At 42.4% G+C, this 144,179-nt stretch overlaps 1 long non-coding RNA gene across 1 annotated transcript; it reads left to right on the top strand.

Annotated features, from left to right (window-relative positions):
* Positions 1–566: 566 nt before the first annotated feature.
* LOC310709281 lies at positions 567–1,732 on the top strand. The gene is made up of 3 exons (XR_014527445.1): positions 567–668; positions 1,123–1,237; positions 1,597–1,732. It is a non-coding gene; the product is annotated as an uncharacterized lncRNA (long non-coding RNA).
* Positions 1,733–144,179: the final 142,447 nt, after the last annotated feature.

Consider the following 144,179-nt stretch of genomic DNA (forward strand, 5'->3'; position numbering starts at 1 on the left):
TCAGGCCAATGGCCCATATAGTCCAGTATCCTGTTCTCACAGTGGCCAACCAGATGCCTCTGGGAAACCAGCAAAGCAGAACCTGAGCACAAGACCAGTCTCCTCTCCTGCAGTTTCCGGCAACTGGTATTTAGAGCTCAACTGTCTCCAGCCATGAGGGCAGAGCATAGTCATCAGGGTCACCAATAGCCTTATCCTCCATGAATTTGTCTAATTCTCCTCTAAAACAACCCAAGTTGGTGTGAATCACTGCCTCCCATGGGAACAAGTTCCATAGTTTAACTGTACATGAAGAAATAGTTTCTTTTATCTGCCCCAAACCCTTCCAACATTCAGCTTCATTTTCTGCTCTCGGTTCTATTAGCAAACTCCAGACTTACAATTTCCTTCAGGATCATAGATGTATGACTGAAAAACAGGTCATGGAACTTCTGAATGGCATGCTATTTTTATTTCTTTGTCCAATTAAGCCTTTTATCCACTTGAAGATCAAACATAGTTTGGCTTGGGACATTGCTATGACTACACTATTGTCATAGCAATAATGTTCTGCAACAATAGGAACTGGAGGCTTTGAGCCATCCTAGTAACAAACATGCATATAACAACTATGCAAGGCATGAAATATCTAAAATGCTAAGAATGTTCATTCCCCACATCCTGTTAAGGTACTGCAGTGAAAGGCAGTAGAGAAAGGAATCCGAGATTAAGCTAAATGGATATTGTACTGATAATATAATTAGTAATCCCTTTTAGCATGCGTTTAGTGTTTAACACCATCAGCCGGTTCTGTTAAAGCACATTTATGGCTTTATACTGGTGATCAGTTTTTCTGATTCAGATGTAACAAGAAACTTTGGTTTAAAGTAATCATGATAAAAGTGGCATCTGTGGTACAAAAGGAGAGGATGGGAGGAAGCGGGTGAACAGGCACAATATGGATTCCTATCTAAACAAGCCATGATTTATAAAGCCAAGTTTGTTATGTCCAAGTCAACTCATGTTTTTAAGCCAGCCAACCAGTAGCTGTTGAAGCCTTCTGGGTTTTAACCAACTAAGTCATCTTCAGGGTGGGCCCATGAAAACCAATGGATTTAAGTTAGTCAAGTCCATTAATTTCAGTGGGTCTACTCTGAGTACCACTTAGATGGATACAGCCTTCTAACCCCCAATGGCTGCATCTATGACAAAGGTTTGAACCAATGTCAACCTGAAAATCATTAGTCTATGCTCTAAGGTAATTACTTAGACCTATCTCTGTTACAGACAGTAGAAATTTACTGATATATGCAATAAGTCTGAGGATCAGATCTAGGGCTGTTGGTTGTAGCTTTAAGTGTCTGAATGCAGCAACGTGGTAAGCAGCAGTACCTTCCCACCCTGGTGCGCGATATGACTATTTCACCACCATTTTAGCAAGCAGTCCTATAGGTCCTCTATGTATTCTCTCACTCCCTTGAAGCTCTTAAAAGGTAGGGTATCTGGCAGTCATAAGCCACGAATGAAACACCCAGTGAATTGGCTGTTGTGATGGCTGTTGCTTGGTTGCCATTGCTCAAATACAAATAGGTCAGTTGTGTGTCTTCTGTTCGACAGACTGACAGATGACTTCGGAGGTCCAAGTTTGGTTTAAAGATAAAAAAAACCGTAAGAAGGGAAAGCAAGGTCTATATGTTGCCCGTCAACAGTTATCAGCACCTTGGACAGCAGACTAAACAGGCACAGAAGTAAACCCTGGTCAGAGTCTTCCCCACTATAGTGAGATCTGTATTGCATTCTTTATTTGAGTCATTGCAATTATTTTAAAATGTGCATATGGAAATTTTAAAATTTATATAAATATCTGTGCCCCCTTTTATGGCAACATGTTTCTTCTTTGGGGTGATGCTTAGAAGGTCACACTAATCATGACTCCTCACTCCTATTTCACCTTCTGCTTTCCGTCTCTCCTCCTCTCTGCACCCCACATTAAAGTTTATATTCTAATTCTCCCCATGGCTCAGTAAGCTTCATAATGAAGTTTACCTAGTTGTCATGCTTCCATTTTATTATATATATATATCTTAGGGTTTAAATTTTTATATGTAGACTGGCTGGAGAACCTCTGTTATTGGGTGGTATATAAATACTGTAAATAAAATACTGTAAAAGTTGGGAAGGGAAAGGAGACACATATCATCCCTTTGATCAGAGGTGTGGTACTATTTTCATCCCATGGTCCGTATTCTCTCAGTGGCTACATGGAAAGTGGTTGGTGGAGCCAGAGGCAAAATGTAGATGGAGCAATTGATGTGACTCTTAGCTCTGTACAGTTACCTACATTCCAGCCATGCCAATGCTAGAGGTTTCTACACACACACACACACACACACACACCCCTCTGTGTAGGCAAGCAAGAGGGATCATTACAGCTCAAGGACACACTGAAGCTGAGCAAAAGCACTCAACGAGAGTATGGAGCAGGGGCAGTGAGAGGTGCTATGTGGGGAGTACTGTAGAGAGAGACCTGAAGTGCAGCATTTTGCCCCCTAGGCTTGAGGTTTCCCATATCTGCTTTAGTTACTTAACACGCCACTGTTCCTCTGAGTTCACACCACAGCCTGGTCTATTTCATAAGAAACACAGCTGCTGCATTGTCTTACAACCTTTCCTCCTCTTGTTTTGATCTGAACCCTTTTGATTCATAAAAGGCAATTCTATTACCAGCCACAAATGATGGACACTTGAACACACACACACCCAAAGGGGAGGGGAGATGGCTTTTTGATCCTACTGTAAAGGAGATCAGAACAAAAACTTTAATTGTCGGAGATGCGACTGTTTCAAAATGATGACCTAAAAAACCCACAAAAAGCTTGTGGCCAATGAGCAATTGATGGAGAGCTTCTCAGAGCGTAATAGCCATTTATGTCCTTTGTAATGTAGTGTTGCAATAAGATGAGGCACTGCTGAGTCCACCATTCAGAAGTTCTTTTTAGCAGAGGGGAAACATGTATCAATATATTTGCTTAATGTGAAATTCAAAGCAAATCTGAAGGTTCTTTCACCAAGCAGGCATCTGAAGAATTCTGAGGAAAAGCCCAAACTTAACTGGACAGCATGCACATGTGCAAATGTTTGAGTGTTCCACATAGGTCTATGTTGCCACTTAACATTGAAGCAAACCTTCAGGCAAAAATAAAATCTGAGGAACTCTAAGATCCTATCAAGCTGTGTTGCTACTGATGATGGGAACTCACAACCTTTTCACTTTCCTTTATCAATGGGATCCCATATGTATTTTAATCCAGCACTCTGCACATTCAAAGTGACCTACATATTTATTTAAAATCAACAACAAATAATGCCAAGGCAACATCAAGCAAATCCTTGTTCCTCCACCTTTTCTTTTCTTTTCTTTTCTTTTCTTTTCTTTTCTTTTCTTTTCTTTTCTTTTCTAGCAGGAATATATTTGTCAAGATCAGGAAACTTTCTGCACCCTGATCCCATGAGAGATAACAACTGCAAAATATACCCCCCACACACCTAGAAACATGCAGGAATATGGAATGCTCCATCTGTGGTGGTCTTGGTTTGAATGTGTATATTGGTATAGTATTTCAGTAACAAAACCACAATATATAAACCAAAATCTGTAATCAGCACCAATAAAGAAAAGCACAACACCAATACTGTGATACAAACTCAAAACCAATCCAGCTATAGCCGCCCAAAACTAGGGGAAAAAACTAAGTAAATTTTCATTAAGACCCAACCAACACATGCCTCCAGAAGGAAGATATTCCAGAACTTGGATAATGCTACTATTTTATAGCCATTAATTTCCTCTTCAACTTGTGCTCCAACTGCTCACTCTCAGCTGAGAACCACAGGACAAGAGCCCTACAGTTCATGCCCTTGCCAGTCACCAGCTTTTATATAGTACCTAGGGAGGTGGGAGAAGAAGAAAACAGTCTCAATAGCAGTGAGGCACCCCAATGTCTCTTCCACAAAATATATGGCCCCACACCTCCAGCAGCCCTTGCTACTATATGATGAGAAATGAGGATTCTCCTTTGCTGGAAGCATTTAAGCAAAGACCAGATAGCCCTCTGTCAGGGCTGTTGTAGTAGCATCCCATTTGCAGATCCTGCACTGGACAAATGGTTTTGGAATGGATGACCTTCAAGCTACTGCCCAGCTCTGTGGGGCTTTTTAAAAAAACCTCTCTCTCTCTCTCTCTCTCTCTCTCTCTCTCTCTCACACACACACACACACACACACACACAAACAAACACAAAAACAAAAACACACAGCCTTATTTTGACAAGAAGGAAGTTGAAAAGATTCTGATAAATTGAATCATTTAACTCTACGGTTTGTATTTCTCCTTGAAGCCCATCTCTTAAAACATAAGCCTTCCTCCACATGCACAAAAACCGAGTAGTTTTTAAACTTTTCAGTGATATATTATGTTTTTCTAGAAAGCCTCGAGGAGAAATATTGTGCTCCAGGTATTGAAGAGAATTTCATACTTAAGAAAAATTATCACATATGGTAGTTTTTCCACCTCAGGAAGAAAAAAAGGGGAAAGGAAAGGCTCTTTATAGATCTTAAGTTGAAATCTTTAAAGTATTAACAAATGCTTTATCTAAGGATCAAACACCCTTTGAAGGATGGTAAGTAAAAGCGCAGCTGAGTCTCTGCAGGCTTCAGGTTGCAAAATTCTCTCTCTAGTGCATGTATCATTTTCTATATGTCGGGAGGAAGCTTGGTTTGACTTCCCAATTTGTCCCAGCACACAAGTTGTATGTGTGAAGGAATACGGCATGAACAAAGACCAACCTGCTCCCCTTTGAAATAAAAACAGCCAAAAGTCTCAGCAACAACAAGGTGACAGTGGCACTATAATGTGGTTCCCACAAATAAACGGCATCCATGATGTTCTGCATTGGGCAGGAGGCAGGGCAGGTGGCAGGGCAGGAGATGTAACTGGCTCAATACTTGATCTTTAGTTTCTTTGCTTTTCCACTTCCTGTCTGCCTAGGAAGTGGGTTCAGCGAGGAGGGGAAAGAGAGAAGAGAGGAGGGAAGGAAGGAGGGCAGGAGAGAGAGAGAAGCAGAGAAAGGGTGACAGGAGGAAAGTGGGTGGACCACCATCAGTGCTGGCACCATTCACTTTTGACGTCAGCTCCACCGACCCTCAACTTTGGCCCCATTCATTCTTGATATGAGAGATCCCCCCCCCCATGGGAAAGCAGTACTTAATATGAGAAAGGTTCCCAACCTCTGCTCTAACATTACCCAAAAACTGGCATCAGGTGGCTTGTCACACTCTAATGGCATCATTGCCAATCAGTTCCTCGATCATTGGAGTTTTTTAGTAGCCCATTTCCCCATATGCACATGTTAGATATTTTTATGGCACATAAGACGGAATTAACCAACTCTTGAAATGCTTCCATGCCTAATCACCTGGAGGAGATCCTTACTCACCACAGAAGACTGGGCAAATGGCTATTTACAAACATGTTATTGCCACAATACTGTAAGTACAGCTCTGCCTCTTCCATTTTCCTTCTCTTTTGTGTTTGTGTCATGTGTCTTCTTAGACTGTCAGCCTGCAAGCAGGGACTGTATACTCTTAATCTTTGCAAGATGCCTAGTCTCTTCCGAGGGACTTAATAAATCATTTTCTATGCCCAATAGTCTGTGAACAGCATAAGTTTCACTGACCATTGCATTACAGAAACCTTTCTTGAGGGCTTGATTAGGGTGTAATGAAGTTCTGTGTCTTAAATATCCGGGGAGAGCTTTTTTTAATGATATAAAGACCCTTTTAGCCAGTTTTATGTGCACACTATCATCTGCATATATTGGTGAAGCAGCCTTTTTCATGCTTTGTCTCTAATGTTATTCCCTGGGGGCACATTAACCAGATCCACTGGCTTTAGTCAGTGCATACTTAAAAGCTCCCTTGATATGCATGTTGTCTTTAAATTGCTTGGTATTGCCAAGTAGAGCTGTTTAAATCATGGCTTGCATGTATGTGTCTTTATCCCCCCCCCCCCCCGCAAATTGTTGTTGCCATACTACATGGTTAAGAAACTACATGGTGAAGAAAATTAGCAGCAAAAGCCTTGGCTTTTTCCAATAAATCTCCCCACCTTTCAAAAATGTGCAGAGCTCATGAACCCACTTTGAATCAAGATGAGCAGTTTCCTATCAGCCCCACCATTTGCCTGTGACAAGATATAAGCTTTGTTGTTCTCAAAGTTTCGCTCCCTCAATCAATTCCTTCCTTTCTCTTAATAAAATAGAATTGTACATCTAATTCCTGCCTTGTCATTGCCTGTAGTTATTTAGCTGATGCAGAGAGTCAATTATCCCCAGCCAAAAGTGGCAGAAAATTCCTGTGAATAGAAAATGTACATTATTCTGATGGCATCTGACTTCCCATTCTCACTTCAGTATTCACAGCAAGAAAGTGATAACACCATGGATAACGAACAGCACATTTCCCACATAAATTATTTAGGGATGGCAAACCCACGAATCCATAGAGCAGTGCACATATGTGATCATTTCAGACTGTACTCAGATGTAGTGTTTATGCGTTCTAGCGAAGATGTCAGAAATCCATGGCTTTGCGTCTATTGAAGAAAGGGATATTTTCCCTTTAAGTGTCAGATTTTCTGTTGCTGAAAACCGTGCCTTTCGGATTCGGAAACAGGAGCAACGATCCAAACAGTGTGCAAAAAGTGAGCATATATTATCCTCAAATGTGGAATGCTGTTCACACAAATATTTCCATCTAGGTGAGATAGAGAAAGGAAGATGCCCTGAGCGAATGTTCCTCCATCTTAAAGGCACATGTCTTTTAAAGCTGGAACAGACTAGGCTATCTTCCACCTTTCCATGTGAAGCAGGAGTTGGAACCCTTTAAAACTCATGACCACATTGCTTTCTGGATAACCTTCCAAGGGCTGCATGCCAGTGGTGTGTAGAGCCAGAGACAAAAATGGGTAGAACAACAAAGATAAATGCTACCTTTATAGAGCAGGGTGGTTTCTCTCACACATCCCTCTCTATTCTCAGTCCAGACAAACAAGAGGTGAATTAGAATTCCAGACCACATTCCAGCCAGGCGAAAGCATTTGGAGCATAATGCAGGGTTAGTGAAAGGTGGACTAGTGAGAAGTGTGGCCTGGGGACAGTCCTGAGATCCAGACAGTGAATCCTGGAGAGCTGAATATGGCTTCTGGGCCTGAGGATCCCCATCCTTTTTTTAGGTGTTGGTGACCTGGTCAGGATGGCTGATGAGCCAGTGGAGGTGATTTAGTGGGGGTATCATGGTGGCAGAGCAACATGGAAGATGTTCCATGCAAAAAAATAAAATCCCTCTGCTCAAATTCAACTCAAGCTACAGGAGAGAGTTTGTGGACTTGTTAAGTCTGCCTCTAAGGCAGACTTTAACAAGCCTGCCCCAAGTTTCCATTTTCGGAGCCAAGCCCGGCAAATTGACTGACATCTCTGCTAATATCCAAAACTCAAAAAGGGGAACCACTAAATGAAAGACTACGCTCCTGTGAATCTACATCTTCTCATTCTGTTTGACTATAAGCCATACTTTGCAATCAATAATGCCTGGGTTTTTATGGGTTGGCCTGAGAACCCTCATTAAACCACAGAATTAGTTTTAGATTTTGTCCAATATTCAAAGGAAAAGAAAGAAGTGTCAGGGATTTCCTCCCATATAATATTCTATTGATCTGTGCCATGGAGAGAGCATGCCTCCTCATTGTAATAAGACTGTTTATATCGGCAACCCAAACAGAAAGCACAGGTTTTTCCCCATTAGCACACGGTTTTGATTTCCACATTTCTAAACAATATCAACGCCATGTTCATATTTCTTGTTTAACAGAATGGGAATGATCCACTAGCAGGTCAAATGCAATTGACCAGGCAACAAATTTCATATTCCATTCAGATGAATTTTATTTTTTTATTTTGCCTTGGACTTGATTGATGTAAATTGTCCATAATGAATGCTGAAGTGGTCTTTGCCCTCAGGTTTAAAAGCAAGTATGGATGTTGGTTCCATAACCAAACATTGTTATCTTGGACATGAAATTATTCACAGGGGACTAAAGTTTTGGTACCTAAAACCCAGAATTGAATAACTTTTACATTACATTACAAGGGTAATGAGCATGGCTATTCAAAATTAATTTGTTGGCCAGTCTGTCTTCTCTTCCTCCTCTCCAAAGGCTGGTGTGCTTAATAAGGTCCATCCAGTTTACAAGCATTTGGCTATATTGGTCTCAAAGCTCACTGTTAGGGCACAATCATGATAATAAGCATACTTGTTAGTCCCAAGCATGTGATTCTCAAATGTCTCCTGTATTGGAACACAGAGGTCCCATCTTTAGCTAAGGATGCTAATGGGCATTAATAGATCTATCTATTAATCTGCCTTATACTGAGTGAGATCATTAGTCCGCTTAGCTCAGTATTTCCTACACTGATTGGCAGTAGTTATCCAGTTCTACCTTAGGACAGAACCTGGGAGCATTTGGATGCAAAGCAGATGTGCTACCAATGAGCTATGACCCTTCCTCAATGAATTTTTGCCCATTCTCCCAAGATGTCTTGTTAGTTAGTGGCTATCATCATACTTTGTGGTGGTGATAAAGGTAAAGGTAAAGGGACCCCTGACCGTTAGGTCCAGTCGCGGACAACTCTGGGATTGCAGCGCTCATCTTGCTTTACTGGCCAAGGGAGCCAGCATACAGCTTCCAGGTCATGTGGCCAGCATGACTAAGCCACTTCTGGTGAACCAGAGCAGCGCATGGAAACGCCATTTATCTTCCTACCAGAGTAGTACCTATTTATCTACTTGCGCTTCGTGCTTTCGAACTGCTAGGTTGGCAGGAGCAATGGGAGCTCACCCCATCGCGGGGATTCAAACCGCCAACCTTCTGATCGGCAAGCCCTAGACTCTGTGGTTTAACTCACAGTGCCACCCGCATCCCATTGTGGTGGCAAATTCAGCCATAATTAGCCATTCCAATTTTTAAACATTTCTCATAGCAAAACTCTTCAGTTTTTCAAAGGTTACATTAGATATGTGGATAGGTGTACAGTAAGACTTTTTCAGTGCTAGCACAGTGTCTATATCCTCTGTAACCCATTCCTTGCCTCTTCTTTATTAATTTTCTGAGACTGGGTGATGATTAGTAATCAGGCAGATTATCTGGCCCAACAGTTTTCGCAAGTTTCGTAGAGCTGTGTCCTCAACTCCTGGACTATCTGGCGGCAAGTCAGTATGTGAAGTTCCCAGTCTGGGGTCAATCCATGCGCCCAAAGTCCTGCAGAGATTCTGAAGAATCCAAACAGAGGTCCATCAACATGGGCAGTTGAGCAGACACAGCACCTCAGCTCTGCTTTCATACTTTGCATGCTGATGACAGCATCTGGGCTTCATGAGGCATGTGACCCTCACCTGTTCCAAGCCTACTTCAGCTGAGGAATCACACACCTCCTCCTAGAGCTAGTGAGCCACACCTGGCCAACTACGGAGCTGGGTTGTGGGTCCTTATCTGCCTCAGCTTCCTGCTCCCTACACCTCAGAGCCTGCCATGTTTGTGGAAACTCTGGCTCTGGATCCTACTGCTCTGGTTCCTGTGGGAGCAACCATCTTTCTCCCATCCATCCCAAGAATGCCCCTGGAAACAACATGAAATCATGATGTAGCATCATTAGTCAAATACATGCACAGTGACGCTATAAGTGGCTGCTGGCTATGATAGCCATGTACTACCTCCAATTTCAGAGGCAGTATGCTCCTGAATGCCAGTTGCTAGGAAACACAAGTGAGGAGAGCACTGTTGTGCTCAGATCCTCCCTGCAGGCTTTCCATTGGCGTCAGGCTGGCCACTGGGTGTTGGACTACATTGATCTTTGGCCTAATCCATTAATCTTCTGATACTCTTAGGTTTCCAGGGGCATTCTCTCCCAGAAACATGTCCATCTGCTAAGAGTGGCCAAGCCACCACTTGAAGCAGAAGGAAATGGAAACCTCACCCACCTCATCTTTAAAGATATGGCTGCCCCCTCCCAAATTGGAATAATTCCACACAGTCCCAGTCTCCAACACCTGCTGAATAATCACGCCTGTGCATTTTTCTTTGCTGAAATCAGATTTTCTTGCATGCCTTCATTGACTTGCACATAATTACTCACAGAATAAGCTGTTTGCATTTTCGACACATTTCCTACAGTTGAACAGCTTGCACTTTAGCCTTTCCAAGACTATGTCGCCGACTGCCAACACGGTCTCCAAAACACTCTCACACTTTGGTGCTTCGTTCCTCCTAAGTTGATTTTTAGTGCTAATTTTGGCGTCATAATGAAGTTGGTCGACAGCTGCATGCCACAGACCATTGACGAATAATGATGGTGAGCAGGCACACTGAGCTACTCAAATGCAATTTCAGCGGCTGGTATTTTGTCCTTGTCAACATAATGTTTAAAAATAAAATTTATTCATGCACACAGACATCTCTCTAATCAGACAGCCTAGAAATCTACATGGCTGTAACAAAGGCAATTTTCTGCACCACTATAATGGCTCTGGTGTTGGATTCCCCATTTGGGGGATGAGACCACTGCCTCTGTGGAGAAGAAAATGGGACTGGGGGAGAAATTAACCTTAGCACCAACCATGGATGACCCCCCTCTCTCCCCAAAGCCCCAACACACGAGAAACCCATTTTACAAAAACCTCCCTAGCCTGAGGAGGTCTCATGACCATCATCTTCCAAGTCCAGGGCTCCAGCCTGGAAACCACAATAGACCCAAGATAACCTCAATGCAATTGAATACAATGATTATTAAATAAAGGGAAAGACTTCTCCTAGACCTAGCCACCTGTGCTGAACTGCAGCATTATCTAAGCCACAAGTCTAGGTTAGAGTCATCTGCTGCTGAAGCAATGTTTGGGACTGCTATGCTCATGGGTGAACCATGAGTGGTTTATGAACCAACTCATCTTATTAGGGAATTCTGAGAATTGTAGCGCTGTGAAGCAGAACAACTCTCAGCATCCTTAACCAACCACAGTTCTCAGAATTCTTTGGAGGAAGACATGACTGCTTGCAATATATGGTGTGGAGATTTGCCATGGACTCCCTATTTGCTTTGTATTGGGTCCTCCTATTTCTGTTGGATTGGACTGGAAACAAGCTGAACTATTCCCCCTGATCATCAAAGCAGCTTCTTATGCAACTGAACAGAGAAACATGTCCTTTTGACTTAAGAGATGCACTGAAGAGATATCCCTCTCTTTTAGTGAGCCTTGGAGCAGGTAGGCGAGTCCACAGAGGAAGCAAGTTCTCCACCACCACCAGTAGTTGAGATGGCAAGCTTTGCCTGCAAGGAGTGCCTGATTCAATAATCGGCATCTCCAGGTAGAGCTGGCGAAAACGCCTGTTGGAAACTCTGGAGAGATGCCAGTGCTGACTGTGTGAAACATAGGAATAAGGAAACCTATAGCCCTCTAGATGTTACTGGAATCTAAATCCCATCAGCCCTGGCCTTTGGTCATGCTGTCTCAAGCTGATGGGAGTTGGGGTCTAGCAACATCTGGAAGACTATCAGTTCCTCACCCTTTTTGTAAGCCTTTATGTGCTTCAGTTTTAACAAGAGCAGGCATGCGAAGTTTCTCTGGCTTACATTTCAATCTGAGCAGATGAAAAATTTGAGGACATTGAATGTTCACCTCTCCTTTGATACAGGTGCTACTGAGCCCCTGAATCTCATTTCTGGATCTGAGCCCAATGAATTTAGTTGAGACATTCTTCCCCTAATTCTTCCTATTTACGAAAGCAAGGTAGTTCTTTCCGAAAGTACTAAATGCATTCTTTCAAAATGCATGAATTTTCAACTCAGGCTCTGGTATCATGACCAAGAATTCAGAAAGTGCTGTGAAAACATTATTACCCCAGTACTCATTTAATACCATTTTTCTTGTTGTCTCAGTAAACAGATCCACAAGAACAGTTACAGAAGGAAAACTCAAAAAGAAAGATTTGAACAGAAGAAGGGGGAAATAATCTTAGAATTCAGATGAGCATAAACAGGCAATATTCAACAGCAATTAACTACCCTCATTAATAAGCGCTGTCAAATTGCAGTTGAATGATTTCATTTCCTTGGTGTATAGTTGTTTTTTAAGGAGGTAGGAAGGAACACTAGATCATTCATTCGGAAGGGGAAACTGAACTGCATCAGGTCCTTAGAAAGAGATAAGGTGGGGAAATGATATCAGACTGGATGTCTTTCATCCTTTGGCACCTTCCCTTTTAAAAGGAATACAATGCTCTGGCTCAATCGGACAATATCGAAGACTCGTCACAAGCTTTTGCAATGCAGAGGGCATCTGCATGATGGTGTGGGTTTTAAAAAGCTGTGTCTAAATCAGGCATAGGCAAACTCCAGCCCTCCAGATGTTTGGGGCTACAATTCCCACCATCCCTGACCACTGGTCCTGTTAGCTAGGCATGATGGGAATTGTAGTCCCAAACATCTGGAGGGCCGGAGTTTGCCCATGCCTTGTCTAAATGGATATATCAAATATACTTTATATTTTTAAAAAATAATAAAATGGGGATATTAAGTCATTTAGCAGTTCTATTTTGTAGGTTGATGGGGGGGGAGTATCTACTATGCCTGCGTGTCATGTTGTTAGGATTTTATGTGCCCTTGACAGGAAAGATAAAACAGTTGAAGAAAACAGTAACTAAAGCTCAGGTAGCAACAATGACAGCCACACCATCACTGACAACTCTGTCACCATAACAAACCACATTATTCACCAACAATGCTGTTGCATTGACCATGCAGGGAAGGCACCAATCAGCACACACCGTATGCCCCCACATCAGCATGCTAAACTCAGAGGCTTCAGAAAGATAAGAGGAAGCACAGCACAATCCAAGGAGCTCTCTCAAGGCCTTCAGGGCTTACATGGGGCTTTCTGAAAACTCCAGACAGAGCCTGCCTGAAATGGATTGAGCAACCAGCTTTATGCACCACAGTCCATTCAGCGGTTTCCATGGAATTAAACAGGTTTTAATCCCACACTCCACCAAAAACAAGTCCCATTCCTCTGTAGCATGTACTTTTGTCCTTGAATATCAAGTTTGATGAATTGCTAATGCATTCAAAGTTACTCTATTACTGAAAGAAAAAGGAAACATTTTATAAAGATTGATTCCATAATTTAAATCCAGCCAAGAAGAAGAAGAAGAAGAAGAAGAAGAAGAAGAAGAAGAAGAAGAAGAGGAGGAGGAGGAGGAGGAGGAGGAGGAGGAGGAGGAGGAGTTTGGATTTGATATCCCGCCTTTCACTCCCCTTCAGGAGTCTCAAAGCGGCTAACAATCTCCTTTCCCTTCCTCCCCCACAACAAACACTCTGTGAGGTGAGTGGGGCTGAGAGACTTCAAAGAAGTGTGACTGGCCCAAGGTCACCCAGCAGCTGCATGTGGAGGAGCGGAGACGCGAACCCGGTTCCCCAGATTACATGACTACCGCTCTTAACCACTACACCACACTGGCTCTTTAAACATGGACATGATTTCAATTGCTGAAAAGAGTTGTGTGCCACTGGTTACTGAATGCCCTTCCTTTAATACACACACACACACACACACACACACACACACACACACACACACAAACACTTATGTATGTAGGTATGTATGTATATATAGTGGTCAATTTTCAATATTCAAATTTGAATGGAAAATACCTATTTTGCATTTTTATTGTGACATTTTGCTTAAAAACTCAAAATTTGAATACTTTGGCTGTGCTGGCATCTCATGATTGATATTTGTTGAGGTCAGGTGGAGGTGTCCAACATGACTTCTAGTTCTACCTGAGACATTGCATCACTTGATGTTATGCAAATCTCTCTTTCTTAAAAAAGGACTAAAAAGAGAGCTCTGGGTCAGGTTTGGGAGGGGATTAACTCTTTCCCCCAACTGTGGCCCTGAGAACCCCCTGCATAGCAGTTGGGTGCAATTTTCATCAAAATCTTAGAATGAGAGGGAAAGGTTGAAATGCTCCCTCTCTGCCTGTCACAATGTGATTCTGATCAGGGTCCCAAGGACCTATTTACAGATTTTTTTTAAAGCACTCCTGCAGCTCTACCTGATGGGTTTAACACTTGTACCTTAGTTGCCCTACAACTAAGAGGGCGGAGTACCTCTTTCATATCAAGGACCATGTTCCTTTCTGGGCTACCTTTTGGGAGCACCATACCAGCGGTGGAACCAGAAAGAAAAGTGAGTGGAGAAACAAATGTCAATTTTGCCTTTGTACAGTAGGCTAGTTTCTACAAGCACTTACCCACCCCTCTCTATCATCCATCCAGGAAGGCAAGAGGCATTTTTAGAGATTAAGGACACATTCTAGCCAAGCCAAACCATTTGTTGGCCAGAGCAGAGCCAGTGAGGGCCATGGCCTGGTGATAGTTCTGAGAGCAAGCTGTAGAGGCTGGGAATCACATTCAGGTCCACATATTCCCCATACCTCTTCTACAGTCACTATTTTGATGGCTCAGCTAAAGAATGAAGAAATCAGGAACAAACCTTCAGTTAATACTAGATGTAGCCCTAGATGTAGATTCCATACCCCAAATGCTGGTAGAGGTACTACAACAATGCCGTTAAAATGCTATGAGATATTTACCTCTCCCTTTGCCATTTTAACAGATTTCTGGTTTGCCCGTCATTTAGTAAGCCTCTCCTGTTGCAGACAACAACAATTGTCAAATTGCAAGCAGGAGAGGTTCCTGCTTTCCCACCCAGGCACTGTGGAGCGAAAGGAGGAGCATGTGACAGGAGTCCAAATGGGCAGATCTCCAGCAGAGATCACCATCCAGGAAGTAGGGAAAGGACCAAACAGGGAAAGCAATTCCCCCTTGGCAACATCCCCAGAAATATTGTACTCACGTTTTGAGGCTCTGTGATGTTGGCAGGTCTACAAATGGCAAACACTGCGCTGAAGCACACAACATTGTGATACAATGTGACAGCAAAGAGCTGGGCTAATCGCCCCAATCACCATCTGATTGCTTTTGCTGTCAAAATTATCTCACTGAATTACAAACAGACTCACTCCTTCCTCTCCGCCCCCCCCCCCCAATATGCACTCACACACTTTTTACTAACGTACGAAATTTGAGCAGCTTGGGAGGAACCCAATTACCATTACGGGTACCAAGAGCGTAGGATATTTGTGGCATCTGGCAAATTGCTAGTGTGAGCTGGGAAACTTTACAAGACTGGGCTTAAGTACTAGTGAGAGCCATTCAATTAGGCAAGGAAAATGTTCTCAAAATCCAGAGAAAGCTCTTCAGAAGAACTAAAAGAAGAAGAAGAAAACGGCCCACTTATCTTTTAGTCACCCCCCCTCCCCAGTCTCTAGCAGGTGCAGAAGTATTTAGCTATAGTGAGATGCCCCTGCAATGTTGCAATCAGCTATAATTATGACAGTTTGACATGTTCCATCTAGGTAAAGCCGCTAGAGAAGAACACAGATCAGAGATAGTAAGAGGTATGGCTGGACACAATACCAAGAGTCAAAGAGAGATGCACTTCCTGTCCACCCAGGTCTGGGGTTCCCCACTCTTGTGCTAGAGTGCCCACTACCCTCACATCTCTGCTACCTCTACTCCCATTCCTTGTTTCTGCTTCTTTTTTAAGCCACCTGTTTCTTCCTAGTACATTTTATATTTGCTCTAGTGGCACTTTACATTTTCTATTCACTGCTGCTAGTTGTTTGTAATAATATGTTTAAATACCCCTACCTAACATTTCAGATTGACAACTGCATACAGTGGCACCTTGGTTGTCGAACTTAATCCATTCCAGGAGTCCATTCGACTTCTGGAACCATTTGAAAACCAAGGCGCGGCTTCCGATTAGCTGCAGGAGCTTCCTGCACTCAGTCAGAAGCCACAGAAGCCATGCCGGACGTTTGGCTTCCCAAGAACATTCAAAAACCGGGACACTTACTTCCGGGTTTGCGGTGTTTGGGAGCCAAAATGTACGAGTACCAAGTTGTTCGAGAACCAAGGTACGACTGTAATTGTTGGTTGTTGATGATTTGGTAAATTGTGGAATTTATCTCTTCATCTCCCTGCTTTGAAGTCATGGTCCCAGAGTGGGCCCAACAGCTTGTAGTGGGGCTGAAGGAGCGTCTCCATCCCCATTGTTCTGCCCAGACACTGAGGTCCAGTGCTGAGGGCCTTCTGGCAGTTCCCTCGCTGCGAGGAGCCAAGTTACAGGGAACCAGGCAGAGGGCCTTCTCTGTAGTGGCACCTGCCCTGTGGAACGCCCTCCCACCAGATGTCAAAGAGAAAAACAACTACCAGACTTTTAGAAGACATCTAAAGGCAGCCTTGTTTAGGGAAGCTTTTAATGTTAATAGACTATTGTATTTTAATATTCTGTTGGAAGCCGCCCAGAGTAGCTGGGGAAACCCGACCAGATGGGCGGTGTATGAATAAATAATAATAATAATAATTATTATTATTATTATTATTATTATTATTATTTTATCACAGAATTGTAGAGCTGGAAGGGACCCTAAAGATCAACTAGTCCAACCCCCTGCAATGCAGCTGTCATGTATGGAGATTGAACCTGCAACCTTGGCATTATCAGCACCACGCTCTAACCAGCTGGGCTCTCCAGTGGTCTGCAGCCACCATCTTTGTTTCTAGCAATGCCTTGGAAATGAACAAAATACTGCCACAATAACATGGCATGCACCACAGACTATCCCCCTGCCCTTCCCAGTGCTCCAAAATGATGCAACATCTGGGACATGGTTAGAAGCAAAGACGATGGCTGCAAGCTGCCTGCTGCCACTAGGACCTCTGTCTGTTTTATTTTGTTTATAAAACGGACCCAGGGCAGTTGCCCATGATGATCCATGCTAGAGCCTTGGCAGCTGTTCAAGGATGCCATTCAAAGATGCCACCCATTGACACCAGTCCTCTTTGAAGTGCTTCCACTCTCCCACATCCTACCCGTTTTTGTATCATTCTTCTGGTACGTTAAAGCAATCATCTTTCAATTATCAAGAGAACAAATACATTCTCTTTACCTTTGGCTTGTACTTATCACTGCAGCACTAGATGGGTGCTGTCAAGTCTCATCTTGTGCTGGCATTTGTATGAAAATGCTATCAAGTACCGTTTTCAACAAGCTATGCAGCTTAGATAATGAGCCATTCCTGGTGTTGGTTATCAGTCCTATTCAGTTGTCAAGATCTTGTTTAGTGGAAAAATGCACACGTCTCTAATCCCCAGCTGCAGCCAGCCATTTCCTAGGGACCTGAATACAAAGTACATTTGAGTGTCCCACCATTTCAATGTTTGCTCCAGGCCATGCACACAGTTATGTCTACCAGCCCATTCCTACAATTAGTACCACTCTAGAAAGTCACTTAACATTCTGGAGATGGTTCTCCCCTACTGAATATTCACATTCATTGTACCTGTTAGAATTCACATAGGATATTCTGGGAAGGGATGAGAAATTCTAGCAAGGTTCTTTTCTTTTTTTAAGGGAATTGAGGAATAATTAGGGATTTTTTTAAAAAAAGAATCAAAGGTAGTATAAAATGGGACACATTTAACTACAGCTTGTCATTTAGTAAAAACAACTTTATATTGATGCCAGAGGTTATATTTTAATGAAAGTGTCAATAACGGCTGTCAAAGAGGAATAGAAGATACCTATCTTATATGTAAAGCAAGGCAGAGGATGGACAAACTGTTTAATCATGTAGCAAAGGTTAAATTTTTCAGCCAGGCTTTGTCAGTGCTTTCAGATGGACACTGAAACTGAAAAGGACGCTCCTGGAATATTACTTAAAAGGTAAAGATAAAGGGACCCCTGAAAGTTAGGTCCAGTCGTGGACGACTCTGGGGTTGCGGCACTCATCTTGCTTTACTGGCCAAGGGAGCAGGTGTACAGCTTCTGGGTCATGTGGCCAGCATGACTAAGCCACTTCTGGCGAACCAGAGCAGCGCACGGAAACGCCATTTACCTTTCCGCCGGAGTGGTACCTATTTTTCTACAGTGGTACCTCTAGATACGAACGGGATCCATTCCGGAGCCCCATTCGCATCTAGAGGTAAGCATGTGCGCATTGCTTTTCACCGCTTCTGCGCATGTGTGTGACGTCATTTTGAGCATCTGCACATGCGCAAGTGGCGAAACCCGGAAGTAACGCGCTCCGTTACTACCAGGTTGCCAAGGAGCACAACTCGAATGCGCTCAACTCGAAGCATATTTAACCCGAGGTATGACTGTACTTGCACTTTGACGTGCTTTCAAATTGCTAGGTTGGCAGGAGCAGGGACTGAGCAACGGGAGCTCACCCCATCACGGGGATTCGAACCACCGACCTTCTGATCAGCAAGCCCTAGGCTCTGTGGTTTAGACCACAGCGCCACCCGCGTCCCGGAATATTACTTAGCATCACCTTAAAGCTAGGGCTAAGGATGGATGAATCTGAAAATGACGGTTTCTCTCAATTTCTTGTTTTTCCAACCTTAGGTTCAGGTCTCCACGTTTGCATATCAGTTTGCACTTTTTTATTTTATTTTTTTAAAAAAGTCTTCAGGAAAATTCACCAGCATGTTAATGCAATTTCCCCCTGCAAATATACATTTGTATGCAATTTTGCCCAATACATACAATTTCCCCTAATATAATTAAATTTGTATGTCATTTTCCCTAACGTTTGCATTTTTATGCACAGTTTCCCCATCATGTGCATTTTTATACAAATTGTGTACACATTGGCTGGAGACCTGCATTGCAAAATTCTGCAAAGTGCAAATTTTGAAGGATGGTTGTATTTTGGTTCTTATATTGTTTCAGAAGGTGTAAATTAGCTAGGTTCATCTTTAAATGCAAACTGAATCTAATTCCTCTCCTGTTTCTAGTCTTCCCCATCGGTGCAAATGTTTCATCTGTGGGCCAAGAACCAGGCCTTTGGGGATGGATGGTGAGTTCACTTTATCACTCCTTCTGCAGCCTTCCTGCTGGTTTTTCTCACAGCTTCAAACAGTCTAGTTGATGGTCTATCTTTGCTATGCACCACACAGCTTACTTGCTGCTTTAAGCTGCATGCAACCCACCTCAAGACTACATGTTAAAGGTGGTGGTGGTGAGAAATGCATATAAATAAATACTTGATGATAAATTTCACTGAAATCAATTCAATGCCTCAACGGGTGTGTCAGAAAGTAGCAGCAGGAGGAGAGGACTGGAACATTTGCCAGTATGGGAAGGGTTATCCACATCTTCTGCAGCTTCACAAAATGACAGCATGGGGCAGCTGTTTTCCGAACAAAATATATCTATCAGGTTTACATGGAAGGTGGGTATAAATTTGCTCCTTACTTTCCAAATAAATGCATCTGGGGGGAAAGTGCAACAGTTGTAAAGTCACTGCAGAAATTATCCAAGGTGACTGAGCAGTTTGGAAACTAAAAAGCAGTGGCAGTTTTCTCGGTGTTGGTTTTTAAAGATTCGTTTAAAAAAGCCACACACAGTACCTACAAATGGCGATTTGCCATTGAACCCTAGAAAGCAGTTTACTGGAGAAGAACGCTACCTGTCAATCAACACAAGCACAAGCACCCGCTGCAACCTCTTGCAGAATTCCCTGGTTGAAAGCTGCCAACATTCTGAGGCCAGGTGTCAGCGAGAGATCACTAGCATGGGAACTAACTTCAGTGATATCCTGGGGAAATTGATGGAGGGGAAATGTGTCCCTGATGCAAGCCTAACTCCTCCAGGAAAACTCTGATTGATCAATGCTGGCCGGCTATAGCATACGGCTGATGTGATCACTGCTCAAAGGAGCATAGATCTACCCCCAGTCACAGCTCCTGGATACCGCAACCTACTTTTGCAGGACCATAGCAATGGGTGCCATTGGGAGTCAATGAATACAGATTGATGGCAGAAGGACCCAAAATGACAGGCAGGGAAGTGAAGATCTCCTAGAGTGAGAGACTGGGAGAGGAGAGGGGAGCTCCCAGGTGAGACCTGAGAGGGTCTATCATTTTCTGTGGGGGTCAGGATGAAGAGCTACTTTTGGAAAGAAAGAAAATTCTGCATCTGTGTACTGCTTTTATACTTTAGATACTGTGCTGATTATTATTCTCCAGTTGGGATTTCACTGTGTGGGCAATATGGTAATGCTATAGTCTATCTATCTATCTATATCTATCTATGGTCTATCAGAAAGCTGAGATACTAACTAAGAGCTTTAAAGATCACCTTTAACATGTTTATAAAACCTGTCCTCCAAGGAGTTATTGCAGTGGTGTAGGTTAAGGGCAGAGATTTTGGGAGAACTATTTCCAAAGACTGTAACATCTTTGGACTGCATATTGCTTGAAGAAGGGCTGGTAAGTTGGTATTAAAAAGCAAACTGTACCAAATTTTCTCCCTCATCCCAACTGACACATAAAAAATAACATATGCAGACTTTGTGCAAATTTGGGCCATGGGTTTACATGTACCTAACAACAGCCAATGAAAGAAAATATGAGCCCTGATCCTTCTGAATTCAAAATCAAGCTCTTTTCTCTCCATCTGCTTTGGTAACTTCTAATGCACATTTAAAGCTATGGTTTTCCCAGTAGTGATGTATGGAAGTGAAAGCTGGACCATAAAGAAGGCTGATCGCCGAAGAATTGATGCTTTTGAATTATGGTGCTGGAGGAGACTCTTGAGAGTCCCATGGACTGCAAGAAGATCAAAGCTCTCCATTCTTAAGGAAATCAGCCCTGAGTGCTCACTGGAAGGACAGATCATGAAGCTGAGGCTCCAATACTTTGGCCACCTCATGAGAAGAGAAGACTCCCTCGAAAAGACCCTGATGCTGGGAAAGATGGAGGGCACAAGGAGAAGGGGACGACAGAGGCCGAGATGCTTGGACAGTGTTCTCGAAGCTACAAACATGAGTCTGACCAAACTGTGGGAGGCAGTGGAAGACAGGAGTGCCTGGCGTGCTCTGGTCCATGGGGTCACGAAGAGTCAGACACGACTAAACAACTAAACAACAACAACAATGCACATTAAAAATAATTATGATTTTAAAAATAGCAACAATACCAGCAAACGAGATAAATTGTTTTGTGTCACCTCCTTGCTGTTGACAGGTGCCAGGTATCTACACAGGAGCAGAACATTTAAAGCCAAAATTTAGAGCTGAACCCTACAGTTTACAGTTTAAAATGTGTCAAGACTTGAAGGTGGATTACATGTGAACATTTGCTGTGCCTGGAGCATTTATTAATCTTCCCGCTTTCCCACTTCACTCTTTTCCTCCTCGCTTCCTAGTTACGCTGCTGGGAGTTATTTAAACTACTCAAAAAGATGAACCTTTAGCAATAGATCACATTAGAGTCTTACTAATCAAATCACTTGTAAATACCATGTCGGGGAGAGTTTCCTAGAAGGAAGACGGGTTTTCACAAAAATGCACAACTGTTTCATGAAAAAAATGCACAATTGTTTTATCACAGGGAGAACAAAACATCCTGTGCACAGAGAACATTGGCAGGTCTAGGTCTAGTTCAGAGGGTTGAGAATAGACTCCCAACAGTGGCCGGCTCCAACCTGCTGCACTCCTGACGTTTGATACTTTTACCCATATCATCCCCAGCCATTGGCCATGCTAGCCAGAGCTGATGGGAGTTGTATTCCAAACAATGTGGAGGGCCACAGGTTCCTCACCCCTGCTCAGTGTTGGCCATAGGAGCCAACTCCTAGGGGCGAAGAGATCTTCGGTCCCCCAATAAAATATTTGATGGAGCTGGGGCCCCCAAATGTTGATGGGCACTGTCATTCAAATGGTGTGCATGCACCATGTCATGTGAGCGATTATGCGGGGTGGGGCTTATCTGGCCCCTCCCCGTATTTTATTCAAGTTGGCAGCCCTGATATTGGTTCAGGCTTCTTTCTCCATGGCAGTTCTGCAGTATTTAACTATACCTACACCTTCACTATAGCCTGAACCCATATCAGGGCTGCCAACTTGAATAAAATATGGGGAGGGGTTATTTAACTATACCTACACCTTCACTCTTGCCAACAAAGGTCCGTATAGTAAAAGCTATGGTTTTCCCAGTAGTGATGTATGGAAGTGAAAGCTGGACCATAAAGAAGGCTGATCGCCAAAGAATTGATGCTTTTGAATTATGGTGCTGGAGGAGACTCTTGAGAGTCCCATGGACTGCAAGAAGATCGAACCTATCCATTCTGAAGGAAATCAGCCCTGAGTGCTCACTGGAAGGACAGATTGTGAAGCTGAGGCTCCAATACTTTGGCCACCTCATGAGAGGAGAAGACTCCCTGGGAAAGACCCTGATGTTGGGAAAGATTGAGGGCACAAGAAGAAGGGGACGACAGAGGACGAGATGGTGGGACAGTGTTCTCGAAGCTACCAGCATGAGTCTAACCAAACTGCAGGAGGCAATGGAAGACAGGAGTGCCTGGTGTGCTCTGGTCCATGGGGTCACAAAGAGTCGGACACAACTAAACGACTAAACAACAACACACCTTCACTATCCATCCCCAGATCGAAGGGACATTTCCCAACTTCATCGCATCTACCTCGCTGTCCCAGAGTCTTGATTCAGTCCCCGTCTCTTTGGGAGCACTTGTTCAGAGCCCAAAACATCTGATGCTTCCTGACCATTGGTAACATGTGCCAGGTTGCCCTACCGATTCTTTTTCAACCTTTCTGTTTGTGCACAAAGCTGAGAAGGCGCTCTGGGTGGAGGGGAGATTGATGCCCCTGGCAAGCCCCAGGCACTGCTGCAGATCCTGAGCAAAATAACAGTGCAGCTGTCCTCTCAACAGAAAATCCGGTACTTAGATAAAGCAAAGATATTTAAAATATTGTTACAAAGGTTGCATGCCACCCCCAATCTCTACTGAGCCTTAGCAACATTCTAGGGAGTTCCAGGCGCTCACCCAGGGTTGTGTTTCCATTGGAGAATCAAGGCACATTTGAGACTAGTTTCTTTAAGAAATATAGTGGGTGGTGGATGTTGTTTTTTTACACATATTTACACTTAAAGCCTTCAATGAAGAGGGTGCAGAACATTCCATGTTGTCCCACTTATAGCTTCAGCATGTTTGTGTCCAAAGCAGCAGTCAGTCATTGTCCCCAGTCTCTCCCACCATATAACACCAGTCCTGAAAGATCTACATTTCTGAGCACATTTCAAAATGTTGGTGCTGACCTCTAAAGCCCTAAACAGCCTCGGCGCTGTAAATCTGAATGAGTGTCTCCGCCTCCATCGTTCAGCCCAGACACTGCAGTCCAGCTTCAAGGGCCTTCTGGCAGTTTCCTCACTGTGAGAGGTGAGGTTACAGAGAACCAGGTAGAGGGCCTTCTTGGTAGTGGCACCCACGCTGCGGAATGCCCTCCCACCAGATGTCAAGGAAATTAACAAGTATCTGACTTTTAGAAGACATCTGAAGGCAGACCTGTTTAGGGAAGTTTTTCATGTTTGACATTTTATCACCTTCCCTTCAATACTCCAAATATTATCTAAATTCTACCATTTGTTAATTTCTAACTTTCATTAACTCTAGCAGTAATGGGTGCCCTTGCACCCCCCAACACTGTTACCCCTGATCTGCACAATATATTATCTGCTGCTCACTGAAGACCCATGCAAGTTGATGGATGCAGCTGCCTCCTTCTGTAACTCTCCCACACAAAGAAAATGGACAGTGCATCATCCTTCAGCATCATTTGTGGGGCAGAGTAAGAAGGAACTCTACAAATCCCACATGTGTACTTATCCCTGTGGAACGCCCTCCCACCAGATGTCAAAGAGAACAACAACTACCAGACTTTCAGAAGACACCTGAAGGCAGCCCTGTTTAGGGAAGCTTTTAATGTTTGATGTATTATAGTATTTTAATTTTTTTTTGGAAGCCGCCCAGAGTGGCTGGGGAAGCCCAGCCAGATGGGCGGGGTATAAATAATAATAATAAGATGATGATGATGATGATTATCCAGGCACTAGCGATGCCAGTTTTAATTTTCTCAGTTTCTCATTTCTCCAATCTTAAACTCAATTCTCCATATTTCTTAAGTTCTTTAAAAACACACACCACATGGTAATGAAAATATGTCAGCACTTTAGGGTAGATTTCTCCTGGTAAACAAATATTAGTAAGCAGTTTTAACTAATGCACACATTTTTGCAAGCCATTTCCCCATATATAAAACATGCTTTTTTTTTCATTAATATGTGCATTTTTCTGCACATTTCCCCCTAAGGTATACCATTCAGATGACTTCATGATTAGATTACTTCAATTTGCTCTGTGGGCAACTTCCCTTGTGCTTTATCCAGAGATATGCTGCAACAAGGTTGCTGACAGGGCTGACACTGTCAGCATAACACCTCTCCTTAGAAATCTGCACTGCTACTGGGGCAAGTTCAATCTGTTTCTATTATCAGCTTGGGACCAGTTTTCCTGAAGGGTCACTTTACACCATATATGCCCAATCAATCACTTCAATCTGCAGAACTGGCATGGATAAAGATGCCACATAATATTTGTTCTGCACTTGTAAATAATCAATATTTTAGTGTGGTAGCAGCAACACTTTGGAACTTCTTGCCATTTGAAAACAGGCAGGTTCTTTCACTGTACTTTTACTTTTTAAAGCACCTGCTTTAAACATTTTTCTTTAAAGCCCCTCTAGACATACAGAATGCCGACATGTGTTTTGGTATATTTTACATTTACTTTTAATTTTAATGACCTTTTAAAAGGTTCTTAAATGCCTGTTCTGTCTTTTATTGATAATTATAGTATCGATGGGTTCTTGTTTGTGAATCACCTAGAGGTTTTGTTCCAATCAAGTGGTGTTTAAATTTTGTTAAATAACTGATAAACACTGGGCAGCATTCAACCGATGAGTCCCATCAGCAGAAGTCCTACACAAGGACTACTGCTTGTGCAACAAGACTTCCCCCCTCTCCCCAACCCCTGCCGCCGCTGCATCCTCCAAATGGGCCCAGGTGTGTGTCTTCAGAGAGCCCTTAGAACAGTGCATAGCAGGAAGAGAGGGGGAATCATTCCAAGTGACAAGCTGAAATGATTGCCTAGATAGAACAATCACCTTAGCATGATGGCAGTGGCCGAGGAACCCTCTCCGGCACCTGTAGAGACTGCACACGCGTGGCAGACTGTACAGTCGCCGTATGAGAGGCAGCCCGTATAGCTGCCGCGCACGAGAGCGGCAGCCCATACAGCTGCCGCACAAGCAGCACCCATGCGCCCATACGGACTGTGGGCACCCTCAGCCACTCTACAGCTGGAGGGGAGGCAGGGGCCATCTTGTCACCCCTCCCAGAGTGGCACCCAAGGCGACCCGCCCCCTCCGCCCCCCCTTCCTACGCCACTGCGTTCTTCCCAATATTTGCATCCCAAAATTCAGAGAAGTGTGGATTTTGAATGACAGCTGTGTTTCAGTGCAGGTATTGGTTTGGGAAGTGCAGATTAGGTAGTTTCTCTTTATCATATAAACCCCTATACAAGGTGTCCCTCTCCTGATATCTCCATGGCCCTTTGAGCAGCTATTATGTTCATTGCCCAGTTCCACTCCATCACCATTTGCAGAAATGATATTAATTCATTCCAACACCATGCAATTTGTGGTGTGCCTGCCCTCCATTTCAAAACCGCTTTGATACACTACCTACTTCCTCTATGTGTGCTTTGAAACCACCACCACCTCACATTATTTCAACCCACTCCTAGCTCTGTATCCTCACAGACTTAGCAGAAACATTTCCATTGATGGGACTCTCAGGGCTGCTCCATTTTCAGACGACGTGAACTGCTCTTCCGGTCCTCCGCAGGCTTCTGATGCCACTCTGAGGCCCACTCTCCAACTCTCTTAAGCTTCTTAGGTATTCTAGCATTTAGCTGTTCTTGGGAGCGTTGCTCAGTTTTAAAAAAATATTTTTTAAAAAAACTGAAACAAGAAGCTAAAAATCCTCTCATAATCTTAGCAGCTCAGCTCCTAATAACCACACATGCTTCTCTTCACACTCTTCACTGTTGCCCCCAGAGACCCAACATGCCACCACTCTGAGATATATGCTCTTTCTATAACACAAACTGCTCCTGCAATCAATGAGTCTCAGCAAACTGGAAATATGATGACACTGTTCCATAAATATAAGCTTTCGTTCCGAGACTCCCAGGCTATTTTGCAGCTTCCGTTTGTCAATTCCATATATTTCCCCCCTTCGTCTTTAAGAGACTGAGCACAATTAAACCATTTAAATGAAATACTCTTTTATTGTCATCTGAAATGCTATAGTGTTTTTGAAATAAAGAGCTGAACTCTCACTAAATGAATGCATTTTTCTTGCATTCTGTCCCCGCTAAAATGTTAAGTTTTGCTCTTAGTGTTTTGCTTGAAATAATTGCCTCCCCTGCTGACAACTTGTCAAATGTTAAGATGATGCAATTTGATAAGGCCCAGATAGTACCGTGTATTTTTCCCCCCACCCATGCAGCCAGAAGTACAAATCCACTGCAGCTGTAACAGCTGTACTTGGCAAAGCTTCAGTTTACACACTGATAAAGAAAGATAATTACTTTCATCATGCTGCAGTGAATGCTTTCTGTAACTCATATTGCCAATGTTAAAAGTGTAGCTTTTAATTGCTGGAGGAGTAGCTGTGTTTGCCTGCTTCTGACAACAACAAATCTTGAGACACCTCAAAGCAGGTGTGGGGAACTCTTGGCCTTCCAGAAGTTGCTTAAATTCAACTCCCCTCTCCTCCCCGCCGCACCCAGCCTCAGCAAGAATGGCCAGTCAGCAGGGCTGAAGGGAACTGCCATTCAACAACAACTGTTTGCCAAGTTCAAGGTTCCTGTGTTAATGCTCAAAGTCCCGATTAACTTGGATTCGATATACCTTAAGGAGCATCCCCTATACTTCATCTTCATCATGCTGATGACACTCAGCTCTATCCACTGATGGATGGCCACACTGACTCGGCCCCGGACACACTGACCAGATGCTTGGAAGCTGTGGCTGGATAGTTTCATGGGAGCCAATTGAAACTAAATCCTTCGAAGACAGAGGTCCTATGGCTGGGTCGGGATGGCATGGGGATGAGGGATCAACTCCCTTCTCTTGCAGGGGCCCAATTAGTGCCATTGCCTTCCGTTAAGAGCTTGGGTGTAATCCTTGATGCCTCCCTTTCCATGGAGGCGCAGGTTACAGCAACAGCCAAGGTGACATTTTTCTACCTTCTCCGCATCAAGCAGTTGGTCCCTTACCTTTCCTGCCCTGACCTAGCCACAGTGATACATGCAACGGTCACCTCCAGGCTTGACTACTGTAATACGCTCTATGCAGGGCTGCCCTTGAAGCTGTCCCAGAAACTCCAGGGGGTGCAGAATGCTGCAGTGAGGCTCCTCACGGGGTCACTGCCATAGGAGCATATTCACCCAGTACTTTTCCAGCTGCATGGGCTCCCGGTGGAGTACAGGGTCAGATTTAAGGTGCTGGTTTTGACCTTTAAAGCCCTTCACGGCCTGGGACCCTCATACCTACGGGACCTCCTCTCCCAGTATGCCCCACAGAGAGCCTCAAGATCCATAAATAGCAACACCCTAGTGGTCCCGGGCCCTAAGGAAGTTAGATTAGCTTCAACCAGAGCCAGGGCCTTTTCAACACTAGCTCCGGCCTGGTGGAACGCTCTGCCTCATGAGACCAGGGCCCTGCAGGATCTGATTTCTTTCCACAGGGCCTGTAAGACAGAGTTGTTCCTCCTGGCCTTTGGTTTGGAGCCAATTTGATTCCCTCCCCCTCTTTCTTTTTTCTTTTTCCTTTCTCCTCCTGTGATGAGGCTGCATTTTAATATTTTATTGTTTAAATAGTTTAATGCTGTATTTTAATCTTGTTTTTAAGTTGTATTCATTCAACTTGTTTTTATTATTGCTTGTTAGTCGCCCTGAGCCCGGCCTTGGCTGGGGAGGGCGGGGTATAAATAAAAATTATTATTATTATTATTATTATTATTATTATTATTATTATATCATCTTCATCATGGAGATCCTCCAATGGGGCACTTCTGGTGAGCCCCAGAGCCATGAGGTTTGGTTGGCCTTACTAGGGACTGTTGCTGTAGTGTGGCAGGTCCTGCCCTGTCAGGGACGCCCACTTGCCCCCCACATTGATGGGGCCTAGCATCAAGTGATCCACCCCCAACCTGTGTAACAGTGCTCTCCTGGTAGTGGTGGGGCTGGGGAGTATGGAGGCTAATTTTCACCTTCCATTCCTCCCGCCCCCATTTGGCAGGCCAGCGCTCACCCAGGGTGGCAGGGGATGGTGGCCCCCTCATTATTGGGAGGGCTTAGCCCCCAGCCTAGAAATATTAAGGGGGCTGAAGCCCCTTCTGCCCCTATAGTTGGCACCCCTGTGCCCTGTGGAGCCTCTAGAAGAAAAGTGCAAAGGATTATTCTCCTCACATATCCGCTGGCTGGGAATTTCAGTGTCAAATATCTGCTGAATATTTGACTATTTCCTTAATACTCACTGATGCATCTGTTTGATATATATGATTAAATTTGACAGCACCTAAGAAATTATCCACATAGATGAAGATGGTATTGACAGATAACATGCAGTGATATTCATATCTGACAACACTTAGTTTGCAATTATATTACGTATTCCGTAGCACTACTAAGTAGAAGGCACTCACCCTTTTTGAAGTTAACATTTCTCAAGCAAATTATAAATGACAAAATTAGTAATGATTTTTTGAGGGGGGGACTGGAAATTTGATTCAATTCTAGTGTATTTTAGCCATTTGTTCATACAGCTGGTGTACACATCTTTGTATGCCCCTCATCTCCCAACCATAAACTTTAATCTTTAATTTTTATTTTCCCAATCTTCCCAGTGCAGTCACACACTGTGACCTGCCTGGGACAGTAAACGGGGGTTGGAGGTTTGAGAACTTGATCGGTCAAATCGTAGGTTTAATAGAGAGTTGCAGTAAACTGGATAAGTCACCAGTTGTGGAGGAAAATGAGCCCTGTCCTCCATTGAATTTTTTGCTAGGTGTGACATAACACGGATCCCGTGATTGCTCACTTAGCTTGCTGCAATCCTCTACTCATGCCCTTGGAGAATTTATAACAGTCATCTCCAACTTTTCCAACCTTGACAACCTGTAACATAAAACACACTTCTTAGTTGTTACCTGCCTCTCTGTTATTTTCATTCTCTTTCTATATTTATTCTCACCTCTTTCATCCTGGAAAGGGTGACTGATATCACTGCTGTTTGTTCATCCTGCCTTAGTTCTGGGCATGATCCACTCACAAACCTCCAAATGGAAGGTGGTTTAGACAACTCACAGAATGAAGCCTAGGGACGTTGCATCGTGATGAAATAAAATATCTCAAGGATATATGGTAAGTGTCATTTTAATAGGTCTTGCCAATAAAACCTTATTACTTCAGTGTCACAGAAAGAGACAGAGAGACCCTAACCTGTCAGCGTTGTTTGATCCAATAGTTAAATATTATGGCTGAATTTCTTAAATCATCTCTTTCTGGGTTTCAGTTGTTCATATATATATATATATATATATATATATGTAAAGAAAATGGCATTGGAGAAATCACATAATATTTGTTTGTTGTAAATGCCCACAATTTATTTGTATTGATAGATTTATTCTGAAGAGACTCTGTGCCTTTAGTAAGACATCATAAAGCAAGATTAATTCAGAAAGGAATGATATAGAATTATTATGAGGTTAATGGATAGCTCTAAATCCAGCCCAGTTCTTTAGCAGTGCAGCAGTACTCTTAAAATGTCCATCCCCTCACTGTTTGATCACAGAACAAAACCACAGGAGGGTATTGGAAAACTCGGCTCCAAATCAATTCAGCATCCTCTCTCATTCTATCAGATAATTGCTAGCTAATGCTGGTATCCATGACAGTAGTTCAGACCAATGCGCTTGCTGTATATGGTTTTACGGGGGGGGATCTATTTTTCACATTTCCAAATTAACAATGAACAGCAAATAATGTTTTAGACAGTGACATATGGGACACGAATTATGATAAAGGTTCCAGTGCTGAAGGAAGAATTGGAGTCAATTTAGGGCAGGTGCCCCATAATCAGCAGTGGTGACTAATGCCTGGTGATTCACAGGATGTTTTAATCTCTGGCCCATTGTTTGAGACAAATGCCAGGAGAGAAGTCAGATGTTCCCAAAGTTTAAAAAGAAGAGTACAAAGTCCAAGTTTTATTTTTATGCTTTTTTAAAAAATGAATACCATTCAATTCAGAGAGATATCTGCGGTTAACCACAAAGCAGCCTCGTGCTTGAAGTGACCTGTAGGCCAGAAGCTCAGTTGGTAAAGGCTCTGCAGAACTCATAGAAAATGTACATTGTCAGGAGTTTGTTAGGCTTCTTATACAATCACAGCATCCAAGGTTCCCCCCTCCCCTCCCTCCCATTCCAGGACCCCTGTAGCATGAAAAGTCATGCCAATTAATATGGCCACAGTTATAGCAAATCTCTTCTAACTAGCTCAAATGCTTTACAAATCCCATAAAACAAATTCCAGCCAGTTTCAGTAACAAATAGATCTCATAATGTCTTCATAATGCAAAATGAAATACATATATAACACAATAAAAAGTTGAGTAGTTAGTTGAGAAGACTATACAAAAGACCTTTATATCAGCATCTGTACCTAATGTGTGCTTTGTATCTAACTTGTCCGTTTCTTCAAAGAATCAGCAATGTTCTTCTATCACCCAGTGACAGTTGATCACCTCCCTTCCCTAGTCAGCCAAGGTAAAAGGGTCTTCAAAAGGACACACAAGCACAGAATATGTGTATTTATATTCTATATATTATATAGAGTTGGAAGGGATCACAAGGTCTAGTCAACCTCCTGCAGTGCTGGAATCTTTTGCCCAACAAGGGGCTTGAACACACAACCCTAAGATGAAAAGCTTTGTGCTCTACTGACTGAGCTATCCCAAGTTATAACATTTTTAAAAAAGAAATTCTTGTGAATAGCTACTGATAAAATTTTATTACAATATATATAAATCCCATGTATATACCCCATAATATGCAAAGTATCGTTGCAGTGAGCTTTACAAATTCCATAAAAATATATTTATTGCATATGGTCAGTACTCAAATACCAGGACCAGGTAAATAATGTTTGCTCAGTCTGGGGAGAAATTTGGAGGGAAGGGATAAGTTTAGAAACATCCTCATTTTTACTCTTTGTCTGTCTCTTTCACACACATGCACACACACACAAACACACACACACACATATCTATCATAATTATCATAATTATCTGTAGAACTGTTAATTTTATTCCTTCGGCACAGTACTGCCATTAAATTGTTTAATGAACTATAACTACACAGTCAGTTGTGTAGAACTGGGATGCTGTCCAAATACACAGGTATTGAAACAAAGAGTGGGGAGGAAACTCCTCCCATTCTGGTCCTTTGATCCATTGTGGTCATGAATCTTCAGAGTCGGAAATGCTCTAACTTCCAGACACACTTGAGCTCTAGCAATCCTCTTTTATAAATTAAGCACAGCATATTAGAACACAACAAAGGCTCCATCTAAATACACCCTAAGTACTTGACAATGAAAAGCTACTTCAAAAAGTACACTGGTGCTGTAAGTGGTGGAGGGGGAGAGAATCAGCATAGCAAATATTAGAGTTTGAAAAGTTCCTTGTTGATTTTGCTTGCATTGTAGTCAATCTATCAAACCTTCCTTCAGCCCTCTTAAGATTTAAACACTTAGCCATGTCTTTGTACAGTAATCTACCATAGCATATATACAGATGTTTTCTGGTGCATTGTTACAGAGATAGACTTACTACATCTTAGTTACCACAGACTACCCACTTCTTAGCTGCCTGGGAAGAATGTGTCTCTTCACTTGTCACCAGACATCTGGGAAGTCCTTCTTCCCTCATAGTAAAGTTGGTAGGGGGCATGTTGGATTCTAGCAACTCATAGAATCATAGAATCATAGAGTTGGAATAGACCACAAGGGCCATCGAGTCCAACCCCCTGCCAAGCAGGAAACACCATCAGAGCACTCCTGACATATGGTTGTCAAGCCTCTGCTTAAAGACCTCCAAAGGAGGAGACTCCACCACACTCCCTGGCAGCAAATTCCACAGTCGAACAGCTCTTACTGTCAGGAAGTTCTTCCTAATGTTTAGGTGGAATCTTCTTTCTTGTAGTTTGGATCCATTGCTCCGTGTCCGCTTCTCTGGAGCAGTAGAAAACAACCTTTCTCCCTCCTCTATATGACATCCTTTTATATATTTGAACATGGCTATCATATCACCCCTTAACCTCCTCTTCTCCAGGCTAAACATGCCCAGCTCCCTTAGCCGTTCCTCATAAGGCATCGTTTCCAGGCCTTTGACCATTTTGGTTGCCCTCCTCTGGACACGTTCCAGTTTGTCAGTGTCCTTCTTGAACTGTGGTGCCCAGAACCGGACACAGTACTCCAGGTGAGGTCTGACCAGAGCAGAATACAGTGGCACTATTACTTCCCTTTATCTAGATGCTATACTCCTATTGATGCATACTCATATGGTGCCTCCATCTTAGATTGCCTAAAGTGCAGGTTAAACATCCTAACAGTAAGGAGCCCAAGGCTGTCCACACACTATACCTTTAAATTGTATTTGAAACGCATTCTTTCCCTCAAAGGATTCTGGGCACTGAAGTTTACCCCTAACAGAATTACAATTCCCAGCAACCCTTAACAAACTACATTGCCCATAATTCTTTGAGGGAAAGAGTGTGTTTTGAACATGCTTCAAAGGTATAGTGTGCACACAACCAAAGAGTCCTCTTCCTCCCCTCAATACAGTGGTATCTCAGGTTAAGAACTTAATTCATTCTGGAGGTCTGTTCTTAATCTGAAACTGTTCTTAACCTGAAGCACCACTTTAGCTAATGGGGCCTCCCACTGCCACCGCTGTGAGGTTTTTGTTCTCATCCTGAAGCAAAGTTCTTAACCCGAGGTGCTATTTCTGGGTTAGCGGAGTCTGTAACCTGAAGCATCTGTAACCTGAAGCGTCTGTAACCTGAGGTACCACTGTACTCAGGAAAAAAGAGAGAACAAAAACAAAACTGGAGGAGGGAAAGCAGGTGGCTTAGGCTTACAATTTAACACAAATTAAGACAAAATGCTCACCCACAACAAGGAATTGAGGCCAATCTCTATTATGCCAATATCAAATGCATAATAGAAATTTAATAAAATTTGCAACCGTATACTGGCAAAAGTAAGAGGACTAGAGCTGTACTGAAAATGTCTAAACTACTAAAATATCATGCGAGGGTGGGTGGTGAGAAATCCTCTTTTTGAGTTGAAGTTCTTGTGTCAATTAACATAGTGTTGCAGTCTGAACTTCTCTTATTAGCATGGATATATATACAGTGGTACCTCGGGTTACATACGCTTCAGGTTACAGACTCCGCTAACCCAGAAATAGTACCTCGGGTTAAGAACTTTGCTTCAGGATGAGAACAGAAATTGTGCTCTGGCGGCGCGGCGGCAGCAGGAGGCCCCATTAGCTAAAGTGGTGCATCAGGTTAAGAACAATTTCAGGTTAAGAACGGACCTCTGAAACAAATTAAGTACTTAACCCAAGGTACCACTGTGTGTGTGTGTGTGTGTGTGTGTGTGTGTGTGTATCCACATGTACTTATAGGCAGGCATGCAGACTGAATTAGGGTGATGTCTTGGTCACAACTCCTACAAAGCTGACAACCCCATCAACTTATGAATTAAAAGTCTCAAAAATACTGATATTGAGCATAAAGGGAGTAATCAGAAGACAATGGGATGCTTTATTAAATCTGTTTCATTGTTTCATGAATCCTTTTATTGCCAATATATAAGAGAAAAAAGGTTAACCATGTACTCTTATAATTAAAGTCATGGTATTCTTTTTCCCTGGTGCAATAGGCCCTCCTTCCCTCTTCCCTTTATTTCTTTTTTATGTTTAGGGTTGGTGTGTGTGCATGTGTGTTCAGTATATCCTTCACCACCTTGGTGTTCACCACACCTTTTGAACTAAACTCTCATCAGCTCCAAAGACCATGCCTGATGGTTAGGGATAGCAGGAGCCGTATTCTACCTGTAGAACATCTGTAGAGCACCAGTATACATAAGCACAATGGCTTTCTATTTGATTTCTTACATTCATTATTATGGAACTATGCAATACTGCAAAGAAAATAATCAAGCAGATCTGAAATTCTGAATTATTTTGCAAACCGACGCTAGTATTCCATAAGATCAAACCTGGGTAGAAACAGCTTGATACAAATAGGCTGGCATTCCCTGGTTTTTTTATGTTTAAAAAAATAAATACACACGCTATATAAATTGTTAGCTGACACATCAAGATGGGTGGAGATGGAGATTCTACCCTTGAAAAGTAATAAAGTTGTTGGTGGCCTAATATGTTCCAAGTGGTTTGTCACCTACAGCACTGCATTCTGGATGTCTAACAAAAAAACAACAACCCAAAAAACCCTCTCTCAAGTGAATTTATTGACTAAAACCAGTTCCACAGAACCAATTAGTATCTTACACCGGCTGCCCTGCAAGGCTTATGAGGCCATCCATCACCTGTCCATTTAACTATTTAGCATTTGTTCCAGCAATTTGTCACACTGTCAGAATGCGAGCATTTCAGAAGAGGAGTTTTTGGTTGAAAGAAGTCTAACCTAGATACTGCAGATATTTATCCTTTAATAAGACTTACTCGAGATTTATGTTTCTATTATAGTTAACCTCTTAAGCACTTAGCTGTAAATGCAGGAGGGTGTGTGATTCTTTGCATCTCAAAAGGTTTTACCTTTAAATCAATTGTTTTCTGGGAGAATTTAAAAATAGTGGAGGAGGGGGAGGATACTGAGAGTTATTCCATCCTTCATTCGCAAGTGAAGGGTAATGCTATCTTATAGCTGCAGTGGTTATATTTTACCTATCACCTCTTTCATCTAGTCACTTGTTTCCCCATTAAGTTCCAGCCACTTTCTTAATTTGAAAGCTTCTGTGAAATTAAGAATTAAAGAATTAAACCTAACAGCTGAATAAAAAACTAAAATTGCTAGAGAAGGCTTAATAATAATAATAATGATATAGAGTGTTAAAAACAATACAGCATTAAATATTAAAAACTTCCCTGAACAGGGCTGCCTTCAGATGTCTTTTAAAGATAAGATAGCTGCTTTTCCCCCTCACATCTGATGGGAGGGTGTTCCACAGGGCGGGCGCCACTACTGAGAAGGCCCTCTTGTCTTGTTCCCTGTAACCTCACTTCTCACAATGAGGGAACCGCCAGAAGGCCCTCAGTGTTGATCTCAGTGTCCGGGCTGAACAATGGGGGTGAAGATGCTCCTACAGGTATACAGGACCGAGGCCTGTATCTCTTTTAAAGAGATAAAAAGGCAGGGGTATATGCAGGGGTATATGAGGCAGCAGAGATTAGCATGCTTGCTCTGCTCCCATCATTCTTCATTCACAGGACGGTGAACATGGCAATGCTCCTCCAGAATCCAGGGGTGAGGAATGAGAAAAGCCTACATTTACATAAACGGTTCCTTTCTGTAGACCAGGGTGGGGCACCTCAGGCCTCGGGGCCAAATTAGTCCCCCCCCCCACGCCTCTCTACCTGGCCCTCAGGACTCTCCTCACAGCACAAACATTATCCACACCCTTCTCCCCAGGCTACATCCCTCCCTGCCCCTTGCACATTCCATGAGGGTTTTGCCTGACTGTGATAGGTCCTTGAACTCTGATAACTAACTGAGGTAATAATAAATAATAATAACAATAAATTTTATTTATAATAATTTCTTATTTATATCCCGTCCTCCCCAGCCCAGACCAGGCTCAGGGCGGCTAACATCAGATATAAAACAATTGATTAAGATACAACTTAAAAACAAGATTAAAATGCAACATTAAAATGCAGCCTGATTTCAATAGAAACTCAAATCAAAAACTTTTTGGGGATGAAAATGTCAAATCTTCACGAGATGATGGTTAACTGACAGCTCACACTGGTCAGAGGGAACTGGTGCAAAACAAAACAGATGTTTCCCAAGTAACACCCACCAAATCACACACAAAGAGGATGCTCAAACATCACTATTATTATTATTATTATTATTATTATTATTATTATTATCCCGCCTTTTCCCCCTAACAGGAGTCAGATTACAGATAAAAACAAAAATTGTTGAGCACATCAAAATGAGTATTAAAAAAATTAAAGATTAATAGAATTTAAAACTATATACATATATAAAATTGGTTTAAAGCCGATTTAAACAGCACAAGATAAACAGCATGGCACCAGTCATTTCATTAAAAGCAGTCAGTTCCCAAAAGCCTGTTGGAACAAGAAGATCTTCACCTGCTGGCAGAAGGACAACAAGGAATCAGTCTAGCTTCTCCAAGGAGGGAGTTTCAGTGTCTGGGGGCAGCTACTGAGAAGGCCCTTTGCCACATCCCCTCCAAGCATGTCTATGAGGGTGGTGGAACTGAACTAAAACCCTCCCCTGGTGATCTCAAAACCTGGGCGGGTTCATATGAGGTTTTGAGACAGCTTTCTAGGTCATAACCAGCACTTTGAATTGTGCCCAGAAACAGTCTGGTAGCCAGTGGAGATTCTCTAGCAAGGGAGTCATATGCTCCCTAGAACCAGCCCTGGTCAACAATCTGCCACACAACAAAAAATAATAATAATAATTGGGGATCCATTGTGTATCCTTAACAAAAGCCAGACTCTTGCGATATATATATAAAAGCACATTGTTCCGGAATGCCAGCTGAAGAATGCTGACAGCATGTGACAGCATGCCTAAAAATTGAGATTTGGGGTGACATCCAGCACCTATTCCACTATAAATGGCAGGGTCAAATCCAAGACATATGGGAACCTCCCCACCCTCACCCCACGTTACTGCCATTCAACCTTACTAGGACATTTTTCACATTTACACAGTACGAAGCACTCACCAGTAATGATGATGGTGAAGATGATGATGATGAAAGTCACTATGTAAAGCAGCAGCAGCAGCAGCAGCAGCGGGTGGGGGGGGAGTAACTTGCTGCTCTCCTATAGTCTTGCTGTTCTCCAGGTGCTCTGCAAATATGCTTGCAGCTCTCATACATAGGCTACGAAAGCAGCAAGCCTATTCACTGAGGCCATCCAGAGAGGAGTGGTGTCAGAGTGGCTGGATGCAGAGCAGTGGAAGGAGGTGCCAATTAGGGAACCTCCAAAGGAAATCCCATAGGTGGAAGGTTCAGAGCCCGAGGATTGGTGGTGAGACACTGAGGAGAAGTCAGAGAGGGGAGATTGGGAGGAGGTGATGGATACTGAAGGTACAACAGGGTTTAGTGAGCGGGAAGAACCTGTGACAGGGAGCAGTTCAGACTCTGAGGCTAAAGCAGAAGAGGGGTGTCAAGAGTGCTGAAGAATCCCGGGAGTCTCCCTCTCCTGCTGTGACAAGCTCACCTCTCTCCAGTATCCAAGAATGCACTGAATAATGAGGAGAGTGGACCAGAGGTCAGAAGTGGGCAGATGCAGTTTGAGACTGCTTTGGAAACATCTGGGAGAGGAGGAGCCTTAGAAAGGGTTGGTGGCAGAGGCCTTCAGTCCTTTCAACTCCTCTATAGTTGTAAGACCTCCTGAGAAGTGTTCCTGAGTTGGATGCTGTTTCCTTGAATAAAGGGTTAACTTCACCGACAACTGACTCGGTTTCTTCGTGCTGACCCGTATCTGACTCCAGCCCTGACAGGTGGCACTTGGAAGAGGAGGAAGAGGAAGAAAAAAAGAAGCCATTGCTCCACTGCTGCCTTGCATGGCAGCTGTGGCAACCCCACAGTTGGGCAGCGGCTTCCGCCTCCTTGGCGCTGTTTTTCTCAGATGCTACCTGAGGCAGTAGGGACATGGGTGGCGCTGTGGGTTAAACCACAGGGCCTAGGACTTGCTGATCAGAAGGTCGGCGGTTTGAATCCCCGTGACGGGGTGAGCTCCTGTTGCTTGGCCCCTGCTCCTGCCAACCTAGCAGTTCAAAAGCACGTCAAAGTGCAAGTAGATAAATAGGTACCGCTCTGGCAGGAAGGTAAACGGCGTTTCCACGCACTGCTCTGGTTCGCCAGAATCGGCTTTGTCATGCTGTCCACATGACCCGGAAGCTGTATGCCGGCTCCCTCGGCCAATAAAGTGAGATGAGCGCTGCAACCCCAGAGTCGGTCACGACTGGACCTAATGGTCAGGGGTCCCTTTACCTTTTTACCTGAGGCAGTTGCCTCACCTTGCATCATTGATGAGCCAGCTCTGATAAATGTTAAATGTGGAAAGGGCCTAATCTGAAAGCCATTTTTCCAGAGGTCCTCAATTGACAACTAACATATGCTTCCATAAGAACATCTGCTTTTTTATTTTTGAAGAGTTTTATGTCTTTACAGAAGAGAGAGAAGTATTCTTATAACTTATGCTTATTCTTATAACATTTCAATGATTTTTCTTCTTCATTAGGTTCTAATTGCTGATGGGTGCAGATTCAACTTTTTCATTTTGCTACCCTGCCGTTTCCCTCCGCCCAGCGCCCCACTCTCCCCATCCCGATTTAGATTTCTTCTAGAGTGGCTTCAACAGAGATGCTTGGGAATCAAATGCCATCTCTGCATCTGAATGCTGTTAAGCAGCTCCCATGGCATTTCACACAGACTTTCAATGTGTGTCTGTCACTAAGCTCACTCCCAGAGATAAAACAGAAAATGTGAACTCCTGCGGGAGGGAGTGTTGAGTGAAATAAGAGAGAGAGAAACCTTTCTTGAAGCCTTCTGAATGTTACAGCTCAGTCAATCATCAGACCTTCAATCTGGGGCTCATCTCAACTGGTATACTAAAGGTTTTGCAGTACAGGGTATTAGGTGGAGATAACTGAACTTTTAATGCAGACAGGCAAAAAAGGGCAAAAACATGTTTCCCTGCCTTTGCAATGGTTTAAAAGGAAAATTCTGAGTTTTCTTATATGTTATTAAGGACAGTGTTCAACTAACTTTTACTCATTAAAATTAATGACTATGACAAGTAAGGACCACTCATTTCAATAACTTTATTCTGAATAAAACTTAGATGAATAGTACCCCAAGATTTTGCAGTCTCATTTGGAAAAAAAATAGTTTTCCAATAAATCTCGAAATGCAAAGGGGTACTGGTTATTTCTTTTATTTGCTCACATGTCATCAGATTGATATATCTCCCTTCATCGTATATGCCGAGGTCCAATTTACTTTATATAAATAATAAACTTTAAAGGACAATAAGAAGCCCAAAACAGCAGTCAACGCACTTAAGGAGCAGCAGGCCCACTTACAAAATCAATGACAAAAAAGTGCTCAAGAAAGACTGTGAAGCTCTTAAAACTAGAGATGCATGCAAATGGTTTCTCAACAGTCCCCATCCTATTTGAGAGTGCAAATATATAAAGTGAATAAATTTGATTATAATTGGAATATTGTTGTTTAATAATGATATTGGAAAGCTGTTACATTCAGGTACAAGGAAACTCGGAAGGGAGGGACTAGAGGAAGTCAATTGCTATGTCCATAAGGTTGGATTTTTAAACAATTAAGTTCGTTTTTATTGTTTGTTTGTTTGTTGTCTTTTTTCTTTGATGTATTCTTTTGTTTTGGTTCTGGTTTGACCTTCGGTTGTGCAATGTTTGTTGCAATATTTGTTACAACTGTGGAAAATGTAATAAAAATTATTGGGGGGGAAAGAAAGGAATGTGCAAAGGAGGTGGAGAAGGGAGGGGCGTGGCCTCGAGAGAGGGGGTGTGACTGGTTAGAGTCCAGAGGGGCTGGCAGCACCTCATTTGGCCCCTGAGCTAATAGGATTTCAAGTGGCCTGCTTATAATCTTTTGGATCATTTATCTAATGCTGGATCCAGAGATACTAGAACCACGAAATATTCCTTGTTCTAAACTTATTTTGAATATCTGGCAGGACTCCCCCCCCCCCCATGATACTCAGTTCTGATTTAGCCGTTTCATATTACATATAATCTGTTTTCAAGTTCTGTTGTTTCGATCTGTAGTGAAAATAGAACAGAATTTTGTTACTCCTTGGTTTCAAAAGATGTAACATGCAAAGGATTTGGCTGAAAATCTATCTGAGGTGGTGCTGGTCATATCACTTCTGTGTATATTTTGAGACAGGAAACTTTGGTTGCTAGATGGTGTGCGATGTTATCCCTAACATGGTATTCACATGACTTCATACCCATTCTGAGGTTTTCTTTAAACTCCCTGATGCTTGGAGGAGGAGGAAAAAAAGGGAATAGAATTATTCACTACTGCTTTCTGCCATTGTTGCTGTTCCTCATCAAAAATGCATGAAAGATTGGTCTGTCCTGAAGAAAGAATACTGCAGCATTACTTCAAAACAATGCAACTATTCTTACAGGAGGCTTAACAGTTGGTGCTGAATTACTGGATATACATTTTATCATTTTCAATTAAGAAAAGCAGTCTTACTCTTGATTCATAATCTTTATCCAGAAGTTCAAACAGCATTTTATTTCTTCATCACAAGCTCTTTCATGGGCTGAAAATTCATGGTAGGTTGTATTTCTCTCTAGCGTGCATACCCAAAGACAGTGTATTTTCTCTTCGTGAAGGAATGTTATATTGAACTTGGCTGAGGACATTTTAGAACTCATAACAAGCCACAATTAGGGTACATGAACAACCTGAGAAACCCATGAGAAGCTGGCAAGCCTAACCTTGCAGTGAATACTAAGAAGGGGACTGGCAAAGCCATCCAAAAGACAGGACAGTGAAATTTACAAGACAAACAATGTTGTTGAGCCCTATGCTAAAACAAGGAATTTAGCCTCGTGTGTAATGTTCAGATCCAGTTAGAGATAGGCAGGTTTCTTGCCTGTACCATTAATACAAGAATGTTCATACATGAATCTGTTCTATCCCATTTCTGCATTAATTTGTTATTTTTTAAGAAAAGAAAAAAGTGCACAAGAATCCACATTAAAGTACATATTTTGAATTTTCAGATTGGCACCCCCCATAGAAATAATGATGGAAAATACGCACCCTCTAGTTTGATTTTGGAAATTGTTGTTGTTGTTATATGCATTTTTCCCTTCACTTTTTTTCTTACAGTGCAAAAACAAACATCAAAACCAAGCATAGGAACAAGAGTAAAATAGGAACCTAGAATGCCCTACTATATATAAAAGGGAAGATCAAATACAACCCACTCCACTAAAAAAATGAGCAGAAGAAGAGACCGCAGATACATATTCTTCAAATTAAGGGCCCAAAGCCTGGGTAAATGAAAGAGTTTTCACCTGGTTCCTAAAAGCAGATAATGATGGCACCAGGCACGCCTCCCAAGGCGGAGCATTGCAAAAATGGGGAGCCACCACTGAGAAGGCCTGTTCTTCTGTTGTCACTCTTTGCACCTCTCTTGGAGTGAGCACACAGAGAAGGGCCTCAAATGAAGAATGCAGGGTCTGGGTTGGTTCGTGTGGGAAGAAGCTATGAAAATGGGAAATAGTTCGTTTTTTAGTCTAATTCTGAAGTTCATAACCTGACTAGATGACATAATCAGGAGTGTGAGAGGTTCTAAACAGTGACTCTGTGAGCTCCCTCATCACCTGTACAAGTCTAGCACCCTGTTTCCCATACTGGCTCTTCTCCACATTGCCCAGGTTCAACCAGTGGATGGTCACCACACCTTCTACTGTTTCAGTCGCCCAGTGCTGTGTTCCAGCTGCTGGCCAGTCTATCAATTTGGCTCAGTTTTCCTCCTCTGCCCGGTTGGGTGTCAGCCTGGCTGTGGAGTCCCTGGTCAATATTGGGAGCTCAAGCAACATGACTGATGGGGCTATGCTTATTCTTCTGGTGTGGTGAGGGCTTGGGCAGCATGAGGGTCTGGGGAGACAGCAGAGGATGCATGTTTATTCCACTACTACTTCCAGGGGACTCAGTGTCCTTCGTGGTAGCATTGACCCTGACAAAGGCAGGAGTCTCAAACTATGGAGGGGAGGTTGAAGGATCAGCAGAACACAGTTTTGATATATGTTTGTTCTGAAGCAGGCACACTACATCTGTGCAACAATTCACTAGTCGGTGGTTTCATTGCGCCCATCTCTTATGTCAAACAAGTGAAAGTGCATGTATTTCAGAGCAGTAAATGCAAGATCCACATTTCTGAATTGTAGGATTTTCATGTATTTGCTTGCTTCTAAACACAGAAATTCCCTCCGCTGTATAAATCACTAGGGAGCTCTTTGCTCTTAGTGATTTTTACACCTCTGTCATTTCATTCAGAGATCTATACAGCACATAAAAAACATCGCTGCCTTTAGACACCTAACTTCCAGCACAGCATGCTTTTTAGCAAAACGATGCACAAATGGCACCTATCCATAATTTTAATATTATTCATGAAACATGGAAATTCTGTTTGAGTTTCCTGTAAAGCACAAAGGAAGCGTGTTTAGAGTTATTTATTTGTTTATTTGTTTATCTTGCTGGATATATAATAAAATAATATTGGCACACGTAATCTTCAGTTTGTGGTTAGATGAAAATGGTTATCAATTTGTTGTCAGCTAATCTCAGTGCAATTACAGAGCTCGCATATTTTATAAGTTATTCCACAGTTACCACACAATGCAAACACAAGATGCACCAAGATGCAAGAGTTTGGATTCAGTTGACCTTGGACTTGACTAGCTCAGCTAGGTCTCAGTTGGCAGAAATTAAGCTGGTGGAACATATGCTGGTGTAAGTCCCTAATAGGGGGCAGTGGGGAGCAGGATGTGGCAAAGAGACACTAACTATTCTAATCCCCTTTCAGCTCTGTCATATGACTTAGCAACGCAGAGAAACTTAGCCAGCAGAAAAGGCATTGTGAGTCAAAATTCTCTCAAAAGGAATTTGGGATGGGGTAACTTAAGCTGGTATGACATACACCAGATTTCTGTAGTTAGAATTCCTCTGTTTATTTTCCTGATCCAGTGAGAGAGCTCTTTCTGCAGTTCTTTATTGGACTGGAAATCATGCAGTGGAACAGGGCAGCACTTTCCCATTTTGCCTCAGGCAGCAAAATGGGATGAGCACCCCTGGGTGCTATTATTGATTGAGAGCTGCATCCCATACACAGCCACGAGTAATGTGCAACACGACTGCTTGCAACAAAAGCTGAACTGTGGTCAACATTTATAAGCACAAACTCAATACTGCTCTGTTGTGTATTAGTCACAGCTACTTTGAATGCATCCATAAAGCAACAGAAACAAGAGTAAGGCTATCAAACCATGGACTTCATAAATAATCATATTTACCTATTAAAAGCAATCACCAATGCAAAATCACATACCAAGGAAATTAAGCATAAATGTATTGGGTTTTTACATGCACTGTCCATATTTTAAATATGGCAACCCTAAGCTACACACAAAAGTGGCAGAGTGGTGTCTATAACACAGGTTGCCACTAAACACCTCTAAGAATTGAGAAAGGGGGTAATTTAAAGCAGAGAAGCATGTGGGTGCAAGTGGTTGCTAACTCTTCCCCAACTTGCTGCTTTCCCAGTCAAACTATCCCCACCAGATACTCTTTCCCCAAGCTGGGGCTCTGAAACAAGCTAGGCATTCCTGATGTTCTTATAGCAAGGGTCTGTCACAATGGCCTGCATCTGCATCATCCATTGACTAGTGTTGAGGATCTTGCCCAGATAATATCTGCTCACTCTCCTGGTTGGACAAAGTGTCATGGGGAAAGGCCAGGTACCTTTCCTTAGAACACACCAACCTTGCACTCTTCTCTATGATCATTCTCTTCAACCACCATTAATCTCTTCCATCAGGATCCAGAAGCAATGGATCCTTTTAATTCTCCCCCCCACCTCCTTTACTCTGGACCTTCTGTTGTTCATTGCCTGCCTTGTGTTACAAGTTTCTCGCAAGCAGCTTAATTTTTTTAAAAAAAATATTTATAGCCCTTGTATAAACAATATTAATAATGTACAGATCCATCAAGTATACAATTATAAACACACAGCCTTCCCTATCTCTTGCAGTGCAGTTTGAATATAAAATATTCAGTGCTTATCTTGCGTAGTGAGTTTTACGAAGCAATTCTGTGCAGGTATTTGGAACTAGGAGGATAGGGAGCCATCTTTTCTCTTTGACTCAGGCAGCAAAACTTCCTGATGAAAGTTTCAGAGTAGGAGTGCCCTGTTGGCTTACATCTATCAACACCAAGAAAGCATCATCTCATTTGTCCAGTACATCATTTTTATTAGTATCCCAATGATCCAACCATCCCATTCAAGACAAATATTACGTATTTTGTTCTATGCCTTCCCCCACATACTTCCCACTTTCTTCCCATGGTACAAATCTCCAAATCACACACACTTATTACACACATTAATGAGCCAGTTTCCTAGAGACAAGGCTGGCTTTGGAGCACAATTTGAGCACAGATCATATACCATAGATATCCAGTGGCCTCCTTTACCAGCTCTTGCTTGTGGAGAGAACAGAACTCAGCAGCAGAGACAAACAGAGCTGAGCCATGGTTAGTACCTTCCTCAACACATGGAGTGGAAGGCACTATGATTTTGGCACTTTGCAACTGACGGTAAAAGTGAGCAGACACTGAGAAAGTGATAGCATTGAGGCTGTGGAATCACATGCAGCACACACTGTGTAGAGCAGGGCCAGGGAACAGTGGCTTGCAGTCAGTGAACTAGGGAGACTAGGCTAGTCCCCTAAATGTTCCTGGTAAATTAGAGTATTAAAGCATTAAAGCCTAGAGTCTCTTTCCCAAAGCCTGGGAAGCTTCCGCCCGGGTTGGGGAGGGAGACACAATGCTCACACACAAAACGTGTAAGGTCACACACGACATCAGTGCCCTCAATTGCCCTTGCAAGCTGGTGACCCTAACTGTTCCCCTATGAAAAATTTCACTGTATGCCACTGCTGGGGAAAGATCCAGGCATCTCTATCCAGGCCTTAGGACTCTTCCTAGACCATACTCCATCCCAAGTCCCACTCCTCAGTGGGCTTCCACCACATCCTGCTCAATTGCTTTTCCCTAGCTGGAGTGTGCTATTGAATTGTGATAATGTCTCTTGCTTCCTAGATGAAGGGTAGAGCAGTAACCTGCTGTACAAAGCTAAGACTCACATGCATTCCTCCGTCCACTTTTGCCTCTGGCCTCCCCCACCACTCCCCCCCCCCATTTAAAAAGGGCCACAGAATTTAATTAAATAATTTATGCTAGTGAAATGATTAGTGCTAATGCAACAGGATTTCTCACCTCTCCTCCCCCAGTGTGTGCCCCATTCCATCTCCAAATCTGCTCTGAAGGGTTGGGGGGGAAACCCATAACATCTTGAGGGGATACACAGAGGGAGGAGATTATGCCACTGTGCAAATAAAAATTCTTCTGCTGCCAAAACAATCTGCTTAATGCTACATTGAATACAACCCATGTTCTCCAAATTTATTTTTCTTTTTGCTCTGGCTGCCATTTTCCAGAATGGGGCTAGGCCTGGGTCATCGTAGCTGCTGCTATCACTTTCAGTACCAGCCAGGGAAAAGGAAAAATAGGGAACTTAATCAGGGATGGACTGCGTTGGTTCTATCATCAGACAGAGTGAAGCACCTGCCTCAAGCAGTGGATTTTGGGTGCAATGAGACATCAGTGAATGATTACTTTTTAATTAATTATCACACACACACACATGATATTCCAAGGAAACCTTTGTGGGATTATCTGTCTTGGGTGCCAAAATATATATATATATTTTAAAAAAAGATATTTATTGAGAATTTAAAATTACAGAGAAAAGAAAAAGGAAAAGAAAAAAGAGAGACAAAAAAAGGAATTAAACAATACAAGTCAATAAAAAGAAAAAAAACAAAACACACAATACATCAAAACCAAAAACAAAAGCAAACAAAAAATTAAAAACAAATCCAATATCCTCAGATGTTTATCTTTCGTTAACTTGTTTCATCAACCTCCTCACACCTCCCTTTTTTGTATTCTAGTTATTAATTATCTCAGCAAATCCTTTCCATCTTTCACTATATTCTGTCATTAAACTGTCTTAATTTATTTTAACCCTATCTTACCATAAAAAGCCCTAAAACTTAAAACTTATTTGTACATAACTCCTTATAGCATTTCTACTAAAGCCAAATAGTTTCATTCCAACATTTTTTCTAACACTCATTAATTTTACAATAATTCTCTAAATGAATTTTTAAACTTTCTTCCAATCTTCATCCATCGTCTCTTCTTCCTGGTCTCGGGTTCTGTCAGTCCTTTCTATCCATTCCATCTAGTCCATCAACCTGGTGATCTTCTATCCGAGGCTCTTAACTCTTTTCCATGTCCCTTCTGCAGATCTTCTTCATATTTATACCTGCACTTTACTTTGTCTTCTGCTGATCTTATTCTTAATTTCCTTCCTTTATCACTAAGGAGTATATCTCGGGGAGACTCCAACTTAACAATGTCTTTATCCCTTCTCGACAGGTCATCCCATTCTCCATAGTCAGCACTGAAATCCAAAAGGTATTTGAAGGCATGTTTCAAAGACCCTCCAAAGTTAAGGGCCCCCACAACTCCAGACTCCCCCTGGCCCAAAACTAAATCCCAGAAGCCAAAACATCCCTGCATCTATCCAACTTCCCATCTCCAAACCAAACGATACTCCATCTCTCCAAATCTAACTTTCTCCAGATTCAGTCATCAAAAACAACAGCTTCTGTTCCTGCAAGGCCGCAGCTCTCTCCATTTGTATTACTTGAGGTTCATCAACAACCTCCTCCTTTATCTTCTGCACAACAGAAGTTTTGCCCTGTCAAAACAGATTCCTGGGTCGGTTTCTGAGTGGTTTCTATATAGGTGTTCACTGTTTGTCCAAAATTATTAACTGCAACAGTCATCAAATCCATCTTCTCATGTAGCTGTTCCAGTAAAGCACTTATCTTGCAAAAAGCAAGCACTAAGACTTCTTCTGGGCATATTCTTGTTCAAGGTCAACGTCTGGTTCTCACGATCTTTAATCTCTACAGCTGTAGAATTCCCCAGATCGACTCCAGCAACAGTTTCACAAGCTCCCTCTAGAGGAAACAATTTCTGTTTGTATCCGTCTTTTTGAAAGCAGATCCAGCAACAAAATTACTTTCGTTTTTCAAATATTTTGTTCCTTTTAAATGCAAAAGGAAACATTGGAATCAATATGTTTCTCTTTTTTAACTATCTGTCAAGAAATGTTTTATTCACAGTCAATGGACTTCCCCAAAACGTCTGTCTCTGGCACCCTGTCCCCAGGTTCAAGACGGTGGAAATTTATCTTTCTTTACTCTCTCTCCTGCAGGCTTAAACAATCTAAGATTTCCCCCCTCTTCTCCTGCCTCCAAGGGGGGTTCAGCAGTTTTAGCCGATGGAGATTTAGTCCTTTACAAAAGACTTTCCAGACTTTAGCTTGCAATGTCTTTGCTTCAATCTATTTACAAAAGCGGAAGGCGGACTTCCTGTTTATAACCTTCCCGCTTCGGTGCCAAATTAAGATGTTTCATAATCCAATTTTCCATTCTACTCACGGGTAGTTGTTTAAAGTCCAATTGTCCACAGGAAAAAGTCAGCGTTCTCCGGCAACAGCAATGCGGCTTCACTCCATGAAAAGAGCAGTCGATTCAAAGCACCACGCCACTCACCCCACGTCGCTCCAGATCCCTGAAACCGGGTTTCCCCTTGAGTAGGGGAGGCGCAAAAGGTGCCAGCTGAATCCCACGTCCACAGGCTTCTCCCGCCTGTGGTTTTTGGTGGGTCTCCACCTCGCCGTGGCAGTCCAGACCCTAATTTCCACGAAGCGGATTCCTCCCGATCAGAGGAAATCCGCAATTGCCGGAGGCGCTAACCCGGAAGTCCCTTTGGGTGCCAAAATAACTTGGACAGTCGGGGCACCAGAAGAGCAAGAAAGATATTTGTATTATAAAATATATAAAAAATAATATTTTGAGAGGATGTCACAGCTTGGGAAAGAGAATGACTTGGGCCAGTGCCCAGGGTTGGGCAGAAGTTATTTGATGTCCTCTGGGGGTCAAAGGGCCATAATCAAGCACCTCACCAGGAAAGCTTTGATCAGAAACATAAAGGCACCTGACATGTCTGCCCTCAAATCTCTTTACACGGACTAGTTATTACGCCTAGAGTGTTAGGAGATCCTGAATACAAACCAAAGAACAGGAAATCTACTTTAAAAAAAAAGACTGAAGAAGACCAAAGTCAACCCATCTCTGCTTTGTGCATGAAACAGAGAATGCACTGCGATGAATTCTCTCTCTCTCTCTCTCTCTCACACACACACACAGAGAGAGAGAGAGAGAGAGAGAGAGAGAGAGAGAGAGAGAGAGGGAGGGAGATTTCTATACTTTCGTTCTAAAATGTGAACTGATAATGAGTTTCCTGGCAGGAGCTCATGGAATAGTACAAAAAGGAGGTGATTTCAGAACTACAGAAGCGGCTGCATTTAGCAAAGCCCTGCATTTATAATCTGCTCCATATTTCTAAAAAGGAGCGGAAAGCCTGAAAGGGATTAATGTTTGGGAACAGGATGGCTCCCATTCACGCCACCAGGACAAAATTGATATCATTCTGTCATCCTGTGCAGACATGGATGGATGATCTCATAAACACAATGCTGGAGGCCATGTATCTATTTTCATTCTTTCCAGTTTCATCTCTTCTTTTTCCTCCCTCACAGTCTTTCTACATTTGGAATATTTCTGTGACTTTCTCATGACATCAGAGATGGCAAATAAAATACAATGAGCCAGCTTGATATTGTGGCTTACTGTACCAGTATTTGAAATGTTCCCCACTCAGATTTCCTTGCCCTTTTGTTGAAAGTAGGATTGGGGACAAATTCGATTCAGTCTGCATTTAAAGAGGAACCTACTGACTATCCTTTGACATTTTCAGTTCCCTGAATTCTGCAACAAAGTTCTACAGCCACATTATGGGCTAAAGAATTTGCATACGCTATGGTAAAGTGTGCATATAAATGAATATATTGGGGGAAATAACAGACAAAAAAGTTATGTCAGGGGAAATTGTGTTGTGAAAAATATGTATATTAGGCAAAACTGCATATAAACAAATGTAAACAAGGAAAACAGTCACACTGAAGTGCTAATGAATTTTAATGATGCCCTTAAAAAATGCAAACATGGAGAAGTGCATTTAAGATTGGAAAGGTGAGAAAGCAAAATTGACTAGATCCCCAGTTAAAATAAGCATATTCAATGGCAATCCTAGAAATAAGCAATTTAAGAACAATCTTTTCCTTTTCAGCTTCTTTCTTTAAAAATATATATATAATAGAATAGCAAGTTTCTGACCATCATGGTTACGGAATAAACTGATACTGTCTCCCCATCTTGAATTCACTGTTGCTTAATGTCCTAGTTCTGGGCTTCCTATGGATATTTGGTTGACCACTGTGGGGAAAAAGGATGCTAGACTAGTCTGGCCTGATCTGGAAAAGGCTCTTTTTATTTTTACATTCCATTTATTATCCCCCATAACACATGCTTTGAAGCTCCTTTGCTCAGTCCCTTGCATTTGCAGTTAAAAGCAAGAGGTAAGAAGTGAAGGGAAAGACCTCCAGCCAAGACTCTGCAAAGTTTGGGGTTTATTTTTATTTTTATTATTTGCCAGACTAGGTAATACTTGGCTGGATGGACAAACAATCTGACCTGGTACAAAGGTGGTCTCCTATCAATTCTCATCTGTTTGGTTTCAGTCAGAATTTCACAAAGCATAACTGCTGGTAACAACTGAGAACATGATGTTTCACTTCTGAAAAACAGATTGCACATAAAAGCAAATGCTAAAATGGAAGCCACAATTCCCACACATTGAGAAAAATGACACACATATAACTGAATTTTGGGGACGGGGAGAGAAAATTTGGTGGAGTTAGGGTGAGGGGAAGAAAAATAGCAACAAAGAATTCACAAGGCCTTGTTGATATGTGCACAAACAGTTTTGAGTGCTTTCATTGTGGTGCTCCTCATGGTGGCTTGACTGGCAATTGACTTTATGAACTGCACTTGTTCTCTTCATAGACTTGTTGTGAGTGAAAAACTACATGTGATTATACCTCATGAGTTTCTGATCAACACACAAGGTACACAAAGAGGGACACACACTCGCAAAGAAACTATTGTTATAACTGTTACAAACAGTTATAACTGAGGCATATGTACATACTAGGCATCTTTATGCATTAAAAAGGGGAGGGAGATGACTCTGTCTTGTGCTGGTAAGTTTTCTACACCCTAAAAACTTTTCTTTAAAAAATGTAAACACCCTCTAGGGATGTCAACTTGAATAAAATGTGGAAGGGGGCGACAAGGTAAAGACTCACAAAATGTTTAAAAACCATATTGTCAGGAAAGCAATATTTATGGTCTGGACAAAATATAAAGACTTACTAGAAAGTAAGACCCCGAGGTGGTTATCACCAGTGGAGGCTAAGGCTCGGAAAACCCCCAATATGGAGGCCGGCTGGCCGAAATATGCGGAAATAGTAGAAAAAATTGGAGAAAACTGGAGGTTAAAGAGCTACGAAAAACTAAAGAATAAGGTGCAAGATTGGTTTCATTACGCTCAAATTCAGGAGGTGTTTAAGATGGATAAAAAAACAGGATTCCAGGTGGAAAAATCGAAATTAGAGACAGAACTGTTAGAACCAAAGACTAAGTTATTATCAAGAATGTATAACTTGCTGCTTAAATGGAACACCCAGGATGAGACAGTTAAATCAGCCATGATAAAATGGGCTCAAGATATTGGGTACAACATTATGTTTGAAGACTGGGAAAAGTTATGGACCACCGGTATGAAATTTACGGCATGTAATGCCTTGAAAGAAAACATTATGAAAATGATATACAGGTGGTACATGACCCCAGTGAAGCTTGCTAAGATATATCATCTGTCTGATAATAAATGTTGGAAATGTAAGGAGGCTGAAGGGACATTCTTTCACCTATGGTGGACTTGTCCAAGAGTGAAGACCTTCTGGGAAATGATTTACAATGAGTTAAAAAAAGGTGTTTAAGTACACCTTCCCTAAGAAACCAGAGGCCTTTCTCTTGGGCATTGTCGGCCAAAAGGTGTTAAAGAAGGACAGAACGCTTTTTATGTATGCAACCACAGCAGCAAGAATTCTTATCGCAAAACATTGGAAGACTCAAGATTTACCCACACTGGAAGAGTGGCAAACGCAACTGATGGACTATATGGAATTGGCCGAGATGACTTCCAGGATCCGAGATTTGGGAGAAGAAACAGTTGAGGAGGACTGGAAAAAATTTAAGGACTATTTGCAAAAATTTTATAAGTTATATGAATTATAAGAATTCGCATGATTTGGAAAGGTTAGCTCCAGCAATGAGAGTGGATGATATATGAAACTAAGTAATATTAATGAAAGGACTAATGTTTAAATGTTTAAAACAACATCATATTTGTTTTTAGAGTAAACTGATAATAAGTGATTTAAACTTAAAATGCAATGATTTGAAAGTACAAAAGAAACGCATGAAACAAGGTTATAATTTGCTGATATTTTTATTGTCAAGAATGCACAGTGAGGGAGATGTGGGGAAGTCTGGTAGAAGACTGAAAAAAGTTCTGAAATGATGCATCTTTCTTTCTTTTCTTTTCTTATTATTCTTGCTTCTTTGTAAATCTGACTGTGTATTTCTATCTGGAAAAAATGCAATAAAAAACATTATAAAAAAATAAAAAAAATGTGGAAGGGGGCAGGTAAGCCCCACCCTACATAATTGATCACAGTATGTGGCACATGCACACCATTTGAATGGCAATGTCCATCAACTTTTTTTGGGGGGGGGCTGACTCCCTCAAATATTTTATTGTGGGTGCTGAAGGAACCTCAGCCCCTAGCTCCTATGACACCCTCATTTAATCTTAAATACTGTATATCAAGAATTTTACCCATTCCCAATGATATCTCCCTATACCACACCACAGAAATCTAAAATGATGCTCCTAATTTGATCTTTTCTGTAAAACTTCATATCCAAATTCTTCAGTAAGGCTTCAAAACGAATGAATGCAGGAGTGAACACATTGAAACATGAAGTCTGAGGGTCACAAACATTTGGCTGCTAGAATATTGCACCTTCCTTTACATTTTTATTTATTCATTCACTATATTGTGTACGTCAGCCACTAAAGGTGTTATTAAAGTTCCCTCAAGGTAGGCAACAAAATGTGCCTGGTGAATAGGATTAACAAGTTAGAAGTGTGTTCCCCACCCCACCCCCTCTGCTCACTCTGTTTTGTTTCTTTATTTCACCGTCTAACCACTGGCTTTAATTAAACTCAGCCAAAGGATGGCAAGCCCTGTAAATCTGGGAGTGCTGCTTATTCAGGTGGCATGCTGAAAGCTCTTATGGTTCTTGTTTAAGAAGCTTTGATTTAACGATTTCCCTTTAGAAGCCTCCAGCGAAAGGCGCTTTCCCTCAAAGTGACTGATTTAGCGGTAGCCTCAGAATATTCCGCTCTGGGTCCCACAGAGCTCATGATTAATTGATACAGGTATCAGGCACAAATGGTCTCAATGGGATGTGGGAATAAAACATGTTGTGGTTTTTAGAGGATGACTTTTTCTCGATTACTGGTAACCACCTGCTACTGTTGCTAAATTCCAGATCTGCAAGTCTGTCCAACTAATTTAAGACAGCATCCTGGTTCTGGATCAAGCCACCAGGCCATCAAACCATCAAAATCCGCAGCCTGTTAACAGACAAGCATGGTCAGCTAGGTGCCTCAGGGGCACAGTGTGGGGAGGGCCAGAGGGGCAGTAACCCTGGGTGCATGATTTTGAGGGGGTGCGAGCCAGGGCCCCCCCCCCAGGGATCCCCGCCCTGCTTGCCGCCAGGGGTCTCTGGGCCCCAGAGCCTGGCCCAGCTTTGCCACTGTGCCCCCGGACCCCTCGCTGAATGGCCGTCATAGTTGGTTCCTCCACACTTTCCCTACACCAGAGAGCTGCACTTTGTGCCACAAGGAACAAGGCTCATTCTTCTCAATGTCCCTGGTCTGCAAAGCATCTTGTTGGTGGTGCTGGGATTTGTAGTCTCAGGCAGCTTTTTATTATTTATTTATTTATTTATTTATTTATTTATTTATTTATTTATTTCCACCCGCCATTTAATACAAGCCCTAACATGGTGGTATGAAATTATATATGGAATAAAATATAAAGCACAATAAAAACAGTAAAATAATCATAATTAAAATGTATTATTGCAAAGGACAGAGGCATCATGTCCCTTTTAAGCATTCACTGTAAACACACAAAGCTCCAGTCCATTTCATTGGAACAGATACAAAATTAAACATTTCAGTAAATAGTTGGGGCACAGAAGCAAAGGGAATATTTCCATTTTACCCATCAATAATAGCAGCCTACAGAGGCTGCATTCTGAGAAGCGTGAGAGCCTTCTTAGCAGTGAAATTAGATCAATCCACTGCATAGGATTCAAGCTCATGTTTGCATTTAAACTTAGCACATCATGGGGAGCTTTTAGAGTTAGAACTAAGCTTAGGTCACCCTGACTGAAGAAGTCATGGAGAAGTTCTATTCTGCACCAGCTGTAACTTTATCAGAGAATTATTGAAATAAAAATAAGTCATAAGTACATAGAATATACATTCATCTTTGTGACAACCATTTGCATTAGGAAAATTCTCCCTAGACTATTAAAAGCAGATTTTGGGTAGCCTCACTTAAGGAAATGTGAAAATCTGATGTGGTAATTAAAAGGTTAGTATACTACGCACACCTGTTTCTGATCTTGGAAATGTGCTTGATTTATCTGAAGGGGTTTCAAAAAATGGCTTTAATAACCTATTCTGAAGTTATTCCAAGTCTGATGAAAAACAGAAACTTCAGATCTCAGAAGGCCTGTTCAAGCATTCAGGACTTGCAGTAATGTTTATTTTTGTGGGTGGGGGTGTCACTCTCACTTGTCCAGTCCCCACCATTGTGACCCATACAGACCTCCTTTAATGCTTTGCATGCAATTGGGAGTCTGTCTGCAGTATGGACAGCCTGTTAGTGCTTGTATACTGTCCCCGAGTGTTGGAAACTTGAGGACCCAGGATTCCAGCTCACAGGGACAGCCTGATCTGGTTTAGTAGTCTGCCCCACAGTGCAGATGTAAGAAGATCCCGCTGGATCAGGCCAATGGCCAGTCTTGTCCAGCATCCTGTTTTCACAACAGCCAACCAGACGCCTTTGGGAAACCTGCAAGCATGATCTTCCTGTGGTTTCCAGTAACTGCTGTTTGTTGTGACCATGGAAGCACAGTATAGCTTCCATCAGTACTAGAAGTCATAGACAGATGTGTAGACACCATGGTGGAAGGGGAAAGGCAAACATCTGTAGCCTCATTGCTGAGTTGTAAAGCCTCTCTTTCAAATCAGAACCAGTGAAAGTGGTGAAGGTCCTGTGTGAGTGTCTGGAGGCGGTTGGAGGATGGATGGTGGCTAACAGATTGAGGTTGAATCCTGACAAGACAGAAGTACTGTTTTGGGGGGGGCAGGAGGTGGCAAGTGTGGAGGACTCCCGGGTCCTGAATGGAGTAACTGTGCCCCTGAAGGACAAGGTGTGCAGCCTGCCTGCGGACTGTCTCACCAGAGTGGTACATGCTCTGGTTATCTCTCGCTTGGACTACTGCAATGCACTCTATGTGGGGCTACCTTTGAAGGTGATCCGGAAACTACAACTAATGCAGAATGTGGCAGCTAGACTGGTGACTGGGAGCAACCGCCGAGACCACATAACACCGGTCTTCAAAGACCTACACTGGCTCCCAGTACGTTTCCGAGCACAATTCAAAGTGTTGGTGCTGACCTTTAAAGCCCTAAATGGCCTTGGTCCAGTATACCTGAAGGAGCATCTCCATTCCCATTCTGCCCGGACACTGAGGTCCAACAGCAAGGACCTTCTGGCGGTTCCCTCACTGTGATAAGCCAAGTTACAGGGAACCAGGCAGAGGGCCTTCTTGGTCGTGGCACCCGCCCTGTGGAATGCCCTCCTACCAGATGCCAAAGAGAAGAACAACTGGTAGTTGTTTTTGGTAGACCTTTAGAAGACATCTGAAGGCAGCCCTGTTTAAGGAAGCTTTTAATGTTTAATAGATTATTGTGTTTTAATATTCTGTTGGAAGCCGCCCAGAGTGGCTGGGGAGGCCTAGCCAGATGGGCGGGGTATAAATAATAAATTATTATTATTATTATTATTATTATTATTATTATTATTATTGCCCCTGCCTTCCACGCAGGAGGTCCTAGGTTCAATCCCAGGTAGAGCTGCAAATGAATCTCTTTCTGAAATGCTAAAGAGCAACTCCAGCACTGAGCTGAATGGACCAATGGTCTGAGACTCAATATAAGATAGTTTCCTATGCTCCCACCTCACAGTGTGGCTGTCCAAATAGGCTAGAGTTAAAGAGCAATGGCCGTCCAAACTAGGAAAGTGTTTCAGAGTAAGTCACAGTTACAAAATTCATTTCAGAAAGCTATTTCTCTGTTAAGCTTTTAATTTTACAGAATCAGTGCTGGATTTACGTATAAACTAAACAAGCTATAGCTTAGGGCCCCACTCTCTTGCCCCCCCCCCAAATATACTTCTTCTTAATTGTATTTCACTATTAATATACTTCTTCTTAATTGTATTTCAGTTCAACAATTACTTTGATAAAATACATATTTTGTTATGTGCAAATAGCTTTAGATACCTATTAGGTCCATAAATTACCATATAGCATATATTCAACACAAAAAAACAGTGACAATTTGTTGTTGGCAAAGGACAGATGGACATATAAAGGACCCCATTACCTTCAGTAGCTTAGGGCCTCATCAAACCTAAATCTGGCCCCGTACAGAATCTAGGCAGGGCTGTCAGTGATCAGAACCAGAAAGTAATGGTCCACAGTAAGGTTCAGTGGGTTATAGCTACAAGTAGGTTGTTGGGTGGCCTATTATTTATAGAGGCTTAGCCTGCAAGACCAAACAGAGAGCACTTGAGGAAAATAATCCTCATGGGTCTAGGTAACTCTTGTGGTAGGACTCTGAATTTATTTCAACTTTTGGCCCTCCCCAAAGAGGAAGACCCATAACATGTCAGTAATGTCTAGATCCACATTAAAGGTGCACCTAAAACTCAGCCTTGAGGTAGGAGTTTTAATACAGCATAGAAAGCAGAGGAACTTCAAGAAAGCCAAAATATTTGAGAAGACCAGAGATACTTCGCAGCGAACCTTTTGCACATTTCTAGATTGTCATCCACTTTTAACTAATGTAAATGGTGAAACAACGCTGCACACACTTTTATAGGTGAAACAAGTGAATAGTTTTTAGGAAAAGCAAAAAGCATATTTATTCATTCAATGTTTTTTCTCATGACTTTCTCCATACTTCCATAATGGCAGCACAATGAGTCTCAAGCCATATGAATAGTACCACCTTAAAGGTTTGATTTTGTGAGTGTGGCTGTGATTTAAATTCTAATAATGGTTCGTATATTCTGTGGCCTATTCACTGATCTTCTATTGGCTGTGAACCAACTAACCAAGCCCTTCCCCACATGGGAGTCCTGCCCTTCTCCTCATCACTTTGTATATATTCAGGCCATACTATTTTGGAAAGCCATCACTGAAGGGACAAACAAATTCCCATGGAGATTAGGTACAAGTGGCTTCCCAAAGAATGAGACCTTTAAAATGATGGGTTTTCTCTCCTAACGCAAACTTTCCCCTTTGAGAGCCCACTTGATGAGGCATTCCATGAGACATTATTGCTTGAAAATAGCTTAATGTAATAATATTGGCAGAGCTCCTGTTTTAAATTCAATTTTCTCTCATCACAGCCATGCTAAGTAATTGCATGTGGCATGCGAATGTGCATTCTCAGCTGCAGAGGATGTGGCCAGATACTTGTCTAGTTCATTTAATTGCCTCCGTACGAGAGCTATGGATGGGAATGTTGTGGGGTCCTAGCACTGATGAATATTAAGTGGCCTTGTCATACCGAGCAAGTAGAATACCTGCAAATGTTGGAAGGTTGTACCCATGGCATCTGCTGTATGCACAAATGGATCTGGAACAATAATAGTAATAATAATTTTACTCTTTATGTAAAAGGTAAAGGACCGCTAGACGGTTAAGTCTAGTCGGAATCAATCATGGGGTGTGACGCTCATCTCCGCTTTAAGGCCAAGAGAGCCTGCGTTTGTCTGCAGACAGGTTTTCCAGGTCATGTTGCCTGCAAGACTAAACTGCCTCTGGTGCAATGGGACACTGTGGCAGAAGCCAGAACACACAGAAACACCGTTTACCTTCCCGCCCCAGCAGTACCTATTTATCTACTCGCACTGGCGTGCTTTCAAACTGCTAGGTTGGCAGGAGCTGGAACAGAGCATTGGGAGCTCACCCCATCGTGTGGACTCGAACTGCCAACCTTGCGATTGGCATGCCCAAGAGGCTCGGTGGTTTAGATCACAGCACCACCTTTACCTATTCTTTATATGCCACCCATCTGAGTGGGTTGCCCCTGCCACTCTGGGCGGCTCCCAGCAAAATATTAAAAACACAATAAAACCTCAAACATTCATCAGCTCTGAGATATTCGACTCGATATTTGGTATATGACCTGTAGGTTTGAGATTCAAGCTCTGTGGAGGAGCTTTCCTGTAGCACACATTCTGTAAGCTGTCTCTGAGCAACTTATGAAAGCACACAGATCTTCAAAACCACAGACCGAACTTTGGGGCACAATATTTGGGACTGTTTTATCAAAAGCTCATTTTCAACCTTGACTCAAAATCAAAGGCCTTGTGAGCTGGGCATGGGGACAATCATCTTAGAGATAATAGGTGGTCCTGCGCCAAAGCATGAAAACTACTGCTGTGCCCACTGCTTTTTTGAGGTTCTTTGTGGCTTGTTAAATGGGCATTCCTTTTCTGTCCCTTTCGCAAGGCTGAGGAAAACACCGAATGTATTTTTCATGGGAGGTGTTGGGCTTCCATGGGCAGCAGCACATCAAGAGACCTCTGGGCCGCCTTCTCTCCCTGGACCTCTTTAAGCCACAAGTATGGGTGGGATGAACAATTAGGACGCAACGATTGATTTATTTCATTCATTTATTTATTAAATTTCTGTACTGCCCTTCATCTGAGGATCACAGGGTGGTTTACAATATAAAAACATAAAAATATGTAGCGTATTAACAAACAAAAACAGCAATGGCTGCTACAATATAGGGCTGAGTCTCAGATTGTTCTTTACTGAAAGCCAACACAGAAACTCTATGTTCCTACAGGATAGCCTGAACCCTTCCCTAAAATGTCTTGCCTCATTTTGCCCAGTCTCGAGCCTGAACCTCATCCTGCATCCAACCTGACTTCTGCCTTGCCTTGCTTCATAATAATAATAATTTTATTATTTATACACCTAGTTTCCCTCAGCTAGACAAACAGTCCTTGAAGTTCTGCTCCTCCCTGGCTTCTTTGGCGGTCTCTTCATTTCACCCTTCTAATTGCCTTCCCTGGAAATAAAATAAAATAAAATCAAGGAAAGCTATGGTCACAGCCAACACACACACACACACACACACAATGATACCAAAAATCTTTTTCTTTATTTGCATAACTAATCCATGTACTGTCCTGAAAGGGTGGCATTCTTCATTAAGTATTTTCCCCTATGTTGAGAATACAAATTTTGTGACACTAAGGTTGAAAGCCTATACTTGCTTTCCTTTTGTAAGTACCATGATTAAGCTTAATTTGGTTTGATTCTAAGTAGACATGCCTAAAACTGTACTGCACTTAGAGATAGAGAGAGAATACAGGGAAAGTTCAAATTATTCTTGACTTTCTGTAATAGGGTCACTTAATCACACATGGAAATTTTTAGAGAATGGAAGGCAAAAGCAAAAGGTGAAAAACAATAACGAACATCTTCATTACAGCTCAAGTCTGGTAATAAATGACAAGCATTATAGCACTACATAAGATTATTAAGGTTCTCAAGCTTTTCAGATGGGGCTGGGAGGGAAAAGGAGCACAGTTTTTTTTATAAAAAGAATCAAGGACAAAAGAGCAAACTCACTAATAGTACCTAAAGAGAAGGGAGCGGGTTATAAAAACAGGTGCAGAAAAACCTGAGCATTTAAGTGTTTTGAATTATGCAGGAAGATCTCAGAAACAAATCTTGGCAGAAGGGATACCTTCAGGCAGGCTGTTCCACAAAAGTATGTCAGAGGAGCGAAGGAAAGGAATGAGAGGCAACTGCTGATATGGCCAGGGGCAGCCCAGACATCTTTAGCTCCACATACCCATGTGAAGTGGTCTTCCTTCCTGAGCTGTTGCCAAGGGACCTCACCAGCTAGTCCCCATTGCCTCCCATTCCACTGGTATTGCCAGGCAGCATGTCCTAATTCTCGGATCAGCTCATTCAATGGCCCCTCTATGAAAACTGTTATTTGAATCAGCCTCCCCCCCACCCTGTCTTTAAACATACTCGTTTCAATGAGGGGAAGGGAGGCTGATTCAAACTGCAGCTGGGCGTGCGGATTTTTCTCTCCTCACTTCCATCTCACGCTACATAAACTTAATACCTGGTGTGACGTTTGCCCTCCTAGGTGTGTGACATCATACTGGGTTCATAAGGAAAGGGTTAAATAATTGTAAAATGACTAACCAATGGGAACCCAGGGGGCAGAGTTAACTGTGTACAGAGGTTTTTTTAGAGAGTTAGAGTTGTTGAGAAGACAGTCTGGAGTTAGATGAGACAGATAAGAAAAGTCTGTGGGTTGGGCTAGTCTGATGGGAGAGAGTGAGAGAATTTGCTAAGAGGAGTCAGTCAAACAGTTGAGATAATCAGTCAGAAGGTATTAGGAAGGTATAGGCCGGTAAAGAAACTAAAGTTAAGATACTGACAGGAATATTATCTGAGAAACCATAAACTTGTTAATGTTGGTAAAATAAACTTGCTGGGGTTTGTTTTTTTTTTGTTCACTTTTAACAACTGACTGGACTCAGTGTTTTACCAGAGAGTAACTGGTTGGTGGCAGTGGGGAAGCGAGCACAGTGGTGGCACAGGGATCAATAGGCCGTTAAACGTCCGGGGACCCTGTGTGATCACCACACCTTGGGCTGCTAATACCACCATTGCTGCCTTCCCATCCCCACCAAGCTTACCAGGAAGCCCACCAGGTGTAGACTGGCATGAAATGGCTGGGCCAAGAACAGCATATGGGTGGCAGGAGCCTGCCTTGCTCAAGGAAAAGAAAGTGGTTCGATGGAACCACTTCTCCCTCCCAGGGCACTTCCAGCAGTAGTGGCGGAAGAATATAAAAAGCAGAAAGAATTTATCTTTCATTCCAAAATGCAGGCCTTCTTCTTCTGTCACCTAGCCCAGCAGCAGCGGTAGGAGAGGGGACAGAGGGGAGAACATTTCAACACTCTAGGAACATCCCTGCACTCCTCCTTTGAAGTTCCCCTGGATTTCTCAGCCTCCCCGTGCTTTGAAAAGCCCACCCCATGGCAACCCTTTTCAGCCTCCAAATCGGAGATTGAAAGGAGCAGGGCCGAGCAGGCTTTGCAAGGCATGAAGAGGTTTGGAAAGTCTGCCCTGTGTTGCCGCTTGCAAAACGGATCGGCATGGGGCAAACGTCCCCACACCTCTGTTTTTTCAAGCTTTGATTGCATAGTTTGGAAAGAGCTGTGTGGCTCGGAAAACCCACCCTGCAAGGATGCTTTTGATCACTTTCCACCTCCTGTGCAACAAGGCAAAGATAGATACACACCCCATCCTTTCTCCCAAGTTGAAGGGGGGTTTGCAGCCATTAGCAAGCCTGTTATTTTGCCACGGCCCCCCTTAATCTGCCACCAAGGGCACCTGCCCACTCTTGCCCCCACCCTCAATCCAAACCAGAGCACATTACAGCAGGAATGAAAGCAGCTGGGCATCAGCTGAAAACAGTGCCACAGATCTAATACTAATGTGCTATACAATTACATGCCTCTAGGAAACCCAGTTTTGATTTATTTTAGAATAGCATATTGGGTGGGGTCATGCAATGTACATATGATGCAGGAATGGGGAGTTGAAGAGAACTATAAAGAAATGTCACTCTCTAACTGTTGCCTCTTGGGACTTAAAGCTCACTCCGTCTTCCTAGGCCATGCTCTTCAGGAACCACATTGTAATGAATATAGGCTGCTCGTGCGTAAGTTACCGCCACTCCTGGCTAAGTTGGCTTGTTAAACCTTTCCTGTCTGGACAGCCCTTCACTTCGTGGCTGCCTCAGTCGCTAGCAGAATCCGTCAGTGGGCGTTTCTTAAACCTTTTCCAGCATAAAAGTTGTTTGACTCCAAGTCTCCTCCTACTCTCCCTGCATGGAAGTCTTCTGCGCAGGGAGGGTGTAGGTAGCGGAGGACCCATGCTCTCCCCGCTGGTGTCCAGCGAAGAGTCCTGGAACCCTCTTGCCGATTTCCCCATCTGCCCCCCTTTATCCCTGGTGTTGCACTGATTTCCTTCCCCAGCTGAGCTGCCTCTCTCCCTGCTGGGTCCCTCTCCAGCATCACTTGAGAGCCTTCCCTCCGCCTCTGGCTCCGATGTCAGTTCCCTGACACACATCCTTGCATTTTTTGCCTAGCTGGAATATAGCTTTGAACTCAGATGGTGTCTCTACCCTTCAACCTGCTGTACAAAGGTAAAATTTGCATTTGTTGCTCCGCCCACTACTGCTTCTTGCCCTGCCCCCCACTAGCATGTGACCGCCAGAAGGGAATGTGGTGCTCGGGCTGCAAATGTTTCCCTTTCCCGTTAATCCTTGCCATCCAAAGCTCCTTGCACACACTTGGTACATAGTACCCATTCTTGTGACTCCTCTGAGGTGAGGAAAAGTAAGCCTGGAGTTTTCCAACTGGCTAAAGTATCTTCCATGTCCTAGAAGGAGGATGCTATTTGCAAGCTGAACTAAAATATAACAGAAGCAAAACATAATAAAATCCTCCCAACTGTCAGCATTCAAACAGAGCTCTAGAGGGAGAAACAAAGCAATGGTGAGGTATTTTAAGAAGGACAAATATAATTTATTTCGTATTTACTTAAACAAAATGGAAAACCTTCCTGCATATTTTTTTGCACCAAAGAACAGTTATATAAACTCAAGAGCACTCGCAGCTGTGGCGACTGCAGAATGAAAATAAGACTTGAGACCATCTCCTTGAAAGCAACTAAATAAAAGTGATAAAACTATCTAATCTGCCCTGTGTAATATAGAAATAGAAGCTGTGCTAAGAATCAGAGATGGGCCAAACCCTCTCTAAATTTCACAGCCTTGTTCACCAACATTTGCTGCCTGGGACTAATGTGGTGGACGTTGCATTTATTTTATATATAAAGGAATTAAACACACGTGCGGTGAACCTCACTAGGCAGTGTTTATTTATGCGGGATCCCAAGAGTCCACACTTCTGAAAGCTATAGTACACACACATCTAGAATATCTCACAGCTGTGGGCATAAGGCAGACATATTCCAGAATCCTCAGATCTTTTGGTAATGCTGCTAGCAAGTGTTCCTTCACTACCACCACCCCCAATTAGAAAAGAAATTCATGTTCAGAGTCCCCATACCCTATGGTGAATAGCCCAGGTTCTGGAATAGTTCACATTGCATGATCAATGTTGCAAAGGGGCTAAGAATCCCTTTGAATTGAATTTTGAGAGATTTCTGTGGGCACCAGTCACAAAACAGCTGCCATGTGAGATGGTATAGCAGAAAACTGGTAGAAAATACTAGGGGATAACTTAATGAATTCTGAAAATTGTACAGAAGGCCCCACGACCAACATGCTAGGTATCACTAGGTGTGGGATAATGTCTATTATGATACCCATTACTATCCATCTACATCTGCTTTGTCATAATGGAGATCCCCTCCCCCAAACGAGACAGAAATGCTCAGAATATCTTATGAGAAAGCCAGTGTGGTATAGTGGTTAAGAGCAGTAGACTCGTAATCTGGTGAACCAGGTTTGCGTCCCCGCTCTTCCACTGCTGGGTGACCTTGGGCTAGTCACTTATTTGAAGTCTCTCAGCCTCACTCACCTCACAGAGTGTTTGTTGTGGGGGAGGAAGGGAAAGGAGAATGTTAGCCACTTTGAGTCTCCTTCGGGTAGTGATAAAGTGGGATATCAAATCCAAACTCTTCTCTTCTTCTTCTGATATCCAGATGTTCACTGGCTCACCTATGGTCTTCACAGCAGTTTTCCCTTTAAATGTAAATGTTTACTCTTTAAACTTCTAAGTGTAAACAAAGCAAGAGAATATGTACGCAACCCTTTTTAGAGTAGATCACTCGCCATGTGGGAAGGCAGGTAGCAGTTACTATCGTTCAAATTAATTACATCTGAGCCCTTCTACTTTAAAATGCGGGCCCACAAGAAAACATTCATTCTTCTTTTACCCATAAATTTCTCTCCATTCAGAACATCCACATGATGCTATTCATCTCTGACCACCCAGATTTGAAGTCAATCTATTTGAAATGTATCCCCTAGAGTTTTAGAAATAAGCTTGCTGTCAACATGTGTACGGTAGTTAGCTGCCAAATTCTTAGATGAGATCCCTACTGTCTGAACATACAGTTCAGTTTTCAAAGTGTTCTATCTTCTGTTTATTTATTACACACTTCTTAATTAAATCAGACTTAACACACACACACACACACACACACACACACACACACACGAGGATCTCTAAAGGCTTATAATGAGATGTTAACTTTGTCTAGTCTTCAAATTCTCTGAGTTGATTCCCACCCCACTCTCTTATTTATCTATTTCACTTGGTTTAAACTCAAACTACATGTTATACAGAGTTCTGAAAAGTTCTTTAATTCTTTCCTCTGTGTATATGCTGTTTTCAAAGTCTAAAGGAGTTTTGGGCAGGCTGGAATTTTGAACAGAAGGGACTATTACAAGAAAGAAGAAGAAGAAGAAGAAGAAGAAGAAGAAGAAGAAGAAGAAGAAGAAGAAGAAGAGGAGGAGGAGGAGGAGGAGTAGTAGTAGTTTGGATTTGATCCGAAGGAGTCTCAAAGTGGCTAACATTCTCCTTTCCCTTCCTCCCCCACAACAAACACTCTGTGAGGTGAGTGGGGCTGAGAGACTTCAGAGAAGTGTGACTAGCCCAAGGTCACCCAGCAGCTGCATGTGGAGGAGCAGAGACGCAAACCCGGTTCCCCAGATTACGAGTCTACCGCTCTTAACCACTACACCACACCGGTTCTTTAACCATTTTTTCTTCTATCTCATTTCAACTCAAAATCTCACTCTAAGGCAAGGCATGTGGTGACTCAGATCTGAACCTCCTTGCTTGTGGCCCCTGTCTCTGGAGTGCTCTCAGTGATGTTTCTGTGAGGTTAGGGGTGGGCATATCTGTACATTTCAACGTGTTTCTCATGTTTCCAACCTTAATTTCAGTTCCTGACATTTCCAGTTAGTGATTTTTTTAAAATAACTTCTTATGAAAATTCATCAGCATTTCTGTGTGAATTTCCCCTGCTAGACACATTTGTACATGCAATTTTTTTCCTAATACACACGTCTTTTCAAGCAATTTTCCTTAATATTATGTTATTTTCACTATAAAGATGCATTTATGTGCACATTTCACTCTAGCACATGCATTTTTGCACACATTACTTGGTTGGAGAGCCACATTGCAAAATACAGAGCTGTGAATTTTGAAGGGTGGCTGTGTTTTGATTCTTATTTTGTTACAGAAAATGCAAATTAAATAAGTTCACCTTTAAATGCAAACTGAAACAAATTTCTCCCTCATCCCTACCTGAAGCCTACATGAATGTCAAGGTTTTGCGCTATAACAAAAAAATTAATAAGTAGTACTAAACTAATTATAGAGTTTATACATGTATGAACTATATGCCTGTAGGGTCTATAAAAAACTGATTGAGATGTAGGGGATCAGGGCCAGAGACAGTAGGTATGATGGGGCAATAGGATGTGGATGCTGATGGTCTTAAAAAAAACACTTTGCTAAAAGAGGCAACCAAGTCTCTAAGAAAGTGCTTTATTGGAGATGTTGATGGATTCTGACTCCATCAGTACTGTCAGGCGGCAGAGGAAACAACCCCCAGGGCAGGTTTCCAGGAATGGATAAGCAGAGCCATAGCTAGGTGATCTTGCGCCCCTGGCAGGACCATCCAGATTGCGCCCCCTAGCCATGGACAAATTAGCTCTTCTTTCTGCCTCTCCTCCAACACCCCCCCCTTCAATTCACCCTCTATTTAAAACCATTTCTTACGAGGCAATAATCGATATTTATGGACATATTTTAGCTGATTTTACGGGGGTGGCATCGCCTGCGCCCCTTGTGGGGGGGGGGCTACCTTACCAGCCCCTAGCTACAGCCCTGCAGATGAGACAAGGAAAAGTCCTTACCATCTGCTTCTTATTCAATATTTACAAAGAGAGGCTTAGAATGCAGCCTCTTGGAATAATGGTGTTGTCCCAAGTAAATCTCTTTTTCTCCCACTTCCTCATTCAACATCTCTTCTATAGGTGGCACTGAGGGCCCTTTGCTTCTGAGGCCTCTGTTCAAGGCTTGCTGGGTTCTGGGGGGAGGGTATGGAATGCTTTCCAAAGACACTGCGTCCATCAGCTGCTGCCCTCCTGGTAGTTCCCCTTCTTCCTCCTCCTATCTCAATATTTCCCAGCTTTCCCCCTCATCTGCCTCTGAGCTGTGACCTCCCTCAAACCCCTGTTGTAAATCTGAACTTTCTTCTTCTCTGGAAGCGTCAGGCTGGCGCGGCTGTCTCTACCATTCCTCCTCGGCCCAGTCCCTGACAAGTACACAGCCTGCATCACTAATCATGAAGGAATATGGAAGTTTTATTCTACCCACATCCATGCTTGCTGAATTTGAACATAGATTACGGCTGTTAGCAGAAGTGAGCTCAAATTGTTCCAGCAAAGTTTGGGGGGCGATTCCTCCCCCAGTATCATCATAGCTGGCCATGGTGCATATTCCATGCAGCACAATCTGAAGCAGGCTCATCCAAAAGTATATTTCCTTTTCTTCACTAATGCAATGTTGGGAGAGGATGGAGGGTTTAGGTCCTTGGTGCTTTCAGACAGGTGTGTATTTTAAGACCAGTACTCCTCGTGTATGCAAGTTTTTTGCAGCATCCATGTAACAGCCTTGCATCAAAATACCAGTTTGTACTTCCACCAACCCCTCCATATAATCTGGGTTTACCCTTTCCATCCCATCTGGAAGTGTGTTCCATTTCATATAAAAGTATAGGCTTCTTATGCCCTGTTTTATATACTAATAGGGCAGACATGTGCATAAATACATGTGGCTGCCCTATTATGTCTTGGTTGGCCCTTAGCTTGCCATCTCGAGAAATCCCATTGATTTCAGTGGGATTTAAATGCTGAGTAAACAAGTTTTGGAAGAAGAAGAAGAAGAAGAAGAAGAAGAAGAAGAAGAAGAAGAAGAAGAAGAAGAATAGTAGTAGTAGTAGTAGTAGTAGTAGTAGTAGTAGTAGTTTGGATTTGATATCCCACTTTATCACTACCCAAAGTAGTCTCAAAGCGGCTAACATTCACCTTTCCCTTCCTTCCCCACAACAAACACTCTGTGAGGTGAGTGAGGCTGAGAGACTTCAGAGAAGTGTGACTAGCCCAAGGTCACCCAGCAGCTGTATGTGGAGGAGCGGAGATGTGAACCCGGTTCACCAGATTACGAGTCCACCGCTCTTAACCACTACACCACACTGGCTCTGCGCATTTAGAATATAGACTGACGGTGGAAGGAAATGCATTGATAGAATGTGTGCCCACAAAAACCCCTCTGCCTGTAGAAAGCTAGTATATCACGGAAAAGTATATCCATAAGAAGCTAGCTTTCCACAAAGGGGGAGTCTTTGCCATATGATCTTCACATCCTGACCAGCAGCCTTTTAGAGTGAAACTGTTAGGAAGGCTGTAACTCCTCTAGGTGTATTTACAAGCCTTATGAAATGACTGAGTCAAATGTGAGGTACTCACTGCCCTATTTAACAAATCCTGCATGGCTTCTGATTCGCCACATTCCTGGTATTTTCATTCCATCAATGGCAGAGGCAAACGAAATATCACTACAATCATGCCAGCTCCTCACTGTCACATTCAGTGAAGTTTTTTAGGTTCACAACTCTGAACACCTGGGCTCTAAAATTTGGGATATAATTATGAAGTTATGTAAACTGCCATGCACTAGGCATTCCTTTTGTATCTCTGTGAAAATGTGGGTATTTTTGTACATGACAGATAGGACAAAAATAAAAATTGATACAGGGTGCCAGGGATCAGAGTTCTGAAAAGATTTCAAAAACCCAACACAGGGATAATCTAAGCTAAAAATAAACTAAGAGAAAAATAATTTCTTTCTCTCCCTCTTTTTTTTAAAAAAATTGCCAACTACATAGTAATAGATCTTGACAAGAGTATTATTCTGTTTCATCCATTTCCCCCCTAAATTATTATCACCTTAGAAATTACTTAGGGGTTATATTAACATTTAGTTTCTCCTTCATTCGAAGGACAGTGACACCTTAAATACAAGTTGTTTTCAGTTAATGTGAGAAGAGTTATAGAAAAATCCAGGTGGTTTTATAACCAGCACATTATAAATTCCTGAGAGGAAAGGATTTAAAATAAAATTCCAGCCTCTATTCCCCTCACCAAATGTTAGTAGTCTTGTAAGAGCAACAAAATATCTCTATGTTGAAAACAAATTAAGAATGTTTCCGTTGCAATTTGATAAAAGCGTTACCGCTTTCTATCCGCATTATTATTATTATTTGCAAGGTTTCCCCCTCTCCCCCGCTTGCACACACATGCACAAAAGCTCTCTTAGAAAATAGAAAGAGAGTCACAAAAAACCCCTGGAGAAAAGTGCGATATAGATTGAGCTAAGCATTGAGTTGGCACTATCATCTCCTTGGGTCATCACCTTTCATACAGTGATTGGCATATCTGATCTGACATTGTTTGACTTGTCTCTTGATTGGCTGGTTCCCCGCTTAAGACCTCCCCAAGGCAAAGCCTTGGATTCTGTGCTTTGTCCAACAGTGGCGCTTCTCGGGAGCAGCTAAGCATTTTCATGAGGAAAGGACAGCGAGGTGAGAGGAAACGTCAATCATCGTGAGCAGTGTTGCAGTCCCTGCTGCACCGACAATGGAGAAAGAATATAATTTAGGTGACTTCTGCATAAACACTATTAGTTTCATTCCATTTGCTTTTATTCCTTTTTTTAGAAAGGGGGGGGGATGGAGAAAGATGTCGGGGAAGTACCAAACGTCTAGCAATCTATATTTTCTACACAAATAAGAGGAGCCACCGTGAAATACAGCCCTGAAAATTATGGAAGGTCTGAGATTACAGTGGTACCTCGGTTTAAGAACCGCCCGGTTTAAGAACGATTTGGTTTACAAACTCCGCAAAACCAGAAATAGTGTCTTGATTTGAGAACTTTACCTCAGTCTAAGAACGGAATCCGAACGGTAGAAGGGCACCGACAGTGGGAGGCCTCATTTTTTAAAAAAAAGATATTTATTGCAATTTTTTTAAAAACACCAAACATACAAATTACCATCACCATATAACATACAAGGATATAAAATAGAATTATAGAATAAAGAAAAGATAGAAAAGAAAAAAGATACAGATTAGAGTAAATGTTGTTCACAAATCATACTTTCATAATCTTCAGACTTCCTCACATCTCCCTTCCCTGCGTTCTCAATCTTATCGTTACATGCAGCAATTTATTACCTTACTTCCATTCTTATTATATAAATCTCCAATATTATGTTCCAACTTATACTTAGTTTTATCATAAAATAAACTGCTTAACTCGAACATAATGTTACTTCAAATTACATCCTTTTCACTTATTTTCATATGTCTTACAATAAGATTACTGCTGCCATGTTTCTTTCGGTCGTGCATTCTCCTAGCATTCATACAACTTGTAATGTTTTTGTAAATAGTCTTTAAATTTTTTCCAGTCCTCTTCCACCATCTCTTCTCCCAGGTCTCGAATTCTGCCGGTCATTTGAGCCAACTCCATGTATTCTATCAGTTGCATCTGCCATTCTTCCAGTGTGGGTAAATCTTGGGTCTTCCAATACTTTGCAATGAGTATTCTTGCTGCTGTTGTTGCATACATAAAAAAAGTTTTATCTTTCTTTAACACCCCTTGGCCCACAATGCCCAGAAGGAAGGCCTCTGGTTTCTTAAGGAAGGTATACTTAAATACCTTTTTTAACTCATTATAAATCATTTCCCAGAAGGCCTTGATCCTTGGGCACGTCCACCAGAGGTGAAAGAATGTTCCTTCAGTTTCCTTACATTTCCAGCATTTATTGTCAGGTAGATGATATATTTTTGCCAGCTTGACTGGGGTCATGTACCACCTGTATATCATTTTCATAATATTTTCTTTCAAGGCATTACATGCCGTAAACCTCACACCGGTGGTCCATAACTTTTCCCAGTCAGCAAACATAATGTTATGCCCAATATCCTGTGCCCATTTTATCATAGCTGATTTGACAGTTTCATCCTGCGTATTCCATTTCAACAGCAAGTTATACATTTTTGAAAGTACCTTAGTCTTGGGTTCTAACAGTTCAGTTTCTAATTTCGATTTTTCCACCTGGAAACCTATTTTCTTATCTAGCTTAAAGACCTCTCTAATCTGAGCATAGTGTAACCAATTTTGCACTTTATCCTTTAATTTCTCAAAACTCTGCAATCTCCAAGTGACTCCTTCTTTCTCTAGTATTTCCCAATATTTCGGCCAATTGGCCTCCATATTGAGTCTTTTCTGGGCCTTGGCTTCCATTGGTGACAACCACCTTGGGGTCTTGTTTTCTAATAAGTCTTTGTATTTTACCCAGACGTTAAACAATGCCTTCCTGACAATATGGCTCTTGAAAGCCTTGTGGATTTTTACCTTGTCGTACCACAAGTATGCATGCCATCCAAAAGCATTATTGAACCCTTCCAGATCCAGGACAGACAGTGGGAGGCCTCATTAGGGAAAGCACACCTCGGTTTAAGAACAGTTTTGGTTTACGAACGGGCTTCTGGAATGGATTAAGTTCGTAAACTGAGGTACCACTGTATTCACCGCTGGTGCTTATGTGACACTTTCAAATTAAATACTGAAACTAAACAGATATCACTCTGTTCTGACATCTTTCTGGGAGTCAAGGGGAAACCCTTATCACAGAATAATGGAGTCCAAGAATTGCTATTGCTCAATTTCTCTCTCTAGTCTCAACTGGCAACAATACAAAACACAAATTGGGACCCACAACTTCAACTAGCATAGGGAGAGAGGTATATTGGACTAATTGCAATAAATAAAATACTTACAGATAAATATATATCTATTAGCTATATTTATTTTATTTACCTAATCGGGATATTGGGGGGGGGGGGAGAGAGAGAGAGAGAGAGCAGGTCCAATTTATCTCCAAAATTGAGATGGATCCTGCCAGGTCCTCAATATAATTACATACAAAAAGGATATGTAATTATACCCCAAGCTTTCAGGCAAATTGGAGTTCATATTGTGATACAATAAAATGCAAGATATAAGAAATAAAATAAGCAATAAAATACTTGTGTTTTTTTTTAAAAAATAACCATACAGCATCCAGCACAGCACATTACAATTGTCACAACAAGCAGAAAAATCATTAAGTGGTCCGCCAAGACCTTCAGCAATTTTCAAGTGGTCCATGGGGAAAATGGTTTGGGAACTACTGCTTTATATAGCTTATGGACTGATCCCCTCAATACTGTTCAAAAGAAAAAGGCCCATGTCTAATCGAATTTCATAGCCTGGAATCCTTTCCATTATGAATTTAATCCCCCTCCCTGCAATATCATTTAGCACTGAATATTGCCACCATAGGTGACCCTGCCTTTTCTTCTTTTTACACTTCCAGCATTGATGTTATTTATGATACTTATTACCTTCGTGTTATAGTTGATGTTGTGCAAGCAACATTCTAGTCATGCAGTAGTGTTTCCCTTTCCTCTCCCCCCATGTCCACAAACCCCTAAACCCGTGGAGCAGATTTTGAGGGTCTGAGCAGGCTGCAGGGGAAATGACAGCAAAGGGAAAGTTTCTTCCATGAGAGCACATTTGTTGTGCCATCAGAACAGCAGTGTTGGGTTCAGCCCACACACTTGTCTCGTCCTCACCAAGCTTGCGTGTTCAGTAGTGAAATGGGGAGGTATTCTTGCTTTGGGTTTTTTAAAGCTTCATTTGTTGTGTGTTATCCTAATTGTTTTCACACAGAGAGATACAAACAGTGATTTTAATTCAGACCCATCCTATATTTTACGTTATGTAACTTGGTTTCTTCTTGAGGGACTCCTAGGCATCAGACCTCCTAAATTTCAAACAGAATTGCTTTTAAATATCCCCATTTTAGAGGCAATAAAAGTAAGTGTAAGTGTGTGTCTGACATCCTAGAAGTTTCCCATTGCTTTCAAAAAAAAATTTTTTTTTTAAATACATCAACTTCTCTTGCTTGTAATTTTGGTGTTTTCCCATTCAAATGGCATCAGATCTTCAGGCTTTCAACTACCCTGCTGCCCTCCCCCAAGGTAAGATCTACACAACTTCAGAAAGTCACTTTAAAAACATTTAAAAACATTGGTTTCTTTTTTCAGAATGAACACATCTAAACGGAAGACATTTTTGTTTTAAAAGGACTTTCCCCGAGGCCTGGCCAAGTTGTTAATGGAACATGAATAGCAACATCTGCAGGGATGGCTTTTATTTATTTATATAATGTTTTTGTAGAGATGGTTTTATGGGTGTTTTTTACAGTTTGTTGAAATGATTTTATTGCGCTTGTGCTGTACTCTTTTTGCCTTGCACACCACTCCTATGAAGCAGTTTATCAATTGGTCAAACAAGCAAATAATTTCCTGGAAGCCCTAGGCAACATGTCCAACATTTAGGGCTAGTTTGAGTTGCAGCTAATATCTAGAGGGCATCCCCAGAGTATGGATGTAAGTGATATTATGCTGTGGATCCCACTTGTTCTGTCCAACAACATGCCAATTTCCCGTTAGACAGAAGGCACATTCAGAGATTCAGTTCCCCACATGCAATTTTTGAAGCAGCCCAACTACATATCAATACATTCTCCACAGTTTTCATTTCTCTAAATGATCTGTATCTTTTGTTTCTTTACAAGTGGTTCTTAAAATCCAGCTAATGATTTTATTCATTTACAATAGTCTCCTAAATAAATTATAATTTCCCCCCACTTCTTTTAAAAGTATGTCTTCTTGGTTCCTGAGTCTCCGAGTCAGTTTTGCCATTTCAGCATAGTCCAGCAATTTGGCTTGCCTTTCTTCCCTAGCTGGGACTGTTGTTTCTTTCCATCTTTGGGCTAATAACATCCGTGTAGCTGTTGTCGGGTACATAAACACACCGGAGCCTACTTTTTGACCGTCCCTGTTCAAAGATCAAGGCTGAATTGAATACATCCTTGCCTACAAATAAAGCCCATTGAACACAGTGGAATTCACTTCTGAGTACACATGCGCAGGATGAGCATCTTTTTAAGGAATGGTTGGTACCAAACTACTCCTTCAGCATCTTCTGTCACACATGGAACACTCAGCAACAGCTTATAGTCAAGCAGCACTCACAGAATGGGGAAAGCAGGGTGGCTGGCATTTCCTAAATTGCTACAAAGATGTGACAAGGATTAAAATATCACACAGCTCTGCCTCTGAACATAGGTGGAAAAGCAACACAGTTTTTAAATCCCCTACTTATGGGTATGGATTTTAAATTAAAAGAAAGAAGCATTTGGGGGTTGGGGTCACAAATATTTTTTTTTCAAAACGTGCTGGGCTTTTATAGCTGTCTTCAATATATATATTTCTTTTAAAAAAATGGCACCTGAAAAAGAAAAAAAGGAGGAACGGTGAAATATTCAAGGGGAGGGGCTGCATTCACTTGCTCCCAGTTAGGTTTACTAAGTCAGTCATGAAGGCAGGAGATGTAAAATGCATCAGCTGTCCTCTGTTCAGTCCCAGCCTGACAGTTCAATACTTCCTCATCTTCTGAGAATGGCAGTGCCTGAGCCCTGAGTAAACCATGTCTGTATGCAAACTGTCAAGGAGGGCTCGGCATATCATTAGGCTTGACCTCCATGGCTGCAGTGACAACAGGGAGCCTCGCAGCCAATTGCCACCTGTGTTAAAATTCATCCTTGCATCTCCCAATTCAGCAGCATGCGAAGCAAACCCCATAAATAGCAGCCATTTGATGAACTAACTCATTTACTGAGATAATCTTAACCCTTTAGAGATGGCAGGCAAACATACACTGCATATTTAGCAGATATACGGAGCCTTTGTTAAATTAGTGTGCTCCTGCAATTGGATGAATTTCTAGGATTGCGGTTGCAATCCTATGCTAGGTCTAGGTGTGTGTGTGTGTTTGTGTTTGTGTGTGTGTAAACTGATTCAGTTTGCATTTTTAAAAGGCAGGTCTAACTAATTTGCATGCTCCTTAGCAGTACATGAACTGAAACACAGCCATCCTGTGAAATTTGCACATCTCTGAATTTTGCGATGCTCTTCTCCAGCACATACTAGTGTAAAGTGTGCACAAAGAGTCAAATAGTATAACATTAAACATGCATTGTATTAGGAGAAATTGCTGTGCAAAAATTGTGTATATGAGGAGGATTGGCCTACAACTATGTGTCTATTAGATGAAATTCGCTGGTGAATTCTCATGAGGGTTTTATTGGGGGAGAGGAGATAAGCCAACTGATGCAGAAATGTCAAGAACTGAATTCAAGATTGGAAAAATGAGAAACTGAGAGAATAAAATATCCGCTTGCTTCCAGAAACTGATAAAATGCTGTAAATCTGAGGAAATTTGAACAGGTTTTGACAATTCCCTCCTCGCGTTTTTATTCCCAGCCAAATTTAGACTTTCTTATAAAGGCTTCCCTGATATAGAAACAATTGCCATGTCAAGACTTAGGCTAGATGACCTCCAGTGTCCCTTTCAACTCAATCTCTACAACTCTATTAACTGAATTAGTGCAATCCTCATATGATCTTCATTCATTTGCCCATTAAAACCATTCCTGTCGATTACTTCATTTCATTCTAAGCACACTGGAGTGTTCTTTATAATGTCACAATATAAGTACAGAACTGTGCAAGGTGGTGATCATTGCCTAATGGAGCTGTCAGCTGTGCAGAAAAGGGTTAGGAATAAGCAGCAATATTCAATAGTGTTCAACACAAAGTCTATTGTGGGGCTTTGACAGAAGGCATGAAAATGACTTAGATAATTTCACATGTATCCAGCGTTATGTCATAAGCACCTGGCTTATGCTCATTCAAGAAAAGTAAAAAAGGTAGTGTTGCACTTCCAATTCACTTCCTCACCACATTTTAGTCTGAGAGTGGCCTCACACCCAGGAGTAAAGCTTGGGTGTTTCATTTTCAGAACAGTACCAATATGCCCAATTAAAAACAGATCCATTTGCAGAAACAGTGCAATGTGCATCTGACAGGGCATTTTAAATTGGCATGTGTGTGTGGACTTCGAGATGGGAATGGAAGCTTTTGTATTAAATGCGGCAACGGTCGTATTCCTCAGGTCAAATATGGGATCAGGGAAGCTTTCTCCAGATCTCCCTTTGTCCTTACTTATAGGCCATGAGTTGGAAACAGATAGATGGTTTTGGAGCCTTTAAGCAAAAGTCAAGAGCAGGCTGAAAGGGATTTCTCCCCCTCCCCAGTCTATGTTTTCCAGCATTTTGTTGTCTAACTAAAAGTGATTTGAGTCAGCTAACAGCTACCCCACTAATCCATGTTGGAGCAGAGGAAGCTTGGGAGAAGAGAGGAGGAGAGAGGGGGGAAATGGCCTGAACAACTGATAGAGCAGAGGACCAAAGGGAGAAAGGGAGAAGACTTACACGTAAGGTAAGGATAGCAAGAGACATAGAAATGGGGATTATGTGGTACACAAAGCTCATTACTCCATGCAAAAATGGGTTATAGGCCATGTGTCTCTTTATAGAATAACATCAGAAGAAGTACATCATAGCTGTCTACTATGATGTGATACCCTGCACAGCTACTACTGTTGTCTAAAGCGTGGTGCTGTGGTCTAAACCAATGAGCCTCTTGCGCTTGCCGATCAGAAGGTCAGCAGTTCGAATCCCTACAACGGGGTGAGCTCCCGTTGCTGTCCCAGCTCCTGCCAACCTCGCAGTTCGAAAGCACGCCAGTGCAAGTAGATAAATAGGTACTGCTCCAGCGGGAAGTTTAATAATAATAATAATAATAATAATAATAATAATAATAATAATAATAAATGGCATTTTGGTGCACTCTGTTTTCGATCACAGTGTTCTTTTGCACCAGAGGTGGTTCAGTCATGCTGGCCACATGATCCAGAAAGCTGTCTATGGACGAACGCTGGCTCCCTCGGCCTGAAAGCAAGATGAGCGCCGCAACCCCATAGTCGCCTTTGACTGGACTTAACTGTCCAGGGATCCTTTACCTTTTTTTTACCTACTATTGTCTAATAATACCAAGGATTGTGTTCATATCTGCTCTGTCACTAGTTGCTATATTTGTTCATGGAATCTTTTCTATTTTGAGAAATTCATTCTTCATAAAACTAATTAAGAGTTCTAGTACCCATCAAATTTGGCAATTGGAATGGATCCAATCTATTTATTCCAGTTATATCTCATGCTTCAGGGAAGCAATGGATGCACAGGCTGCTTTAAGGCCCTTCCTGGAAACTTTGTTATAAAAATAAACAAGAAACTAGGTTTCTCCTCTCCAAAAAATGTAATTGGGGAAGATTGGAAGGCAGGTTTGTCCAAAAAGAAAGTGGAACAGTGCATATCAGGGGTGGGGGGTTGATTGTTAATCCACTCTGGAAATATATGGTAACTCACAGCACCTTTAACAAACTACAATTTCCCAGGATTCTTAAACAACTGTTTAAGTAAGCATGGTGCTATTTCAAATTTATAGTGCTGAAGGGGCCTAAATCTGCCTTGAAACAAGAAATAATTGAATCATATTCATGTGGCATTCCAAACAAACCACTTCAAATTTATACTAAAGTTTTTAAGTAAGGAATGCTCAGTGATCTTAAAACTTTTAGCAAAGTTAAATGAATTGGACGCGAAGTCTATGCTTGTCACAAATTCTCAGTTTTTAGATAAGAACAACCTGGGGGGGAAAGGCTCTTGGGTGCTGGTAAATGAAAAGATAATTATACGGTAGTTAAATGTAAAGTTAAATGTAGCAACTGAAATGTACATAATGAACGACTATTATTGTTTCTATGCTTCATCTGCTTACGAAATTATCACTCAAGACAGCTGCGCGAAGGTGATAGTTGTATCATCTGCACTCATGCCTCCACTGAAGTAACCCCAAAAGAATATAAGCACAGTGCAGCCAGTTATCAGTTTCCACCTTGAACGACAGGTAATTGTTTGCTGTTTTTATATGATACTTCATGGAATCCCAAGGTAGGGGTAGAAGCAAAGCAAGCACTCCGCATAGAATGTGGCACCTAGATGGAGAAGAGAAAAGTCCAGGGTGAGAAAAGGCTCAGCAAGATGTGTATGGCACTTGGGTCTTTATCAGAAAAGGGAGACCTGCATACCCTCCTGTCAGGGAACTGACATTGGAGCTGGAGGCGGAGGGAAGGCTCTCAAATGATGCTGGAGAAGGGCCCAGCAGGGAGAGAGGCAGCTCAACAGATGGGGAAGCAAATCAGCGCAACACCCGGGATAAAGGGGGGCAGATGGGGGAATCGGCGAGAGGGCTCCAGGACTCTTCACTGGACACCAGCGGGGAGAGCACAGGTCCTCCGCTACCCACGCCCTCCCTGCGCAGAAGACTTCCACGCAGGGAGAGTAGGAGGAGACTTGGCGTCAAACAACTTTTATGCTGGAAAAGGTTTAAGAAACGCCCACTGACGGATTCTGCTAGCGACTGAGGCAGCCACGAAGTGAAGGGCTGTCCAGACAGAAAGGTTTAACCAGGCAACATAGCCAGGAGAGGCGGCAACTTACGCACGAGCAACCCATACTCATTACAGCTCCAACATTTGTCTGATGAAAATAGGGACGTTCCATTCCACAATGATAATTTTACTATTTATACCCCACACATCTTACTGGGTTGTCCCAGCCACTCTGGGCAGCTTCCAACACATATAAAAACATAGTAAAACATTAAACATTTTTTAAAAAACCTTTCCCTATACAGGATTGCCTTCAGACAGCTTGGGGGTTGGATAGCACCATACCCTCCAACATTTTTCCTATGAAAATAGGGACGTTCTAAGGAAAAGAGGGACATTCCGGGATCAAATCAGAAACCAGGATGGCTTCTCTAAATTAGGGACATCCCTGAAAATAGGGACACTTGGAGGGTCTGGGCCTGAGATTTCCCCTGCCCCAAATTACAGGGGGGGTTGTTATTTTGTGGACAATCAATTTGAAAATTTGATTAATGAGGTCCCTGTTGGTAGGAAATCTGCTGAAGTTCAGATAAGTAGCTTGAGGGCCTAGGTGATTTTATCATTATGGTTTTAAACAGTGCTTTAAAAAAAAGTTTAGGGGTTATTAATTTCTCTACTCATATTGAAATATTGCCCCTCAATGAGGCCAAACTTAGATTCACAAAATTTTTAGGGGTATGTGTACCCCTGCACCCCCCCAAAAGCGCTGGTTTTAAAAAAAGAAAACCTGGGGAAAAACTGGTGGATTTTTTCTCAGTGCTCCCCTCACTTTCCCTCAGAGGACTCTGCATAGCGTTTCATTTTCTTTTCACAGTCATACTCTGCTGTTTATTCCTTATTTTCCAGGGACAGTCCTGAATATACAGAAGCCATTCCGGTTTCTGATTTGATCCCGGAATGTCCCGCTTTTTCCTTAGGATGTTCCTATTTTCACTGGAGAAATGTTGGGTGGTATGGAGCGATGTGATCCCTGAGGCAAGGACATAAGTCACTATACAACCTTTAGAAGACATTTGAAGGCAGCCATGTATGGGGGAGTGTCATGTTTTTATATGTGTTGAAAGGTGCCCCGAGTGGCTGGGGCAACCCAGACAGATGGGTGAGGTACAAAAGCATTTTGTTTTTGAAACTGTTTTTGTGGGTCTTTGGACAGTAATAAATAAAGTTGCTGTTGTTGTTTACAAATTATTATTATTGAATAGGATGTCCCTATTTTCATCAGAGAAATGTTGGAGGGTATGCTATTCTCTGCTCTCACTGCCAAAACTTGGAGAATGGTGGTTTGTGTGCTGATCACCCCCACCACTTCAATCTCCCTCACCTAAATTACTGCAATTGGAGCGCAAATGGGAAATAATCCACTGTAATTAAATGTTTGACTTGTCCCTCAGTAAGAAATATCCCCCCCCCCAACCTCTTCACTCCCTCCTCTCTCCTTTACACCCCCTCATCTCTGAGCATTTTCCCAGCCATCTTGGTTTAGTTTCTCAGAAAAGAAATGGGGGTGGCATGGGTTGGAGTCGTGTGTTCAACTTTTTAGGAAAAAACCAAGGCAACACAGCTACCTGGAAGGTTGGGGACTCCCTGATCCACTTTGACAGACCTTGTTAATGGCATAATCCAATTGGGTAATGTCCCTAGTGTTCACATGTCCGTCTTCCAAGTAACAGACGCAAGTTTGTTAAAGGATGTTGAAAGTTGTTAAAGAGACCCCCATTCCCCTCATAGAACTACAATTTACAGAGTGGGAAGAGGGACTGAATATTGAACCACCGTGTGACTTGTAGCTATGTGAGGGGAACAACTCTCGGCACCCTAAACAAACTACATGTCCCAGGATTCTTTCGGGGAAGCCATTAAAGTGGTTGTCAATGTGCTGTAAATGAATGGTGCAGATAAATTTAACAATGCAGCAGATACAGCAACGGACTTAGATGTCTTACTACAGTGAAGCAGTATAGAATCTTTGCTAAATAAAATAAATAAATGTGGCCCTAGAATCACAGCTAATTTGAAGGCTTACTCTGGCATGTCAATAAGGAACAGTATTCTAGCATGAGGTAAGAATCATGTTCCTTTCTGGTTTTCTTTATGAAAGGGTACTTAGTAAGACTCACTATTGCTCCAATATATTTGCTACAAAATAGTTTCACAGCAAAAGGGCCTTTTTAAAAGATTGACCTGGAAGGTAATGATATGTTAGCCTTGCCACTGTGGCAAATGCTATATCTCACAGGAATGTTTTTACCACATATTGGTTAACCAACGCTATTCGCATTCTTCCTGTAATGGGACCTAAATCTAGCTGTAAGAAAAGCTATAATGCCCACAGAGTTAAGAGCCTGTCAGTGTCTCTGTTTTTTGCAATCTATAATACCACAGGAAAGGAAAGGAAAGGAAATTTGGCCTCTGCATTCACAATAGAAGTTCGAAGAATTTGTTCTCCCCATTCCTGCTTTAAATATTTTTAAAGAGGCTTGACTCTCTTGCACCTCTAACACATGTCAATCATTCTGTTGTAACAAGAGTAGAGAAATTACGCTGAGCAAGAAAGTTGGCAAGTCTTTTCTTAGAGACAGAGCATACTGGACACAACTGAAAAAATCTGGTTGTGATTAAAATCTGTTGTGATTAACAGCGCAACCTTCTGGAAATTATTTTGAGGGTGCATGGCAGGAATCTATTAATTACCTTTAAAAGAAAATCCTTACAAAGGGGGAAAGCTTGCTCTTTAAAATTATATATATACCAAAGGAAAACTTAGCACTCCTAGACTCTGACATCTATGTGTGTGTTTGTGTGTTACTGTAATAATCAACCAAGGAGGACCATTGTCTTCCCCTAGAAAACAAACTATTGCATTAGTTCAACAGCTAACACCCCCATTTCTGAAAGCAAAACTCCACTGGCTGCAGTGCTAAAAGGCATCTCTGAGGGCCAGGATTATATCGTAAACCATTTTCATAAGGGCTCTTCCGAAAGGCTGAATTATCAGCGTTTGCTTAATAGACTGTCACACAGATTTGAAGGTCAGTGATCCATGAACTAAAACAGTCTTTAAGAAGCCTGTAATGTGTTACTTGATGATGACTACAAAGAAACTAAGTCTATTGAGCAGATAATTGCATATTTATATAATGGGCAATAATGGGAATTACAGTCTGTCCGTTATGTCAACTCTCGGGAATATACAGGATTGATTTTTTTATATCTAAAAAGGGGGGGGGGACTATTGGTAGGAAATAATTATGCCTTTGTTGCCTTCTGGTTTTAAAGGCTGCTTACTTAGTTAGACATCTCTTTAATGAGAAGGAGAATCAGGACGTGTATCGAAAAGAAAACTTTGCTTATATATTTTGACCCAGTCTATGTGGAGCATGCCTCCTAGCTAGGCATTGACTAGACATTCACCTACTTAGCTTTAATAATGTAGGAAGCATCAGTCGACAGACCTTCTCATGTATTATGCTGCTCATGTTCTTGCCCATCACTTAACACATCCCATTTAGACAACCAAATGAGTGGGAGAAGAATTAGTTTGTAAAGTTACCATGAGACTTACAAACTAGGTTTGCCATACTCTGTATGCTTACATAGGTGTAAGCGCTTACTCTCAGTAAACATGTATAAGATTCAATTTAATGCAAAATATTTCTTGGTAGGAATTAGCATGCAGCCTTTACATGAAGCACCATGTGCGTGTATTTAGTCTAGTGCAAGATCACATCAATAAAAAATGTTTTATATTGTTGTTGTTGTTGTTGTTGTTGTTGTTGTTGTTGTTGTTGTTGTTGTTATTGTTATCATCATCATCATCATCATCATCATCATTATTATTATTGCAAAGGCATCAAGCTTTTGTAACAGAGCCTCACAAGAACCCAGTGGTAGTATCCATAAAACATTAACTACTACCATCATTGCAAATGTTCCATAATGTGCCGTAAGGAAAATAAACTCCTCTCACCAAGCTATATGGCAAGGTTTCAGGAAGACGGTATGGAGAGCAGGTGAAGAGAAAAAGAGATTTTTCTCCTTTCCCACTTTTCTTTCAGAATGATGTTTTTGCTCAGTTAGCAAATTCATACATTGTGAACGTGACCTGCTGTATCCTTGGGAAAGACCTGCGGTCGCAGTAGACAATGCATCTCAATACTTGTAATGTTTTGACAGTTTTTGCATCGAGGCAAAAACTGTCAAAACATTACTAAAGTTGACAAGGACATATGGTTCATTAGTTTGGGAACTGATGGGTTATGGACCAGTTTGCGATCCGCTTGGTAGTTTAATTTGAGTTAGGTTATGTAAAACCAGCACTGAGCATCATCGTTATATTTCAGGTCATCAGCACCCATAATCACAAGCATCAATCACTGCTACATTAACCATAAAAACAAAACAACAAAAAACAAAAAAATGACTTATTGAAACTCTCTTGCTGCTTCCTGCATACTGACCTGGGGTTTAGAATACTAGTAGTACCAGCCTTTGTCCATACCCATACATTTAGGGGGTAAGTGAGTGGTATTCACAAATAGTCAAATGTTGCAGAAATAAAGAGTCACCTGCAGCTGTAAATATATCTTCCTTCTCAGCATTCTTTCCCATGCCAACTTAAACCTACCCAAGCGTGCATGATGCTTGCCATTGCGTACACCTGACAGCATTATTCCTAAGAGACCAGAGTTTTAAGTGCATTGCCTGTTACCATCTCTTCAAAAATACTTCAAGACATATGGCCTGACTCACACACTTTCTTTTGAAACAATGAGCTAATCCTCCTCAGATTACCAGAGCAGGGCAAAGTCATTCAGTTACACATATTCTTAACAATTATTATTATTTAACAAATTTAGCCAGGGAAGGGATTTGTTAAGTATTGTGCTAAGTCAAATCAGTGGCCCATCTAGTTCACATAGTCCACCAAAGCTACATTCATACCATACATTTAAAGCACTATGACACCAGTTTAAACAGTCATGGCTTTCCTCAAAGGCTTCTGGGAGCTGTAGTTTATTGAAGGTGCTAAGAGTTGTTAGGAAACCCCCCTTCCAGAGCTAGGATTCCCAGAGTGGTTTAACAAGCACCTTTCCCAAGGTCTCTGGAAACTGTTGCTACCTTAACGGCACAAGGGTCTCATAACAACCCTCAGAACCCTAAGAAACTACAGCTCCCAGAATTCTTTGCAGGATTTCATGGCCACTTAAAATGGCATCATTACATTGGACATCACTATTTACTTGCCCAACTATTTAGCAAAATTTGTGTACTGATTGTGGGATGTGGATGGCGTTCTGGGTTAAACCCCAAAGCCTAGGACTTGCTGATCAGAAGGTCGGCAGTTCAAATCCCCGCAATGGGGTGAGCTCCCGTTGCTCAGTCCCTGCTCCTGCCAACCTAGCAGTTTGAAAGCACGTCAAAGTGCAAGTAGATAAATAGGTACCGCTCTGGCGGGATGGTAAACGGCGTTTCCGTGCGCTGCTCTGGTTCGCCAGAAGCGGCTTAGTCATGCTGGCCACATGTCCCGGAAGCTGTACGCCGGCTCCCTCGACCAATAAAGCAAGATGAGCGCCACAACCCCAGAGTCGGTCATGACTGGACCTAATAGTCAGGGGTCCCTTTACGTTTTTATGTACTGATTGTAATTAAACCTCTAAGAGGTTTACAAGAAATATTAAAACGATCAACAAAAACATTTTAAAATTAAAAATTTAAAACATTGAAAAAATAATTAAAATTAACAGTAGACCTATAAGAGATTAAAGCACATTGGCATCTACATGTCTAGAAAGACTTAAACAAAAATAAACAGTGGAACCATCCCTTTAAGAAAATAAAGCTGTTAGTATTTCCATAAAATGATAATGCTAAGAGTATGAGAGTTCACATAATTCTGGAGAAACTAACACTAGGGATGGTGTTGACCTAGTATCAGGTTTTGTTTGTTTGTTTAGAAAAATGAGAGAATATATATGAAGTCTTATATAGAGTCAGTAAATAGAGAGAAATTATTCTTCTGCCTCAAAATGCCACAGTTAGGAGAAACTGAACCACAGAAGATTGACAACCAAAAGATTTGCACACTGCATATAATTCACTTATGTAATTCTTTATCAGATGTTCACCAGCACTGATGACTTCAAGTTTTGGGTTATGGAGATAACAGAGGAAAACTGTGACTGAGCAGCAGAGCATCTTCTACAGATGCAGAAGGTCTCAGGTTTAGTCCCTGGCATTTCCAGGTGTGCCTGGGAGAATTCGCTGCCCAATGTGCTGGAGGGCTCTTGCCAGTCACTGTAGAAGATATTAAGCTAGGTGGATCTTTTTTTTTTTTTTAGTCCATAATCAGAGGCCATGTAAATGCAAAAGGGTGCACTGCCTATCACACCCTGCTTAGGAGCTCTGCAAGGCACTGATAGCTGTCACTGGAAACAGAGCTAGGTGGTCCTTCAGTCTGATTAATTTTTAATCTTCATATTTGCTGTTAAGCAATCCATAATAACCAGCTCTTAGGCAGGAATCCAGGCCACAATTATACATGCTTAAGCCACACTAAAACCAATGGGACTTTCACAGATAGAATTGTGGTTGGAGCACAGCCATAAATATTACTGTGTGAACCTTGATGTGTTGAACAAAGATATCAATTAAAACCTATTTTTCAACCTGCCTCACATAAGCCTTTTAACAAATATAATTACAGATGTCTAATTTTTCACCGCAGGGAGCACCAGAGAATCATTCGCAAATAACCAGCATCAAAATAGGTCTAAAATAGGATGTTATTTTTAAAGCGGAAACTTCTTGTTTTTTAAAAGAAAATCCAGTTGCAGGTTAATACACACATTCAAGATTTATATTATAGATATGAGAGCTTTTTACTTTGAACTGTTGAATATTTGCTTTTCTTCTCATAGATAAAATTAAGATAGTGTAGTTTAAGGCAAAAACAGTTATATAACTGCTTTGTTAATTGGATATGGCACATTAAAGTTGGGATCCAAAGAGACAGACTGCTCCTAACAGGATTTTTTACTTTCTCCTTTGAACAGGAAACCCCAGTGCCCTCTTGCAAAGTCTTTTAGGTTTTCCTCAGCTTCAAAAGTGATTCAGCTTGAGAGCCAGTATGGTGTAGTGCAGGCATAGGCAAACTCAGCCCTCCAGATGTTTTGGGACTACAACTCCCATCATCCCTGACTACTGGTCCTGTTAGATAGGCATGATGGGAGTTGTAGTCCCAAAACATCTGGAGGGCCAAGTTTGCCTATGCCTGGTGTGGTGGTTAGAGTGATGGACTGGGAGGACAGGATTAAAATCCACACACAGCCTTAAAAGTTTACTGTGTGAGATTGCGTCAATTACAGTCTCACAGCCTAGCCCACCTCATATGATGGTTGTGAGGTAAAAAGAGGGGTATAAGTCACCTTGGACTCCTTGGAAGAAAGGTGGGATAGATATGTAATGATAAATAAATAATTGCAGAAGGGTGAGTGTGGGGGACCGCTGTTGAAGAAAGGCAAAACCAAAGCTCACTTCAGTGGACAGAACTGCCCAGGTGGTTCCTGAAAGTCAGGTTGAATCAGACCAACTGGAGGAAAAATGTATGCGCCCAAAGAAAAATGTCGTACAATCAAAGGAAGCAAATGTGGGCACCTACAGATGTTTCTGAACTGTAACGGGCATCATTCCTGACCATTGGCCAGGCTGGCAGGGCTGATGGGAGTCCTCATGGTTTTGGAAGCTCATTTTACATTAGGGGTTTTTTTAAAAATCCATTCAGTAGACATATGGTTTGTGAGTTCATGCACATCATATCCAAGAGATGGAACCTGAAGATCACTTAAAAGGTACAGGAGGATTTCAGATAGAAACTCTTGCATCTGATGCTTCACTTTTCTTTAGCTACACATACCACACACACCTCCATGTACATTCCAGCCCTCTCCTCTCACAAGGGCTTCCTGCATTGTAAAGATTTGCACAATTTGTGAGTAAAGACGAGAAGCTGAAAAATTGTCACTGTCTTAGGGAGCAACTTCCTCCCTTTAACTAATCGCCAATGCTCCTCATGCTATGATGTCCCTTTAGTGCCATTTTCAGTCCTTGCTCGCTCAAGCTGGTGAGATTAGCAGGCAAAAAACAAAGCAAAAAACCTGTTAACAATTACATCTCCTTCTAACAGTGATACAGTTGCTGCCAGAACTATCAGCAAGGGAGCACATAAATGCTGGCGGATGGGGCTTCCTTATTGATCACTATAAAAACACTCACAAACAAAACGTGAACTCCAAAAATCCATTCACAGGCACAGATGTAATCTTTAAGTACAGCTTGTTGATATTAAGCCAAGTTTGAAGGGACTGCTCTCTTCTTTCAAGGGCATCCATTACACCACATACATATTAACTCTATGCCTAACAGGTCCAGCAGATGCATTTGTTTGTGAGATGGTGCAAGCATATCGATAGCTTCCACCTACCACACCACACTTTACCCTACTCACGACAACTACATTTGGAATAATATTATTTATAAAAAAGGAGAAACTTTTCTTAACGAAAAGTCTATCACCGTCTTTTAATTTAATGTCTGAGAAAGGAATCGATTTCCACATAACATTTGAATTCCCACCCTCTCCTTCAGAGCACACAGAGAAATATTTATGATATTAGCCTATTTATTCTCACAATGACATTGCATCATGGTAGGACAGACAGAGGGCTAAACTACATGGGATGATAAAGATACACAGTTACCAACCCAAACTGCAACTGTGCACCTAACCTTGCCTTCAAAACATCTAATAGCATAAACTTTGTATTAAAAGTAGTAGTAGTAGATCCACATATGAAGGCAGTGGTGGCTGCTGCCTATTGGGACTGGTAGGGTGGAAGGAAGTGAGAGCAACAGCCAATGAGAGGCAGAGCCAGCCAACTCTAATTTTGTCCCCATCCTCCTCTATGCTGTCTTGTTGAAGGGGCAACAACGAGACTGAGGAGGAGGAAGCTGATAGGCAGGGCTAACTGCTGGTCTGGTTGTAAAGAGGAAGACAGATAGGCAGGAATTAGTTGAAGGTAAGCTGAAGATCGTGAGGCTGTGCCCCATTCACTCTAGTGAACCACCTCATCTGGGATCATGGCCCCACCTCATCTGAGACCCCAGTTTGTATGCCTGAAGAAATGTTTCCTCACTCACTCATTTACCTGAGATGTAAGAATAATTGGACTAGAACAATCAGGGGTCAACAAACCTTTTCAGCAAAGGACCGGTCCACTGTCCCTCAGACCTTGTGGGGGGCCGGACTATATTTTGGAGGAAAAAATGAACAAATTCCTATGCCCCACAAATAACCCAGAGATGCATTTTAAATAAAAGCACACATTCTACTCATGTAAAAACATGCTGGTTCCCGGACTGCCCGCGGGCCGGATTTAGAAGGAGATTGGGCCAGATCCAGCCCCTGAGCCTTAGTTTACCTACCCATGGACTAGATGATCCTTGTGGTTCCTTCCAACTCTGCAATTCTGTGATTTATGAGAATACATAGAAAGGAGCACAAACAACATACTCCACACCCAATGAAGCTCCACTCCAAAGGCTAGGTGCACAGCTAAAACTCTAGACCTCCAGTTTTCTCAGAACACCAAATGTTCTGTGCACTCCATGAAGCGACATCCAAGTCGGAGATGCTGGCAAGATGCAGTTAGTTCACAACATGATCTCATTTGTTGGGAGCCAGCTGGCCTTCCCCGAGATCAGATCTCTTCAAGGGTACTCAGGAAGAAGAGCCTACACCAGAACAGTGATTTCAGCTTAGGAAGTCAGCTCACGCAGGGATAGCAGCTAGAAGGCAGCAATAACTTTTTCTTAATGCTTGCAAACCAGCTCGGCTCAGGAAAGGGAGCAGCAAAGCTGCAGGCATTTTGCTCACCCTGCAAGACTTATCTCACACCTCTCAGACAACGAAAGCCTCATTAGCAGGCAATTATGCCTATTTAAAGTATGATTTTATGCAGATTTTGTGCTGAGGCTGTTTTGTATTGATTGTTTTATTTGTTAATTGATTGTGTTCTATTGTTCTTAATTGGTTAACCACTCAGAGGACATGGCTAATTGAGCAGGATATAAATAAACTCCTGCCTGCCTAACTCCTGCCCAACAGTTTCCTTTAGACCCATTGTCCTAATAGCATAAGCAGTTGTGGAGAGTTGTACTTGCCATTATTCAACTTCTTCCCCTGCTTGTCGAGATGCAGTCTCAACATAATTTTGCCCTTAAGATTTTTACCGAACAGTCTTCTTAGATAAATACATAGATAGATTCACAGATAGATACAGTGGTACCTTGGTTTTTGAACGTCTCCACTGACGAATGTTTCAGAACTCGAAAGCTGTAAACCTGGAACGAAATGCTCCCGTTTTCGAACGCACCTTGGAAGTCAAAGAGCTTCCACTCAGTGTATATGTTATTTTTCCCAATTTTCTTTATTAAATTTACAGACCACCCTTTATGCCTCAGTTTTTTAACATTCCAGAACTCGAACGGACTTCCAGAATGGATTACATTCAAAAACCGAGGTACCGCTGTACATGAAAATAAACCCCATCCAACTTCATAAACTAAGGGTCTCTGTATTTACTGTCAAGGAAACTTTTTTAGCCAAAGACTGCATTGCCTTCTGGACAACCTTCCAATGATGACATACCCATGAGGGACACAGCCAGAAGTAAAAGTGAATGGAACAATGGAAATAAATAATACCTTTGTAAAAGGTAAAGGGACCCCGACCATTAGGTCCAGTGGCAGATGACTCTGGGGTTGCGGCACTCATCTCACTTTATTGGCCGAGGGAGCCAGCGTACAGCTTCCAGGTCATGTGGCCAGCATGACTAAGCTGCTTCTGGCGAACCAGAGCAGCACATGGAAACGCCGTTTTGGCTTTTGAACTGCTAGGTTGGCAGGAGCAGGGACACACACACCCAGTCGCGGGGATTCAAACCACCAACCTTCTGATTGGCAAGCCCTAGGCTCTGTGGTTTAACCCACAGCGCCACCCGCGTCCTTTGTACCTTTGTACAGTAGGCTAATTTCTGCGCCCTCTCTTCCATCCAGACAAGCAAGAGGCATTATCAGAGTTCAAGCATACATTCTAATTAGGCAAAAATACTCAAAATAAGGACCAGCGGGGTGGGGGGTGGCCAATGAAGAGTTCTGCAGAGCCTGTATCTCAGCCCCTGAGCCTGTGGTTCTCATCACTGGTCTAAACACCACCAATATACACCCTTTCAGTGTCGTAGTCACTTCTATTGCACCATTTGTTTCCCACCGGGAGATACCTATAATTTTATGACTTAACAATTCCTAAAACAGTGTGTTCTTTAACTGTAATGAATGCAGACCTATCCACAAAGGGCATTTTCTTCTTTGAAAGTGGGATGGATCTGAACTACCAATCCTTCTGTTTTCTTCTTGGTGGAATCTGTGCAGCTGCCTAAGAATCCATTGCTACATTAGGATGTTCTTCTTAAGTAAGTGCTTCTTAAGTAAGCTCTCCATTGTGAAAAAGCTAGACCCAGTTTTATTTTGTTGCATGCTCTATAGTAAGAAAAGGTGGGGGGGAGCGGATGAAAATACTGAGGAATAAGATAGTACATATTTTGGTTTAGAAGCTATGGTCCACATTTCCTACTGGGAACTGTGTATATATAGCAAGGACCATTTAGTCTCAGATGCAATTAGAAATTGATTTTCTAAATAATTTACATTATCTGCATGGCTAAGCAAGGCACCCCCAATGCATTTGCACTATCTGCAGGAAGCGGGATGCAGCAAAATGGCTATGATGGGAAAAAGAGAGAGAGAGACAATCTGTAGGCAGGGCGAGCCCTTTGAGAACAGCAGCTCCTTGCACAAGAATAAGCAAATTAAGCAGAATCTGGGGAGATGAATCATCCTCGCAAAGTGAACCAGCCTCCCCATTACCTCCACTGGGCAGGGACAGGTATGACACCTCCTACCATTGACTATCAGACTACACTATTCAGTGTGTGTCTATGCTCTGTGTGCCTGCCTGCTTCTCTTCCCCTGTGAAACCATAAACCAGGGCCAAATCTAGACTCTCATGTATGCTAGGCCTTCTCATAGAGTTATAGCTCTGCACCAGTGGTGTCAGCTGAAAGGCAGGCACGTGCGGGGTTTTTTGGGGGGGAGAGAACCCTTAGCAGGCCAAATTATTGTTATTTTATTATTTATTAAATTTATATATCGCCTTTCATCTGAAGATCACAGGGAAGTTTGCAGCATAAGAATACAAGATACATAACAAAATAGCAACAAAAACGACAAAAACCAATAACACCCCCAACTCCCCAGTTGGAGTGTTGGAGCAACTGCCTGATGAGTCAAGCTTACAAAGTTTGAAGGATATAGGCAAATTAGAGGTTGAGAACACGATAGATGTCCATTTATGCGTGATGCAGAGCAGGCATCCCCAAACTCAGCCCTTCAGATGTTTTGGGACTACAATTCCCATCATCCCTGACCACCTGTCCTGTTAGCTAGGGATGATGGGAGTCGTAGTCCCAAAACATCTGGAGGGCCGAGTTTGGGGGTACCTGATGTAGAGAAACAGAAATGCACAGAGAGAAGCGGGTGGCTCTTAGGTTTTCTGCCCTCTCATAGAGCCCAGTGAACAGAGGCAGAGCTAGGTGCTCTGGCACCCATAGCGGTGCATATACTGTGCGTGAGGGGGGGCTAGGTGCACGAGGGGGCATGCTGCCCGCAGCAAGCGTCATGAATCCCAAGGAGCACCGCCCACAGCAAGCATCCCATGGGGCGGGGCAGTGATGTCACTTCCCCTCAGGGAAGACACCCGGGGCAGGCTGCACCAGTGCCAGTGAAGTTGAATGGTGGACAACACTATTCATGGCTAGTAGCCTTTGTTCTACCAGTTGCTGGTGGAGACTGTTGTTGTGTTCTGATCCTTCTTTAGGGCTTCCTGTAGGTATCTGGGTTGGCCACTTGAGGAACAATTGGCCTGAAGGATCAGGGCACTTGTGGTTTTCTTCTGCTAAAGATGGGAGATTCAGGACAGACAAAAAGGACCTACTTCTTAATGTGGCACATAGCGAAACTATGGAATTCAGTTCAACAAGATGCACGGGCCACTGACTTAGACCCCTTTAACATGGATTTCACAAATTCATGGAGGAAAAGTCTGTCAGTGATCATGATGGCTATATACTATTTCCAAGATTAGAGGCACTGTGCTGCTGAATACCAGGTAGCTGGTAAACAGCAGCAGGAGATAGCAATATGCTTGTGTCCTGATTCTGGCCTTCCCACAGGTGTCTGTGTTGGCACTTGTGGGAGACAAGATGTTTGACTAGATAGACCTTTGGTGTGACCTAGCAGGGACTTGTGTGTTCTTAAAACGGAATGCGGCAAACACCAAGTCCGCACACATGTATTCGCTAGCTCCATTTGTCAGGGAGCTCCGACAGGCTGAAACTTCTTGCTGAGTGCACGCTTAGAGGGTTTTCCCTCTGCGTAATGTGCAAAATGGATCTTAAAGTCAAGGAACTTGAGAGGCACATAATATAATGTGGTGATTTAAAAGATCCATTTAAGAAGCAAGTCGGTTATTAACTTTGCATTGCTATGGAATAAGATTAAAATTATTTGCATAACCTGATTTACATAATTCACACCAGATTTCTCCTCTTGGCCTCCATCATGTAGACAACGAAGAATTTTTATATCTCAGGCAAAATGCATCAAGGTGTTTAAGTATTCTCTCAAGCGCAACTTAACACTACTTGCCTACTGAATTGTTTATGGACTAGTGCTGCATAGGTAAACTTCAAAAACATTATACCTGTAAGGTATTGCTCTAATATAATAGGAAAGGAATAGCGTACTTTAGTGTGAGGGTTTAATGCAGCCCCTGCATCTATAATAGCCACATCATAACATGCACGCATGTAATGTCATAGTTAAAGAAATATCCAAAGAAATACCACCCTGCAGTTTTGTTGCTTTAGGTAGATTCCCCCCCCCCCCGGTTGCATTACTAGATGCAGTCTGCTTTAGTAATAAGCTTACATGACTTTAAAATGTAGAGTCACCCAGGCAGGGCATTTTAATTCTGTGCACACTATACTTGTTGAAGTGAAATACAATGATTCTATGATCTGAATTGCTTTTTGGCAGGAGTGCTATTTAGAGATGGTGGGAGTTGTCCTGTCCTTGTGCTTCAGACTGCAAGTGGAACGAGTTATTCTTCACAGAAGCACTTTTATGAGCAACTTCTTATTAAGACTGAGCTGAAAAGGGGAGGGGCTTTTCATTCACCACCACCATCGGAGATCTTTCACGAGGGCACACCAACAAAGGCTGAAAATGTTTCCATCCCTTTAAAGTGGCAAGAGGCACTTGGGGGAGGGGAGAAGAGAGAGCTCCCACCACTCTTTTAGGCGAGTGCTGCTCTTGAGAAAATTTTGTGTGTGCGAACTTACAAACAGGAAAAGCTACCCTCAGGAAATTTCTGTGTAGTTCTAACTCAGTACAGAATACTGAGTGTTGACTGTTATGAACCATGGGTTACCAATGTGCTGCCATTGGGCACCAGTCTGGCAATTCTGCCTACGCTGTTAATAAAAGGTCTCAGACAATATCCCCTCAAAATCCTCATTTTGTGGGAAACAAAGGCTTGCTTGCTTGAGGACTATCTGCAACACAATGATCAGACTCTCTGCTCCCACCAACTCCCAAAGAAGGCTTCAAAGCCTTTGCTACTATATACAGTGGTGCCTCGCAAGACGAAATTAATCCGTTCCGCGAGTCTCTTCGTCTTGTGGTTTTTTCGTCTTGTGAAGCACGGCTATTAGCGGCTTAGCGGCTATTAGCGGCTTAGCGGCTATTAACGGCTTAGCGGCTTTAAGAAAAAGGAAACAAACTTGCAAGAACTCGCAAGACGTTTCATCTTGCGAAGCAAGCCCATAGGGAAATTCATCTTGCGAAGCGACTCAAAAAACGGAAAACCCTTTCATCTAGCAAGTTTTTCGTCTTGCGAGGCATTCGTCTTGCGGGGCACCACTGTACTCTCTGGCCTCTTTCTGGCATGTTGTTCAGCTCCAATCCATACAAGCAAGAATGCCTTGATCGCTTAGAGCTATAGGGTGTGGAGAAAAGTTACAGTACAGAATTCTCCAAGATGGGCCAGTGCATTCTCATGTGACCTTCATAGCCTAGGAAAGAGCCACACCTATAGGGGCTTCCATGCCACACATAAAATATAAAAAAGGGGACCAGAGTGGCTCATATTGGTCATATCAGAAGTCTACTTCCAGTTGCTTCCTCTGTTCTGCTTTCTAAACATCTTGAGATTGTGAAATGTACATTGGCGCTGAACTGAAAGCAAGCGGCTAATTAGATTTCAGCTCCCTATTTTACCAATATTAATGTTTCTTTTTATAATTACTTCTATAAGTGAAATGTAATTAACATCCCAATTTGATTGTTGTGCAAGTGCAAGCCATCTGGGGCTCATTGACATTGCTTCCTATCATTGTGGTGCTCTTCAAGTGCCTCTGTTGGCAAAAGTAGGAGTGGGAAAGACAAATGATTTGTGACAGTTTAAAATACGTGCTTCCGCCTCATAAAAAGTCATTCATGTCCCTCAAATGAAAAAAGAGTGGCATGGCAAGGAACAGAAAAATGACTCGATGGGGAAAGAGTCTTGTTATGTTAATGAAATTGTCACCCAGAACAAACTGCTATGTTTTTCTTTCATCCCACCCACAGCGGGGATTCCCAAGTTTTTGAGATCTGAGGGCCAAACTAGATGTGTGATTGCATTTAATGTGACTGCTTTCTTTCTTCTAAATAACAACCAAAGTGTCCCAGTCAGGTTCAGAACCATGACATTGTTACAGAAAGTGCTTAATGCGTTAATTCCATATGACTTGGTAATGCTGACTCATTCCCCACAATGCAGCTATCTGAATCTGGTGACTGTCTTCTCTGTTACAGTGGTACCTCGGGTTACAGACACTTCAGGTTACGAACTCCGCTAACCCAGAAATAGTACCTCGGGTTAAGAACTTTGCTTCAGGATGAGAACAGAAATTGTGAAACGGCGGAGCGGCGGCAGCGGAAGGCCCCATTAGTTAAAGTGGTGCTTCAGGTTAAGAACAGTTTCAGGTTAAGAACGGACCTCCAGAATGAATTAAGTTCTTAACCCGAGGTACCACTGTATCTTAAATCTATGGCAGACAATATTGTACACATGATTACTTCCACTACCTCTCTGCCATGTGAAAATTCACCTATCTGAGTGTAAAGAATTATGCTCAGACCTTGCTGTACACCACAGATCTAGATATCTGAACATCTAGAGTCTTACTTGTTTATGCTTTGCTGGTTGGTGGCAGCCATTTTGGGGCAGAAACCATCCACGGAAGGAGGGAGGGAGCAAAATCGCACAATTCAGATAGCAGGAGAGACTGGATAAATCAGTTCCCCCCCTCCTTTCTCTTTTGCTGGTTGGCTGTAGCCATTTTATGAAAAAAAAAACACGGAAGGAGCTGGGGGAGAGATTGGGCAAATCCCCAATTAGAAATGTTCCCATAGGAATAAATGGAAGGTGTGGACTCATTATGTGAATGGTTGCCTAATGAATGATTTTCAGGGAACACATTGTGAATACTTTTATTTCCATTTATGGATTATTTGATTATTTGGAGAGTATTGAGATTTAACTAGTCGCACCACACACACACACACACACACACACAGAGAGAGAGAGAGAGAGAGAGAGATATGAACCCATAGAAATACCAGCTCATCTCTGTGTGATGTCTTTATCTGGCAGGACAGATGCAGCAGCAGCAACACAACTTTCAAGAAAGGAACATCTAAAATATGCATTCCACAACATCTGTCTAGATTTCACTTAACTGCATATTTTAGCACCCTCTTTAAATATGGGCAAAGAGTTCCCCTTGCGCTGACCTTTAGAAAAGGAACCCAGAAAGCCATATGTAGGCCAAACGCTTTGACACGGTAGCAGCCAGTATATTAAACACCAAAAATCTGATTTTAGGAAGAGAATTGAACTATCTAGTTGCAGTGTCTACATCACGGATGTGTTCTATAAAGCATTCGAATTTATCAAAATAGTAATTAATTATACTTTAAATATTACTGAAGAATATTTCACATTTACAGTGACCCTCGCCTGAGGTACACGAGAGCCACTGCTGGGCTAATGATTAGGCAGCACACACAGAGATGCACTGTATTTCAAATGCACGGAAATCAAATACCTACAAGAGAGGTCCTGTCACAATATAACCCTTAACGAACTACAGTTCCCAGGATTTGAGGAGGTGGTGGCGATGTGTTTTGAATGTGCTTTAAAGTTACGGTTTGCACAAAGCCTTCTAGAACTTTCATTATCTGGGACCAATACTATTTAGGTCAGCCCAATGACTATTTGAAATCACCAACAGTGTTTCTTAATATTTGTCATACCTGTTATATCTCTCCATAACAAGAAAAAAAGAAACATGTATTTTGAAATACATTTTAAAATGACTATTTTGTGAGAAAACATATTGAAAATACATATTTAGATGCATATTTTCACAGAGATCCCCCCCCCAAAAAAAACCCAATTGCAGCTTAATGTGGGAAAGGATGGGGATGGTTTTATGAATTAACACATGTGAAAGTGAAGGGGGGAGGAAATATACTAACCCATCTACCCCTAGTACATAGATTGGGGGAAATCTCTTTTGTCATAGGGAAACAGTGTTTGACAGAGAGCAGATTCCTCCTCCTCCTCCTCCTCCTCCTCCTCCTCCTCCTCCTCCTCCTTCTTCTTCTTCTTCTTCTTCTTCTTTGAAATATTGAAAACCCGCCTTTGAGGGCTTTTGCCAACACAGAATGGGGTCTTGGATTAAAAAGACAACACAGAGAGATGAAATTCTGAGGAGCAATGAACCAGTATGAGTTTGGAAAGAACTCCTGGAAATAGGATAAGTTTTTTCTTAATGAAGGAAGCTAATGAATACTGAGCCAATTCCAAATCAAGCTCATAAGATTTTACCCATCACTAGACGAGCTTCAAAAATTTTCTTGCACAAATTAAGAGACTTTCTCCTAGAAGTCTGAACAGATGTGCTTAGTTTTTGACGTGATTTGCACTGGTTATGGCATTTGCATTATAGAAAACCTGCTCTGATAACCTTCACATAAATCTGGAAAGAAAAGTACATCTGGGAACTGAAATCATCACACATCTGGGGAGGGGAAATTGCTGGTGGAATTCTATAAACATGACTTGATAGAAACATTTGAGGAATTCCACGGGAACCAAGATGGATTTTGATCAGGACTGCAGTCACTGGTGGAGGAACGGGAGTGGGGGGAGTGCACTGCCCCCGGCACCATCGGGGAGAGGGGTACCATCACGGTCGCCCCCCCAACACACGCTGTGCACCCCACCACCACTCCGGGCACCATGCCCCTGTAGGTGGCGCGCCACGCCCCAGGACGCATGCCACGCCCCCACGGGCAGCACACCATGCCCCTGGGACACGCACCAACCACACCCCCACCTGCTGTCCACTCCCAGTGCTGGAGCATGCAGCTTCGCCACTGACAGCAGTCCTGTATATAATTTAAATCCTGCTTAAATGCCCTGATCCACTTTGAGATTACCTAAAAAGTATCTGGTCACTCCTATTTCCCACTCTAATTCTGTTGGGAATTGGATGTTACACTTGAACCTATGACTTTATGACAAACAAGAGGTGAGATTACAATTCAGCCTCATGCCTACCTAGCCATTTTTGCAGCACTCAGTTTAAATTATATTAATTTTGCTCTTCAACAGTGTGAAAGTTATCACCTCTGATGAGAATGCATGGAGTCAGAAAGCATCAGAAGTGAAGTGAAGTGAACAGCACCTGATGGAGTCGGACATCAATTCCCATTGTCAACGGAGAGGAAGAATTAAATTGATTGCTGTACTTAGCCTCCACCATTGTTAACATTGTCTTTGGTTCCAAGAATAATAAAAAAGGCCCTATGAATAAATGAAAATCATACCGCTTATCTTTAAATCATTTTACCATCAACTCACACTGGAGAGAAACACTGCCTGTTTTACTGTAATATGAGCAGGTGCTCATCAGCTGCTGTTATAAAACAAGGCTCCAAAACAGTATGTATTGGGAATGTTTCTGAATAGATGTTGAAGCTAAATTTGCATAATGATGCCCCTGTTGGTAGGGAAATCCAAATGGGTTCATTCAAGATCTTCAGCTTAAAGGTTTCAGAAAAGCATTTGAGCTTCAGTTTTGCTGTTTATTTGCAAGTGTGCATCTACGCAAAGGCTCTGCAAAGGGGCACCACTGATGGTGGGTGGGGAGGTGCAACTGAGAAGGGAGAACAAGGTAGCAATTAGGGAATATACGTATGATACTCGCTTCTGCACTCCAGGATCTCAGACAGAATCTTTTAGCTATCCATTTACTAGATTTGTCAGCCACCCAATAATCAGCACTGCCTGGGTGACATAACAGCTTATAATAAAAACAATCTGAAGGAAAAGCAGCCTTACAAGATACAGACCCTCCAAGTCTCCATATTTTCCAGTGACAGTCCCAGATTTACAGAAGCCATCCCGGTTTCTGATTTGATCCCGGAATGTCCCACTTTTCCTTAGGACATCCCTATTTTAATCAGAGAAATATTAGAGGGTGTGGAGTTATGTGACCCCCCGAGCTAGGGAGATATATAACTCTACAACCTTTAGATGACATCTGAAGGCAGCCCTGTATAGGGAAGTTTTTCTAATGTTTTATTATGCTTTTATATGTGTTGGAAGCTGCCCAGTGTGGTTGGGGTAACCCAGTCAGATGGGTAAGGTACAAATAATAAAATTTATTAATTATCATCATCATCATCCCTATTTTCATCTGAGAAATGTTGGTGGATAAGACAGTATATTGGTTCAGTAGCAAAAGCTTTGTCTACAAAAGGTTCCAAGGTCAATCACCTGATGTCACTATGAAGGGAGTTTTTAATGTAGGGGAGCATTCAGAAAAATGTCACTGCGCACCTCTAGTGTGAAGTGCTGCCCTCCATTCCATCACCTCATTCTGTTGCATGGGTAGATCAAGCCTTTATTCTGAATGAAAGAAATCACACTAGCAAAGCAACCAGCTGAAAATCTTTCTGCTGAATCATATGCACACTTCCAAACTACTTGTAATGGGTCCTCATTCTGATCTCTGCTGCCCTTTCCACTTCCCGAATAATCAATAAAAATATATTGAGGTAGTGCTGCTACATGCGACATTGACTAGCAGGGTTCTGCATATGTGTTAAACCATAATCCACCCCCTGGTAACAGGACATATGCATACAATCTAGACTGTCGCTGTTGACGGTGGAAGAGCTCACAGCTCCCCTAGCAACTGCACAAACCTCCACAGGGTTGCCTACTTTGCAGTTGGAAATCACCATCCCTAACCTCTCCTTGTTTTATCGAAAAGTGCCAAGTGTTGGTGGGGGATGGGGAAAGTGAAATCACAATAAGGAAACTAAGTAGAAGTGGTTAAAAGAGCAGATTTCCTGCTGTGTGTCCATATGCATGTTTAGATCTATCCATCTGTTTGCAACGTGCAAATGGTTTAAACATATTTCTTTCAAATGATTTATATGGTCTCTTAAACTGTCCTCAGTTGTTCTGTTTCTTTTCCCTCCTCCCTCTTTCTCAAGAGCAGTTGGCTGGAGAGCACACTTCTTTTTTGCGAAACTAGACTCCCTCCTTCCTCTTAGGAGTTAAATAATATAACTCAGAAACATTTGGAGGGCAAAATTGAAGGCTTCAATATATGTCCCTGATTTTCTGCCCGTATTGCTTATTTGTTTATCCTGATGGGAATAAGCTTTTGTCTATTGCAGAAAGAGAGAGAGAGAGAGAGAGAGAGAGAGAGAGAGAGAGAGAGAGAGAGAAGGATAAAGATTTAGAGTTCCCATGGGGGAGAAAGCAGTTTTCATTGGCATTTGAGTGAAATATTAAAGGTAAAGTAGATTTAGAGGGACATACTGTAAGGGTTGTCACAGTGATCAGAGAAGCATCGGAGTGAGGAAAAGGACAGCTAAAAGTGAAAGAGGAAAGGCAGGTCTTTCAGGCCAAGGTATATGAGTTACGGATTGGCTGCAGATGGAAGATGGCAAGCCAGAAAAGTGGAACAAAATTATATTGGCATTGCCGTGTTGTCTAAAGAACACTACAAGACCATTAGTATTGTTGCACTGCCAGCAGGGAGGTGCTGTCAGGGTGAGATTTTACTTAGGCAACAGGTATTGATTTTTGCTCTGCTGCCACAACATAGGAAGGGAAAGATTCCTTTGTCATCTCCATATTCACAGGAAACAATGTGCTCTATTTAAAATGGAAATATCAAATGAGACGAGGACCGTTTTATCCCTTAAAAAAAAAAAAAAGCCACACACCAGAGAGAAACTGAATGCATTTTGAGTTGCCATATCTAACCTTCAGTTTGCCTTTGTTCGATTGATTGTTTTGATGTGAACACTTAAAAATTCCATACCATTCAGAGAGTGACTTAAGGATCATTAGTTGCTCTCCCTCAAAGCAGCAGCTACTGGAGAATAGATCTCTCAGGGCCAGGCTGGAGCCTTGGGGGAATGTGTGTGAATCATGTCAGGACAGCCAAAAGACCAGGAATAAAATGGCATGGTTGGGCGTTTTCTTTTAGGGCTTGGGCTTGGAGGCTGGTTAGGAGTGGGACTGTAGCTCAGGCATAGAGCATGTAATTTGAGTGCAAAAGGTCCCAGTGTCAATTGTTTGCACCTCCCGGTAGGGCTGGAAGAGAACCAACTCTGAAACAATTGTGAGCTGCTGCCAGCCCTGGCTGACAATACTGAGGCACCTTAACTGATATCCAAGGCTTCTTATGTTCAAATATAGGCTAGGGCCATTTTGTACCTCCACACTCAGCTGTTTTGTTCTAAGCTGTGTACAAAGGATGGGGAATAGGGGTGGCCAGAGGCAAAAGTGGATGGATCAGTTGGTGTGATATTTACCTTTGTCGCAATCACACCAAAGCCAGAGGTTTGTACACACACCAACATATTCATCTTGGAAAGCAATGTACAGTATTATAGTTGAAGAAAACATTCAAGCCAAGCTAAAGTACTTGAGAAGGACATGGAACAAGGCTCATGAGAAGCTAGGTCTAGGGGAGAAGCCTACTGAGAAGCCTGAAGACCACATTTCAGCTCCCAGGCCTGAAGCTCCCACTATACCTTAGGTGAACAGACAGGTTTTGAACTAGCTCCACTTCCAAACCTACCAAAAAACCAGAGGACTCCACTTCTGCAACCTACTAGCAGCCTTCAGTTCTACTTCAGACCCTTTAGGACTCTGTCCACAGCTTCCTTGTTTTATTTCAAGCATTGGCAACCCTAAGCCAGGCTCTGAGATGAGTTTGATCTTGGAGGTGTAGACTGGAGGCCATAGCCTGTTTGAGGAAACGATTGTGTGAGCAGCCTCCAATTCCCTGACAGCCTGTATGAGAGGTACTACGCACAGGAATATTCTGGCTACTATCAGGTCAAGGCCATGGGTGGGATTAGTGAGGAAAGTCAGAGGAAAGTAGAGAATTGGCTCCTTTGGGTAAGGATGTTGCTTTTGGTCACTGCACCTTAGGTTAGTATGATCTCATACTTCTGTTATAAGAGCGTATGAACATTGAAGCCTCTCTGGAATTATGCCTTCCATTTTCTTGAACTATAATACTGTACTTTGCTTTCCAAGATGAATATGAACTTTAACCATAAATCCATGCTTATGGGACCCAGCTATAGTTATATTTTCTGCTACAAACATGATTAAGTTTATGCAAGCATGGACTGGAGTGCGAGACAAAGAGCTTTACATTGAACTCTGTTGGTATTAACATGTCAATCATGCATGCTTCTTACTGAATCTCATGATAAACAGCATCCCTCAATACCCTTGAGGTTTCTATAATCCACGCCTATTCTACACATAACTTTAAATGACTTGTGGTTAGCGTATCTGAAGGACCACATTTTACCTTACAAGCCTACCCATCAAGATTAGCTCTTTAGATCATACCTGGCCATCAGCTATCATGGCTAGTGCTGATGAGTGTTGAAGTTCAAGAGCATCTGGTGGGTCAAGGCTTCTTCACATCAGATTTAGAACTTTATCAGGGACCTTTGGGTAGATTCCCCTACCCATTCATGAATTAGATAGACTGCAATCTGGAGCGCCCTTCCAGAGATGTCCATGTCCTTTAAATTCTTTGTTTAGGCATCAGATGAGGAGTTATTCTACCAATCTTTTACCTAACTGGATTTTGACAGATGGTTTTGTATAGATTTGATTAATTGGCTTGTTTGATTGTTTGGCATTTTATACATGAACCACCTAGGGAGTGTACCTAAAAAGATGGGATGTAAAATGCTGAATGTATGGCCAGAGAAAAAACATGTCAGTCAATGGAAGAAAGGGTAGAAATCCCTCTAGATCTACAGATGGGTTTTAGGTTAGAAATGCATCTCTGTACAAGCCAAGTCCTGGCTGTACTTCATGTGGAAGTGTAGGAGGCTGAAGACCTGGCCCCATATGCCTAGCTGGAAGGAAGATTATGTTCATCTGGCGAATGACCAGGAAGCAGAAACTGGAAGTTCCAGCAAAGGGAGAAGGCCAGAGCTGGGATGAATGCCAGAAACAAACACTGGTGAAATCCAGGGAAAAGCAGACTAAATGCCCTTGAAAACGTTCAGAGCATTTGATTGGTCTAGAACAGGGGCACAGAACCTTTTGGGACCCAAGAGCTGCACTGGGCAACCATCTGCCAGTGCTAATGGCACTGCAGCGGGGGCAGAGACAAAAGTGAATGGACTCTTACCTTGGTACTTGGTACAATAAGCTAAATCTGGATGTCATCGCAGAGCTCAGTGGAGTAGGAGACTAGCAAACTAGAAGAGCCTCTGAGGTGTACTTGCCTGGAGGCAGAGTCAGCATCCAAAGTCAGGCCCAGTCCTAGGATTAGGCAAACAGCAATGCACTGATCAGTTGCGTGGCGATTCCCACCTCCCCCCAGTAGGAATAAAGACACAGGACACCATAATTTTAGGTTAATGGGCAAAAATTGGCCACAACTTTATTGGTTACAGGTAAGAGCGGTATTGGCTTAGGCATTGGTCCTATCAGACTATCTGGCTTCAGCCTGTTAGCATGAAAACTGGAAAGGGTTAACACCAGCAGGGGGAGCCTTGCTGATGCACATCAACTAGGAACTCCCCCGGGGTCACCGCTCGGGGGCGTGCTTTAGGCCCTGGCCTCCATAGGTTTCAGACGAGGCAACGCCCCCCAGAATCCTTTACAGGACTACCCTTCAATATTTGGGGGAGGTGATGGAGTTCCAGCCTTAAATGAGCCAGGCCACGCCCCTCTGCTGGCTCTGGAGCGGACACGGCCCGAGGATTCCCCTGATTGTGTGGTGCTGAAAGCCAGCCTCTGCACGAGTGTTGGGGGCATGAGCCTGCAACACCACCTCCTCCTGATGTCGGAAGTGGCTCTGCAGGTAAAATCATTCCACCTTCTCCCCACTTCAGGCTGCTGCTCAGCAGGTGAAGCTGACTCCTGGCTCATGACACTGGGTTTCCCAAACTTGGGTCTCCCAATGTTACAGTTCCTGGTGTGGTTTAACATTTGATCCCTTTTCATAGGGAATGGCAAGAACTGTTGTTCTGTGAGGGTTGGGATATTCTAACAGCTCTTAGTATCTTTAACAAGCAACAGGACACACACACACACCCAAAATAGCCAGTTCACTACAAACTGGGAGATGCAGTAAAGTGAAGACATAGTGTGCAGAATCACAGAGTTGGAAGGGACCCTGAGGATCACCTAGTCCAGGCATCCCCAACCTTCAGCCCTCCAGATGTTTTGGACTACAGTTCCCATCATCCCTAACCACTGGTCCTGTTAGCTAGGGATCATGGGAGTTGTAGGCCAAAACATCTGGAGGACTGCAGGTTGCGGGTGCCTGATCTAGTCCAACCCTTCAATGCAGGAATATGCAGGTGCCAATTACGGGGATCAAATCTGCAAACTTGGCATTATCAGCACCACACACCAACCAGCTGAGCTATCCAGATGCTGTTGACTTGAATTCATGATGCTACTATAATTTTTTAAAAAAACTGAGCATGGGTACTGTAATGTAAAGAGAACCCACACTACTCTTGGAACTGAGGGTGCTGTAGGGGAGAGTGACCGACTCCGGGGTTGCGGCATTCATCTCGCTTTATTGGTCGAGGGAGCCGGCGTACAGCTTCCAGTTCATGTGGCCAGCATGACGAAGCCGCCTCTGGCGAACCAGAGCAGCGCACGGAAACGCCGTTTACCTTCCCGCCGGAGCAGTACCTATTTATCTACTTGCACTTTGACATGCTTTCGAACTGCTAGGTTGGCAGGAGCAGAGACTGAGCAACAGGAGCTCACCCCGTCACGGATTTGAACCACCGACCTTTTGATCGGCAATCCCTAGGCTCTGTGGTTTAACCCACAGCGCCACCCACGTCCCATACACGCAGTACCCAGCACAAAAACTCTTGTATTTCATATGCTCTATCCATTCTTGAAGACCACTAAGCTTGCAAATCTCATCTGATTATGACAAAAGAAGTTATAGCTGTGTATTTATTTCCTCATAATTATAGATGGAGCAAAATTTCATTTCCCCCCAGAAGCAGATTTGGTCTCTGACCCCAGGTCAAATAAGGCAGCCTACAAAGCACTTTAGACTGAGGTGGGCTGTACTCTGGAGCACCAATTCTTGGTCCAGAACAAATCCCATTGTCAGTGAACATCCCTAATAAATTATTCAAAAAGTTTCTTCTTCCATGCATTTAGCAGTTTCCTTGTGTCACAGTCTGTTCAAATGGCAGTGCTCTCCTGCACATTTGATCAGATAATATTATGAGAAAAGAGATTGGAAAAATCATCTGTTTTCAGGGAAGCTGAGTTGCAAATATTCCTTTTAGAACTCCATTTCTTAATTATTAGTTATTCCATTACAAATTGGTTTCAGTCCCTGAAACGCAGAGGTTAAACATCACTATAGACTTTGATTTATTTGTACTTTGGAGCCGGCCTAGCTTGTGATGCAGCAGATTTTTTCCTTGCTCTCAAGTATTTGTTTGCTGTTTCATTATTTATCCACTAGCTTTTATACCCTTGACTTTGGTAAAGTATATCATCTTGAATTTAATTGGAAACAAGCACCTATCCATAGCAGATTATTTTTCAAACTTAGTGTATCTGGAAAATTAAGAAGTTGCTTTCTTGATGTATTGATTTTTCTGAGGAAAATATTTGATGGTGTTATGTTTTCCTATATGTGTTTGACTGTGAGATCAATATTCATTGGTTGATCAAAGCCATACATGACAGCTAAATGAAAACCATTAAGCTGAACATAGGACTGGGTTCACAAACATATGCAAAACCATCTTCATAAGTGTGGTCTGGAGATCTCTTTGGACATGAATAAGAATCTGAAGTTTGAGGAAGAAACTGGTGTAATTAATGGTGTCAATCAATTTATTGACCTTATTAAAAAGAGAGAGAAAAGAAATAGATTGTCTTGGGTCAAGCTCTGAGTGAGTAGTTCCTTTGTCTGAGAAACTGGGCAACCGCCTTCCCTAGATGGAGTTGCAGTCCCCTGAAGAAACAAGTACACATCTTGGGAGTGTTTCTAAATCCAGCTAAATTACTGGAAGCCCAGATAGCCTTGGAAGCCAGAAGTGCCTTCTAGCATCTTCAGATAGTATGGCAGCTGTGGACATTCCTGAACCAGGGAAGCTTGACCACGAGTAGTCCAGGCATCAATTACTTCAAGGTTCGATGACTGTAATATTCTGTATGTGGGTCTACTCTTGCACTTGGTCCAGAAACTGCAGGTAGTACAAAATGTTGCAGCATGGTTGCTGGCAGGAGTGAACTGTTGTCAGCATATAACATCCTTGCTAAGAGTCTGCATTCACTTCCAATTTGTTACTGGGGGGAACTGAAAGGGTTTCTATTGGTATATAAATCCCTTAAGAGATTGGGAGCAGTTTATTAAGCTTGTTTGTTGAACTAATTTTATTATTCTTAGATTTTCTGTTCCTGTCTTTTATTCCATTTTTACCATATATACTGCTTTTATAGCATGAAGCTGTCTATAAATTTCATTCATTCATTCATTCATTCATTCATTCATTCATTCCCTTGTACTCAGAAGCTTCTGGCTGACGCTGAGAAATAATAATAATAATAATAATAATAATAATAATAATAATAATAATAATAATAATTTTATTTATACCCCACCCTTCCCGGTTCAGAAAACGGGGCTCAGGGTGGCTAACAAGAAATTTAAAACACTTAATTGATGCAACAAAAAACAGCATAAAATACAGTATAAAATGCGAATAACAATAAATTCAGAATTCAAAAATCAATTTAGGGGGGAAATCCATCCAATAAACATTAGATGATCACCAGGGCTAGCTGGCTAAGTTAGTCCTATTTGGGCCAGTGAGGAGACCAGGGGAGAATTAGCTGTGGGATCCCAGAGTGGGTAATCTTCATAAAAAGGGGAGGGGGGAAGGAAGGGGAATAAAAGATCAGGCTAAGTTCAAATTGAAAGCCAGGCGGAATAGCTCTGTCTTACAGGCCCTGTGGAAGAAGTTAAATCCTGCAGGGCCCTTGTTTCATGGGACAGAGCATTCCACCAGGTCAGAGCCATCACTGAGAAGGCCCTGGCCCTGATGGAAGATAATCTGACTTCCTTAGGGCCCGGGACCTCTAAACTATGATTATTCATGGACCTTAAGGTCCTCTGCGGGGCATACCAGGAGCTTCCTGGAGTGAGAGGGTTGTGGCACTGAAGATATTAGCATGGTTCAGGTGCATTGGCAGGAGTGCCAAACTCCCCACCACCTTATCCCTCTCCTTCCTGATAAGCAGCAGTGACCCCACTGACAGGAAGTTGGCACTTCACACCACCAGGTGAGCCACTTCAAACTTCAAGGTTGTGTAAGGAAGTAGCTATTAATAGCTTTACCCACCATGAATTTGTCCAATCCTCTTAAAGCCATCAAAGTTGGTGGCCATCATGGCTTCTTGTGGGAATCCAACACCCACTCTTGCCCCCTGCCAGTCCTACAGCCTATAGACTGGGAATATGTGTGAACCTGCTCAAGTGGATTGGAGTTTTGGAGAAGGGCTTCTCAAGAATCCTGATGATGTTACCTGTGTGTCATACCCATGCAGCAAACGTTTACAATATGTGTTTGCTTTTTGCAATGTAGCACATGAGCATTCCGCACCATGCTAGGCTTCAGGCAATGCCATGATAAGCAAGAACACCCCAACCTTTCTAAAAGGCTGCTTTTCAAAACTCCAACTATTATTCCGTTTCTAAGGACCATTCCCTTGAAGTTTAAAGGAGTGCTATTTTACATATAAATCCTAAATCAAATCTAATTGAAGAGGCTTTTACTTTGAACCGGAATGATAAACAGGACTTTGGTGTGGTAGAGGATATCTTGGGGAAAGAGGCAGATATTCAATTATTAAAATATCAGTCAACACAGTGGAGGCAGAAGACACAGGAGAGAGAACTGCTTTAATATTCTTCTCTGAGCAGTAAGCGCAAGAAGAAATATTAACAATTCCAGGATGATACAGATTCCAGACCAGCTGAGGTAATGTAACAGTCGAAAACCTGGATAACTGGCTGTTAAAGCTGTGATTCCATGCACAATTATTTGAAAACACCATGTGTTGGGACATCCAAGCAAACATGCATAGATATAGGCTACATATAAGTACCAGCCATGTTTCTCAAACACAGCCCTAGGCTTCTCTTGAGGCTTGGTTAGAAACCCCAGGTGTGAGCAGAAAGAGTTGCTATCGATGGCTGAGCAGGTGAGAGATGGAGTGGGGCCTCTGGGTGTTTAAAAATGAGTCTCTGATCCAGACTAATGGATGTAGGTGTACCACCCCAAACATGGTGACGAGTTGTATACTATGGTTTTATTTTGAGGTTAGGCATTATTCTCTCATCTGTTTAGTTTTGAGAGGTCAAATTAGGTTAGCTTATTTGTATTGTTTTATGCAACGTTGCACAGAATGACTTTTTGTAATGGCTGAATTAATTAAAAATTCTAATTGTTCTGTTTGTTTGTTTTTAACTAATATATTTATTTTTCAATTGATATGTTGGGTACAATTTTTGGGAAAGTGGCACATACATAAACTGAGAATGACAATAAGCCTTTATTTGGCAGTATGACTAATATGGAACACACAAGCTTTTCTAGATTTTAAAGCAAGCGACAAGGTCAGTCCCAGACGTGAAAGGGTAGACCCAAGCAAGGAGGCCTCCAGTGCTACTCTCAGTGCCACCTCAGTGGCCAAGCTGCACCCAGTGAGCTTACAAGGTAAGCAGGAATAGTCAATGGCCACTCCTCTCAGTACCATGTACTGTGTTACACTGGGGCCTATTAAGAAATTAAGATGGCAGCAACTCAAGCTGCTGCTTGACCCATCCATTTCCTTGGAGACACCTGTGGCCATAGTGGCTAAGAACATCTTTTGCCAGCTACAGGCCAATAATATTGATTCTGTTCTGTGCATTCTGTAGGCAATATGCATATTCCTGAAAACCCGTTGGAGATTATGCATGATCACTGTAAAATATACAAAATGAACATGAGAGATGCACATTCCCCAAGACCTATCACTGGGTATGTATACTGACCAAGAAATGTTTCCTTCAGCAAGCAGAATCAGAGCTTCACCCAGTTCAACCACCACTCCCCCAATCTGGTGCAAAGGGGGTCTGGATTGCAGCTTTAAGCAATTCATCATTTTTTGAGTGATCATTTTTAGCTATTTAGCTATGATTTAATAAACAGCATGTAGTACTCTTAGAGAAATTAACACAGAGATTCAAATTATTCCAGGGACAACACAGCTTTGCTTCTTTTGCAGCTGTTTGTTGGGATGTTAATGATCATACAAACAACAGGAAACACAACCATACTCTGTCTCCTGCATATGTAGGTTTGAGGACAGTGCAAAATGATCCTGGAACTGGGTTGTTTTCTTTACTGAGATCTCCATATTTTCTTTGTCCTTGGCCTTCTATGCTTGGGTGTGGGCACCCATCTAAAAGTAGGGAAATGAAGAATTGATATGTGTCCGATTTTCTAATTTAAAGAGTGATTTAGAATGTACCTACCTTACCCTTTGCAGTTGACTGCACTATATTCTTTTAGAGTCCGTGTTTTGCTTTTGCTTTTTGGACTTGTTCATTTTTTATGTTTGAAATTCAATAATAATAATAATAATAAATATTTGAAGCACCATTGATCGCCAATACATGAAAATATGAACACTAGTAATGTCAATTCATAATTGAAAAACTTGCATTAAAATGTGTTGGGTATTTTATGGCTAACACAAAATTCCTATGCCCTGCTCTTGATTCCTTGTTTTATTTTTGTTTTTATTTTGCTATACTTGGCTGCTAGCCACCACTGATTTAAATTGGCCATTACAAGGGACCTTTCCATTTCTGAAAGGTCCCGTAGCCTCCCTTTCCCCACCTAAAAGATCTAAGCTGTCTCTGCAGCAGAAGTCTGATGCTTGATAGTCAAAACAGAAAACATTATGATTGACCATAAATCAAATAAGTGTGAAACTGAATCTCAGCCCAAGTGGGCTAGATTTAATTGTATTACTTTCTAGTGGAACTCAATACTTATACCCTTCTATGACTCTCTTATTTTGAAACATAGATTTGACTATGCAAGGCACTATATTTTTCACAGAATACACTAAGTAAATATGTTTCGAATAAAGAACCAAAGAAGCGGCCCCATGGGAAAGACTAAAGGTTCTCTTAGCCCAGAATTCTGTTCTCACTGTGGCTAAGCTGAGGCCTATGGATGTGATGGTGTGGTGGGTTCACCTGACCTCCCAACAGCTGAGTCACTGCTGCTGAGTCATAGGGAGTGGTGAAGCACCATGGAGGTTGATGCAGTGTGACTGCAGCAGTAGAGCCAAGCCGGCACCAAGGGTGTCAACTGGAACTAAACATTGAAGGACTGGGCCCACCCCTCCTGACCCCCGCCACCACCACTGCCCCTTGCCATGCCAAACTCCTTCCAAGCACACACTCAGGCAGGTACAGTGAGCCTCCCATCAGTCAGGTGTTCACCACTCCTGTACCCACTGCTGCCCACTGGTCAGTCTTATGTTCATTGGTGCTTGGGCTGCCATCACTGTAGTTTGGGGGTGACACCCAAGGAGGCTGCTCTCCCCGCCATGGGAAGGCACCTTCTTCTTTTTTCTTCTTTTTTTTTAATTATGTCTTTATTGTTTTAAAATAAATACATTTATAGAAAAAAAGAAAAAAGAAAAACAAACAAACAATAGAGGAAAAAAGAAAAAGAAAAAAAAAACAATAATAGTATAACAAACATCATTTATACACCCAACAATGCAAATAATTGTGGATCTGTAAAGAGAAAATTTAAAAATGACTTCCAGTTAGTCTCAAGGTACTTTATCTATTGGTTACCTTATACTGCACAGTTACGTATTTCTTATATAGTCTCTTTTTACATCCCTACGAACTGGTCAATTACTTTTTATACAATACAAGGGTCAGTCTAGTTCTGCCAGGTGGTTTCCTTTTATACCATGGTTTTTAAAGTGTTCTTTAAAAATTCTCCATTCCTTCTTTGCTGGCTCACCTGTATGCCCCTGCTGGGCTGCTCTGTGCCAAGCTACACAAAGCGAAAGGAGGGTTGGGCAACCAGGCGGGGGTGGACATGCACACACATACACACACCTGTGCCCATGCCCACTATCACTGCTGTGCCCTCTTGCTCTTCTCGGAGGCAAGCCGGAAACAGAGGGCAACACCCGGCTTGGGGGGGGGCAGCAAACCTAGGGTTGGAGATGAGAAGGCAGATGGGTCAGGGGAGAAAATATTGACGCTTCTGTGCCCCCAGAAAAAAAATAGGGGGCACAGTTGGCACCTATGTCCAGCACTCATGCCAACCTCCCCACCACTTCCTCTCTTCTTCCAGTTAGCAGCAGCCAACTCAGCTTTTGGAAGGTCAAGTGAGCACTGCTATCCCCCCCATGAACAACTGAGACACAAGCCAGCTAAAATACTTTCTTTCACTAGTATGAATAGTCTCTTGCCATTGTTATAGGACGGGAGCTGTTGCAACATGTCCGTTTTGCAGGCTTCTCCAATAACCTTGGAGGTATGAGCTCATACAAGAGGAACTTCCAGTGGGAGGTATGTACCTCTCCTCTGTTTTTCTTTTGGTCTTTGCCTCATAAAAATAAAAACCACGAACAAGCAAAGCTTGCTATCATGGGAAGGCTTCGGTGAAAGTCATTTGTAGCCAACAGCACATTGCTAGTTTTCTTTGCTGTATAAACAAGGGGGGGCAGAATCTTTGAAGTGCTTTGTTGAGGCCTGGGTGGCCAACTGACCAGAGGAGGGGGGGAACAGCCTCCTGGATTGCTCAAGTGTGATGTTCAGAAATCAGCAAGTAGATTTCAGTTAATGTCACTTTTGCATGTTTTTACCCATAAAGCCATTCTTGTTCTGAATAGATCTGTGAATACCTACCTTCCCTTCAAAATCTATTCAGGAGAGGTAACTCTGTCCAGGAGTCCAATGGGGGACCGATGGGCCAACACACCACTCCCAAAGGGAGTGGGGCTGTGGCATCTAATCCATGTCGGGGGCAACTCTCCAGCACAAGTTTGGCCCCACCAGGTTCCTATCAGGTAGCAGGCAGGCTGTCTGATGCTGGATACATGCCCCAGTGCCTTAGTGAAACCTACTCTTTCCTGTAATAAATAAAGTTGTGGCCTTATTCAAGCCAACACCAGTCTCATGTGCTTATTCTTGTGCCCCCCCTTCACCTGTCACTGCCATTATGCACCTGTGCTGGCAAAGGGGGAGGACAGCCCCACACACCTCTCGTTTGATGTTCAGAAATCAGCAGATGAATTTATTTTCAGTTGACGTCACTTTTGCATGCTTTCTCCCATAAAGCCATTCATTTTCTGCACAGATCTGTGTATGTGTATGTGTGCCCTTCAAAATCTATGTCTGAATCTGCCTTTTCTCACACATACTGGAATGCAGGCAGCATTTTGATATGTTTAAACTGCCAAGAACTGTGTCACAACATTTGCGCAAGTAGTCTCAGACAGGTGGATCAGATCATTTCTGAATTCACAAAGGTCAAACTCCTCACGCATCTCCAATAATATTAGCACATCATCCTGCTCTTAAAGTCATACCTTGTTGGAAAGCTGCGCCTTCCAGTTTGACTCCCTTTCCACAGCTTGCCATTTCCATTTCCCATTCCCCTCCCCCCAAATTTTCTCAAAGTGTCCCGTTTTTGTGTATCTGTGTCTGCATTCCCCAATGGCTGAACCGTCCTTGTTTACAAATCTACTCATCCCACAATAATTAGGATCATTTGGGCTGAAGGATTGCGCTTGTTCTCCACCAGCCTAACTCCCACCAATCTGCTCACAAGCGGAATTAAATGAAGCAAACTCAAAGCAGTTCTCATTTAAATAACTGGAAACGTCAATCATGCACCTGCTCTAAGCTGCACATTAGACACATGCTGGAGACCAAAACGCTTTTCTATCAGTTATTGTGGAAGAAGAAGTGCCATTGCTGTTTTTTTGTAGGTTAGCCAGACATGAAGGAGGACCTTCATGTGCCTTTAATAGCTGCATGGCAGAGGAATTGTTGACAGGTGCAAGCTGTCATGAGAATGAGAATAGTGACCCCTCTCTGCTTGAAATTCACTCCCAACATCATACTGTTTGACCCTTTCAGTGTTACTACAGTGCGGAAGGAGGAACCTGTGGCCTTCCAAATTAAACTGGACTCCAACTGCCATCATTTCCAGAGATGAAGGATGATGGGAATTGTAGTACAACAACACTGTTTCCGTGCGCTGCTCTGGTTCCCCAGAAGCGGCTTAGTCATGCTGGCCACATGACCCGGAAGCTGTATGGCGGCTCCCTCAGCCAATAAAGCGATATGAGCACTGCAACCCCAGAGTCGGCCACGACTGGACCTAATGGTCAGGGGTCCCTTTACCTTACCAAGATGAGGAGGGTCAAGGCAGCAAGGAGCTTGGCACAGAGTAGGCACAGTGGCAGAGCCAATCTAACACTCCTACCTCTGTGCCTACACTGTGCTCAGCACCCTAATGCCATGTGGCTACACCTCACGATATCCAACAGCAATGTACAGCTTTAGGAAACCAGGTCTGCAAAGAAGCACAAGGCTGTGTCCATTAGTTTCCCAGCAACTGGTGATTCCCAGAAACTGGTATTAAGAGTGGAGGTAGAACACAGACCTCATGGCTAGTAGCCAGTGGTGAAGAATGGTCCCATGCATCAACTGAAGGAACAAGAGCCAACAACCAAGACCACCTAGGAGGGAAGACCAGCCTGGCCCCAACTGGATATACATGCCCACTTTTAATTAACCACTTCATTCTCACTTTGTAGAACTGATCTGTCATTACTACAACCCTTCGCTGCACTTCTGCATTTTCTTTCCCACCTTCCCGTTGTCTTTGTGCATCTCATGTCTTTCCCTTCCAGTTTGTAAGTGTGACAATGCAAGCTTCTTTTGGAAACCATCATTGTCTGGGAAACTAGCTAAAAAACACACACAGCAAATCAATAAATAATCAACTTGATTTTTAAAATTTAAAGATATCGTTGAAGGGGAGGAGTGCCATCTTTATCTTTTACTAGTCTCTGCTCCTTACAACTACCACCGCTGAGAGAGAGAGAGGGAGAGAAACAGAGAAGTTTTCTGCTGCTTCACAAGCTCAGCATCTAAGTCCTCTAAGGCGAAATTTCACACGCCTTTGTGGTATGACTCAGCCGGAGAGCACAGATGTAGCAGTGTCCTCATTATATCTGTTACCTTATGGCTTTAGCAGTTCTGGTTCACACTTGAATCCATTTGAAAGTCCTCCAAGTCCTTCCCTATTAGGCTCTTTGTAAAGGAAGATATCAAACAAAAATATGTTATGCTAGCAGAAAATGTCACGCTTTAAGTGAAGGCAAGTTAGCAGCATCCTTATTATACACTCATAAGCAATAGGGACTTTTATTGATGTTATTATGAGTAAAAGGCATGTAAGCGAAGCAATTTTGAAGGAGGTGTTTACTACCTCTTCTATCCCCTTGAAAGGACCAGAAGTGCAAAAAAAAAAAAAGTAAAAACAGGGAAACAGCCGTCTACATATCCTTTACTGAAAATGGTAGACCAGCCAAAGGGCAGTCCTTTTTTTTTCCCTGGGGGGGGGATGCAGGGGTACGCATACCCCTAAACTTTTTGTGACTCTAAGTTTGGCCTCATTGAGGAGCAGTATTTCAATATGAGTAGGAAAATGAGAGTACCCCTAAACATTTTTTTAGAAGAAGAAAAAGCACTGCAAAAGGGTATACGTTCAAATGGATAGTATGAATCATCCAACAATTGCCAGTCAAAAGACTGGATGCTTGCATTTCAGTATGTTACTAAGGCCCACTTCATATGTGACACAGTAATGGAAGCAGCTCCCTGATGAGTCCACTTATACAATAGACAAGTGTGTAGCATTCACATTTTGTGTGTGCCCTTAGGTAACCCCAGTTCTATTTTTCTAGGAAAAGAGGGGCCAGAACCAGGGTTGTCTTTACCCAGAGATGCAAGGGGTGCAGGGCACCCAGGCGCCAAATTCTGGGGGGTGCCAGGCGCCTGTCGCTGAAACTGCCTAAGCTCTTAACTATCTACCCATTATGAAATAATAATTTTGACCAAGCTAGAAAAAACAAAATACATATGTACCTAGGTATTACCAAAATGTATATCTACTGTTTCACTAAAGGACTTTCGACTTTCGACTTTGTGCACTCATTTACCAGAGACGCGCCACGCCAGCAGCGGCACTTGTCATTCACAACACCGCCACTTGTCAGACTCAAACATGGCGCTTGTCATTCGCAACGGCGCCGTGCACGCAAAATTAACTCTCACATCAAAATATTATGTTACGTATTGTATTGAGCTGCGCTGCTATGTGGCAGTGGGGTCAGTGGCACCTTTGACATGACTGATGTTTCTCCTAAGTACAGTGGTGCCCCGCAAGATGAATGCCTCGCAAGACGGAAAACTCGCTAGACGAAAGAGTTTTCCATTTTGGAGGTGCTTCACAAAACAAATTTCCTATGGGCTTGCTTCGCAAGACGAAAATGTCTTGTGAGTTCCTGCGGGGGTTTTTTCCTTCCCCCCCTTTTTCTAAGCCGCTAAGCCGCTTATCAGCTGATCCGATAAGCTGATAAGCCACTAAAAGCCGCTAAAAGCCGCTAATAGCACTAATAGCGCTAATCCGCTAATCCGTCAATGGGCTTGCTTCGCAAGACGAAAAAACCGCTAGATGAAGAGAATCACAGAACGGATTCTTTTCGTCTTGCGAGGCACCACTGTAGGTGTCTAAACAATACTTAGAAGTTTAAGGTGGTGGTGTTGTATACTTAAGTATAAGTGTATTGTAAATAAATGAGCAAATAAAAAAGTTTTGATTTGATTTGGTATGTTAATAAGATGTTTTAATTGGAAAATTAATAAACGCTTTTTAAAAAAAGTTTATTTCTTTTTCCTCCCGTCTTTCATAAACAAGATATATGGTGTAAGCATGGTGTCTGACATAAGCATAATAAAAGTTAATTTGGGGGCTAAACTAAATTTGGGACTGCTGGGTGGATCTTTGCACCCCAGCAGTGCATATGCTAAAGACAGCACTGACCACGAACACCTCCCTTGTTCTCTTACAATGGCAATGGCACCTACCTGAGGTGTCAGAACTGAGCTCCAGTGAGTTCTGGCTAAAGAAAACCCCTAAGCGTTATTGAAGCCAGAGGTAAAAGCACATGAATGGGAAGGGATGCTGTGGATGCAATGAAAGTGTGTGAAGGGCGGGGAGTAAGGATGAATACTGCTGCTGTGTGAGAGATTCTTTGCTAGCAATGCTTGGTAGTGACAGACACAGAGGCAGAGGAAGACCATATAGGTAGCACCAGATGAGGAAGAGACAAGTGTCCCAAGCAGACAAGAATCTCACCCAATCACCCTGTGATTAATGAAAAGCAAATCACTTACCATTTACAAATTGTAATGGGATCTGCAAGTGGAAATTAAAGTAAGGTCTCTTCCAGGTGATCCATTTATTGAGACTTCATTCTGATTTGCTTGCTCCAAGATATCATGGAGTTTATACCATGTTAGGGTAGGGTATTTGTTCCGATTTGTTTTCAAGGTGATTATACAACAATGTACAGTCATCCTGATTTGCCTGCATGGTGGTCCTGTACCTTCCTGTCAAGCAGTGGTTCATCCCACATTTTTGATTGCCTTCCCTCATCACGTTTCCTCATCACAAGAAAAAAATTACCTTTTAAAAGTTGCATCAGAGCGTTTTAATCCACTTTATTTGTGCAAAGCTAAATTTCCAATATGCCATTGAATTCCACCCACAAAAGACTGATCTTGTGGTGACTGTGATCCCAAACAGGCTTACTTGAAAGTTATTTCTGGAAGTACTTTTTTCAGACAAAATAAGTTTCGGGTACGAGTATTAAAATGAAACCTAAAATTATTTCTCTTTCAAACATCTAACCCTGGACAAAACTTGATCCTTCCCAGTGAATGCCATTTTCCCTTTCTGTGCTCAGTCACAAACACACAGTGACAACACTGACACGCATATCATTTCTTCCTGGTGCTGAGATTGGCAGAGTGGGTTTGCATAGTACAGGCTCGATGCCAAGAGCATAGTGAGAAACTCCCACCAGTTAATATATCCTGCACTTTGTTGAACTCAATAGAAGATAAGAGCTAAAATATGTCTCTGAATACCAGTTGCTGGCAATTGTGTGTTGCAATCGGGTCCTGGTCATAGGTATCTGGTTGATCAAAATGCTGTAGTTGAGGAGCCCTTGGCCTGATATAGCCTGGTTTTTATGTTTTTATGTGTATGCCAACTGACTCTGACTTTGGTCTTGGATCAAAATTCCTAAATTTATCTTCCTGCCCCTCTCAACTCATGTCCTTCCAAAGTGTACCACCGTTTTGTACCCACCATGTTGGATGTGCTTCCACCTGCCCTCACAAGAAGATTTGTGCATGCAAAGAAGAAGAAAAGAAAACCCAACCCATAGCAAATTCCTAAAACGTGGGTTTTAACTTAATCAGTCATGTTAAAGAAGGGCATGAAATGAATGATCAAAGCAAACCCATGATCTGTAAATTGAACAAGAAAGATAAAGAAGGCGACTCTATCACAATCTTGTAGTTCTGCCGAGTAATTATCAGCTCAATTATCTGATACAAAATGTGGTCTGACTGGGCTTTTGTTCTTTTCCAGACAAAACTAATGTATGCTCTCTCTTCCTATTAAGATTAGGGATTTGTAAAACCTCTCCATTTCCCTCATGGATATTTCTACTTCCCACAATGCTGGTGTGAGCAGGAACATTTCTGTGGCTATTTCTAACGGCAACGTTAGTTTTTGTTCGTCTTTCCACTTTCAAAGCACAAGCCTTACTTCATCATACATCATGCTTAGATTCTCACTCACCAGTTCCTCCATTCAAAATTCAGCTGGCTATTGTATTCCATTTCACACACACACCAAACAAACAAACAAACCTGAATGCATAGTGGAAAATGTGACAGATTCCACAATATACCCTGGGAACAAGTAGAGATCAACCCTCAGATAGGAGTGGACTTTGGTCTTTCAAATTTCAGCAGTGCCCTGTGTGAAGCTAAAACTCGGCGCCCCCGCCTCTTTCCTTCTGTTCTGCTCTAGATCATAGCTGAAATGCCCTGCAGCACCCCCTAGGTCTGGCACCTGGTACGACCAGTTGCACTGCTCTAAATCCTCCTCTGTCTCAGATCAAAGTAAAGTAAGCAAAGTAAGAACTGGCATGGCTCAGATCCACATTCTGTTTCTACAAGTCCTTGCCATGTGTACCCCAAGGTCTCCAATATGCCCAAGACACAATGATTGGCTGGAGGCCCATAAACTTAAAAAGCAAGGCCTAGCACCATCTGGGGACAGCACTGCGTCATGCCAGATAGGGTGGCCACTAGCAAATCACTGAAAAGGAGGAAATGCTTCTCCAAAAGGAAGGGCAATGACACATGCAACGTGCTAATAAGTGATGATGCTAGTTCAAAACGAATTATTATCTCTTAAACATAAATACAATACCCCTCACCATATAGAGAAGACTCTATGCCTACTCAGCCTGCTGTCCAGGTACTAATGCTGATTGGCAACTTCAGACCCCTGTTCTTGCTTCATTAAATTAGACAGCCCTTCAAATAGGGAACTGCCACCTGTAAAGTAGGATGCATGGCCATCCTAGCCCAATGGCTTAGGACTTGGTGCTTGGAACTGTGGAATATTTACAATGCAGTCAAACCAATAGTGCATGTTTACTAGATGGGCACATGATAGGAGTTGAAGCTCATAGAGTTTTCCTCTAAATTTGCTAGAGAGAACTCTGAGAGCCGCTCCCGCTGTGCCCTGACAGGGGGAGGGCATAGCCTTATATAATCTTCTCACTTTCTCTTTGCTCTTTCACCTCATTCCAGCAAAGTAGAACATTTTAAACTAGACTAAATCTTTGTAACTGGGTTACCATTTTAAGCCTGCCTGAACAAAGCTACTGTTATCTGTCCTTCTTCAACAAGAAATACTGAGTGAGTAAATGTTATTTTTACCTTCTACAAGACTGTTTGTGGGGCGGGGAGGGAGAAAAGAGGGAAATACCAAGAGAAACCAATCCACCTTAAAGCATCCTGGATTACTTAAACCAAAAAGCTAAAAGTAGCCTCTCTAAGCTTCCTTTTAAGCTGCAAAGGGATGCACTCTTCAGAACTCACAAGCGTGAGGAAGGAATGATTACATCCAATAAATATATCTCTCCTAGCATCTATGCACATCCCTATAGGAACTGAAGATGGAGGGGAAGTTGATGGAAATCAGGGGATCCCACTTACAGAGGAGAAAGTGCAAGCAGCCTTTTGGATTCAGCTGTTTGTTCCTGGCATCTCTGGTGTTCCTGGGATGGGAAAAAAAATCAGTAAGAAGATTAGTAACTTAGTAGACAATGTTCTCTGAATGTTCAGACTTCCCAGTCTATCAAGTCTTCCTCTCTGAGGGAAGCCACAGGAGAGTGTAGTGCATGGGTCGGCAAACTAAGGTCCGGGGGGGCAGATCTGGCCCAATTGCCTTCTGGATCCGGCCCATGGATGGCCCAGGAATCACTGCATGGATTGGTGTGGGGATTCTGATCATTTGGGCTGTGCCATTTCCCGCTCCCTCTCACACACCACAGCGACACCTCCTCCTCCCTCCCTCCTCCTGGCTTCTCCCTGCCCTGCCTAGAGGAGGAAGGAGGCTGGGCTTTGTTGAGCCACAGTTGGCTGAGTGCCATTTTAAGCAGCCCCTCTCTGGAGCCAGCCCTTTTGCATCGCTCATCGTCCTGCCGCCGCCGCTGTCAGCCCCTGCCGCTCGCAAGGCACACGTTAGCAGCCACTGGGGCTCGCCCAGTGCTGTGGAGAAGGGAGGAGAGAGTCGTGGGGGGGATTCCCCCCCAAAAAATATAGTCCGCCCCCCATAAGGTCTGAGGGACAGTGGACCGCCCCCCTGCAAAAAAAGTTTGCTGACCCCTGATGTAGGGTGTGTGTCAAGTTGCACTCTCAGTTGACACAAAGCAGCAACTTCAAAAAGATCTGGACAGCCCTCTGTGTGAAATGACAGCACCCCCTACAATGTCAGAAACCATGGGAGAGTTTTTTGATAGGCAAGCTAGTGCAGAAACCAAAAGCACTGGTGTGGGGATGATACTCTATCCATCTCTCAAGTTAACAGTACAATTCCATGCAAACCCAGAACAGTTTAGCTCCATGATGATTTCTCTCTCATGCTCCACAGCGATGATCAAAAAAAGAATTAAAATGTCAGGCTGGGGCCCACCATATGCTATATTTATTCATTCAATACAAAAGCATGTGTTATAGAGGCAGGTGCTGCTGATTTTGCTGGTGAGAGAAAATAACAGATACAATGAGAGGCAAAGTGAGATCCTTTGTTGAACGTAGAGGCTGCTGCAGATGGAAATACTCAACAAGGACAATTCCTTTCTTCAAGTGCAATCGGCAGATTAATTTGTGCTGCCTTCTCATAACGCACACCTGATGTTCTGTGTCCTCTGTTCCCTGCAGGGCACCTTGGATAGACAAGCTTCCTCCTGGAGGTAATCTGCCATCAAGTCTGTTTCTCTGCACAATTGGCAAGTGGCTAGTCCGGGGCACCATCTATGTGACAGAATCCCAGATTAAGCACTGCAAACCTGGACAGGAATTGGCACAAATGGTTCTTCAGATGGGGCAGAGTTGCTATACTCGGTTGCTATTGCTTACTGGGAGAAAGAGGGGGAGTGGCAGAAAGAGAGTTGACATGGGACCAACATACCGGCAGAACCAATCTAGCACTTCTGCCACTGGGTTTGCATTTCTCTAATCTCCCAGTAAGTAATAGTGACCTGCCTGCTGGGAAGCTAGCACAGTGGCTCTGCCCCAGCTAGCAAGTCACTTTTGGGTACTGACCCAAGGGCTTGTCAGGGACAGGACAGAGGACAAATGGTGGAGACCCCCCTCCTCCCCAGCCCCAGGGAAGAGGAAGACAGTATAGATTTACAACTGTTGTCACAGCTCAGAGGTAAATGAGGGGCAAAGTTGGGAAATAATGGAAGATGAGAAGGGTGAGGCAGAGCCAGAAAAGCTGGCTGACACATTATCACTAGAAAACATTCCAGACCCACCACCTCCCAGAACCCAGTGGGCATTGAAAATAGGAGAGCAAAGGGCTTGGAGGCAAATGGCCCTAAGCGTCCACCATAAGGTGGGTGGTGCTGTTGATGATTGAGGAGAGAAGTGGGGTGGAGATGACTTGGAGCAACGCCATTACTCCAAGAGGCTGTATTTCTAAGCCTCTCTCTGTGAATATTGAATAAAAGACAATGGTAAGAACTTTTCTTGTCAATCTATTCCTAGCAGCCTACCGTGGGGGCGGGGAGATCAGTTTCCCTGATGCCTGACAGGTCCTTCCTTGGAACATAGGAAGCTGTCCTCCACTGAACCAGACTATTGGCCAATCTAGCTCAAGATTGTCTACACAATGAATGGTAGCAGTTCTCTATGGTTTCAGGCAGGGGTCTCTCCAAGCCCTACCTGGAGGTGCGAGGAAATGAACCTGGGACTTTCTCCTTGTTAAGCAGAAGCTGTACTATGGAGTTACATCCCTTCCCCTGCTGGCCTTGTCCCAGTTCAGTTATTGCTCTTCTACATGGGAGAGGAAGAGTGAGAAATAGGACTTGGCAACATCTGGTTTTCAGCATCACGATATATCACCAATTTAAACATGGCAATATACGGATATATCATTATGTCTTTAATAAGGATGGAGCTGTTTCCCAGCTTTATGATATATCACCAGCCAAACATCATGATATACTGATATATCCCAATGTCTGAAATAAGGATGGAGCGGTTTTTCCAACTTTGTGATACATCACCAGCTAAACATCACAATATACCGATATCTCCCAATGTCTGAAATAAGGATGGAGCTATGCAAAGGCACTGGCTGCCTTCACTGTTTTTCCCATATTGTGATTTTGCATAACACACACACACACACACACACACACACACACACACATCATGATTTGCAATATATTGCCAGGTCAAAAACCATGAAACTGATATCACAATATGGACTTCAAACCAATTTTGGACGATATGTCAATATATTGCCCAGCCCTAGCGAGAAACAGAAATTGTGGTGGGTGGGTTACTGCCTCTTTAAACTGGATATGGACTAGACAACCCTTCAAATGGAGACCTCCTTCAAAAAGTGGGGTTATCTTTGCAAAGCAGAGCACGTGGCCACCATATTTTAGGCAGCAAAATGTCTTGGATCAGTCCTGGTCAGCAAGAACACAGTAGCACAGTGAAGGAGAGAGCAGGAAGACCTGGCAGATGGCTATCCAGAACAGCATGTGTGTTTTTCCCCCAAGCTGTTTTTTTCTTTTCTTTCTCTCTTGCTGGAAAGAAACATTCTTTGGACTTTTCTCTCTCTTCTTTTCTTTAGCCTCATGTCTGTGTAAATCAGAAATAACGGAAGTCTCAAAAGATACATAGTACTAGCGCAGGTGAGGGGAGACACATCATTCATAATTACTTACAGTGTACTTGACATAGTTTAAGAATGATCCCATTTTAAATAACCATTCTGAAGTTGAAAAATAATTTGCTGCATACTAATGCAATAAGTGGTGGGTAGATTCTATCCATATTCCCTGTGTAAAAATAATTGGCATAACTGTTTGAAAGAACAAGAAATATTCCCTGTGTATGAAGCCTGGCTTTTTCAGAATTGCACAGAGGCTCGTGCATTGCCCTATAAAATCATCTGGTTAGAATTCTGCACTAATTGCCTTAATCAGCACAACCTGAAATCATATAGTCCTTTTCCATAATTAAGCAATAGAACATGACAAGCAGAGTTTTCAGCGTGACAACATAACAGCAAAGATCATGCATCTTAATTACAAATATTAATAGATGATACACATATCTAATAATATGCTGCACTGATGTTCTCAGACTTATTCAGAAAGCTCTACTATCCTCGTAGTAGTTTTTAACGTAGGAGTTCACATTAACATACTGCATCACAATTAATGTAATTGAAAATTGTGTGTATTAGAAACATTTGCCACTTTGAAATATTAGCATATGTGCTTGCCCCCCCTCCGCATCAGCCTTAAAGGGGAAAGCAGTGCTGGATTTAGAGGGCTGTGGGCAGAGCTCCTGCACAGGGCACCAAGCGGAGGGGGTGCAAAACAATGGTAACAATAAATCTGTATTTGTATGGGTACATACTGAGAAGTTCCATTTAAAAAGCAGCAGTACCAAAAGAATTTTCTGTCAAAACAAGAAATATTTGGGAGGGGGTGCCAAATGTTGTCCTCACTCAGGGCACCATACTACCAAAACCCACCCTTGGGGAAAGGCAGCCAGGGACGAACAGCTGCATTGCACAAAGGAAGAACAGTTACCTTTATCACTATGTGGTCATCAGTGGCCTACAAGACACATGGATACTCAGGGAACAAAAAATGGAATGCAGGTAAAGGGAGAAGGAGATTGTGAACGGCGACAACAACAAAAAAGGAGAACCTAATAATGCGTCTCATCCTTCCTGCTTCAAGTAACAAAGTACACATCAAGCCTCCTCAAAAAGCAGGAGGAGGTTTGGGGTTCTTCCTCATTCTCTGAATTAAACTGAAAACAAAATAAATGTTACAATGCTTTAAAAATGCATATTGAAGAAGATGTGCGCATTTAGAAATGCACGTTTTAGAGAAAATGTTTAAATTGTGTATTTAAAAGTGAATTTAGATTGTGTATTTAAAAGTGAATTTCCACAGGATTTTTTTTTAAACTAACTATCACCACCACAAATTAATGAAGAAATGGGACACAAATTTGCACATCACCATTCTCAGATTGCAGCTGGAAAGAGAAACCCGGGGAAAAGATTTGGGGAGCTTTAAAATTAGGTTGCAACTAGAAGGTTCACATCACAGATACATCATCTTTCACCATTGGGTGGTTGCCACGATCTGCTCCCAACGATCAAAGTTTGTGGAAGCTAGTGCTCTGAACGCAATCGTTTAACCTCTGAAATGGACATGAGCTACCAAAAGGCTAATTAAATTTTTATGGCATATGCAACCACTTATATCCCTAAGTTTTGTTTCACTGCTGTAATGGGTTTAAAGGGTGAGAGCATGTATCGCTTAACATCTTGTATGGGCCTCTCTATATAAGAGCTATTGCAGCATCCATTCATCCATACATTATTTTTTTTGTTTTTTTTATTTAAAGTATCAGATGATCCCATTCCAAGGTTGAGAGCAATGGATGACACTTTAAAAACAAAATTAGGTCTGGTTAATATGTGCATGTTCATCATTTGACTGCAACCTTAAGCAAACAGTAGCATACACAGATAAATCACTAGAGAGCTGTTATCATAGATATACCTGAGTATAGAGTTCATTGTTGAATTAAGGAATGGAGAAATATTTCCATTTCATTTCCTCCCCATTCCTCTTTTTTCCAGTTTTGAGTTTATTTCTCCACATTTCTGTATCAGATTGCCATTTCAAATAATTTAGTCACAATTTCTGCAAATTATACACCTTTTTGTATGCAATTATGCCTCATATACACATTTTTGCCAGCAATTTCCCCTTGTGTAATGCATTCTATAGCTTATCTTCACTAATATATGCATTTTATGCGCACACTTAAGGGACTCTCCAAGCACAACCGTGATCTGTGTTAACCTTCAGGGAATCTGTCTTCGTGTGCGCACACATTTTATACACATTTTTATACACATTATTTAATTGGAATTTTTAACATTTAATTTTTATACACATTATTTAATTTGAAAACGGCATCACAAAATTTGGAGAACTACAAATTTCAAAGAATTGCTGTTTTGGTTTTCATATTGTTCCAGAAAGTGCAAATTAAATCACTTTAAAATTTGAACTGGACTGAATTACTCCCACATTCCTAGCTGAAGTATGTATCCTTTGTTTCCTAAACTTGTGCCAGCCTGGTTTTGAGGACACAAAGAATCATCTGAAGGAAAACACTGAAAAGCTGAAGCAGTTAAGCAATTATTTGGCAAAAGCTTGCTCAAAAAAGCCAGAGTGTTCTAGATATGGTTACCTAGGTTTTCATGTACCTGGTAAGTAGAGGAAAATCTGGGTCACAGGGCTGATTCAAGCTTTATTTGCAGATCTGTTTGCTGCAGTTACAGCACGGAAACCCATTGTGGAAGAACTTGGTATTTCAAGGAGGTAGGTTAATTGGTTTGTACAATTCTTCATCTTTGCTGATTGACCCCACAGAAAAGGCCTTCCCTCAGGTTGCAACATCCCATGCCTCAGCCAATGGCAGCACCCCCAGGACAGCATCCTCCTTAACAAATGGAGCAGATCTATATGGGAGCAGGCTCTAAATTGTACAGGGCTTGAAATGCCAACCAGAGCACCTGAAATTGGGCTTGGTAGTCAATCGGCAGCCAATACAGCCTCTTCAAATTTGGTGAATCGTGGCCATGGGTAGATCTCCCTGCTCAGCACTACATTCTACACTAGCTGCAGTTTCCAAAGCAGCCTGAAAGACAGCCTCACACGTATCAACAGTACAAAGAACTGTTGTAGACCCAACGTCATCTGCCTTGTTTAAACCTAAGGCATCCACAGTGGCCAAATTGTTCCTACCACTACTCACCAGAAAGCCTAGCAAAACCCTCTTCCTTCCAGCTATTCCCCCTGCCTTCAAAAGCCATGTTTCTCCCATCTGCCACCTGCAACTGCACCCCTGCCTAGGAAAGTTGCCATGACCTCAAATGTAATTTGATCTGAGCTGAGATACGCCCTCCCCCCAACCTCTGGCTCTTTCCGGACAACTGTGCAGATTCTCACACAGCCTCCCCTCTTGGATTCCCTCAACTTGATTGTGAAACTGAGGCTGGATGTTGTACTCTGTGTAATTTGCCTAAGGTCAGAATCAAAAGCAGAGAAAACTCTGACTCTTCAAACAAACATCAAGGAAATGCCACGATGTTCACTTGGCAATAAAGGTATCATACAATCCCACACGAAGACAGATTCCCTGAAGGTTAACACAGATCGCGGTTGTGCTTGGAGAGTCCCTTAAGTGTCAGCGGTTTCAGGCTGAAACAATGGCCTGGGAAGAAAATGGGACTGTCAAAGCCAAAAATGGATTTCATGTGGGTGTGGGCATGCTTTGGGCTCCTTTGCTGGGCTCAAGAGCATGTCTGCACACTTCTGTGCCTTTATCTTTCAAAGAGCCACTGCCAACGTTGCCCTAGGTCTTACCCACAAAGAGGCTGCATTCTCAGCCTCTGCATTATTAATAATTGCATGCTGCTTCTCTGCAAAGATGCTACACGGAGGTCCTTTCTGCTTGCCTCTAGTGGCTGTTCAGGTGGAAGTTAAAAGATCCCATCACACTTTTTTTCGAAAAGAGCAGGGCTTAACCTTAATGTGAAGCCTGACCTTAATTTCAAGGAAAACATGTAATCTCCAAGGCTGTGTGTCAGTTATTTTTTGAGAGCACAACAGCTGCCAAGTTAGCCAACTGAACTATTGCATTTCTAATCTTGGATCTACTATATTTTTCTTCCTCAAATGCATCAGCATAATAATCATAAATAATCAGAACAACAACCAGCTAAGAACATTTTAATACCCTATTTAGCGCAAAAGTAGACAAGACATTGGGAAGACTGAATGCATTTCCAGTTGTTTGGAGTTTTATTTGTGAGTTCAAAGCAGCTACTCTACCCTAAGGTAAAGGTAAAGGATGCCTGGACGGTTAAGTCCAGTCAAAGGCTCATCTCGCTTTCAGGTTGAAGGAGCCAGCGTTTGTCCACAGACAGCTTTCCGGGTCATGTGGCCAGCATGACTAAGCTGCTTCTGGCACAATGGAACACCGTAATGGAAACCATAGCGCACAGAAACACTGTTTACCTTCCCGCCCCAGTGGTACCTATTTATCTACTCGCACTTGCATGCTTTCAAACTGCTAGGTTGGCAGGAGCTAGGACAGAGCAACAGGAACTCACCCTGTCACGGGCATTCAAACTGCCAACCTTCTGATTGGCAGGCCCAAGAGGCTCAGTGATTTAGACCACAGCACGACCCGCATCCCACTCTACTCTACCCTGTATCAGATCAGAGGAATGATGCTGGGGAAAGGGTGTTTATCCCTCTGTCCAGTACAACTTTCCTGAACTTAGTGGCCACTCACCCTTCTCAGGTGGGCAGCAGTTGAGGACCTGCACCCTACCTATTATCCCCAGCAGCAGAAGCCCACATGTTTGCAGGCTGTTAGGGGAGCCCCCTGGCTGGCGGAAGTACCAAGCAGAAATCCCGCCTAGTCTTCAAGCATTTGGGTGAAAATGGTGCTGAACCGTGTTCTGAACCAGCACCGTGTTCAGGGTACCCCATTAGAGGGGTCTCAGTGGAAGTCTTTGTCCAGAAGCCAGCCATGCGGCAGAGGGGCCATAGAGCTTCCAGTGGTGGCCTTAGGATGGCCACCTTGGTAGATCGACGTCTTGAGAGAGGCCACATTCCTTGAAACAAACCTGATGCAGTTCCAGACCTCCAGCAGGACGTTGAAATGGATATACATCCAACACCTGAGCCAAAATTCCACCCACATCTATAATCAATCTGAGGGTATTTGCCTTATTATGACAGCAACACCATAGGTGGTGTAATTTATTTTTGCCACTGCTCCACATTCCTTCCTTTCTATCCTTTCCCCCCTCCCTGTCCTTCGTACTCCTTGCTATGTATGTACAAAGCTATGTTTCAAGAAGGAAGGGCCATAGCTCATTGGTACGGCATGTGCTGTGCATGCTTACTCCCAGAAACAACCCCCCAGCATCTTCAGATAGGGTCAGGATAGAGCCCTGCCTGAAACCCTGTAGAGTCACTGCCAATCACTGTTGACAAGCTTGAGCTGCATGGACCGATGATCTGATTCAGTAGAAGAATTGTGTGAAAAATCACCATTAAAGAAGCCAACATGTCAGTTCAATTTATTTTAAGTGATGACAGAATCATGGCAGAATACACCCTGCCTCCTTTGTATGAACTTACACCCACTCCTCCCACATAGGAATGTGCACTCTGATCATTTATGTAAAGAACCAAAAATATAGATGAAAACAGTACTTGTAAACCAATTTTCCAGGTGTCCCCCTCACATGTCAATAACTCAGCTTTAAAAAGAGGAGTTAAAATACAGTATTGGATTTGTTTGGGTTTTTTTTTTTAATGTAGCAAATATGCTGCTACGTCTGTAGTTTTACCCAAGGAAAAGCATAGGATACAGTGTGTTGGTGATATAGTTTTAAGTAAAGCATAAATTGCATCACAACATTGTTACATTTGCCTGGGATTTTGGAGGGAACTGAAGTTGAATGCGTTGGGTGGCGGAGGGAGATTATAATCTTAAACAGGAGCTGTGGTGTAGTAATTAGAGCACTAGAATGAGCACTAGAGGTTCAACTCACTATTCAGACTTGAAGTTCACTGAACAGTCACCATCTCCTAGCCTAGCCTATCTCAAAAGGTTGCTGTTGCCACCCATCTGTCCCGAGAGAGGCACCTTTGGGGGTGAAGTCAAACTGCTGTGTTAGCAGCAACAAATTGACCTCCCCAGAACACATGCCTGGGCAGTGTGTATGGAGATCCTGGGCTGCTCAGAGGACAAGACCCTCCTCTCTGCCTTGCTGATGTGGTCCAAAGGAAAGCAGAGCAATACGTCTGGCAACTTGCTGCAGTTGTTGGAAGGAGGCGTACAAGGCACCATCCAACCATTTTAGGGACTCCAATCTGGATTTGTGTATGGTTTACCCCTTAGCCTTTTATTCTCCTGAAGATATCCTGCAAGGCAGCAGAATTTTAGGATCAAGGTTTTCCTTCTCCTACATGGGCTACCTTCCCAAGTTGATGTCAGGAGCTGGAGTCAGGTGCAGGTCACCAATAAAAAACTGCGGCTGTCAGTGAAGTCAACTCTTTATTCAAAGAAAGCAAAACAAAGCAGACCTTCCGATCCCAGCGAATCTTCCCAGTAGGTCTTGCACCTAATGAGGCAGTCGTGAGAAGTGAAGGTCCCAGCCTTCCCACAGCTGCTTAAGTCCCCTCCTCTCCTGGGTTTTTTACAAGCGTCTGTGTTCAACCAATTTCTCGTCTGCCCTTTTCATTTATTTGTGTGTTCTAGGAGGCCATGGAGGAGTGGAGCTGGTCACAGCAGGTGGAGGAGACAGCCTGGATTCTTCAGCAGCATGCTTCTCTGTCCTCCTCTTTTGCTTCTGGTTCTGGACTTCCCTCTGCCACAGCCCCTTCCTGCTCACTAAACTCTATTGCCCCTTCAGATTTCAACACCTCCTCCTCCCAGTTTTCTCCCTCTGACCACTCTTCGTTGTCCCACCACCAGTCCTCTGGCTCTGAACCTTCTTCCCCTGGGGGTTCCACAGCTGGTGCCTCCCACCACTCCTCTGCTCCCAGCCAGTCCATGACAGTTGATGAGTCCCATCTGCCTCTCACTTCCCTCCACAACCACCTTCTTGACTGTTGTGCCACTATTGGTCTTGTCCACTCAGTATGTCAGAGCCTGTCGTCACATGCAGGGGAAGTATCATCAAAAGGTTAGAGTGAAGATAAAAGGAAGAACAATCTTGTGCACCATTATGTCAGGTATAATTACATTAAAGCCCAACACATGTAGGTTCCTTTTTCGTGGATGAGAAGTCTGCGAAATTACATATGTTGAGCCTGCACAAACACTGTTCAGCAGGTTGGTTGGGTGAACAGAATTTGAGACTTGTTAGGGAGGATTCTAGTTTGGTATCAGAGATTATTCATGTTCTCTCTCTTTCTCATGTGTTTATACATGATGGCTTCTTGGCTTTTCCTGGATTTGGCATAATTGATTACGGAACAACTCAACAAAAAACATTTTACACTGTTAACAGTTTGGAGTTCCAGTTGAATAGCATAGTCAAGCATTCATCCTGCCCTCTGCTTTTGAGCTTGAACACCAAAGATATTAAGATCTCTATTCATGGTTGAAGAGAAGACCATTTATGGATCATTAGGTTTCATCAAAGGTGCTTTTCAGCTTTTCAGCATCCCTGTTCTCATGGGCACATGCCATCCCCCAGAGATGAACTAAAGGATACATGGCCAACTTTGCTCCATTCTCCCTGCTCATCATTTAGTGGATTATTATGACTTGTAAGCCTCCAGGGCCCTTCAAGGAGCCCTTAGTTTATATGACTTACTTGAGTGAGACTAATGCGTTTATTATGAACACTGGTACCAGAAGGCCATGGAAACAGGGAGACACAATCAAGATAAACAAATAGATGAAAAGCAAAGAGAAACTAAAGCCAAAGTTGGGCCAACACATTGTGGTTTTTGACCTAGAAATAAACAGTTAAGTTCCATAATGGGGGCATGTAAAGTTGCTGCTCTCAGATGCTTTGCAACAGGGTCTTTGAATACCAAGAAAAGTACTTCAGAGCTTGTTAGGGTTGCAAGCAGTTGAAAATCTGTTTTAGGATCATTTCTGTAATACTAGGGAAATATAACAAAAACTATGTCTGCTCAGTGTATTAGTGCTGTTGTTGTAATTTATTATTATTATGTCCTCATCCCTCACCCTTAGGTGAAGCAACTGAAGTTCCCAAGTCATCTTCAAGGGCAAACCTACATAGAGTGCATTGCAATGATCCGATCTGGAAGTTATCAGAGCATGGAGTATAGTGGCCAAGTCATTGCCCACCATGGTGACTTGAACCTCTAGGGACAGTGGTGAATCCAGGAGCACTTCCAAGCTAGGGGAGTACAATCCTAAGACAACCCCTTTCCCAGCCCCCGGCTGTGAGAACTCAGGGCACATAACACTACCAGTTAGCTGTATTTCAGTTCATGTATTGTTTCAGAAATTGCAGATTTGGTAGGCTTGTTTTCAGTGCAAAGTTAACCAAATCCCTGCCCCTAGTTCCTAACCTGATGCTGCTATGGTAGCAAGCCAGGTAATGGTGCACTGCAGTTAGGTTAGCAGGAGGGAATAGGAAGGTTGGGCGCAAACTAGTTGAAAGGAAATTGAGTCATCTCCAAGCTCGGGTTGATAGCTAATTTGGAAAAGAACTTTGAGGTGAGCATTACAAACTGTTGACATTTACATTCAGCGCCAAGGAATTGTGATGCTTCACACCATCTCTCATATCTCTAACTTTGTGGAAGTGACAGTGTTAACTTCCAAAGTCCTACGTGGTTTTGTACCAGGTTATCTAAAGGACCACCATCACCTATATGAGCTTTCACAACGCTTTAAGTATGGCATCAAAGGATATATTCATTTAACTGTCAGTAAGATCCATCACAGGGGCAGAGAAGTATTTTCAGCCTGAGGACCGTATAGCATTCTGGGCATCCTTTTGAGGGCCTTTAGTCAGAGACAGCGGAGCAACACATGCAAATGTAAATCTTGTACAGTAGGCTAGTTTGTACAAACAAACTCACATGTCCCTCTCCAGATTCCATTCAGAGGAGCAAGAGTCCAAGGACACATTCTTCTGAGGCGAAAACATGGGGTATGAATGTGCCAGACGGGAGAGTTTGCAGAGAGTTCATAGGGACAGACAGAGAGGCCTGAAGGTTCATAACCCCTGGACCTGTCAGGTTGTTTGATGCACAAGACAAGACCTCCTTGGGAGAGGCTCTTTGGTTATGATATTCACTTCCTTTTGAATTGTACTTGGCCCACTCATATTAGCTCCAAATGGGCCTATTTATTCAATGCTGCCTTGGTAACTGTTAGCATTTTTGAGGCAATAAACAATCAATAGGGATAGTAATGGTAAAATAGAGGCCTTTTTTCTTTTGAGTAGAAATAGCTGGAATGTATGCTGCTATTTCCATTAAGATAAGTGAAGTGGCAGACAGAGGAGCTGTTTCTCTGCCTCTGAATTCCTGCACGCTTCAAATTATTGAGAGCAAATGACTTTATAACAGCATCCTGCTGTAGCTTCAAAATTTAGATTCTTGGGGGGTGGGGGGGGAATACACACTCCTTCCTTGGCAGCATCTTGTAACCCTTACTCATTTTATAAGAGGCCTCTTCATCTAATTAGGGAACAGAAGTAATACTTCGTGTCTTATATAGCTGCTGACAGCTAACCAAATATCAGGCACTGAACAGTCACAACAAACTGTTTGCAATCAAACCACAACGTTAAAAAAATATTGTGGATTAAATTTGAATAATGAGCTCACTGGAAGGAATTGCAATCTGCTCACAGTTCTTACACAAGTACAGAAGCAGAAAGTCTGGATTCCTTCAGTAAATTATGCACTGCAAATTATTCATTCAACTCTAATTAAAACATTGGAAATCTTAGGAACTTGAAGACTGTGTGCATTGCAACACATCTGCCTGTTTTACACTAGTTTTAACAGAGATCTGTTGTACCTGATTGGTCAAAATGCTATAAATAGTATTTCTTTACTCAAACATCAAACCAGATATATGCATTCATGGTCAACAGCTAGGTGACTGAAAAATCCTGGATGCAGATAGGAAAAGCAGACATTCAATGGGTTACATATCTTTAGGAGCCAAGCAAAAACATTCCCAATATATGGCCTTTTAAACTGGACGGGTATTGTTTTTGTTTGTTACTATGTTGTGCTTTATTTACCATGTTGTGCTTTATTTGTGCTTTTATATTGTAAACCGCTCTGTAATCCTCAGATAAAGGGCATTATAGAAATGCATGTAGTAACTAATGTGCACATAAAAATGCACATACAGTGGTGCCTCGCAAGACGAAATTAATTCGTTCCGCAAGTTTTTTCTTCTTGCGAGTTTTTCGTCTTCCGAAGCACGGTTTCCCATAGGAATGCATTGAAAATCAATTAATGCGTTCCTAGGGAAACCGCTTGCCAGGCTGGCGGTGCGGAGAAGGGCTTTTCTCCACACCGCAAGCCTTCAGGACAGGTACGGGAACAGAGGGGAAGGCGCGCAGCGCTTTCCCTCTGTTCCCGGGGCTTGCGTGGGAGGAGGGTTTTTCCTCCCCACCGCCAACATTCAGAACAGCATTCTGAATGTTGGCGGTGGGAAGGAAAACCCTCCTCCCACCCCAATTTTCAGGAAAGCCATCCGAAGCTGGGTGGCGGGAGGAGGCGTTCCCCCCCCCCGCCCGGCATCGGAGCTTCGTTCCGATGCCGGGCGGCGGGAGGAGGTCCGAGGACAGTGGGGAAGACGCGCTGCGCTTCCCCGCTGTCCCGGAGATTTCCCTATGGGCTGTCATCTTGCGAAGCAAGCCCATAGGGAAATTCGTTTTGCGAAGCGCCTCCAAAACGGAAAACCCTTTCGTATTGCGGGTTTTCCGTCTTGTGAGGCGTTCGTCTTGCGGGGTACCACTGTATTGGTGAAAATAGCAAAATGTATAATATTCAGAAAAACTGCTTTGCAAAATAAAAATGTGTGCATTAAACAAAACTGCATACCCAAAATTTGCATATTTGGGTAAATTCATTTTTATTATTAAAAATAAAAACCAGCCAGGGATGTGTGGAGTTCTTTGTAAGGTCTTCTGTACCCATGGAAAGTCCATAGACTGTCTCAGCTTGCTCTGCTTTTATGGGTGGTAATGACATGAACATTAGAATTAATCCAAGTGTGGAAATTGTCCTTTGCTTCAATGGGATTTAGTGGTGGTGGATAAATTTGGTTCATTTGGAATTTTAATATGAACCTACCTAACCTGCACTTCCTGAAATGAGAAATGAATCAAAACGCAGTGATCCTTTAAAATTCATACTTCTCTGAATTTTGTAGTGCATTTCCGCAACCATATATTATGTACAAAAATGTGTATAGCAGGATGTTGTTTGCATAAACCTGCATATATATTATATATAGATATGCATTATATTAAGGGAAATGGCTTGGGGAATTGTGTATATTGGGCAAATTACAAAAACCTGCATATGACAATAAGTGTATGCTAAATTGATGGATTTGTTTGTGACTCATCAGATTAAATGGCAAAATGATGTGAAAATGCAAAGAACTGAAGACTGGAAGTTTGAGAAACCGAGAGAAATTTTTAAAAATGACCTATTTGCCCACCCTGATGTGCATTTAGATATGTAATTGACTGCAGGTCCCAGTCTTAAACCTTACGAAAAATTTGTACAACCAGCTCTCAAATGCACATGCAAACAAAACAAAATGTAAATCAGAATAAGACAGGATAGTTGATCACAGCAGTGGAACTGTAATATCCGTGTCAAAAATCAAACCTGCTAGATTACTCAGGCACCTCTAAAGCCAACTCATCTTTTCTTTCAAAACCACAAAATATGTATTCCAAGCCAATCAGCCAGTTTTTAAGTAATAGCTTTCTACCTACTTGTGTACCGCTTCTATTTGTCTGTTTGCTTATTTATTGCCTTCATGCATTATTCTATTTGGTCTCCTACATTAAAATTCTAAATAATTTACAGTCGTCAAGAGTCAAACATTGGAGGGTCTTTCTTTCTTTCTTTCTTATTTTCTTTCTTTCTTTCTTTCCAAACAACTAACTACAGTTTACATTAGGTTTTTCCCAGTTGTTCTTTAATTCAAAAAACTGCATAGCAGCTTGATAATGCACAACTTTCCCATGGGAATAGTGTTGATAGGCTCCCCCTTTTGTTGTTGTTGTTGTTGTTTTATATTTGAGATGTGTACACCAAGCTAATACAAAAAACACCCTCTGCCTGGTTTAGACAACATATAAAACCATTGGAGAATAACAACTCTTGAAAGACACTCTCTTGCATACTCGGAAGGGATGGAATGGATTTTTATAGTCTCCTGGTTTTCAGTGAATGACCCAGCCCTTTCAAATGGCAATGCCTTTGTGTAACACATCACCCTAGAGGGGGAGACAAAGACTATGGCTGTATCTCTCATAGTTCGCGTGATGTTTTGTACTCTGTTGAGGATGTCACCTAAGGTTGGGCCAGCTTGATATTCTAGCATCCATTTTTAACCAAGTATGAAACTCTAATTTGAGAAGTCAGCAAAACCAGTACAATTCTCTTCTTGTCTCACACAGCCAGAGGCTTACTGCACCCCTTTTCCTGACCAGATGTTTCCAGGAAGTGTTTGCATATTCTCTTCCCCACCCCACCTCCTGCCCAATCCCAATGCATTCGTTTACTATGCACAGACATTTGTTATTTAGCTCAACTTTCATTAGCATCCATCAGCGTTCATAAGCTTTCCTGTCTGGCTCTTCACAAGGTTTGCCTCTTGCAGTCTTACATAGTATTGATTGGTCCATGGCAGTACATAGTTGGCTCTCTTTGCAATATGGTGGCTTTATTTATTCTATTTTTTAAATACATAGTTCTGAATGTAAGTGTGTGTCTGTGTTTCTGTGTCCATATGCATGTGCCTACCTATGTCTTATCTGTGCCTCCCTCTGTCAGCCCAACCTTCACTGCCATAGGATCATTTTTACCTAATACTTAAATGAAGCCCATATTTCCTGATGGAAGCTTCTCTGTGAAAGGTGTTCAGTAAGTGAATGACTGACATAAGCATCTGGGGTGGAGAGTAGATGTCCCTGATTAACCATAATCTCCAGATTCCTAGCTTTTATGTTTCAGAGTTTAAGACTGCCCCACCCCCACCCCAAAAAAATCTTTTGGACTAACTGATTACTTGATGCCATTTTACACTCCTTGAAACTGTTCTCGCTCACCTGAAAAACAGTGCATATCAACTCTTACAGTTATTGTTTCTCAAACACAGAGAACAAATGAGCCGAAAACATTGATTGGAGTACTTATCTGGTGCAAAATATTACCCTAAAACTCAAAGCCTACTTACCAGGCATAACCAGATAACTCCATGCATCTCCCAATATTACTTTGCATTGCTGATGTTGAAATTGCTTCCAAGACCTTATTCTGTTATTTCACCCTTCTAGAAGTCTAGAGTGACATTTAAGAAATGAAAACCAAACTGAAAAGGAAGCTTCAGTTTTCAGCATGATCTCCCTTTAATTTGATGCATACGGAAAAGAATACACACACACACACACACACACACACACACACACACACACACACACAATATCTCCAAACAATTTTAACAAAAAAACACAAATGCTTGTTTTGAAAGCAGAGTTTAAAGGGGGGTATTTAACATGCTGCTAATCCACCCAAACTCTTCAGGTGTTTTATTTCTTTTCACAAAGAAAGATGAAACAGGTTGACATTAAAGGAAATGAAAAGAAAGTCAACTTAGGCTACCATAATCCCTCAGACTGGAGAGAATTTCAGTAAAAGATAAACAAACTCAATACAAGGGGGAAAGCAAGTGAAATATAATAAGACTGGAGAGGAGGAAGGAATTGATTCAATATTGCTCTTTCTCAAAGCCCAAAATTCACTCATAGATTATTGCTCGATCCAGCACAATATGATTTGGGTGTGGAAGTAACCCAGAGCACCCTAAATTTCCTCGCCCACATTTCTTTGCATGAGTGGATTTGCTCACTCCACCAAAATGAAGTGGGATCCCAGCTCAGGATATCTGCTTCCTCATCAAAGTGCACACAGAACTCTGGATTAAGGTAGCATATTACAGAATGAATAGGTTTGACTAGCACCATTGGTAGCCATCCTATATTGATAACATCACAATAGTCCTGTTGGATTAGGGCATCTTTTCCTCACAATAGCAAACTGTTAAGGTGTGGGCGAACATATCAGACGACACAGCAATTCTTCAAACAGCTCTTGTTTATTCAAAGGCCAGAACTGAACTGAACTCAAGAGCTCAGTCAGCCTGCTTATATAGAGCTCCAGAACAACGTAACTGTAGCAACTTTCTAAAACTATCCAATCACTGAACGTCACTTTCGATCCTTCATTTGCATAACTATCTACAGTATCCCTCTGCTGGCCCAGGGTGAGAACTTCAGTACATAACACAAACCATATAGTGATGGGAAGCCCACAAACAGAGCCTGAGTACATCAGCAGCACTCTATTGTGTATAAGCACTATAGGTCATGAGCCTCTCAATTCCATAAGGATCTGGCATGGCTTGGCATCCCCAGATGGAGGAGGAGGAAGTAGAAAGATCAGAGGCAACACTGGGAGGCTGGCACTCACATGGGGAGCACTGTGATTCTAGGTGTTGGAGAGGTAGAAGCAGATCTGCCAGCAGTCTCCACCGCCCCTGCTGCAAAGTGCACAACCTCATGAAGACAGGCACACATCCCATAATGTTTTGTTTGCCTCATGGGATTGTTTATGGGGTGAAAAGTGTGGTTCTGACTCCTTTAAAAAAAAAAAGAGTGGGATTTAAATGTAAATAATATAGGCTTCCATAATCTGTTTGTCAATCAAGCTATTTTGTAGAGTGATTAGCGGGTCAAAGTTGGCCTGTGAGGAGTGGGGTAGATAAGAATCTAGTGGACGCGGGTGGCACTGTGGTCTAAACCACTGAGCCTCTTGGGCCTGCCGATCAGAAGGTTGAAGAAGAAGAAGAAGAGTTTGGATTTGATATCCCGCGTTTCACTCCCCTTCAGGAGTCTCAAAGCGGCTAACATTCTCCTTTCCCTTCCTCCCCCACAACAAACACTCTGTGAGGTGAGTGGGGCTGAGAGACTTCACAGAAGTGTGACTGGCCCAAGGTCACCCAGCAGCTGCATGTGGAGGAGCGGAGACGCGAACCCGGTTACCCAGATTACGTGACTACCGCTCTTAACCACTACACCACACTGGCTTGGTGGTTCGAATCCACATGACGCTGTGAGCTCCCATTGCTCTGTCCCAGTCAACCCAGCAGTTCAAACGCACACCAGTGCAATTAGATAAATAGGTACCACAATGGCAGGAAGATAAATGGTATTTCCATGAGCTCTGGTTTCCATCACAGTGTCCCATTGCACCAGAAGCGGTTTAGTCATGGTAGCCACATGACCCGGAAAGCTGTCTGTGGACAAACACCGGCTCCCTTGGCCTGAAGCAAGATGAGCGCTGCACCCCATAGTCACCTTTGACTGGACTTAACCATCCAGGGATCTTTTACCTTTAGATGAGAATCTGGCCTGCTGATCAGATCAAGTTCTCAACCCCTGATGTAGAAAACCCATCTTATAAGAGTAGAGTGGGAAGGAGAAAAAATAGTTGTAAAATCCTCAGCTAGGATCAAATGTGTCAGCCACACAATAGTTATAAAATCGAACCATTGAGATGGTCTGATACTGCAGGACATATTTGCATGCGTTTCAGCCAAGGGAGTGACAGCATTTCACTCTCCATGCCATGTAGGATGTAGCAGGCCATTTGCTGCCAGCTTCATATCACAACCCAGCTGTGTGACAGAACTGTCATTTCACTAACATGCATGTGAGACGCACCAATAATCTGCAGACTACTAGTCCCTGGAAAGTAAATCCTTTATGCAATAAATAATATTGGGGAAATCATTGCCTCCAATATCGCACAGTGTAATAACCTTTCAGCTTTTCTTCTGCTTCGATTTTCTAGTTTTTGCTTAATGCTTGTCTGGTCAAATATGGTATTATGTGGAAGATTTAGTATAGAAAGAATACTATAGTAAAAACAAAAACAAAACCCAACAACCATGTCACAAAACAAAAGGGACAAATGGAGATTTTTCAATCCAGAGTCATTTGATTTTTGCAAATCCATAAGATATTTTCAGATTTCTTATTCAGCTCTCCTTGATTCCCTGAGTTTCTCTGCCTTACTTGTATTGCATTATTTCCTGTTAAATAGAAGTGCTATTCAAAAAAAACCACCACCACAAAACCTAATACATTTTGCTAATCTCACTGATAACTTTTAACCTTCCCTCAAAATTCCTGGGAATAAATATTGCAAATTCACATCAGATTTCTTTTAAGGCAGTGGTCTCTCGTATATAGCTAATCAAATAAAATATACTTTAACCTCTTGAAATGCCTTCAAATGTTTCTCTGAATTCAACTCTCCCCAAAGTGGAATCCGATCAACTCTTCCTCAGAATTTAGCAGAACGTATTGATATTTTCTTTATCATTACCTCTAGAATTCCCAAAGTTCCTACATCTGTTTTTCCGCAAAGCAGGACATTCCAAATCTGCTTGTCATTTTAACTGACAGTTATATATTGTATGGCAAACCCACATGAATTATCAAATAACTAAAATACATGTATAATTGTGGGTTTCTGGGTAATGGGACATAAGGGACTGGTGGGGGGGGGAGCAATCAGTCAACATTTTAAAGGTTTTCAGACATATGTCCCTAACCTGTCACCTAGCATCCTAACGGAAGTTACACAGGCAAAAAAAGGTGGTTTAAGTCAAACCATGTTTTAAAGGCTTGTTTTCCCTCTGCCAGGCTTGGGCTACCTCAACCAGCAGTAGCCCCACTCCCAAATCAAGTTTGGAATTGGGGTAAGTTACACTGGTGTAAATTTCACTGGCTTCCTATGGTTTGGATTGTTCTGTGGAATGCTATGACCTGGGATAGGGGTGAAAATTACTGCCAGTCCATCTCGACTATTTAAAGCATATCAAAGAAATGCTTGGGCTTTGAAAGCTACATTGTATTTTATAGCAACGATGGACTTGAAATAACCCTGTGGCTCTTCATATACCTTGATCCTATTATCCCTGCCACTTCAGATGAAATATGCACTCAAGGAAACTTGTGTGCAAATGCACACCAAAAATAGGACCCAGGGCCTAGATTAAACAGGACAACTCAAAAAGCAGTGGCTGATGGGAGTGACCAAAATTCATGGGTGAATTGCAATTGGAGCAAGTGCTTTTCCACAGCAATTTAGGAGCAGAAAAAATTGATTGGAATGGCATTCTTCCCATGATTCTCATAGATCTCTGCTTATAACAACTACATAATTAATGATAAATTCTAATTAAATATCTGATAATTATTAGATCTTAGAGGTGACCATAAACAGAAATGGGTGAGGGTTTTGGGAATGGTGGTAACGAAATATGCAGGATAATTAATTGGCAGGTCTCAGACTTATTAATGCCTAATGACTTTCCAGGCCCTATCCACCCCAGCCCTCGTAACTGACTCCTAACTGCTGTTTGTTAACTAACCACCACTATCCCACTGTTTCCCTCAAATTCAGGAAGCTATTAACCCCTACAGTGCTAGTTCCTCTTAGAGACATTCAAAATTAATGCTATTTCAATTTGTATGCGCTTTTCCACCTAAATGTGCCCAAATTGGCTCACACACAACTGTAAAAACACATAATTGCAATAAACAGTCTAGAACCAATTCCTTTCAAAATGCAGTTGGCAGTACAAATAAACAATCCATGCTGATTGTGACAAGTTAACAAACTCTTGTGTCATGCTACTTAGCCCAGCAAGTGATTGTATGGTGTATGGTGATGAGAGTTTGCAAATACCCTGTGTTGTGTCAATTGATTATTAGGAGGGTTTTGTGGATTTGGGGTTTTGGTATTTGGAGAAATCCCTTGAAAACAGTGACCCATGCTGTTGTAGACCAGTCCACATGCTATTGTCAACCAAGCAAGGGCTAGAAGCCTCTGAGGAACACTTGCCTGAGAGCAGAATTAACATACAAAGTCTAGAGATCAGAGGATCGAGATGATCACAGAGCCAAGAGTCTAGTCCAGAGGTCAGGGAATCCATATGGTCACAGAGCCAAAGATCCAGCAGGAAGCAGGAAGATAGGGCTGGGAGCTACAGGCATTGTTTCCAACATTTGACTGCTGCTGAGAGCTCCGGAGACAGCTGGCTTTCATCGGTGTCTTCTGCTCTGTGAAGGCTGATCAGGTGCAGGTGGAGTCCCTTTGCCTTCTCCCCCATCAGGCTGCTGTTTGGCAAGTGAAGCTGACTCCTGGTCCATTACACATGCTGGGAAAATTTTCCTTTCCCTGGGAATGTGATGGTTCCATCTCAGTAATTCCCATCCTCACATTTCAAACCTGCAATAGGATAACCAATGGTAGCTGAGACTTGTCATGGAACATTGCACAATCAGGTTCTGGGTAAGGACCATACCCTAGGTTCTAGTTGGCTGGATGCTTTCAGGGTGAGGGTATAAAACTCAGATTTCTCTTGCCCCCTTCTTTTCTGCTATTCTCTTTTTTTTCTGTTGACTGCTTTTACAAGGGAAGCTTGAGGAACCAATTTCCCTTGGGGAGTATGGGGCTCGACTTTGGTGAGCAAGGTATATGGCAATGTAGCTAGGGGAAAAGTCTTATTTTACTGTGTTCTGGTTCTATACCCCAAAAGTTCTTGTGCTTTTAAAGATTATATTGGGATCCTTTTCTGCTATTTCTGCCCAATTCCAAATAAATTCTGCATCTATAAAAGGCTTGGCATGAGTTACTGAGGGGAAACTCAGATTCTAAATTCAGTATCCAGGCTGCTGGGTCACTGAAGAACTGAAGGAGGATTTTCTCTTGCTTTCTGCTAGTCGGGGAATTGCAGGTGAGGAGAAACATGTTATGGTACTTCTCAGGTCTGTGTATCGAGGAAGCTAGGATTTTTGGAGCTTTAAAATTCTTGCTTTTGGACATTGCAGAGGGTAGCGTTTGTGTTGGAAGAAAGGGGGGGCTTTAATTGATTTGGAGACATCCATCCTGACACTGATAATATGTAGGATATAATATTAACTTTAAAGCTGACAATAGAAACCATTGAAACACATCCTTGAGATATATATAGAGAGAGAGAGAGATGAACGATATGTTTTAATGGTTTCTATTGTCAGCTTTAAGGTTAATTGATCAAAGTTAATTGATCAAAATATAAAGTATATATGATCAAGGTATTGTCTAATTGAGCCCATTAGATTGAGTAAAATCTCTACAAGTGGACCTATAAGGGCCTTCTTGGTAGTGGTGCCCACCCTGTGGAACACCCTCCCATCAGATATCAAGGAAATAAACAACTATCTGACTTTTAGTAGACATCTGAAGGCAGCCACGTATGGGGAAGTTTTTTATCTTTGAGGTTTTCTTGTGTTTTTAATATTCTGTTGGAAGCCGCTCAGAGGGAAACCCTACCAGATGGGTGAGGTATAAATTATTATTATTATTATTATTATTATTATTATTATTATTATTATTATACGTTTCATTCCCCCCCCCCCCAAAAAAAACTATCCTGGTCATACTTATGCCCTCTTTAACCTTTTGTGTCTGGGGCACGCATGTGCTGTAAGATTGATTCCATGGTTTAAGGAAATAACAACATGCCTTTGGATCATTCTGCAGATGGCTGGTGAACAGATTCCTTATTCTGTTGTCTCTTTGCATTATCAAAACCCAGGGTCCTGTGGTGATGACCCTTTTTCAATGCAGCTTATGCAGGAAGACATCCCATAGGATTTTGTTCTGCCCTGTGCTTAAAACAGAGTACTCCAGCAGAGTTATTTCCAGTGCTTTGTGACATTTCCTATTTATTTAATGGTAGGGGTCAGGCTCTTCTAAGAAAAATAGATCACCTGGGATTTTTATTTTTTTTATGAGACAGAGATTACTGCAGCAACACAGGCAATGTCTTTGTGTGTATTTATTTATGAGGAAAACACAAATGAAAAGATTAACCTGAACATTGAGGACAAGTTTAACATAAGCCTACTGCAGGCTCATCATTACCGGTCTGTCATTCCTGACCTTGAAAAGCTTTAATATTAACGGAAAGAGATGGAATAGATCTGAGATACAAAACTCACTCCATTGGTACTTGGAGTTCTATTCACTAGTAATTATCTTTGGTTTCTGCTTGAGAGGTGCAGTTTTCACCCTAGGTCCCCCATTTCACTCTGCCGTGGGTTTGGAGTTCTAAAGATTCCCATTAAATAAAAACAGAGGTAAAGCACATGCGGGGCAGGGGGACTGAAGCTCAAAGAAAACATCCCGGGTGTCAGTCTGGAATGGAAAACTGTATAACGGCTAGTGAAATCCTGGCATGTGGAACTTTCTTCTAACATTTCCCTCAAAAATGCATCATTCATAAGATGACTGCCCCAAAGCTTTGGCAAGTTATAAATCAGTCTGTGAAATCCACTTGTCTCCTTGCATTCCATTTCCTGCCTCCCCAGCACCATTGAGCCTTTGCCATTTCTTTGTTGCTTGCCCTGTTAATCTATGTATAAAGTTTTGCACCTAGATTTTCATTGTCAATTTCTCAACCCCCTCCTTGTTTCGGTAGGGATGGTGGTATCAGCTGATTTCTGTTCCATGTTCGTTCCACATGAGTTCTGTCATAGATATTTTCATCCCATTTTCTGATTTTATTTTTTTAATGCGAAAAATTCAGATTTATATTAGACGCAACTTTCTCTACACATTCCTCCCCAGTATGCTTCCCCACCCCCAGGTTGAACATGCATTTTTGTTTGCATGCTTTCAAGCAGAAACTGCATTTCTGAATCTGGAGAAGCTTGCAATGCAATTGTGAGCCGCACATTTAAAGCAGGATCATACCACTTTAAACAATTTGCACAGAGAAACCATAGTTTGTTAAAGGTGCTGAAAGTTCTTAGGAGGCCCCCAATTCCCATCATAGGATTGTGAAGATAAAGTGGGACAATGTACACCACCTTGAGCCCCTTGGATGAAAGGTGGGCTACGAAGTCAGAAATCCTTATCCTCTATTCCTGCTTCACTTGTCTTCCACAGCATTTGAAAATAAGATCTGATCTTACTTTCTATTCCTTATACTGCTGAAATGGGTCAAAGCTTCAAAAGTCTCAAGACTTTCAGTCCTCACCTTACCCATTTGCCTTTCTTTCCTAGTAGAAGAAAGCGATTGTCTCATCATTGCTGGTTCTGGAATTGAGAGAAAAGTGGAATAGGCAGGGGGAAGATTTAAAAGTATGATTTAACAGCTTGCAGACAAGAAGCTGCAGCCATTGATGAGGGGACGGTTGGAGTACGAGCGCTCTCCAGGAGAACCTTTCTCACCAAGCTCCTCAAGTTAAAGTTTCCCAAGCAACTTGCTGTTACGTTGAGTTCATGATGGTCAAACTCTTTTCCTCAGAGAAGCTTCTCTAACCCCCCGCCCCGCCTCCCCACATCCCTCCCCACCCTTTCACTATTTATGTAGTGCATCAGGCAACTGCTTACCTCAGGGACATGAAAATAAATCCGGATGTGTTTGATCCACAGTGCCAGAGCTGTTCGGTTGCCTATGGAAACAAAGGCTCTCTCTTTTTTTAGGGAGTTCGCTCAGCAAAAGGCTGCGATGCCAGATAATCCTGTCAATCTAAGATGCTGCATTATGTGCATTTATTTATTTATTTATTTATTTATTTATTTATTTATTGCCAGAAAGAAAAGCAAACAAGAAATGATCGTCATAAAAGTTCAAGACAGCCTCCCTCGTAAGAGTTCAAAAGGGATGTGATGAGGCGGAGTTCATGAGCTCAGTGGCTAAGGGGCGGGGGGTATTTTTTATTCTAATCGCCCTCCCCTTTTAAACAAATTGATATTACAAGTTTGATACCTTCTCAAAGCCAGAAACCATCTGCCTTTGTCTCCCTTTTTGACCCTGCAAAAGGTTGGGATGCAAAGAAAATCTGCTTCATGCTTCCGTACAGAATCCCTTCCCAAGGATAAATTGGATCATCAATCTGTCAGGGTAGCCCTTTTCTCCATTATTATCTATTTTATTTTCTTAGAAAAGTGATTAATTCTCAGCATGTAATTCTACTTCTTCTTTTTCTTTGTAGTAATATTCACCTAGAGTTTTCTTTTCTGTTGCTTTGACAGACATCAAGCTTCACCTCACAATAACATCACCTCCCTCTCTCCCTCCATTCCCATGTGAGAGGCCTGTTTTGTTGTATGATTTGACATGCCTCACTCAGGAGGTGATAGCTGGCCTTCCAAAATAGAAAACCAGAAGAGCTGAAAAATAAGAGACAGCAGTCAGTTACCGTAAACCTAGGGCCTAGACACCCCAGCTGCTGGCCTGCCCTCTTTTAAATCAGAAGGGGTTTCACAATTCCCCTCTTCACACGAGATCAGGTCTGATACTGGCAGGCATGGTGTCAACATGTGGCACTTTGGGGAAAATGCCAGGGCCCCAGTGAACTGTGGTTGATACCTAACTTGATTCTCTTTTTAAAATAAGCACTCTGATACTGCCAGCTGACTGCCATTTTAATTTCCCTTTTCCACACTACCACATTAATCCAAGAATACATAGGATTGCACTGTCCATGGCTGGTTTTTGCCCTCTGAACCTATTCATATTTACCCAGCATATGTGCCACTCCTAAGCAAATGAGCCATAGGATGACATTCTGTGCATATTTACGAAACACCTTGAACCAGCCTTAACTCAGACCCTCTAAGCCAGACTTCCTCAACCTTGGCCCTCCAGATGTTTTTGACCTAAAACTCCCATGATCCCTAGCTAGCAGGACCAGTGGTCAGGTGTGATGGGAATTGTAGTCTCAAAACATCTGGAGGGCCGAGGTTGACGAAGCCTGCTCTAAGCATCCATATTTTCCAGGGACAGTCCCGGATTTACAGAAGCTGTCCTGGTTTTTGATTTGATCCTGGAATTCCTTCGGATGTCCCTATTTTATTCAGAGAAATGTTGGAGGGTATGGAGTTATTGAATCCCTAAGCCAAGGA

This window comes from Podarcis liolepis, assembly GCF_965112155.1.
Source record: "Podarcis liolepis genome assembly, chromosome: 6".
In the NCBI taxonomy this organism is placed as follows: Eukaryota; Metazoa; Chordata; class Lepidosauria; order Squamata; family Lacertidae; genus Podarcis; species Podarcis liolepis.